Source organism: Lampetra planeri, chromosome 46 (assembly GCF_965212315.1).
Source record: "Lampetra planeri chromosome 46, kcLamPlan1.2.h2, whole genome shotgun sequence".
Taxonomy (NCBI): Eukaryota; Metazoa; Chordata; class Hyperoartia; order Petromyzontiformes; family Petromyzontidae; genus Lampetra; species Lampetra planeri.
In genome coordinates, this window is record NC_136152.1 from 12,908 (window position 1) to 134,803 (window position 121,896).

The following is a 121,896-nucleotide window of genomic DNA, read 5'->3' on the forward strand; positions in this document are numbered from 1 at the left end:
GATGCTGGCCCGCCACCGCCTGAAAGAGCGGCCGCGGAAGCTTGTGTTTTCAGTTGCACCTGAACGAGGTGGTGCTGGGCCACAGCCTGAGCTCGTTGACCTGCAGAAGCTTGAGTCTTTAAATACCCCTGCGGATGTGGGTGTTGGCGTAACACAGCTCGAGGCTGCTGATTCGCAGAAGCTTGCGTTTTCAAATGTCCCTGAACGTGGTACTGTGCCACAACTTGAGTTCGCTGACCCACGGACGGGTGCGTCTTCAAATGCCCCTGCGGACGGTGGTGGTGGAACCCCGCCTGCTGGGCGTGGTGAGCGCCCCCCTCGGACGCGTGGGTCTTCTGGTGCGCCTGCAGGTGATGCTTGAGACGGAAGGTGGCGTTGCATTGGCTGCACAGGAAGGGCTTCTCGCCCGTGTGCGTGCGCATGTGCACCGTCAGGTTGTACGCCTTCGTGAAGCCCTTGCCGCACAGCCGGCAACAGTAGGGCCGGCTCGTGGTGTGCGTGATGCGGTGCGCGCGCAGCTGCTGCCGCTGGGCGAACGTCGCCCCACAGTCGCGGCACTGGAAAGAGCAGGGAGCCGCGCCGCGCCGGATGCCGGCGATGTCGGAATTGTCGCCCGAAGCGGCCGCCGGCACATCGAGCGAAGCCGTGTCGGGGCCCGCCCAGTTGCCGGTGAGATCGTCGTCGGGGATGCCACTCGGGATGCTCTGGTCGCTATGCGGGGCGTGTTGCGGGACGACGTCGGCCGGTTCTGCGGTGGTGGCGGCGGGCGGAGAGAAACGAGAGAGTTGAACAGGGCAAGACGTGCGGTGACGAGCCGATCGCCATTTCCTGTCAACTCCTACGCGCGTGACGCACGCATCAAATGGTGCGTGCAGGAATCCATTATTTACGTGCGTATGCATTTACACTGCCACCATCGGCAACACCAGCTGCTCCAACAGCAACTTTCGCACTTCCGTAATATAGTTTTTTTTTTGTTAGATCGCGTAAATATAAATGTCGTTAAACCCGCCACCACCCGACACAGCCAATCCGTTAATATTACAGCATACCGGTGTGTTGGAGAGCAAATCCACAACATTTACAATCAACATTTACGATTGTAAATGTTGTAGATTTGCTCTCCAACACACCGGTGTGCTGTACTAGTAACGAATTGGCATGTTCTCTTTACGTGACAAACCTTACTTATTGGCTGTGTAGGGTGGTGGCGGGTTTAACGACAGATTTATATTTACGCAATCTAACCCAAAAAACCTGTATTATGGATGTCACAAAAGCCTATCCGTTAAACTTGGCACTTCCGATTAGCACGGTTGGCTGTGTACGGTGCAAAAGAAGTTTAACATACATACAACTGCCGCCACCATCACCGCTACTACCAACAGCAACACCACCATCACGGCGATAAACGCTACCACCAACATCACCATCACCACCATGAGACAAAGATATCCTTTAACATACTGTTGGGACAAGGGCTGTTCGTGAACACCTATTAAAGGCTGGCATGGCAAACTCCATCATCTGGGATCCCTCGAGGTCGAGAATGATGAGGAGTGGGTGGCCAACACCATGCCACGCTGCTTTGTCTCCCCAGTGCTGCAGTTTAAGGTTGGGTTGACCTAGGGGAGGGCAAGGAACCGGTTCAGATATTCGCAACCGATGTGAGCTTTGAGCAGGAATTTGAACTCGGGTATGCCGGGTTTGTAGTGCAGCACGATAACCACTACACTACCATTAATTCTAGATTTGAAGCTTTCGTGACTGCAAGGATTGATATTCTTAGGTTTTTTTTCTTCGTAAAGTCACGTAAATTATTTTTTTTAATTAATAAAAGTAAAAAAAAATAAAAAAAATAACGACGTTTCGGAGGCAACACAAGCTTCCGTCTTCAGGTGGAACCGTCACAGCCCGATTATTATTTTTTTTTACCTACGTGACTTTACCGAAAAGAAAAAAAACCTAAGAACATACACTACAACCCGCACCACCACGACAGACCTTCGTAGCTGGTGCCGTGCGAGTGAATTGCCGCCTGCCAGTGCGCCATCACGTCCTCCTCGTGCTCGGTCTTGCCGAGCCAGGCCCCGCTCGCCGCGCGCTCCGCCACCATCGCCACCTCGGCCTCACCGTCACAGCGAGGAGAGAGCCCTACACGCCCACGGCGGGAGATCAAATCGAATCGGCGACCTCTGGGATTACAACTCCGCCGTGTTCGCCATTACACCGCGGCACAATCCTCCCTTAGCACTAGGCCTCGGCAAGGTAAGGTAAAAGTGTAAAAACAACGAGCCTACCTTTACCCCCCTACCTTTTACCTTACCACAATACAATCACTCACCCTTACCTTTTACCCTACCCTTTACCCTTACCCCTTGGCATGTCGACACCTTTACCCTTTACCTTTACCCTTTTACCCGGTAAAAAGGGTACAATTACCTTATCTTGCCAAGGCCTACTTAGCACCACGGTGGCAAGATGTTAATCTTCTCACCTGATATGCAAGTCGTGGCTTAAACCCTGACGGTTGTATATTTGGAGTTTGCGTGTCTCTCTCCCTGTGGTCGCGTGGATTTTTCTCCGGGTCCTCCGGTTTTTCCCCTCCACATTTAGAATCAATGTGCGTTTAGGGAATTTGGCTGCTATAATTTCCACGTGATAAGCCACTTTGTTGAGCTTTCATTTGTGGCCAGGTCACTTCTGAAAAGAGCCACACAACTCATGTATTAAAAAAATGCTAAATGTAAACATACCACTGAAACTACAAAACTAAAGATAATTCCTAGGCACACAATCCAATGCCAGATTAATTGATGTGCAGTACAACACCAATACTGCCTGCAGCGTGATATTTGTGTAGTATCCAGATGCTTTTGAACGCCATTCCGCTTTTGAGCTTTGGCAGTCCAATTGTAAAATTATTTAACACCCCGTTTCACGTGGGATGGGGTATATTCGACCCAGGTTATTTCGAGCACACGTGGTATATTAGCTCCCCTAGCCAAACGGGACACCTGTACGCCGATCGTCATTCCTCACCATCACCGCCATCACCACCGCCACGGCCATCGTCGTCCCGTTCCAGCTTGATCTCGCGCCACGCGACGCACGGTTCCGCCTGCCCGAAGCAGTTGTGGGAGTCAAACTGGCGCCCCTTGTACTCGACACCCGCTGTACGAGATGAGGTGCGAGGAGGAGGTGGTGGTTCGGACAGCTCCGGCGCTGGGACAGCGGGGGTAAAAGGTGCAAAACTTTTCGATTTAAAGCTTTGGTGACTGCAGGGATTCATCTTCTTGGTTCTTTCGGTAAAGTTACGTAGAAGGGAAATAATAAAATAATACAAATAAAACATAATAAAATCATTCTCACGTCGTTTCGGCCACAACGCAAGCAGCCGTCCTCAGGTGAAGAACAGGGCTGTCGGAAAGACAACGAAAGACAGCATTCGGACGCTGTCTTTCCGACAGCCCTGTTCTTCACCTGAGGACGGCTGCTTGCGTTGTGGCCGAAACGTCGTGAGAATTGTATTTAATTGTGTTTTATTATTTTATTATTTCCCTTCTACGTGACTTTACCGAAAGAACCAGGAAGAAGGTGCGAAACGTTAGAACGACACGGCCACTGAAGCTTCCGTGGGCTTTAGCATGTGCCTTGTTGACGGTTTTTCTGTAAAAGGTGTGTTGTAAAGAAATTAATGAAAGAACACCAGGTGAAGGGGCACTGCCAATTTGTGGGCAATATCACTGACATCTACCAACCCTCCACAGAGGCTACCGAATGGCTTAACCACCTCGATAAACACAAGTTTCAATTTATGAAAGAAGAGGCATCATGCGTAGTTTCCTATATCCTCACCTGTCAGGGATTCGTCAAGCTCTATCCGCTGCGAGCACTGATCATGAGCGCCGTTCATCATGGTCGTAATGGAGTCGGATATCGGGAAAGCCTCCTCCAAGTTCCGCACGTCCGCCTCGTAAGAGCCCAGTGCACCTATGGGGGCACGGTCACGCACATACATTCCATTGGGCAAGGGGATCTGCTGTGGTTGGCAACAGGTGTCTATGTGTGTGTGTGTGTAGAGTGGGGAGCGGTAGTGTAATGGTTAGCGCGCTGCGCTATGAACCTGGCGACCCGGGTTCGATTCCCGCTCACGGCCAACACCCAGTGACAATTATCTGAAACGGTCCTGGGCCTCCCCTAGGTCGACTCAGCCTCAAATGAGTACCTGGTGCTGTGTGTAAACATCGCCACTGGGGAGACAAAGGCGGTCGGTCGTGGTGCTGGCCACCCACCCCCTCGTGTACCGTTCCGGCCTTCATAGGTGCTCGCTAACAGCACTTGCCCCTACAGTCTGTTCAGGCTACACGGGGATCTTTGTCTTTGTGTGTAGAGTACTGGCGAAGTGATTTTCGCGCTGCGCTAATGTAAGTACGTATGTTGAACTTCGTTTTCACTGTACGTAGCCAACCGTGCTTATCGGAGGTGCGGAGGTGCTAAGTCACGGCCATGGCTAACATTGGCCAAGAGTGATATCTGAAATGTTCACAAGCCTGCCATACGAATGTGGAAATTCCACCATGTCCGATGATGGCTTATAGAGATGAGGACCACTTATTATTAATTTCAGTAAGAAGACGAATTGTTTGTGTGCTCTAAATCTCTATTTTCTCAGAACATCAATATATTGTTGACCTCTCATTCATTGTCTACTTAAATTATTCAGCCACGACACACATTATCTTTTGTAATAGCTACACACCGAGGGTTTATTTTTCAGGCTCTCTGACATGAGATTGAAGTTTTGTTAAATGTCACCGTTTAAGCCACTTTCGTGTTTTAAAAATCCAAAGCAATGACATCACTAAAGTATCGGTTGATGATTTTCAAATATCTGTGCAAATAACTGAAGCTTCAAACTTGCGCAAGGACCGACCGGGACACACCCAAAGCGTGTAGCGACAAAAGCTCTCTATCTTTTGTGTTGCGTCTTGCCCGTGTCAAGTTCACCAATTGTCTGATTTAACTGAGGATTTGGCGTCACAATTCGAGTAAGGAATCAATTCCCTTTATCTAATTTGTCCGACTCATTTGTACAGCTTTGATTGCTCCATTAGTTTGGACAACCCGTGACCGTAAGAACGTTCTTTATAATCAAAGGATTGATGAATCTTTACAACCCAATAAATTACCACAGTGCTGCCGTAAGCACGAGCCAAGGCCCCCGTCTCTCCACATACCCGAGGGCCCGTCCGGGGAACCCGGGCTGCGTGGGCTCCTCCTGCCACCACACGGCGATGCCGGCGCCGGCTCCAGGCAGCGGAATCTCTGCGCCGACTGCAGCAGCTCGCGGCTCAGGGAGCTCAGCGTGGCCACGATGGCGTCGAGGACGGCGCGACTCGCCAGGACTCCCTCGCAGCCGGGGGCGCACCCTCCCAGCTCCTCATCATCCTCCTCCTCCTCATCGCCGCCGCCGCCGTCATCGTCCCTGGCTCGCTCCTCCTTCCCGTTGCCGGACAGCGGCTCCCGGCTGCGGCTTCGTCGGTGCTGGCGCCACCACCACCGCTGTCGCTGCCGCGGCGTCAGCGCGCGCACGAGGCGGCGCAGCACGGCATAGAAGGCGAAGGGCAGGCGGTCGCGGGCGGCGCCCAGCAGCTCGGCCGTCACCTGCGCGTCCTCGGCGCACGCCAGCAGCTCCTCGTAGTCGCTGATGCCCAGCTCGCGCTCCATGGCGTCGGCGAACGTGGGCTTCATGCCGCGCGTCGCCAGCCACGCCGGGAAGTCCCCGCGCGGGTCCGGATCCGCGGCCAGCACCGCTGTGCACGCCATCGCCACGCGCTGGGCTCCTGGGGAGGTGGGGGGAGGTGGAGGGGGTGGAGGTGGTGGAGGAGGTGGTGGAGGAGGTGGAGGTGGTGGAGGGGGTGGAGGTGGTGGAGGTGGGGGCACACAGATTATGCTTTCAAGTTTTTGAGTCACATGGACGGGAGACCCTTGAATACCGCGGGTTTATAGTTCGCGGTTGTGACCTATCGCGGGCAACCGCTTTGTATACCAATGTGGCTATCTCGGGGGTTAGTTTTGGCTTTTCGCGGGTGTGCTGTGCACGGATTGTACTGTATCACTGGCAGACAAGTTCTGTCTGGTCTAACAACCCCCGTAACCGACACAATGGGGGCGGCCTTCGCCCTGCGAAGCAGCCTTCACGAAGCGCTGCGAACCACTCAACAATTGTTGCCCGTCAACACCCCCCGGGTATACAGAGGGGACCCGCAGAGATTCTAGATTTGAAGCTTTCGTGACTGCAATGATTCATACTCTTAGTTCTTTCGGTAAAGTCACGTAGGTAAAAAATGAAAATAAAATTGTTTTTATTAATTTTAATTTAATTTTTTACCTACGTGACTTTACCGAAAGAACTAAGAGTATGGGACCCGCAGAGCTTGGGCGAACTGTTGACACCCACCCCACGTGGCCGTCTCTCTCTCTCTCGCGCAGTAAATACAAATATGTTTTGTTAAATCGAAGCGCCCGGCGGCGCTGCGGGGAGAATCCTCCTCTGCCAAGTCGACACCCGCCCGTCGTTATCGTGACGACGGCATCGACACCGATTGTTCAACTCCGAGCGTTTTACCGCGGGGAGTCAGGGCCGGACGTCCTCGACGACAACCACCACCATCACCACCATCACCACCATCAACCCTCACGGGCTTGGCGAGATCGCGACAGCAGCTTGCCGTGATGAAACAATGGGGGCCGAGCCGAGAAACACCACCACCACCCTCCTCACCTCGCTCGCAGTATCCTTCACCGCCGCACGCGCCGATTAAGCCGCCGCCGCCGCCGCTGCTGCTGGGCGAACACCAGCAAGCAACCCCCCTTGTTGTTCCGCGGTTGTTGTTGTTGTGTTCTAGTTGATCGATGGCCAGTGGCGAGCGACAGGGCCGCGAATCGACTCGGGGTCGAAGGCGCGGAGCCACAGCCTCGAGCCTGACCTTTCACCCCGCCCGCAACAAGGAGCCTCTTGATTGGTCGGCGAGTCCCCCGCCCCTCCTACTCCCCCTCCTCCTCCGCCCGCCCCCCCTTCTACACCCCCCTCCCCTCCTTCTCCCCCCTCCCACCCCCCCTCCTACCCCCCCTCGTCCTCCCGCCCCCTCGTCCTCCCGCCCCTCCTACTCCCACCCCCTCCTACTCCCTCCCCCTCCTACCCCCCCTCCTTCCTCCTCCTGCCCCCCTCCTACTCCCCCCCCTTCTACTCCCGCCCCCTCCTACACCCCCCCTACCCCTCCCCCTCCTCCTGCCCCCCCTCCTACTCCCGCCCCCCCTCCTAATCCTGCACCCTCCTCCGCCCGCCCCCTCCTACACCGCCCCCTCCTACACCCCACCCCCGCCCCCGTGTCTGTGTGGGCGCACGGGAGGACAACGTGGAGCTGAGTGGCACCTGCCCACTGGTCACCCCAGCGGTGTCAAGATCGGCCTCTGTGGAGGAGGACGCTGCTGCTGCTGGGCATTTGGGGGCAGTCGCCCCTCCAGCAACAACAAACGGAGGGCAAGACCAGCGGAGCTCACAACAACGAGCGGAGCAATCTAGATTTCAAGTTTTCGTGACTGCAGGGATCCATGCTCTTTGGTTCTTTCGGTAAAGTTACGTAGGTGAAAATGAATATAATCACGACGTTTCGGGCGCAACACAAGCATCCGTCATTTTGGTGATTTCGAAAACATGGTTAAGCCATGTTTCTTGCGGAAGTGCGGAGTTGGCCTGATAACTATAATCTAAATTGTCTTATGGTTTCGATTTAAAGCTTTCGTGACTGCAGGGATTCATCTTCTTGGTTCTTTCGGTAAAGTCACGTAGAAGGGAAGTAATAAAATAATAAAAATAAATTTTTTATTATGTTTTATTTTTATTATTTTAAAAATAAAACATTTTATTATGTTTTCTTTTTATTATTTTATTACTTCCCTTCTACTTGACTTTACCGAAAGAACCAATAAGATATCTTACAGTTGTTATTGTTTGACTTGCATCACACTGGGATTTTTGCACACAGCGTTGTAATACGGTGGGTTTTTTTCTGCAAGATTTGCTGGTTTATCCAAGATGTTTCTGTTGCGCGTCGTCGCTTTAAGACGTTCTCTGTTCATATTTTGTTGGTTGCGGTTGCACCCGGCTCAAGAGCTGCATGGCTCACAGGGCTATACCTAATAAATGTAACTTGAAAAATTGAAAGAAACAATTTCTGAAGTGGGAAAAAGGGCTGCTGTGACAAGGGGCTGCGAGAGCGTTTAGGGGACGAGCAGACAAAATGCCGTGGGGGGGGGGGGAGTGGGAGGCTGAATAAACTGGAGATGCGGATTCGAAGGCAACACCATAAAGCAGTTAATGTTTTACCTGGTTAATAACATCCTTCCAATGATTGCTCAATTTGTATCCATCTTCTCGGTTGAAGTTCTCTATGTTTATATATCTGGATGGCTTCATGAACAAACCTTTGATAGTAGCCCGACGTGACTTTACCAAAAGAACCAAAGAGTGTGGATCCCTGCAGTCACGAAAACTTGAAATCTAATGGGGGCGTCAATGAAAACATTAGCTTCTATAATAGTTGTCTCTGTCTGCACACACGTGCTCGTACAAACACAATGCGTGGTCATTTTCAGCCATGGTTCATCCACTGCTGGATGAAGGCACCCCTCCCCCCTCCCCCACTCTAAAGGGACGCTATCACTCACAGTTCTACGATCCATCTCACTCCTTTACGCACTCTGACCGCTCCATCTCCTTAGCGATCATCAATCTGCTGCGTCCTATCTCGCAGATTGGTGCGTACCGGCTTTTAACAGACCCAAATCGACTCCGGTTCAAAAAGCTGGAACACGCTCCCAGCTGAGCCAGTTCCGCAACAGACTCAAAACGGAGTGGTTGTTTCAGAGAGCCGAATTCGACGTGTGATCAATTCGCGTTTGTGATGGACTGGACTCAAGAGTGCGCAATAACATGTTCTAGTTGGTTACTTTCATCCAAATTTAATGCGATGGGTTTTGTGGTGCGGTCATTGGTGACTGAGAATATCAATTCATGATTCGTGATGCGTTTTGTTGTTGGGAGTTAGATCGTGCATATGTCAAATAGAGCTACGCACCCTCCACCACCAAACAAATCAAGCCGTCACCTGGACAACTGCGCCCAATGATTTTTTGCGCCACCATTCATGTGTCACTACCCGAGGAACTGCTTGATTCACAGCTGTCTGGATTCAAACCCTGGTTCTCAGTGGTGTAAATTAGGTGTTCTGACCTCTGCGCTAAACATGCCCGCGGAGTTAACCCCGGTCCACTCTTCCACTCCAACCACCATAGTCTTTCTCCACGCCACTGCACTGACCCGACTAAATAAAAGCCTGGCTGAACATCAACGTTGTTTCCACCATTGGTACCTCATTTGCCAGTAAAAAATATGATAATTGGTTTTTTACCCTTTTATCTGGCAACAAAACTGACACCTTTTTTACGAGAAGTCATGTTTGCATAGACCACAATACCTGCAGTCATAATGCAAACAAAAAAACACATAACTCTGATAATGTATGTGTAGTGGTGATACGCGCTGGTAGTACGGATCGTGGGGTAGCGCGTGGTGATTGGCTGTGTGTTGGTGACGCGCGCTGACGGTGAGGGATCGTAGGTCAGCGCGGGGTCATGGGTTATGTGATGGTAATTGGCTGTGTGTTGGTGACGCGCGCTGACAGTGATGGATCGTGTGGCAGCGCGTGGTGATTGGTTGTGCGCTGACACAAGAAGGGATCGTGTGGCAGCGCGTGATGATTGGTCGGCTAGGGTGGGTGCTCACATCGCGGTCCGCATAGGCTCCGTCTCCTTGGAGCGGAGGGCTATATAAGGCGGTGCGCGCGGGCGCTCGGGGAGAAGTTGGTGACCAGTGAAGACGAAAGACGGAGGAGGAAGAGATAGGGCCCTGAGACACCTAGTCCCGCTGTCCTTGTGGGGACCGGGGCCCTGTGTGGCTCAGAGGCGGGACCTTGGGACCCGGGGGCCGGACGTCCGTGTGAGGACCGGGCCGTGGGACCCAGTGGTCGTGATCCGTACCCAAGCGGGGGTGGGTCTAGAGGTTCCCCCGGATGCTACGGGGCTGGAATGCCCGTGTGTGTGTAGCCGGGTGGAACGGGTAGCGTGAGCTGTAGTTACCATCCGTGTCAGGTGGAACGTGTAGCGTGAGCTGTAGTTACCACCCGTGTCAGGTGGAACGTGTAGCGTGAGCTGTAGATACCACACGTGTCAGGTGGAACGTGTAGCGTGAGCTGTAGTGACAACACGTGTTATTGTGACAACCCAAGTGTGAATAAAGTGTGCTACCCGTCAAGTGGTTTCCCGCCGTAGTTTACTATACTTCATATGCACTGTCCTTCATGGTGTAAATGCTTACCCCGAGCTCTCATACTTTGATGGTGCATTGTCTTTGAGCTGTGCGCCTTTTGGCGTCATCTGGTCCAACCCATGTGAGACTAAGCTCTAAGAAAAGCTGTCTCGGGTGTGGACCAATAAACTTCAAGGACAGTGCATACATTATCAGAGTTATGTTTTTTTTTGTTTGCATTATGGCTGCAGGTATTGTGGTCTATGCAAACATGACTCCTCGTAAAAAAGGTGTCAGTTTTGTTGCCAGATAGAAGGGTAAAAAAACAATTATCATCAACGTTGATCTTTAATCAGCGGTGCTGGTTCGGCATCTGTGACACAACCACAATGACCCCCCCGCCCCCCTCACTTGAGCTTTGAGGCCAACGGGGAAAGGGACACATCACGTACAAACAATTAAAGGGGGGGAAAAACCCGCCATGGATAACAATTTACCACGGTATAAACAGTATTTATTTTCACTGCTGCTGCAACTTAACACTCATGGGTAATACTAATTTCAGCTGTAAAAAAAACCCCAAAGTTTTGTGTTTAATAGAATCACACCGCTCGGTTTTGGCAATTTGGCACACTGTTACTGACTGCAGGAGATGACTTGGCTTCCTCGCATGCACTCCGTTCTAGACATTCGCATAAAATGTCAAATATGCTACGAAAAGTCATAAACTAAAGACTTTTACAGCCACACACCGGGCATTGACACCCACATGCCACACATTAGTCGGATCCTCATAAAGATGATCCAACTTCTCGTATCCATGATCCAATATGAACCAAACAGCAGTATAAAGTGTGTTTCTGCTAGGGACTCGCCTTATTGAGAAGCGGCCAAATCATTTAAACCGTTGTCCAAAGCTTCGGAAATGCAAACCAAAGCGAAACTAATTACAATATTTGCAACATTCAAATGTGTTTTTGCCCTTGACAGTTAACCGCTGACGTCTGTTCTACGTATATACTTCCTAGCACAAAGACGTTGAAAAGTGTAACTTAATGCATGCGAAATGCACGAATTTTCCTAATTTCCAACTCAAAATCTGCCTGGCAACAAATACTGCATCGTGCACATTGATACAACTCGGACATTACACACGCACACGCTAACCGCCAGCGCCTTGCCTTGCACAGCTAAATAGTTGTCAGCCATCTATCCAAGCGCTGTTGACGAATGTTGCTTTTCACCTGACATTTGGAGGTAATGCGCCGAATCTCATCCGTCGCCACAAAACAACGGGGAAAGTCGTCTATGCGACGCATTTTCGGTCATTACGTCAAGATGGGAATCTGGCACCAGTGTACAGAATGTATTACGGCATCGAAGCAACGTCATGTTCGTTAATTCTAGATTTGAAGCTTTCGTGACTGCAAGGATTCATACCTCTTAGGTTTTTTTTCGGTAAAGTCACGTAGGTAAAAAATAAAATTAATCAAAGTAAAATTATTTAACTTTTATTAATTTTAATTATTTTACTTTTATTAATAAAATTTAAATTAATCAAAGTAAAATTATTTTACTTTTATTAATTTTAATTTTATTTTTTACCTACGTGACTTTACCGAAAACAAACCTAAGAGTACGTCATGTTCGGTTTAGGATAAGATTTTCCTGTAAAGTGTAGTAACCGAGTTCTGATTACGGGTATTGCTAAAGTTACGAGAAATCTTAAGAGGAGATGTCCTCTTGCCGCTTGTCCCTTCGTCCCTGTGTGGTTGCCACCAAGGTCGTGTTATCAAATAGACCACAGTAGGCACCGTGCCTAGGGCCTACGAAAACTAAAAGGCCTATGAAACACATTTTTGACTCTGCTTTTTAATTTTGTATGTATGATAAAAATGTAAGCAAGATATCTTCTTCAATAAATATATTGAAATGGCTGCTCATCACAATTTCTTTGCAGTGGTAACCAGTGCCGGGTTATCCTAGTAGCAGTAGTAGTAGTAGATGCTACGGGCTCCGCGCCAAATGATTTCAAGCTACCAATTCTGGTTCAGTGAATCTGCACTCTATTACTATAGTACTATACTGCCTTCAACTTTTATGAACGACTGGGTGTTTAAGGTTAGCAATTTGTCGTATTATCTGTGGCTGTATAGGAAATGAAAAAATACAATTACTTTACTATGCAAGTAAAAAATGTGTTTTCATATTTGTATGTTTATTTAGGGCCCCTTTATAACATCATGCTACAGGCCCCGCATTACCTTAATCCGGCACTGTTGGTAACAAGCTGTTCACTAATAAGTGAAGCGTATTACACCTAAAATAAGTCACACAAATCTTTAAGCCGAAACGAAAGTAAAGCAATATGGCCCTTGCAATGCGGTCATCCCATCAGAACATTGAAATTGTTATCGGCACCTTCTTAAAGCTGCGTCATCCGATATGATAATCACAGTTAAATAAATGTTCGCTGATAATAGTTTTAGGCTTACTTTTTCTTTCAATAATCTCAAATTAAATCTGTTTATCTGCGGCACACACAGCGCGCGCTCCCATCGAAATAGGGCACAGACTAAATGACGAACGTATCGGTCACAATATCTGTCGAGCGGCTGGACGAAACACGCGTGAAACAAGCGAGTGACAGCGGCGGTATTCGTAACATGAGCAACAGTACACCCACTGCAGAGAATTATCACTGCAGGCCTACGAAACAGAAGTGCCAAGCGCCGACAACAACCTTAATCCGGCCCTGGTTGTGGCACATGAAGAACTATAAGCCCGAGGCAGCTTAAATACGAGACACTATTCAACGCACTGCAGAACTTTATTACGAATAAAAGGTTGCAGATATTTGTCTGCGTAACGGATTTATGGATGTTGTGTGGATAACTCCGTTTTTCATCTTGATTTGAAGCTTTCGTGACTGCAGGAATCCATACTCTTTGGTTCTTTCCGTAAAGTCACGTAGGTGGAAAATAAAATAAATCACGACGCTTCGATCGCAACACATATACCTATGCGGCTTTACCGAAAGAACCAAAGAGTATTAACTCCGTTTTTCTTTTGTTGGACAGCCCACGACGAGCAGCATCGAGTTATAGCTACAAGAGCTATTAGACGTAGTTGTGCTGTCGGTGGGTCTCCCTTGAAGGTGCTTTTACGCAACCAGCCATAGGTCTCGCTCGCACGAAAATGATCACGTCTAAAATACCCCGCGGCGACGTGGTTAGAAATGAGCGAACGGTCACTCACGGAACAGCAGAATAAGTGCGTCCACTCGTGGGGATGATTCCAATAAGTGTGTAATGCGTGTTACGAGCGTACGCGAATGAAACCAACAACTATCAGCCATTAAAATAATCTTAACTACCGTTTAGATCAATCGATCAATAAAAGAGTTTGTTTTTTTACACAATTTCCAAGTAATTTGCGTGAGGCTCAAGCACTGTTCTCAGCGTTGGGATAACAGAGTTTACAACGTCATCGACAACCAACGGTAACAACAATGCCATCATTCGTCCTGCCGCGAGTTTCCAGCATACAAAGGATATTTGATTCATCATCGACTCAGCACTAATATAGACGGTGGCCCAGAAGTAATGTGTCAAGATAGTAATTACCGATAATAGGTTAAGCTTAAGCTAACTAACTGTTGGGCCACCGTGCAAAGTGCCAACGGCAATGTCATGATCAGATTGCCCGCTCTTCACAGAGTTTGGGCGAGCGAGATTAAAACATTTATAGCCGATTCTCGAAAATGTTTAGGGGCACGCATATAAAACGATTATGTGCAGAGCGTGCTATATCGACTCACGTTAGATCGAGGACACGGTGACACACAAGATGCTTGTACTAATACGCCGGACGTGCGCATTTGCAATACCATTTGCACGCGCGCGCGCACACACACAGCGCGGTAGTGAGCTCCTGTACCTCACATTAACACCGACCGTGGGGGGCAGTGAAGCGATGCCTATAAGCGGCACTCACGCAGGATCCGAGGTCGGAGCATTGAGCTGGCAACGCTGAGGCCCTTGGTTCGAATCCAGGCAGCCGCCGGTTGTTGATTCTCAAGCACAACAATTGAGTTGGTCTCAGCCCAGGTCACTATTGCCTGCGCTAGTTGAGCTAAATTCCACCTCTGAGAATTGAAATATCGGTTTGACTGTCATGCAACGAACTTCACTCATACGCAAAGCAGGTGGGAAAGTGCTGCGATCTAGAATGTATACTCTTTGGGTCTTTCTGTCAAGTCACGTAAGTAGAAAAATAAAAATCACGACGTTTCGATCGCAACACAAGAAATCCGTCTACAGGTGAAAAAATACAGCAGGCGGACTGCTGAGGCAGGAATAAATATAGCGAGAGAGCTACTGCAGCCAAAGGTTATAAAGGTTTTAGATGGGTACAACCCAAGGGTAAGTGGGCGGGGCTAGAGATGGAATTTTTAAACAACGAGCACCACCGCTGCATCTAGGAAAAGGGAGCAGCAGCTATGCTAGTGAGACATTTAGCCTGTTAATGTAAAGACATTTAACAAGGTAATGTAACTCAGAGAGTCGGAAATAACTGCTAACATAGGCAGGTAGGATGGAAGCATCACAGCCAGTTATGACTTTACCTGGATAAAAATGTCCTTCCAACGATTGCTCAGTTTGTAACCATCTTCTCGGTTGAAATTGTCTGTGTTTATATATCTGATAGCCAGTGGGTTTGCAGAGTACCTTTGTCTTGGAGAAATCTATTTCATGTGTGCCCACAGCGTTAAAACAATGATCAGCCACGGCAGAGGTGTTGGTCCTACCGTGTTTTAGATCTGCCTTGTGTTCGCAAACACGGTCTGAGACATCTCGCTTAGTTTCCCCAATGTAACTACTGCCGCAGACAGCTTAGTTTGTAGATCACATCCTTCACAGATGGAATCAGATCACAAATGTTATGTACTGTGTTGAATCGGACCTGGATCTTGTGTTTGCTCATGATTTTGGAAATCTTTTTGGTGACCCCTGCTATGTATGGCAAGGTGATGGTTTTGATTTCGTCCTCAGGTGGTTCTCTCCCAACGGTTGGGGTGTGCAGTTTTACGGATTATGCGATCCGAATATCCATTCGTCTTGAGGGCTTGGTGTATGTGCTCCAGTTCACTGGCTAGGTGGTGATGTTCGGAAATGCAACGAGCCCTGTGGTGTAGAGTTTTGATGAGATGATTTTTCTGGGCTGGATGGTGGTTGGAGTCAGGCTTTAGATATGCATCCGTGTGGGTGGCTTTCCTGAAGACAGAGTGTCCCAATGAGCCATCTGGTCTCTTTTCGATAAACACATCCAAGAATGGTAACTTGCCATCCATTTCCACCTCCATGGTGAATTTGATGGCTGGGTCTTTGGAATTGATGTGGTTGAAGAATCAGAGCTGGCAGGCCATGTGGCCAGATGACGAACGTGTCACCCACGCATCTCTTCCACAAGGGAGTAGGATGGATGTCTGGATGGCATCTGTCTCAAATTTTTCCATGAAAACATTGGCTACCACTGGAGATAAGAATGTGTGGAACATACTCCACTTCGCGCTCTGCGAACGATCTGTCAGTAGCCTTTAAGATAACGATAGCACAATTGGGATAACGTTTTCGTGAAAATGACAACAGCAAAAAGAGGTAGTAGAGCAAATGGCAGTGTGATAAAGCTGACCGCGTAGGGGGAGTTTGGTGAGCATATCTCCATTCGTATGCGCAGTGGGTTTTCTCTGAGCCCTGTATATTCCTTCCACATGCAAACATGAAAACACTCAAAACATTAACTGGGCAAACATCCCACGCAAGATCTCAAATACATAATTATTAAGACTTTGTGACACCTTCCTGGATAAAACAAATTAAATCGCTATTTCTCAAAATAATAACAATCATTGAAATAATGACAAGTAATTTAAATATTTACCTAGAAATGTCACACCTTAAATTTCGATTTAAAGCTTTCGTGACTGCAGGGATTCATCTTCTTGGTTCTTTCGGTAAAGTCACGTAGCTGCTTGCATTGTGGCCGAAACGTCGTGAGAATAATTTTATTATGTCTTATTTTTATTATTTTATTTCCATTCTACGTGACTTTACCGAAAGAACCAAGAAGATGCCACACCTTCTTTTAATGGGGACAAATGCCTCTTGCTTTCAAGATATTTTCACACGGCTTGTTTTGGCCAAACAGCAAACACGTGCCAGTATAACACCCACAAACCCACACACTCACAAAGAGCCCTGTCAAGCCCCATCGACTGTTGGAGGAAGTGCGGTAATGCAAGCACCGAATAAGCTCTATCATGGCGCAAGATGCGGCGGTGTGTGCCCAGAACCAACGCCTGGCCGCCTTTGTCTCCTAAGTGCTCATTGAATGGAGAGTTGATCTATGGGAAGCCAAGAACCAGTGCAGGTATCACTTGCCACCAGTGTTAACTCATCATCATCATCACCAGTCGCTTGCCCCTGGCCAGAGAGTAGCGGTCCCCACGAGACGTCGCCAGGCGGCCCTGTCCAGATGGCGTCGCCATGCCGAGCCCGGTCCCAAGAACGTGGTGTTTGACCGCGGCCGGGAATTTAACTCGAGGCTGCCAGGTTAGTAGCGATGTGCACTACCCGCTACACTACCGCTCCCCACGCGCACTAAGAACACACGCGCATACATAAGCAAGTGTACATTCGCACTGCAACACTGTACATGCGACTCCAATCGTTCACGGATACACCATGCAGTAGCAAACGAGACGGGTGATGCCCCCGTGGAGCCTTGGCCCCAGGTGCAGCCTGGATTCTGGAACTGGGTTACACGGAGCCACGCGTTCCCGCGTCTCCTCCGTCTGCCGCGTCTCCCCCCCGCCCCCCTCGACGGCCCAAGACTCCACACGGCCCGTGTTTCCGCATCTCCCTCGTATCTCCACGTACGTCCCTACGTCCTCACACTTCCCGCACGTCTCCGCCCCGCCGCCATCTTCTCACTGTCAGTCGCCGCCGCCGCGGCCGCGGCCGCGGCCCCTCGTGCCGGGCGTGAACCCGAGCGTGGCCGCCACCTTGCGCCAGTGCGTGCGCCGGTGGTCGGTGAGGTGGTGCTTGAGGCGAAAGGCGAGGCCGCACAGCTCGCACTCAAAGGGCTTCTGCCCCGTGTGCATGCTGCGGTGCCGCACCAGGTTGCTGAGGTCCGAGAAGGCCTTGCCGCACACCTCGCAGTTGTGCGGCTTCTCGCCCGTGTGCGTGCGCCGGTGCTTGCACAGGTACTGCCGCGTCTTGAAGTCGCGTCCGCAGAAGTCGCACCGGTGCAGCCGGGACGACGAGCCGGCCATCACCGCCGCCACCGCCGCCGCGTCCGTCGCCGCTCCGCCGACTTCCCCCGGCGGGTGCAATGGCCGCCGTCGCGGGCTGTTGGTGGTGTTGGCCATAGCCATCGTCGGCGGTGGCGGCGGCGGCGGTGGCGGCGGCGCCGTCACGAAGGGGCGGCCGTGGAAGGCTCGCACGCCGCCGATGCTGTAGAAGATTTTGTCCGAGCGGGTCCAGTCGGCGAGACGCTGCAGCCGTGCCTCCTGCTCGTCCCACGTGTGCATGGGGTGCGGGTCGGCGTCCTCGGAGTACGCTTCTGAAAGAGATGGAGAGGTGCAACCCTCTTATTCCCGCTGCACAACAGTGTCGAGCCAGCCCGCCGCAGAACCAGGGCCGTGCCGCCAACGCAACAAACGAGCCGAGGTGCGTGCAGGCGACGTGGGAACTCGTCGATCTGTGCTGACTAACGTCACACGCGACGACTGCATCACTAACCCTGCCTCTGGCATCATTTCACGATCTGGTTCCGGCTTAGAACGGAAAATAACCAGCGGAAAACCACCCGTGCTGCCGCAACTCTGACATGTCAGTGGAAAAGTTGTACTCTGTGACCGGCGACCTCTGGATTGCAAGGCCAGTATGCTAACCATGATACCATGGCAGCATCTGCTGGCACGGCAGCTGAAACAACAGGGCAAGTTTCTTAAATCTCACCGCCCACCATCCGCCTCTGTCCATCCAGCAGTGGAAATGGATTCACCAAGGTTTGTCGATCGGGAAAACCGGGGGGGAGTGGGCATTTAAAGAAGCTTGATAACATTGAAGTGTTGTGTAAAACGAATTATTACTGGCCAAGACTAATGAGAGAATCCACTGAAATTGAGAGAAATACAAATAACTTTAATCGCTCTGACAGCTCCAGGCTTAGTGCGGCCTGGAAGCGTATTATTAAATAATACACATTACAATTCCTTATAGGGGAAACACATACTAATTAACCGATTACAAACGTAGTATATAATTACAATAACCCCCCCCCCCCCACCTCTGATTTCTGCAACTGATTGGGTATAGTGATTGGATGGTTCAGTTATTAAATAATACACATTACAACTGATTACTAATCTACAACTGATTACTAATCATAACAATTAACTGATTACTAATCTATTATATAATTACAACACCCCCCCTCCGCCTCTGATCTCTGCGCCTGATTGGGTAGTTCAGTTATTAAATAATACACATTACAACTGATTACTAATCTACAACTGATTATTAATCATAACAATTAACTGATTACAAACGTATTATATAATTACAATGCCCCCCACTCCGCCTCTGATCTCTGCAGCTGATTGGGTTAAATGATGACGTCACACTGCTGCTGCTCTATTTAAGACTGGTTGCAGGTGGAGGGCTTCACGATTCTGGCAAATCGCCCGATGATGCTGTAGATTGACTCTTCAACACACCGGTGGGCTAAAGTAGTGAACAATTTGTCTTTTGTCAACGTGACACATTTTTTACAGACTGGCCTTTATGGGTGGTGGAGGGTTGCGACACATTTATAAATAACGCGATCTTTATCATGAAAAATATTGGTCGCGAAAGCCTACGTGCTAAACCAAGCTTGTCCATTTTTCTGACTGCTGCGCGGGGAGACTGAACCCGGCGGACTCTGTATTGCAAACCCATTGTGCTCACATTTACACCACGACGGCCGAGTAAGATTCTCGTATTTCTTTCACACCATACGTAGCCAACAGGGGAAGGACAACAAACTAAACATAAAAAGCAGTTCTAAAAGAAAAGAGCTTTCAATCTAGATTATTTAAAAGTGCATAGCTCCAGTGGCTTCCTAATATGGGGCAGCTTTCGACTGACGGTACAAAAGAAACGTGTCTGCCTCACCGGCACGGCCGGCAGCGCCGGTGTGCTCGTGCTGAAGGGTGGTGGCATGCGCCTCCTCCTCGCGTGCCACGTCACAGTTGTTCTCCGAGGGGATGGCGGTGTCCACCTGCTCGTCATAGAGCTCCTCTGGGAGTGGGGGGGCGAGACAAGACGAGGGTCAGGCTGCTGCTGTTCCAACGGTATGAACGGACGGATAACGGTACAAAAATTACACTTTGGAAACGCATTTGTATAGGTTTCCTACACAGAATTGGGATGAAGACTTCGAATGTGTCGTCTGTTTGTTTGCTTCTTAAATCACTTTATTTGATTAAGTGTTTGTGGTCACATGGGCTCCGAGCCACAGGTCCCCAACGAGTGAGGAGCAGCTTTAAATAATCAAACCAACCCGGCCCACGTGAACACGCTTCGTTAACATTTTTGCGTGCACGGAGCGCGCTTCATCGGCGAGCCGGATAATCTGCCCCGGGACGATTGAGTTGGCTGCGGTGGAATGGCGCCGATTGAAGATGGGCCAACGAGGGGAACGTGGCACGGCGGGCAGGAACCCACCGTCCTCGGCAGGCTCCACCTTGAGCGGTCGTCCAGCGGCGACGCCCTCCGCCAAGTCGCCCTCCGCCAAGTCGCGACCTTCGCCCGGCAGCGCCGAGTCTCCCGCGAAGCGCGCCGGCTCTAGTTGACGGAAAAGAAAACGAGAAAGAGAGGGCACGGCTATATCGGTTTAGAGCGTAGAAACTAAACCGCCAGCAGGATGACCGAGCCACGAGGGGCCAGAACACGCAGACGTAACAATTAGCTTCTTTTAATGAAATAAGCAAAGCATTAATTCAAATAAAGTGTTTTTGCGAAATTGATAAATGTGTTGCAATCGTCAAGCTCGCAGAGAAGCGCCACACCGGTCCCATGCCACTGCCCCCTTCTGTCAAAACTTCCAGGAGAAATTTCAGGCGCCATCCGGTCGCCTCGTTCGCCAACACCGCTCACCGTCGCCGCCGTCCGAGTGGCACATGTTGGCGGACGAGCGCGGGCACAGCACCGACTCGAGAGAGACAAACTTCTCCGCCGAGCGGAGCAGCTCCTTGCCGAGCCGGTCGAGCGTCGCCACGATTGCGTCGAGCAGCGGCGCCAACTCCGGCTGCTGCTGCCGCGCCACTGCCGCCGCCGTCGACGGCGTCCCGTGGCCCTCGGCGCCGCCAGGGGGGCTCACGGCCCTGACGAGGCGGCGCAGCACGGCGTAGAAGGCGAAGGGCAGGCGGTCGCGGGCGGTGCCCAGCAGCTCGGCCGTCACCTGCGCGTCCTCGGCGCACGCCAGCAGCTCCTCATAGTCGCTGATGCCCAGCTCACGCTCCATGGCGTCGGTGAACGTGGGCTTCATGCCGCGCGTCGCCAGCCACGCCGGGAAGTCCCCGCGCGGGTCCGGATCCGCGGCCAGCACCGCCGCGCACGCCATATTATTCTGCCGATGCCGAGAAATTATCGGTTTTATCCCGACTGTGCTTTCACCATGAAATGAAGTACACAATCAGAACTCTCAAGGAGCAGTGCAGTCCTCTGTTGGAGAATGGGTCCACAGAAACGGACATCACAAAACTACTTCTGATATCCCTTCAAATTACCTGTTTCACACAGTACTTTGCCATCCGTAATGTTTGTCGTGTAAGAGTCAAACTGCGATTTTTATTTTCCAAGCTGGAATTTCGGCAAATTGTGTGAGAACCACAATTAATTTGATCGCGTTTCTGCAGTCACTAGTGACCAGGCTGAGATCATCACCTCGCTACACTTGAGAACCCAGACTACTAACAGTCCTGGCTCAGTGTTAGAACCTCTGAGTTACATGGCCATCTCGAGAAACGTTTGTCAAAGGGACCAAATCGAGATGAATCTTCCCAGTCTCGTCGGATCTCGGAAGCTAAGCAGTGCTGACTGGGCCTGAACCAAGGTAGTTGGCACCATGGTAGCGAGATGTTAACTCCCCTGGTATGCAGGAGGTTGTGGATTCGATCCCGACTCTCCCTGTGGTCGCATGGATTTATCTCCGGGTCGTCCGGTTTTTCCCTCCGCATTTAGAAACACGCGTTTAGAGTATTCGGCTGCTATAAATCAGAGATCGCAAATGGGTTTTGATTCCTTACCCGTACCCGGCCGCACCAGGGTCGCAAATGGGTACCCGTACCCGGCCGGGTATGGGTACCCGTTCCCTACCCGTACCCTACCCGAAATGAGTGACAAACGGTGACTCACCAGTGACTCACGGCCTACCCGTACTCGGCCGCACCAGGGTCGCAAACGGCCGGGTATCGGGTAGGGTACGGGTATCGGGTACCCGGTTGCGACCTCTGCTATAAATGTCCTCAAGATAAGCCGCTTCGTTGAGCTATCATTTGTCGCCAGGTTGCTTCTGAAAAAGAGCTACATAGCTCAGTGGGCCTTACCTGGTCAAATAAAAAAAAAATTCGTTTTAGCCCACGGCTATCTGCTGCTGGACCCGTGCACAAACCTCTTGCAGCGGATACGGCCAGTGGACTTTCACCGGGGGGCCCTCCAACCAGAAGACCTGGAACCCAGTTACTGGCTGCAGATGGTCAGCATCCCCGATCCTAAGGGATGCCTCATAAGAGCGTTGTTCCTAAATAGCTTGCCACGTGTGATCGCCGCGCGTTCGTGATGGCCTGCACTCGCAAGTGTGCGCGACAACAAAATAAGTCAACTATAAACGTTTAATCTAGCCAGGTTAAAGAGCCCACTGGGCTATTTCGATCTGTTTCAGAAGTCAGAGTGAAATGGCAATTGCGGTGTCTGAGCTGAGACTCGGTGCGTCGTTCCCATTAACCATCCCACTTCCACAAAAAATCTCTTCACGAAATATACAAAGCCCATCGTCGTTAACTTCACATTTCCAAGGTCAATAAAATACGCATTCGTTTGTGGTTAAGCCAGTGGTTGTCCTATTCCGGATAGCCGCCGTGCAAAGATGCCATTTCCACCACTGACAGTGAATATGGTGACTGACTTCCTATCATCATCATCATACTTACATCTACAAATTAAGTACTAATTTGTGGTTGTCAATAATGGTTGTCTTATGCAGAAACTGATCCCCCACTACGAAAAGTGAAATGTGACGTTGCCACCATTGTCAGCTGCGACCATCCTATCATCACCATCATCATCCTTCCATCAATAAACCAGGTACCAATTTGTGATTGTCCATAATGGCTGTCCTACGCACAGACTGATCCTACACCACCCATCAGAGTAAAATGTGGAGCTGCCCCCATTGTCAGCTGCGACCATCCTATCATCACCATCATCAGTCTCCTTCCAAGGTCGTTAAAACGAGCACCAATTAGTGGTTTAAGCGTACAACGATTGTTGCTGCGGTGGTGGTGGTGGCGGTGTAAAAAAAAAACAACCTGCACTGGTCCCTTTGCGCGTAACGCAACCAACTCGTCGAGTTCTCACCGCCGGGCCGAGCGGAGAGTTTCAAGCCGAGAGACGCGGCGCGAGTCGCAATCAGCCGGCGGTGAAGGCGATGGAGCGACAAGCCGTGCGGGGCTAGGAGCTCGGGGCTCGGGGCGGCGGGGTGGCGGATTACGACTGTGGCGGGCGCGGTCTGGGAACGCCGAAGGGCGGCGGAGGGCCAGGCCTGAGGTAGGCCTCACGTTGGGCTCCACGTTCAAAAGCAACGCATTGGGAGGGATAGAGGAGGAATTAAAAAAAAAACTTTCAACCGCCACGCGAGAGAAGCGTCGACGAAATTGCCACAAAGCCCAAGCGAACGAACGTGACTTTACCTTTCGCTGTAACGAAATAAGACGGAGTGTTACCAAACGCGGCGTCGTCGCGCTAAATCCACGTTGGAATAACCTCACCCCCCCCCCCGCTGCGCTCGACAATAGACTCGCCCGCCAGCATCGCCCTCTCTGATTGGTCGACCGCGGCAGGGGCCGCGTGCGTGAACACCAACTCGGCGGTGCGCAAAAAAAACTCCCCGCAGAGTGATTCGTGGTTTCCATGCTGGGCCCTCTGAATTCATCAACAAAAATGCCGACCTCTTGTTTTCTAGTCTCTACGATATTGCCACTGCTGGATGAATGCCTCTCTCTTTCTCGCTCTCTCTCACCCAACGTCGTCGCCATCTCTCACCGGTCTCGCGGTGTAGAAATCCAACTCGAACACGAGGTGATGTCCTCTCTCGAACGCGTTTCTCCCTCAACCCTCCTTTGACTGCCACTCTTGCCGCCACTCTCGACCACAACGGCCATCACCGCGTCCAGACCCGCCAATGACTGCCCAAAGCCCATTCACGTCTCTTGAATAAGCAAATTATTTGCCGCCGCTGTTGCGTTGACAGTGGCGCATAGCTGTTAACTCCCATCAGTGCCTACATTTTACAGACCAATTAAGACCCCTATAGGTGACACCGTGCCCCTTATGCATCTCAACGTTCATCCTACAAAGTTCCATCATAAGGGAGAAACACAAACAAATACATTTCGATTTAAAGCTTTCGTGACTGCAGGGATTCATCTTCTTGGTTCTTTCGGTAAAGTCACGTAGAAGGGAAATAATAAAATAATAAAAAGAAAACATAATTAAATAATTCTCACGACGTTTCGGCCACAACGCAAGCAGCCGTCCTCAGATGAAGAACAGGTCTGTCGGGTAGATAGCGGCTGCTTGCGTTGTGGCCGAAACGTCGTGAGGATTATTTTATTAAGTTTTATTTTTATTATTTTATTATTTCCCTTCTACGTGACAATACCGAAAGAACCAAGAACCCAAACAAATAGACAAACTTGTTTTGGCCCGTATTGAAACGGCTGTAACGCTGTATGGAACTGAAAACGCAATTTCCATGTACAAGAATATGGGGTAAACCGTTTGAGTTAAATTTTTCATTTCAGTTTCATGTATTAGGTATAGCCCTGTGAGCCATTCGGCTCTTGAATCGGGTGCAACCGCAACAAACAAAAATCATGAACAAGAAAACATCTTGAAGTGACTATGTGCAAACAGAAAAAACCGTGTAAAAAAACAAGCCAAACAAATTCGCCAGAGCTGAATGGAGTTCAAAATAACTCACAAACCACCTTGTTGTGAAAGACCCAACGCAGAAGCTTCCCCCCCGGGGTTTGATCTTTCACGAAGCTGCTCGTGGTTCCACCCTAAACCACAGCCACCGCACAAACCATGGCAGTAGATGCCGGGATATCTGATGATGCACAAATGGAAAATGTAAAACTCTCCAGTAGTAGTGGTATGGCGATTGTAGCCAAAGCCCCGATTCCACAAATGCGAAGGAGACATCACAGCGATGATGATCCACTCCGCTGCTCCTGCTGATGTGAAATTGTAGTCGTTTCTCTGCATCTACATCGGCCGTACGAAAGAAAGGTGGGCACACTTATTTAATCTCTCAATGTTTCTCCTCTGTATCCGTGTTTCTGATCTAGTGGTAACTGCGCAGAGCGGTGCCCCATCTAAGGCGTCCTCCTGGGATATGCTCATCTGGAAAGGCACGGGTCAGACAACTAAATATGCGAATAACACATTGTCCTGCGGAGGGAGCTGGTAGGAACGTTGGGTTGCTTGGTCAATGGCCAGGGTCAACGGCGGCGTGGTGTATTCCGCAAATATGGCCGGCTGTGAGGGCGGGCACAAGCCGGCGTGTGTAGGTTAAACGTTGAGTTTTTTAAGGGCACCACTGGGTGACCAGCCCCTCCCCACCCAGTCCCACCCCTCCCACCCCCCACCCAGCTCCTCCCCTCTCCACCCAGCCCCACCCCTCCCATTTTTGATACACGACGGACGGACACAATAATCCCCTGTGGGCTGGTGGAACCAGGAGGTTCCTACCAGTATCATTCAGAATGTAACAATGACGACGCCCTTCGTATCAGGGAGGTACGGTGGTAACATTCGCCCCAGAGCAAAACAATCCTGCAGTTCGATTCCCGACTCGGGTGCCTTGGGTCGAGTTTGTATGTTCTCCCCTTGTTCTGAATGGGTCTACGCTGGGTTCTCTGGTAACCTCCCAATAGCTAAAACACATACAATTTCATGGGTGTTGGCCAAATATCCAAATGTAGGAAGGGACCCTCTTCTTTGAATGTCATCTTTAACGACCATTGAAGCAGACGGCCGTGTATGATTGGCGAATGCACACACGGAGCGTTAACCAGGGTGGCTGCTGGGCTCGAACCGCAACGAAGCGGCGAATGCGCTGCCGCTGGGCCCAACTATACCACGGCAAGGTCAGGTAAAAACGAACCTACCTTTACCCTACCTTTTACCCTTGCCCCATACACATTACCCGATTACAGGGTAATTACCGGGGTACAACGCATGAAAAAGGTTTATAACAGGTAAATGCGAGGTAGAGCGCTTTATTCGTATATAATACTCTCGAATCGGGCGTTGAGGCAGTCGACGACACCGTCCTCCATAACCTCCTTGTCTCAGTCGTCTTGGTCGATGACGATATCATTAACAACCTGATCAAGGTCGTCATTGCCGTCGTCCTCGGACAACCGACGGGCAATAAGATCTTGCGCCGCTCCGGCCCGGTTAGACGGGGACCTTCAGGCAGCCGGCCGCGATCCACGAGCGCAAGCACATGGACTGGATGAAGAGCGTCGACAACAGCGACTGGCGAACGCCGTGAACTCGCGCCCGGCTCCGCTATTCGCGCGTTCGAAGGGAGTTGACGTCGCTGGCACTCCCAAGCAGTCGCAGGCCATCTTGTAGTGGGTGGGGAGCAGCTCTTTGCGGGGAGACTACCACTGCCCGTGCTCAGAAAACGATCGACTTCATCGCCGTCGTCGATAGAGCTGCCAACGTTGCTGAACAGCGACCCCTCCTCCATATGGGCAGCGACTGCCGTCGACGGGATCGCGAGCACGTCCGAGTAACGATGCTGCAGGACAGAGCGGATCGTCCCCTTCAGTGTAGCCAGCTCGTCTTGGTCTGTCGTTTTCGGCAGCTGTGGATTCAAGTAGGATGCCACAATGGCAGGTTCCTGAACCAGGACGTTGTGGTACCGCACCAGCTTGGCTTTCATCCCCGTCGCGGTGAAGGACTCATCGATCGCTCTCAGAGCGGCTTCACTCGATCGCAATGACGGATCAAGTGCTCCATCGTCACCGGCACGAGATCCAATGTCGACTTGCGGTCCACCGACAACGAAGTCGTGACCTGGCGCGGCATTTGCCAGAATGCTGTCACACCCTCGATGTTTGCCCACTGCAGTTCAGAGAAAGCACCGACGCCGATCACATCCTGAAAGCGCGCCATAATGTCCAATGGGACACGCTTCTTGATGGCGCCGTCGCCCAAGTCTCGCTCTCTCTGGTTCCTTCTCCCCCCTTCTCGCTCCCTTTCACTGGAGCCAACTCCCTCCTGCCCCCTGTGGCACACAAAAGCGAATCGTCTTCGCGAAAGCAACCTGCAGCTTGTGTTTTTCACTTGAAACACCTCCCGAGCCAATCCTGCTACTTTCTACCCCTGGCACCGAGCTACGACCAGGCCAACCCCTTATCACTACCCCTACTTTCATCACTACCCTTATCAATACCCCTACCGCAACCCCTATCACTACCCCTACTTTCATCACTACCCTTATCAATACCCCTACCCCAATCCTTATCACCATAGGTGGGACAAAGTCATTGTTATGCAAGTCCAAGTCGAGTCGCAAGTCATCAAATTCATGACTCGAGTCTGACTCGAGTCCAAGTCACATGACTCGAGTCCACACCTCATAGGTGGGACAAAGTCATTGTTATGCAAGTCCAAGTCGAGTCGCAAGTCATCAAATTCATGACTCGAGTCTGACTCGAGTCCAAGTCACATGACTCGAGTCCACACCTCTGCTTATCACTACCCCAACCCCTCCTTAACCACTCCCCTACCTGTTCTCCCGTCACAACTACACCACCCCTTTTAATAACCCCACTCATTTAACTGAACCGCTATCATCTTATGTACGATTTTATAATTGTTGTAAAGTGCCTTTTGACTAAGGCGGCACATACAAGTCTGTATAAGATAAATGCCGGGAGGAAGCATCGCCCATGTTGCTGTTTTTTCGGTCAACAAAAATAAATCTCCAAAATCCACACTGCGGAAAACAGGAGGGCGCGGCGACGAGAAATCGTGTTTGTAACATATTTATTATAACTTATAAAGCAGGCCGATTAGAAATAACTTGAAGACAGAACAGCCACCAAGAAGGCAGCTTGCATGACTGCGAGCACGCGTCGTCCGCTTGCTTTGAAAGAGAAAAATAAAATAAAATGATAATCACATGACCGAGTTCTAAAATGCGCTCGCTTACAAACAGGAGTAACTTATCCAGACATTATAATAAAACATTTTGCTTCTAGCGATAATGCGGAAAACTTTTTGATTACTTATCTTAAAATGACTTAAGCCAAAACGCAACCTGCGGCATTTTACACGTAACTCTATAGATACTGATTAGGAACAGTTATCAACCAATGGAAAACGCACATTAACCAAACGCATGGCGATGTGTTTACTATAAAACAAACGAACCCGTGGCATCGCAGTCATTGTAAGTCCACACGCCAAACAACAAAGCAGTAGGATGCACTCTAAATGTAAGCGTCTCTTTCATTTTAACCCGGGCACCTCTCAACTTTCTATACTCGAGAAATCTTGTGATTCAGTAGGGGCGTCATCAAGTCACATGCCACGGCCATGAGACTTGAGCACAAGAAATAGTTCTGGGTCAAACAAACTTTTTTTTCTTGTCTATCCAATGCACCACACGTTCAATTTAATTCCTCCTCGCAATGAGTCATGAACCCCACCACTGCCCGTTAAATCTTGCCGCAATCTATTTTAAAAATAAACTCACTATGTTCATCATTTAACGCTGCCTTCAAAGTTAAAAAAACATAAGACGGACATGTTGGGCAGTGCCTCTTCTTTTTTATGTGGGTGGTTGAAACGTTTTCTAGTTGAGGCAGTAACCATGGCAAACACGGGACAGCTTTTTTTTATTTAAAATAAATGTGCGTTTGTGCACCAATAGCAACGCAGTTGCTTGTTTTTGCTGTCTTGAGTTTTTTTTATCAATGCTTGTTTGACATTTTTTCGTAAGAATTTAATAAATGTATGCGACAATTTCATTTCGCATACGACAAACCAAGATCCTCCAAAACTCAACGTAGGATGGTTCTCATCTGCATCAACAGTCAGGAGTCGGTGGCTGAAATTACACATTTCTATCGTGGGTAACCCAGTCTGAAAGTTACTCTCCATTCCTCACATAAAAGCCACCGCTGCTCAATGTTTTTTTTTTATTATCAATATCGAAGTAGTGATGACAATAATGACGGGTCAATTTCACCTCTCCATCGTTATTTGAACTCGCGACCTTTACAACTGTGGGCTGAACGCTTGGATCACGGGAACGCCCACAACCGCCGCAGATATTGACCCCACGACCTTGGAACACTCGAGACTCGAACCGGCGGAGGGAGAAACGCTCCCATACAAATCACGGCGCACACTCGCACGCGCCGCGCCCCGCTCGCGATAATTTAGCTCGCGAATCCCCAAACGGCAACGCAACGGTAATAAATTACACAAGAAAAAATCATAAAATTCTTCTTTATGAATTTTAGCGCTTACAATTGGAAAGAGTAAAAGCCTAAAAAACGATGCAGTAGTACTCGGACAAAACCCGTCCTGATTGCCGCTGCTGCCGCCGCCACCAATCTCCCAACCCCTTCCAACGCCTTGGCGATTCTCCTGGGATGCGAGGGAAGGGGGGGGCTGTGCCCCGCCTGTGTGCCCCCCATTCAGAGGCAACTCCTCAGGGTGGCTTGGAAGGCACTCAGCCAATGCCGTTGATGCCACCATCACTTCTGTTCCTTCTGCCAGATCCCACAGCAATTTGCATTTGACCTCCAAGGACTGCTCTTAGTATCATCCAATTCATATATTTTTTTCACTGAGTGGAGGAGTGGACATATAAGGTGCCCGCCCCCCACCCTCATGGTGTTCCATGTTCATCGTATCCTAAAATCAACACTGCTCCCACGCTGGCATCATAACATATTTGCTTGTTAAACACTGCAACGCTTACCGGTATCGCATTCCTCATGAATTTCTTACGAGATCTGTATACGTCGACAGCAATGACCACGACCATCAGTAACACAAATCCCAATAGGCGGAACCTGCCCACTTCGAACACATGCCACAGCAGTCACGCCGCTGATTAGACAAACCCTCGCTAATAAACACATTTAAATGTTGACTGAAATCTTTCGTGACTGCAGGAATTCATATTCTTTTGAGTCTTTTGGTAAAATCACGTAGATCGATCGTCATCAGGAGGAAAGCTGCCAAGTCTGCCTCAGTAGCTTTCCCCCTATGTTTTCCTCCTGATGACGATCGCTTGTGTTGTGATCGAAACGTCGTGGTTTTTGTTCATTTTTTTTTTATTAATTTCAACCTATCTACGTGACTTTACCGAAAAACCCAAAGAATATGAACACATTTAATTGATTAAACCAGCAGCCTAAGTCTTTGCTATTTATTTAGCAGGAGGGTCTTGCATTTGGATGCTCGGCAAACTGCTTTGCGTGCAATTTGCATCGCGATGAGGAAAACTAAAAAAAAACATGGAGTGTTCCTAGAAAACCCACACACAAAAAGGGGGGGGATAATATAGCGCTCAAAAGCCCATACGTATAAACTTAACCGCTACCAACTTGCACGAAACTCTCACCCAGTGTCTGTCCCATAGCTCCAGAGATTGAGGACTCTCTCACGATGAGCTCCAGGCGCTTGAAAAACGATTACGTACCACGACAGGCGCGGCTCGGGGTGAGACAGTCGCCGCGTTTCCATGGCACATTTGGAACCGGGCTGGCTCTGAGCTCGCACCGGGATGGGCCACCACATACCCCATAGCAACCTGGAGTTAGCTGCAACCAATCCCATCGAGGTCCAACAGCCAGGCGTTCCGGATACCTTAACTCTCTCCCGTTCCGCTGATGTACATGTACATCATCGGTTTTTATTCCGATAACGTTTTGATGATGTACGTCATCGGAACGGAACCAGAAGTAAAAGTAACTTGACTGGTAACTTGACTACCAGAAGGCGTGCCACAGTTTGGCACCAGCTATCGCAGAGTGTGGTCGTGTCACTACAGTTCTCTGCTGTGGTATTTAAAAACAGTGGCGCTACACTTCTCAAAATAAATTTCACTCGGATAGCTTATGCGTGCCGAGATTCAGTGGTGAACGAGACCCACCTTGCAACTTGCCGTCGTCTCGGAACACAAAAGGGGTTAAATAAAAATATCTGCGTTCGACGACCCCTGACCCAGCTGTGATGTCACGAGGTCACCGGCAAAGTGAGATGCGCTTCGCTAAATCTCTCGCCAAGTTTGAACTTATCCTGCACTCCAGGGGTAGTCGTCGACAGTGAATCCGAGTGGACGATGTTCAGGACCTCGATTGTGGATGTAGTTGCGAAAAGCTGTGGCCTGCCATTGCGGCAACCCTAGGACTCGCTGGTGGACACCTGAGGGAAGCTGTCAAGTTGAAGGTTTTCCCTGTCGCCCGACTCATCATGCTGCCACAACCCTTACCAGGACAAGAGGATTGAGAAACGAACGAACAAAAAAAACCTATCTTAACAAACGTCGACGTTTAAGCTCCGATAAAAGCCTTGTAAATGTTTTTGGGACCATCACTTTTCAACCACGACCACACGACTTTGATGTTAACTCGAGGTCACGCTCGGTACTCATTGCAACGTTGAGTCGACCTAGGGGAGGCCCACGACTAGTTCAAATATTTTCCACTTGTTATTGGTTATGAGTGGGAATTTAACGGGTTCATAGCGCAGTGCGCAAACTACTACACTACCGCTCCCCACATACACACACACACCCGTACATACACACATTGACAAGCATACATACAAACGCGCAATGCAGACAAATAGTTACACGAAAAATTATGCACACCCATAAAACAGACAATCTCCACCTCCATAGACTGTACATAGACTGTTAGGGCAAGTGTTGTTAGCAAGCACTTATTAAGGCCAAACACGAAATTCAGTGGGTGTGGCCAGTTCTTTGCCTAGCCACCTTTGTCTCCCCCATGCAGATGTTTACCCACTATACCAGGTACGAACTCAAGGCCGAGTCAGCCTACGAGAGGCTCAGAACCGGTTCAGATGTCACTCCCTACTGATGTTAGCCAAGGCCGGGAATCGAACTTAGGTGGCCTGGTTTCATAGCGTGGCGCGCTAACCACTGCTCCACCGCTCCCCCCAACACATGTGAAGACTCAAATACACACGGACACGTGTTACCAAGCAGAGCAGCACTCCTTACCACCCCATCCCATCGTGTCGCGTCTACCCTTCTCATCTCCACACACTGGCGTCAAGCCCGCCGCATTGACCACGAGGTCAACGGTGCGAGGCTCGCCGTCCGTCGGTTTAGTTCTCCTACGCGCTGTCTGTTCGTCTGTCCATAGTTCCATCCGCCCGTGTATCTGTGCAATCATCTCTTCACCTACCCACCCGCCTGCCCATCTGCCTGTCTGGCCATTAACTTATTTATCCGCGTCAGTCCACATGCAACCAGGCGTCTTTATCTTTCCTTTGCACAATCTGTATATCCATCTGTCTGCTTATATTTCTCCTGTCCATCTCTGTACCTGTCTATCCACTTTGTAGTCTGTCTGTCAGTCTATTTGTCTGCCCATGCATATGTCCATCTGTTCGTCAGCGGTGTCTGTCCCTCCATTCCACCATCTGCCTGTTCATCTTTCTACCCATGTATTTGTCCTGCCATCCTTTCACCTACCCATCCATTTGGCTGTTCATCATTCTGCCTATGTGCTCATATGCTCCTCCATCAGTCTGTCTGTCGGTCCGTCAGTCCGCCCACACATCTCTTGTCGTTTCTCCACTCAACCCTCCCCCACTCCATCCCTCAAGTACGGAGACGATTCCCGAACTTCTCTCCGTTTAAAGCGGCCGGCTCGATCGGGCGCCGGCGTCACCGTCACGTGAGCTGCAGCCCCGGCGGCACTGGCTCCACCGACACTCCGCTGCCGCCGCCAACGCCGCCGCCGCCGCTGTGCCGGTGGTGCCGCACCGTACGCTTGTGCCGCTCTAGGATCCACGCCTGCGAGAAGCGGCGCCCGCAGTCGGCGCAGGCGAAGGGCCGCTCGCCCGTGTGGGAGCGCGCGTGACGCGCCAGCAGCCACGCCTGCGTGTAGCGCTTGCCGCACATGTCGCAGTGGAAAGGTCGCTCGGCGCTGTGCTCGCGCCGCTGGTGCACGCGACGAAGCGTGGCGCTCGCGAAGCACCGCCCGCACTCCACGCACACGAACGACGTGCGTGCCGCCGCCGGACCTCCCGCCGCCGGCGGGGGCTGCGTCACCGATCCCGGATCCTGAGCGCCGCCCAGCCCGTCCTGCCGGCGCGGCGGCGCTTTTGGCAACGGCTGGCAAGCGCCGCCGTTGAGCCCCGACGACGACGGGGGCGGGGCGGCACCGTCCATCTGGCCGCAGCCGAGGCTGTAGATGGACGGCTTGGGTGGCAGCAGCGTCGCCTCGGTGCAGAAGCCGACCACGTTTATGGGGTGGAAGGCGTACGCCTCGTCCGGGAAACAGTTCCTCGTGAAGACGCTGCTGACGCCGCCGATGCCACCGACATTACCGCGTTTGTCACCTGCGGTGGTCGGGAAGGGGGGGGCAGAGAGAGGGGGAGGAGAGAGCCTTTTTTTCTTAACAAGTGAACACCCAGTCAACAGTGCGCTTAACACCGCCCGTCGCATGGTTCGCATGTTGGCTGTTTGCGGCATTTCCAACGGCGGTGCTTTCGAGATCCCGTGTCCACGGTTACATTTAGAATGCATCCTTTTTCTGTAACTAACGCGACAAGCACCAGAAAATCGAAACCTCGCGCAAAACATCGCCAAAACCGGGAGCCGGAGCGGGGCTCACACGCCGCGTCTTCACAACAAGGAAAGAACGACGCGGCGCTTGTCCACGTGCCGATCGGAGATGGGTACCATGTCACACACTTAAGAGATTATGCCGCCACCCCGGCCTGACACTGGGCTCACTCCATCTGGAAGTGCATTATCACTCGAAGTGACATCACGGGAAGTGGCACCTGCTTGTCATCATCCATCGTTTCAGTAGGTGCGATGGTGCGAGGCTTCGGGCACTAATGAGTGGATCGTCGGCACAAACAGGCGACACTTTGCACAAATTCACATTGTGTCTCTTTGCATCACTGTAACACTCAAACATTTCGGACCTGGCTCGGCTTAACATGGCCTTGTTCAGTAACACATCAGAAGAGAGGTAATAAAGACCACTGCCTGTGACATCGTTTCCTGCGACGTGACTTCACACAGCATCACTTCCTGATCGAACGTGCACGCAGGCACGCGGCCGGGGGAATCGTGGCGTCTTCATGACAGCCTGGTGCTCTAAGAATGGCCCCAATACCAAATGTACCAATTATCGTCGTTGGTATCATCATCATCACCGTGACAGGAACACCACCGACCGGCGCGTCCACAACAACCAAGCTGCAACCGCTCCGCCACGGTCAGAACAGCGCCACCCATGGCTGCACGGGAGCGGTGGCGGTGACCCGACCCAGCGCGTGCGCCAGCGAGCGCCGATGCCGCGCCAGGCTGCCCGACTGCGAGAAGCGCACGCCGCAGGGCGCGCAAGCGAAGGGCCTCTCGCCCGTATGCGTGCGCGCGTGACGCCGCAGGTCCGACGTCTGCGCAAAGCCCCTGCCGCAGTCGGCACAAGCGTGGAGGAGGGGGGGGCGGTGGCGGTGGCCTCCGACCCCCTGTGCGGCGCGGATAAACCGCCCGTCACCTGTCTGCACCAGCTCCGTGCCGGGCGGCGGGGCATCGCCGGCGCCGTGGATCGCCCCCGTGTCCTCGCCCGGGCCGAGGGGGTGGTACGACGCCGCTGCCGCCGTCGCTGCCGCGTGCTCGTGATGGTGGTGGTGATGCACGTGCCCGTACGGACCCTCGCCGCTCCTCGCGAGCAGTCGGGATGGCTCGGCCGAGGCCGGGTGGTGGTGGTGGTGATGCCAGTCGGTGGTGAGCGGTGGTACTGGCGGTGGCGGTGGCTGCTGCGGTGGCTGCTGCGGAGGCTGCTGCGGTGGCTGCTGCTGCGGAGGCTGCGGCGGCGGAGGTGGCGTGGGGCCATGAGAGGAGTGGCGGCTCGGTCTGGGGCTGCCGCGGAGGGAGTTGCGACGCTGCCGGTCGCTTTCTTCGGGCGGAAAGCGAAAGGAATTGGGAATTAAGAGATGAACACACGTAATGCCCTTGCAGCGCGACAACACCAGGACCAAGAGCGGAGTTGATGTTCTTAAGCCCAAGAACAAATGAGCCGTAATGCACTCAATCTCGTCACATCACCGAAGTTAAGCAGGCTTTTAACCTGGATAGAGCATGGTTGGGTGACCACCACGCACAGATTTAAATTGACCTCAGATCCCTCGGTTCAAAGTGCATTTCATCAACCACTGCTTTAACAATGGTCGATGAGCAGATTGAATTGATCTTAATTTGATATTCACAACAATGTCACTCATCTACCCAGGAAAAAGTGTCACTAAGTCTAAAATATATATTATTAAAGCAGGGTCAAATCTTGACTTAAAGCTTTCTGGACTGTAGGAATTCATACTCTTTGGGTCTTTCGGTAAAGTCACGTAGGTAGAAAAATAATAAAAAATCACGACGTTTCGATCGCAACACGAGCAATCGTCTTCAGGTGACAAAATAAGCTGTGATTTCTTCATTATTTTTCCATCTACGTGGCTTTACCGAAAGACCCAAAGAGTATAATAAAGCAGGGACCTGCATTGCCACGTTTTGCTAAATCACAAGACCGGAGAGCACCCAGAGAAAACCCTCAGATGTTCTAACAACAAGGTCTGGTCATGCTCTTGAAAGTTAATTGAAAGTAACTTTCTGCTTAGACGAATATTCAAACTCATAACAGACATCCCAGGACACACAGTGCAGATATGTACGTACAATATAATAGCTACTAGCATTGAGTCTTTACATCTGTGCTTTAAAGATTCAACATTGGCCAGCACATGTTCATGCATTTAAAATGTCGCATATTTATATAACCCCAAAGAACAAGCATCTCCAATCCTGTAGTTAAGCACCTGGGCTGTGTTCCGGACTGTCCAAATTGAGTTACAAGTTTCGTTTGAGAAGTATAAACTTTTGTATATTTGTCTCTTTCCCAAAATATATCCAGATTGTACCATCGGCATCTCAACACGAGATGAAGAATCCGTTCGGATCTCCTGAAAGAGCAGCGCAGCCCACTGCGTTGGAGAACAGCCCACTGAAGCGGATATTACAGAGCTACCTCCGAGATCCCTTCAAGCGATATCGGGTCCACACAGGATGGAGGTAAGAGTAAGTTCAACACATGATAGTCGAACTGATACAAGTTTCTCACGACTGGCATGTAGGCAAATTAAGCGGTGGCCGTGCCAAGGCTATGAAATCACGACTCTTGAGAAGCCAGTTTTATCACAGGGGCTGCAACCTGGATTCAAACCTAAGGTCTCAACGGTGCCTGGATACTAATCTACAAGGCGAGAGCCGTTGGTGTCGTTTTGCATTGCGTCTTCCTCCCGGTGCTCACCGTTGTAGAATTTCTCCGTCTTCACAGTCGTTGCCTTTTCCCAGTGGCTGCTACCACCGCCGCTGCTGCTGCTGCAACATCGCCCGCCTGTGCCCGGCACGCCATGCGTCTCCATGGCGACCACGCCCTCCCGAGCGTCGTCCGCCAAGTCTGCGGCAACGCGAGCGGAGCGACGACGGCGCGCGGTCAGCGTAATGGACGCTTACGATGAGTTCAATGGGCACCGACGTCGGTCGGCACGTGGCGAGGACGCTGCGTCACCGCGTCATCTACGCGCGTCTCGACTCGTTCATTGTGCGACACCAGAAAGCACGGCTTCCGCGGGTGAAAAACAACACTGGCACCTCTCGACCCGTGCCGGGCTTTACTCGGGCACGGCCCTGGTGCGGCTCGGTTGTACCGACCCACACGTACATCATGTGGGTCGGTACCGCAGTCACCCCGCCTCACTCACCTTCCCCACACTCCTCCACGGCTGGCGCCATCCCCTCACCCCACTCCTGCCCCATGTGCCGCCCACCGGCCTCATTCTCCGACATCTTCACCGACTCCTCGTGGTGGAACGCCTCCGCCTCAAACGACTCGGCCACCTCCACTACGGGCGCGTTCAAAACGGACACCGAGAGAAGCAAACGTCAGCCTTGCCTGGGAAATTTCACAAGTTAGAGATCGGTCCTATCGGTCTATTATTGGATAAAGAGCCCACCCAAGACACCGGACTATAAGGCTACTGTTAATAGAATCTGGTTTGTCAGTATATTAGTGGCTAGAGACCCAACAAACACTATTCTGCCAATCCAGTGTTATAAAGTCTGCCACTGTTGTCTAATAATTGCATCAGACCAGTGTGTCAGTCTGTTGCTGAGAGACCCACCCAGAGACCAATGTGCAATTATACTGTAACTACTTTAAACTATTTTCTTTATTTTACCAGGTAAGGCCCACTGAGCTCTTTTTCAGAAGCGACCTGGCCACAAATGATAGCTCAACGAAGTGGGTTATCACGTAGAAATGTATAGCAGACAAATACTCCAAACTATGTTGATTCTAAATGTGGATAGAAAATTGAGAAAAATCACCACGACCAAGGGGTAAGAAACATGCAAACTCAAAACATACAACGGTCAGGATTGAACCCACGACCTCCTCCATACCAGGAAAGGCAGTTAACATCTCGCCACCGTGGCGCCTACGGTACCATGAGCAGAGAGCAGTGTGTCGCTCTATCAGTCTGTCGTGTAAAGCATCCCACCTTCCTCCGACATGGTGGTGGTGTTGAGGTAGGGGCTGCCTCCCCCCTCGCTCGGCCCCACGGCACTGTCTCCGTGCACCAGTGAGTCCAGGCAGCGGAATCTCTGCGCCGACTGCAGCAGCTCGCGGCTCAGGGAGCTCAGCGTGGCCACGATGGCGTCAAGGACGGCGCGACTCGCCAGGACTCCTTCGCAACGGGGGGCGCACCCTCCCAACTCCTCATCATCCTCCTCCTCCTCATCACCACCGTCATCGTCCCTCGCTCGCTCCTCCTTCCCGTCGCCATCGTCTTCGCCGTCTCCGGACAGCGGCCCCCGGCTGCGGCGGCGGCCTCGTCGGCGCTGGCGCCACCACCACCGCTGTCGCTGCCGTGGCGCCAACGCGCGCACGAGACGGCGCAGCACGGCATAGAAGGCGAAGGGCAGGCGGTCGCGGGCGGCGCCCAGCAGCTCGGCCGTCACCTGCGCGTCCTCGGCGCACGCCAGCAGCTCCTCGTAGTCGCTGATGCCCAGCTCGCGCTCCATGGCGTCGGCGAACGTGGGCTTCATGCCGCGCGTCGCCAGCCACGCCGGGAAGTCCCCGCGCGGGTCCGGCTCTGCCACGGCGCACGCCATCGCTGCAACGTCGCGGTTCGGTTCGCTGGTTCGTTAATTAACGACGATGCCTGCAAAGAGAGTGACAGTGGGTCGTCCCCAGTCAATGTCGCCACACAACTGGGGCAGAATTTCTTCCTTTGTACGGCAACAGTGAGTCTGTCCATTTTTAAGTTTTTTTCATAAATCTGACCATCCAACCAGATTAAATTTCACCAGGAGGGAGAAACAATGCATAGCTGTCCGATGTGTTTTCGGGTTGCACCGTGTGTTGCTTGGTATAATCCACTGCACATGCTGTTAACTTCTTTAGTAACTGCCTTTAGTTCGGCAAGGCTTACCTGGGTTATCTCAAAGACCAAACATAGTGAGGTCTGAACCGAATTCGGTTCCCAAAGATGCTCCCAGCACAAGCAGCTTAATGCTGGACGTCGTGCTGAACTATACGTAGTAGAAACTGCAAACACATCGAAAACCTACTTGGTAAAACCCATTAAGATAAGTATGAACCGTGATCTTGTTTACAAGTATGATCTGGGGTTAAACAAAATAACAAATATCGTGACATCAAATAAGTGAAATAACAAATACATTCCAACTGCGCCATCGGTGATGTGCTGTAACAATACGAACAATAAGACTAAGTCGGTGATCTCTGAAGGCATGTTCCTTAGCAACTGCTGCCATAGCGCGTTGTTATGGCAATGTGAATTACCCATCATAGCTAAGGTCCCGTGACCTTAGACATATATGCCTTATGTAATATATATAGCCTCATCACTGGCTGTGTTGTTGAATGTCTCATTTCTCTGAAGGCAAATAAATGTTTGCTCTTCCATATCATTTAAATGCTAAATCTTCTAATAAAGCATCACATGATCACGAGAGGATTACACTACCAATTGAAACTCTCACAGAGAGCATTAAATAATGACCCGAGGAAGACAATGTCACATACTTCTGAAGTTATTTTCAATTGCCTCATCCATACTGCTTGGCACACCTCCCATGCCCTGCTCATCACGTGGCAATGACACAAACAATTATTACATCCTCAGAGCCACAAGGAATAGCCACCAATGCTTGTGCAAGCATTTTCAACTTATAAAAAAAATTACTTATTTACCAAGGGTATAAAGCCAACACCGATTACACCATATATTTTTAGCAATGGGTGGAAACCAGAGAACCCTGCGGAAATGCATGCAGAACAGGAGGAGGACATACAAACTCCACTCGCTGACACAAATACAAAGATCCCCCAAATAGCCTTAACAGTCTTTTGGAGCAAGTGCTGTTAGCAAGCACCTATGAAGGCCGGCACAGCACACAAGGGGTGGGGTGGCAACAAACGCACACAATCACTTGCACGCACACTCTTGAGATCATACACTCTTCCCACAGAAAGGTTCCCGAGTTAGAAATCGAACCCAGGTCCTGCTTGCTGAGGCACAAGTGTTGATGCTGCGCCTCCCTGCCACCCAACTTGAGAACTTATTAAACTTGTCATTTAACTTATTAAACTTGAGAACCCGAATTTATCGCAGGTTACGTCCGTCATTAAACACAACAAATATAAATGTCTCTCATATACATGTACATTACAGGCCTCTTGTCATTCCACTGCTGAATGCGATCCTCCCGGTGCCATGTTGGCTGAGGGTTACTTGACCAATTAATTCACCACGCTGGTCAGTGTGGGATAAAGGCGGTCAGTATAGATATGGAAAAGTAAATCACTGCAGCCATTTGAATGTATCTGCACTTCTCACACCTGAGCGCCACAGCAGTCTAAAACAACTGTTTTAGGCATGGAGACTGACCATTAAGGCACGATTCACATCTGTGAAAACGACTGGACATCAGTGAAAAATAGCTCTAAAGATCAGCAGGTTACTCCGAGTATATATACAAATTCTGATTCATGTAAACTCTAACGTAGTAGCATTTTGATTTAAAGCTTTCATGACTGCAGGGATTCATATTCTTGGTTCTTTCGGTAAAGTCACGTATAAGGGAAACAATAAATAATAAAAATATAAAAAATAAAATTCTCATGACATTTCGACTGCAACACAAGAAATCATCATCAGGTTATGAAAAACACAGCAATCATCATCCTGATGATTATCCTGATGATTGCTTGTGTTGCAGTCGAAACGTCGTGAGAATTTTATTGTTTATTTTTATTTTATTGTTTCCCTTCGACGTGACTTTACCGAAATAACCAAAAATATAACGTAGTAGCAATTGTGTAATCGGGGCGAGGCCAAGTCACACATCACATGTATACATTGTTTATATTCCATTGAGTTCTGGTAAGGTCACATTATTTTGTCGGCATCCCAGTACATTCCCTAATCAGACGCAACTTGTTTATTTATCACGCATCCGTCCGAGTGAATTCCATACTCCATTGGGCGACGAACGCTCCTCAAGTAAAAGAAATAAAAACACAACCCTTTGAACACTGCAAGCTTCTCATTTACCGACCCTAGTGACAATTACGCTGGAGATGACGGTGATAAATGATAGATCTGCGTCTGATGATGCTGGTGATGGCGACTTGAATATGATGATGAAGATGGTGCGAACTTCTTTCGCACCGTACGCAGCCAACCGTGCTAATCGGAGGTGCAGGGGACGACTTTTGAGAGGCGTTTCGTTGATAATCGTGAGGAATAAAATTGCGATAACGGTGACGTCGTCAAGGATAATAGTACTGACGACGATAATGGTGGCGTTCTTGGTAATTATGGTAATGGTGCTGAACGTGGTTAAGGACATGACCTGATAACAATCGTGGTGACTACGACTGATCATGCCGATGACGACGGTGGTGGTGGTGACGAACACGAAGGTAATGTAATGATCATAATAGTAACGGAAATAACGATAATTATTATATAACGGTGTTAACGATGGTGGTGATGTGTAATGATGGTCGCGGCTTTTGGGTCACAATTACGACGGCGAGTCTCTAGTTGTAAGGACTGCAACGCCCGCGACAATGCGACCGCTTCGTGCCGCGTCACATTACACAATCACAAAGGGAGGAACACTTAAAAAAAATCGGCGTTTGCGGAGCCCTTTGAAGAATTCATTTCCAGAGCCCGACAACCCAGGCCCCGACAGAGGCCCCCCTCAATAAACCACCTCCATGTATTTCAACGCCTCCCCCCCCCCCCAGCGACAAGCAACACCGCACGCATCTATCCCAACCCTGGCACGTGTCGCACACACTTCGTTACAAACGTTTGGCTCTAACCGTGCACGTTTAGTGCAAGAGAGTTTGGGAGTAACATGAAAAACTCGACCGTCCGCTCCGCTACCTTTTATGCAGCTGCTCCCGCATGCTGTGACCCCACGCCCCCCCCAGCCCCACCCGGACCAATCAGAGCGCCGCTTGCTCGGCGACCAATGGCGAGCGACGTCATTGGCCGGCCAAACAGGCGCGAGATTTTTTTTGTTTGTTACTGAGCCTGGTGGTCAAAGATCCCATGACGTCATTGGTGGCGAAATATGCAATGACGTCATGTCACCATTCCTTGCAATGTTAATTTAAATGCGATGGGATATTTTTTGTTGTTGCCAGTATCAAAGTATGAACAATCAGAGTAGGTATTCTTGGTTCTTTCGGTTAAGTCACATAGAAGGTAAATTAAAAAAAACATATTGCTGTGGATTTCACACTTGATGATGATTACTTGTGCTGCAGTCGAAACGTCGTGATAATTTTTATTGTTTTATATATTTTTTATTTTATTATTTCCCTTCCCTTCTACGTGACTTTACCAAAAGAACCAAGAATATAAATCCCTGCAGTCACGAAAGTAGGTGTTTACCCCTTTCTGGCAATAAAACGGCAGGTGTTAAGATGTTCGAACACCAAATAGAAATCTTTTGAACGGAATCATGCACTGCGTTAACCACACACACGTACTTGTGGTAAACATACAAACATGCTCTGATAACACTATGTAACACAATGTTTGTTCCTGGGTAGTAAGTGTCATTTTCTAATTGCTTACGCTTCAAAAATAGAGAAAATCTATATTATTCCCCACAAACTTTCCTTTTGTGACCAGGACTTTATGTGAGGGAAAGACACAAATCCACACCGCGTTTTCTCATTGAAAATAGGTACATTTCAAAATATCACTGTCCTGGTCACAAAAGCAAAGTTTGTGGGGAATAGCCATTTTCTTTACTTTTGAGGCATAAGTAATTAGGAAACAACACTTACTACCCAGGAACAATTTTTTTTTGTTAGTGTTATTAATAGGGTGGATTATTAACTCTAGATTTGAAGCTTTCGTGACTGCAAGGAATCATCTTCTTAGGTTTTTTCGGTAAAGTCACGTAGGTAAAACATCAAAATGAATGAAAATAAAATAAAATCAAAAATCACGACGTTTCGGAGGCAACACAAGTCTCCGTCATCAGGTGGGACCGTCACAGCCAGATTAGCTGCATCAAGTGAGGCAATGATTCAAGATGTAATCCCTTAAAAGCGAGTTGAGGGGGGGAGGAGAGGGAGGGGGGAGCTCATCAGACTATGGTAGCCAATGAATGGAACGTATCGGGAGGGAGGGGGGGCGAGGCCAAAAGGGTGGGCGACGGCGTGCAAGCGATTGTGCGCAAGCGGCTAATTACTGCACACGCCAACACAATGGAGCGATTATGCGCAAGCGGCCAACTGCCGCACACGCCAACACAATGGGCAGAGAGGGGGAGGGAAGCTCTAATACACATGATAGACAAAAGAACGAAAATGCCCATGTTAATATCAATGCTGGCTGAACAATGAAGAGAGTACTGTTAAAAAATAACTGGGGATGTTAACACTCGGTAAAGTAAAGTAAAATAGTGCCTGTCAGATAAGATGGTCCAAAAAATTGTAATTAAGTCTTTTTTGCGTGGTTGATAACATCTTTCCAATGATTACTAAGTTTGTACCCATCATCACGGTTGAAATTATGTCTGTGTTTGTATATTTGTATGGCTTCGTGTACAAACCTTTGATGGTAGCCGGGAGGTTTGCAGAGAACCTTGGTCTCGGAAAAGACAATTTCATGAGAGCCCACCGAGTTGTAGCAATGATCGGCAACGGCAGAAGAATCAGTTCTGCCGTGTTTCAGATCTGACTTGTGCTCGCGGACACGATCAGAAACATGACGTTTCGTTTCTCCAATGTAGCAATCACCACAAATGCAACTCAATTTGTAGACTCCAGGATACTGTAAGTCAGGAACGACATCCTTCACAGATGGAATCAGATCACGGATTTTATGCACTGTACTGAATCGGACTTGGATCTTATGTTTGTTTAGAATTTTGGAGATATTTTTGGTCACGCCAGCTATGTATGGTAACGTGATGGTTTTGGTCGGAGTTTCATGTGGCTGTTTCTGTGTGGTGGGAGAGACAGCTTGGCTGACTCTGACCGTACTATCAGCCAAGCTGTCTCTCCCACCACACAGAAACAGCCACATGAAACTCCGACCAAAACCATCACGTTACCATACATAGCTGGCGTGACCAAAAAGATCTCCAAAATTCTAAACAAACATAAGATCCAAGTCCGATTCAGTACAGTGCATAAAATCCGTGATCTGATTCCATCTGTGAAGGATGTCGTTCCTGACTTACAGTATCCTGGAGTCTACAAATTGAGTTGCATTTGTGGTGATTGCTACATTGGAGAAACGAAACGTCATGTTTCTGATCGTGTCCGCGAGCACAAGTCAGATCTGAAACACGGCAGAACTGATTCTTCTGCCGTTGCCGATCATTGCTACAACTCGGTGGGCTCTCATGAAATTGTCTTTTCCGAGACCAAGGTTCTCTGCAAACCTCCCGGCTACCATCAAAGGTTTGTACACGAAGCCATACAAATATACAAACACAGACATAATTTCAACCGTGATGATGGGTACAAACTTAGTAATCATTGGAAAGATGTTATCAACCACGCAAAAAAGACTTAATTACAATTTTTTGGACCATCTTATCTGACAGGCACTATTTTACTTTACTTTACCGAGTGTTAACATCCCCAGTTATTTTTTAACAGTACTCTCTTCATTGTTCAGCCAGCATTGGTATTAACATGGGCATTTTCGTTCTTTTGTCTATCATGTGTATTAGAGCTTCCCTCCCCCTCTCTGCCCATTGTGTTGGCGTGTGCGGCAGTTGGCCGCTTGCGCATAATCGCTCCATTGTGTTGGCGTGTGCAGTAATTAGCCGCTTGCGCACAATCGCTTGCACGCCGTCGCCCACCCTTTTGGCCTCGCCCCCCCTCCCGATACGTTCCATTCATTGGCTACCATAGTCTGATGAGCTCCCCCCTCCCTCTCCTCCCCCCCTCAACTCGCTTTTAAGGGATTACATCTTGAATCATTGCCTCACTTGATGCAGCTAATCTGGCTGTGACGGTCCCACCTGATGACGGAGACTTGTGTTGCCTCCGAAACGTCGTGATTTTTGATTTTATTTTATTTTCATTCATTTTGATGTTTTACCTACGTGACTTTACCGAAAAAACCTAAGAAGGTAGATTATTAACTTTGCTTTTGAGTCCTGGTCACAAAAGCAAAGTTTGTGGGGAATAATAGCCACTTTCTGTACCTTTGAGGCATAAGCAATTTGAAAATAACACGACCCAGGAACAAAAATGTTTTTGTTACACAGTGTATAATATAAAAGGCAACATTATGTAGCTGCTCACCCCGAGCTATAAATCCTCTGTGCTATTCGCCTTTTGGAGTTCTCAGGTCTGACACTTGTGAGACAAAGCCTCACAGTGTCTCTGGTGTGGACCAATCAGTTTTAAAGACAATGCCAAATATTACCAGAGCTTGTTTTTGTTTGAATGTTCACCACAAGTACGTGTGTGGTTAATTCAGTACTTGATCCCTTGCAAAAGGTTTATATTTGGTGGTTGAACATCTTAACACAACTGTTTTATTTCCAGAAAGGGGTAAAACCTATTCTTCTTGTTCAGAATGTAAATGTGTTCTTGGTTCTTTCGGTAAAGTCACGTAGAGGGAAATAATAAAATAATAAAAATAAAACATAATAAAATAATTCTCACGACGTTTCGGCCACAACGCAAGCAGCCGTCCTCAGGTGAAGACCAGGTCTGTCGGAAAGACAGACGCTGTCTTTTCCAGACAGACCTGTTCTTCACCCGAGGACGGCTGTTTGCGTTGTGGTCGTGAGAATGATTTTATTATGTTTTATTTTTATTATTTTATTATTTCCCTTCTACGTGACTTTACCGAAAGAACCAAGAAGATGAATCCCTGCAGTCACGAAAGCTTTAAATCGAAATGTAAATGTGATTTACATATACGGTGAAAAATATAATTACCGCCGTGAATTGTGCGTAGATTAGTAACAAGTAAACCCGTAAAAACAAAGTTTTTCACTATAAATCCTTTATATGCGTGGCGGCTAGAGTCTTCTCGTCCTCTGGCTTGAGATGGCTCTCACCTATGGGTCAGATGATTGTCTGCCAGTATTAAGCAATTGGTAATTAAATATTTAATTTGTTTTCCCTAAACAGTGTTAAATTTTGGAAAAAAAATTTCACGAAAATTAATTGTCACACACAACGAGTCTGTGTGGAAAATGTCAGCTCGATTGGATCACGGGAAGTGGGTTAAAAAACGAGCGAAAGATTTGCACGGTCCTAAGCAAGCAAGCGAACTTAATATAAAGGATTTAAAAATATATTCGCCTGTGGAGGACGGGGGGATCGATCCCGCGACCTTTGGCATGGGAAGCGAGGGCGCTACCAACTGCGCTAATCCGCCACGGCCTGTGGAGGGGTTACGCTCTGGGCTCCTACACTGTGACGTTCAGCCAAAGCCATGAATGAGTTGTATTTGAATAAATGTAAAATAAAAAAAATTTGCCTAAAAAGTGTAAAATTTTAGAAGAAAATTTTCACGAACATTAATTGTCTCGCACAACGAGTCTGTGTGGAAAATGTCAGCTCGATTGGATCACGGGAAGTGGGTTAAAAAACGAGCGAAAGATTTGCACGGTCCTAAGCAAGCAAGCAAGCACGCAAGCAAGCAAGCACGCAAGCAAGCAAGCAAGCGAACTTAATATAAAGGATTTAAAAATAAACCATCACATATTCGTCTATAAACACCGTGGTAAAATATGTAATAGGCGACGTTTCGGCCAAAGGCCCTTCTCTATGGTTACTGTACGTGTGTATTGTACGCTGGGGGAATATTTAACCTAAACCCCTGCGTACGTCCAATCCAAGGATAAAGTGGACATTCCATGTTCACATGGCGAGTCGCGGCATGTCCTCAATAATGCAAGACCCCCCCCCCCTTTGTCAATCCACCGATGGATGGTCGATGGGGGGGGGAGAGCTGAATGGCTCACAGGGCTGAACCAAATAAATGAAATTAAATAAATGAAATGTCTAGGACCGATTCAAATGCCACTCATTTGGTTGGAAATCGAACTCGGGTGACGGGGGGGCTCAGTGCTCTCACCACCGCTTCGCCTCGTAAATTATACCAAGTGGTGGAAATTCCATGTTCACAAGTTCAAGTTAATTTATTAGGTATAGCCCTGTGAGCAATTCGGCTCTTGAATCGGGTGCAACCGCAACAAAAAACAAAAACATGAACAAGAAAACATCTTAAAGTGAATATGTGACTAAGTGCAAACAGAAAATCCAAGAAAAGACAGCAAAATATTGCAGAAAAAACACCGTACACCAACGCTGTGTGCAAAAATCCCAGTGGGATGCAAGTCAAACAACAACAACAACCACAAGACAACTTAGATTAAGGCCATCAGTCTTACTCCGTACTACAAAAAACAAACATGGCCAAACCAATACACTTTTTGAAATCACCAAAATAAAGCCATGAAAGCAATTTAACAGTGATCATAGGAACTGACGGAATTTTCACAATAAATGACATAAACAACATGTACCACCAAACCCTGCAGCCATAGCTGGCTGCATGAGTCACTCCACAACAGCAGGAGCATCAATTGGAGTATCATAATTTTTCAATGTACCTTTAAGATCAGCACACTAAATCAAAACACAGATCATACTTTGCAGCGATCATCCGGAGCGAAACATTTTATTTTAGGCCACTGAATAGCACTGGCAGCTTTATTGGCGATAGCATACCAGACCCTTGGGGCATCAATAGCAAAGGCCCTTCCTCCAGTATATGTACGGCAATAGGGAATATGAAGGTGGTAAATGAGCGTAGACCTTAGGTCAAATTTGTTCTTTGAAACAGAGAGGAGATCCAGCAGGTAATCTGCGGATTTTTTTGTAATTACATCATGAATAAATAAGATCTGATGCACAAGCCGTCGAACATTAAGAGATGTTAAGTTTGACCCAATGTAGAGATCACCGTGGTGAGTCCTATATGGGCAGTTCAATGCAAATCTTAAGGCGGAGTGATACATTGAGTCAAGCTTCTTCAGAACAGTACTTGGGGCTGATTTATACACGATGTCACAGTAATCAGGTAGAGGCAGTATGGTAGCTTCCAAACAGAACATAGGGGGCAAGCAGTGCTTGTGTCGATACAGAAAACCAATTTTAATTTTTGTCTTTTTCCCAATATAATCAATGTGATCTTCAAAATTCAGTTTTGAATCCAGGATGACCCCAAGATACTTATAGATCTTGACTTGCTCTATTTGATCATTATTTAAGGAATGTAATTGGGGGAAAATAACTTCCCGCTTTAGTCCTGGTGAGAAGCATACCACCTTGGTTTTGCAGGGTTTAGGACCTGGTCTTCACCTGAGGACGGCTGCTTGCGTTGTGGCCGAAACGTCGTGAGAATTATTTTATTGTTATTATTTTATTATTTCCATTCTACGTGACTTTACAGAAAGAACCAAGAAGATGAATCCCTGCAGTCACGAAAGCTTTAAATCGAGATTTAGGACTAGTTTAAGAGCAACTAGCTGATGTTCTAGTTTGTTTAAATCACTCTGGAGCTTAGCAATCACGTCATCCGGAGAGCGACCAGCAGTAATCAGTACCGTGTCATCTGCAAATAGATTTACCCTGGAACATGACTGATCGCAGTACAACTTTGCCCTCGATTATCAATCAAATAACTCGTGTCCACGTAGAGTTTATGAGAATGTCCACACTAAATGTTGAACGTCCCGGTCTAATTAGTCCAGTGTCTGTGGTGTAGGCCAATCAGTTTAACATTTCGTCTTTCATGACGAGTAATTATTACATCATCACTTCTGAAGTAGCATCCTAATTCCACAGTATAAATTGGTGCCTCGTTACAAATCGCGAGAGGTGACGGCTTGTGAAGAGGGGAGGGGGGGGGCTTCATCCAGCAGTGGATGGACCACGACCTGACGACGGATTTAACGAGCCCTTACCGTGTGCCGATGACGATGTCAACGATGGAGTGCCCGTGATTACAACAACAACAACAGATGGAGTCAAATAAGTTGGTGGCCAGTAACCGACGACGACGGCGGCGGCGGCGACGACGTCTGGAGCTGGTGAAGTGGGAACGCCGTCGAAAGTCCTCGAGAGTCGAGACAACATCGCCGCCATCTTACGTAGGGAGAGAGAGGGGGGGGGTCACTCGATGGCGCGGGACGTCACCGGATAACGGCAACGAAGCGGCGCCTTCGGTAGCCCCCCCACTGAAATCCAACCCTCACGTAAGATGGCCGCCGAATTTCACCCGCCCCCCCGCCGGGATTCATCCCTCCTGTAAGATGGCCGCCGAAGCTGACCCCACCCCCCCCGCCGATGGGATTGAACCCTCACGTAAGATGGCCGCCGCTCGCCACCCCCCCGCCGCTGGGATTCAACCCTCACGTAAGATGGCCGCTGCTCGCCACCCCTGGGATTCAACCCTCACGTAAGATGGCCGCCGAAGCTCACGCGCCGCTGGGATTCAACCCTCACGTAAGATGGCCGCCGCCACCACCGCCGCCACCACCGCTCACGCACCACCGCCCCCCTCCTTTATCTTCACCTCCTAGAATCACCGCGAGCGACTCGGTCGGAGTTAATCCATCGCACTTTGCGCCGCTCTCAGAGATCCACGCACCACTCGTTGCGGCGCTGTTAAAGGTCAAGGGCAGTGTCGGCTGGCCGACCCGGTCGCCCGCGAGAGCTGTCGAGCGCCTCTCTCTCCGCTAGTTCCCCTTCTTCTCCCCTTCCTCTCCTCCCCTCTCTCTCTTCTTCGTGTTCCGCGCGGGGTTTTTGTTGTTTCTCCCTCCGTTGGCGGGTCCAAGTTTGTTTTTTTCTGCCGTCGAAGACGCAGCCGCCGCGCAACGCAGGGCAGGGAACTTCACGAGCAAAGGAGGCCTTGGCGAGCACTACCGGCGAGGACCTTTCCCCGGTAAATAAAGTGTTTAATCTTCACATATATCTACATAGCGCTGTTAGCGAGCACCTATTAAGGCCGGGACGGCAGACGAAGGGGCTTGGGTGGTCCGCACCGTGCCCGCCTTCATCTCCCGCGAGTGGCGGATCTTTACTACAACGCACCGGGTACTCGTTTGAGGCCGAGTAGACCTAGGGGAGACCCAGGTACGGGTTCAGATAATCGTCACTGATGAGCGGGAATCGAACCCCGGATTAGCCGGGTTTGAATCGCAACGTGTTTACACTACTTACACGACCGCAACAACATCAACAATCGCCATCAAGTGGCTGTGCCAGGCTAGGTGCACGTTGAGGCCACGTGAAGTGTCGAACGCCCGCTGTGGCAGGAGGTCACGGGGCAGACCCAGCAGGTGCCACGGGTCGACTGACCGAGATGACCGAGATGACTGGCTGATGCACCACCTGTGCCCCCTACTGTGCCAACTTGCTGTGCTTTATCCACCCGGCGCTCCGCTCGTTGTTGTGAGCGTCGCTCCTCCGCCCTCCGTTGTTGTTGGAGGGCGACTGCCTCCAACTGCCCAGTAGCGTCCTTCACGAGCCTCCTCCACAGAGGCCGATCTTGACACCGCTGGTACCAGTCATCGGCATGTCCACTCAGCTCCACGTCCTCCTGTACCACATCACTCCATCTCTAGCCCGTTTAGCCCCCTTGATCCGGCCGAACAAAAGCTGTTTAGGCATGCGGTGGCTGGGTATGCGGGCTACGTGGCCCAGCCAACGCAGCCTTGCCTTCCAGATGAGCTCACCGATGGAACTTTGTCCAGATCTTTCAAGGATTTGTGAGCTCCTCACACAATCCAGCCTGGTTAAACCGAGGATGGATCGTAGGCGGGCCAGCCTAAATATTTCTAACCGGTGAAGATGTTCCATTAGGAGGGTCCACCCTTCTCAAGTGTAGAGAAGGGAGGGAATGACCGTGGACGAGAAAACCCGAAGCTTCGTGCGGAGCGACAGACCAGGTAGCTTCCACACAGCGTTATGCAACAGATGAAAAGATAATGCAGCTCGACTGATTGGGGGTGATACCTCTGCTATTAAACCGGAGCTGGTCATGAGCACACTGCCCAGGTATGGGAAACTCTCCACTCTCTCCACAACTGCCCTATCACCAATTGGGAGTTGTGGGGGTGGAGTGTTCGATGGTACAAAATACCCAGGAAGGTGCTTAGTTTTGGTGGGGCTGATGGTAAGGCCCCACCTCTTAGTGGCAAGCTCCAGGTTCAGCAGCAGCACCTCCAACTCTTCCTCTGAGTGAGCAACAATTACCAGATCATAACATGGTTGAACAATAGGGAGCCATCCCTTGACCACACCCGGGCATCGATCAGCCTCCCATTGTATCTGTACCAGATGGAAATTCCTCCGGTACATCTATTGAAGACTTCACGAACTACGTGGTCTAAATAGATGTTAAATAATGTGGGAGCCAGAGGACACCCCTGTCTATCCCAAAGGTGAACAGCGAATGGCTCCGAATCCCACGTAGTTTTACACGGGCCCGCTCACCATCATGAAGGTCCTTTATGATCATGAGCAGAGTCAGAGACTCTGAAAGCACTAAGAACAACCCAGAGCCTCGGCCTATTGATGGTATCATAGGCCTTGACCAGGTCAATAAAGCAGAGATGTAGGTTTTGTTGGAATTCCCTACACCTCTGCTCTAGCAGACACAGAAAATATGGCATCTGTGCAGGACCGCCCTTTCCTGAAATCGTATTGGGGCTCCGCAAGCCTCTCCTCAGCGTGCCTGGCAAAGCAATATTCAATAATCCTTGCCAGGACCTTTCCTGGCCCACTGAGGAGTGAGATGCCCCCGTAGTTGTTATGATGTCATGTAGGGCAGTCTGTGCACAAACGTGCGCTCAGAAGCACGGAGAGCCGCACACTTGGAATTAAATTGAAAGAACACTTATGATTAGCACGGTTGCGCTACGTATGGTGCGAAAGAAGCTCTGCATACTTTACATGCGTTGGAGAACATACCCAAATGAAAGCATGGCTGCAACGGATGACGACCGGTGGTTGAGAATAACTCCTGAGTGGCAGCCAAGGAATGGAACGCGTCTTGTGAGTTCGATGTCCATGGATGAGATATATAACCGTGGCAACCCATACAGTGTACCCCGTATTATTGTACAGAGAAATTGAGTTTTCAAGTCCATACAGCATACAGCCGTTTCAATACGGGCAAATAAAACAAATATTAAATTCTTTGTGTTTTCCCTTGTGATGGGACTTTGTAGGATGAACGTTGAGATGTATAATGGCACGAGGTGACCAATAAAGTCTGAATTGGTTTGTAATAAGGTAGGCACTGATAAGGGTTTGCCAGGCTTGGAGATGGAGCGACAAAATCAGGTCGCGTGCAGGTGCCAAGTGTATTGCATTGGAAGGATCGTGAGAGCTGGCCACGGCTAGGCATATGCCTTCAAGGTTCTCGTGACTAGGGATTTGCGTACAGTGATGGTATACAATCTATACAAATGATAGCTGTAACGTGACAGTCGTTTAAATAAGACAGACTTTGGGGTGTGTGGATTGTACCACGCTTTGTCAGGGAGGTCTGACATTTCACGCCACGCGCTGGGAGCTTCTCCAGGAGCTGAATTGAACTTCTGAACGTTGGACATCGTGCCGAGCAACTCATTGTACACAACCTAAAACACGTCGGAGAGGGTTACAGCACAACCCTGGAAACTTAGTGGGAGGGCAGATGTAATCTTGGCACATGTTGTCCTGCTCCCACACCTTAAATTGTTGGCCTTCCCCTGCACCTCCAATTAGCACGGTTGGCTACGTACGGTGCGAAAAAGTTCGACATACTTACATAAATGAAAGTAGACGTTTTGCCCACTGTCACTCTCTCCGCAGGCATCGTCACTAATTAACGAACCAGCGAACCGAACCGCGACGTTGCAGCGATGGCGTGCGCCGTGGCAGAGCCGGACCCGCGCGGGGACTTCCCGGCGTGGCTGGCGACGCGCGGCATGAAGCCCACGTTCGCCGACGCCATGGAGCGCGAGCTGGGCATCAGCGACTATGAGGAGCTGCTGGCGTGCGCCGAGGACACGCAGGTGACGGCCGAGCTGCTGGGCGCCGCCCGCGACCGCCTGCCCTTCGCCTTCTACGCCGTGCTGCGCCGCCTCGTGCGCGCGCTGACGCCGCGGCAGCGACAGCGGTGGTGGTGGCGCCAGCACCGACGAAGCCGCAGCCGGGAGCCGCTGTCCGGCAACGGCCAAGACGACGGGAAGGAAGAGCGAGCCAGGGATGATGAAAGCGGCGGTGGCGTTGAGGAGGATGATGAGGAGCCAGGAGGGTGCGCCTCCCATTGTGAAGGAGTCCTGGCGAGTCGCGCCGTCCTCGACGCCATCGTGGCCACGCTGAGCTCCCTGAGCTGCGAGCTGCTGCAGTCGGCGCAGAGATTCCGCTGCCTGGAGCCGGCGCTGCCGACTGAGGTGGTGACACAAACGCCACGGATGTGTGCCAGCGATGGGAGGACAGGCGGTTATTGCATCAGGCCTTCCCAAAGTACTCCCATCTCAAGAGAAGGTGTGTGACAGTCATGTTTTAGACCTGCGTAGGTTTTGGTGGTTGTGCTGTATAGGTGTGTTGTTTGATTGTACCGCGTGTTGCTCGGCACGATATCCAAGGTTCCACTCCACTTGCCGTGGGCTTCTTCAGGCGCTGAATTAACTGGAAACATTTTTTGTCAGTCCACTGCTGAATGTGGGTTCACCCCCGCCTCCCCAACTGGGCAGATCATGGAGGTTGTTTGACCACACTTAATGCAGGTGAGTGTAGGGTGGTGAAGGCATTTGGCCTCTGGGAGTGTAAAAGTAGAGAATAAAGGAATTTTCTGCACTTGTGCAGTCATCAAATGTTACATTTGGTCTTCTTCGGGAATCGAACCCCGGGTTAAGCCGGGTTCGTAGCGCAACGTGCCAACTGCTTACACTACCGCAACAGCATCAACAATCGCCATTAAGTGGCGGTGATGTGCCCACCACGCTTATGCCAGGCTATGTGCACTTTGAGGCCACGTGTTGTGTCGAACGCCCGCTGGCAGGAAGTCACGGGGCAGACCCAGGTGCCACGGGCCGACTGAGATGACTGGCTGATGCACCACCTGTGCCCCCTACTGTGCCAACCTGCTGTGCTTTATCCACCCGATTCCCATTTCTTCTGTATGTTGAACTTCTTTCTCACCATATGTAGCCAACCGTGCTAATCGGAGTTGCGGGGAAGGCCAACAAACTAAGCAGTTGCAAATAAATGAGTTTTCAATCTATATTTAAAAGTGGATAGCTCCAGTGGCTTCCTAATATCGGAAGGAAGAGGAATTCAGATGGCCGCAAAAGCGCATCTGAAAGTGTGTGATGCGGTGACCGTCTTTGTTCGATGGCGAGCTAAAATCCGCTGTGAGGATGACCGGAGTTCGCGTGAAAATGACCAGAGTTCGCGTGAGACTCGCCGAGGTTTTCATGGATAAGTAAACAAAAACTGCCAGTTTCATTGAATGAGCTCTTGGCATTGAAGTGGTTATTTGGTGCCATCTGCTGTAGGATTCCTCTGGAGTTTCCGACAGCGAGGGAGGTGATTGTCCTCATGGCTGTTCTCGTCTTCATTATCCCTGCAGCTGAGGTCTCCCAGGCTGTGGAGGAGGCTTCTCCTGGCTTCCGTGAAGATTGCTTCGATGTCACCCGCATTAAAAAAGACCCATATGAAGGTGCCATCCAGCATTGAAATCGATAAACAAGACAACATGCATATCAAGTACATCGTGTCTGCATAATGCTTTACAACAACCGTTTGAAATCAATTTGCCTATTTTCAGTCGGGCAAGTTGCTACTAGCGACACATTTTACACATTAATTATGTTCATATTCTTGGTTCTTTTGGGAAAAGTCACGTAGAAAGGAAATAATAAATTAATACACATTAAACAAAAAAATGTAAACAATACAATTCTCACGACGTTTCGATTGCAACACAAGCAATCATCATCAGGTGTGGTTCATATTCTTGGTTCTTGGTTCTTTCGGTAAAGTCACGTAGAAGGGAAATAATAAATTAATAAAAAATTTACAATAAAATTCTCACGACGTTTCGATTGCAACACAAGCAATCATCATCAGGTTTTGTGAAAACCACACCTGATGATGATTGCTTGTGTTGCCATCGAAACGTCGTGAGAATTTTATTGTAATTTTTTTATTAATTTATTATTTCCCTTCTACGTGACCGAAAGAACCAAGAATATTAATCCCTGCAGTCACGAAAGCTTTAAATAGAAAATTATGTTCATATCTTCTTTGTGAGAATTATTGTGACCCCCCTCCCCCGCTACAGACAGATGGACGAACAGAGCTAACAGATTAACAGCTTCGGGCCGTCTGTCACGAGTGGGAACATTTTCCTTATTCGCATATGTAACTTCTACATTTTCAGACAGGAAATGTCTCTCGTTATCAGCCCTTCAGAGTCGAGACCTTAATATTTGCTTTACATGTGACAGCCTCTTCCTCTTTTATATAAATAAGGCCACACTTTATCGCATCTTGAGATGCGGTCACAATATAACAGTACCCATGCCTGACTCAGCTGATGTGCCCCAGAAGGTCGAAACTGGTCCAGAGTTTGCTTACTTAAACCAGTGCTGGTATGAAATATTGGCTCGGAAGACCCATTGGCTGATGGACAAGTTCTGAAAATGTGTCTAATTACCTCTACGTTCAGTACATGTGTTGTAGCGCAATTCACGACTCCTTAGACAGGTTGCTGTTAGGGGCTCGCGCCACGTTTATGAAGGGCTTACGCCAGGTTGTTAAGGGCTTACGCCGAACCAAAACCCCGCTAGCCTATAACTCCCCAGGGGACAGGTACTGGGACCCCTACACCCCGGCTAACCCAGCTCTCCACCCTGCCCCGGCCCGGGACCACCCCCAACCTCGGCCGGTCGGGCGGAGTAGCCTCCCCTAGCCTCGTGTGAGGACCAACTACCCGAGTCCCCACTCCTACCCCCGACGAACCCCGGTTACATCCCGGGTCTCCCTTTAAATACCCCCCTGGGGCATGACGTCACCGTCCCCCACGGCCCGCCTGACGTCACGTCCCGCGACGCCACTCTCTCCGAGGGCGCGCGTGACGTGATGTCATCCACTACACCGCTACACGTGTGTGTATACACCTGCGGTAGCATAGCAGTTAGCGCTCTGCTCTCTGTACCCGACGACCCAAGTTCGATTCCCGCTCACGGCCAATGCCAAAGACAATTATCTGAACCATTCTTGGGTCTCCCCTAGATTAACTCAGCCTCAATGAGTACATAGTACTATGTGTAAACATCACAAAGGCAGCCGGGCATGATGCTGGCCACCCACCCCCTCGTGTGCCGTGCCGGCCTTCATAGGTGCTACTCGCTAACAGCACTTGCCCCTACAGTCTGTTGAGGGTAAAACGTGAGATCTTTGCCTTTCATCTTCTTGTTTCTTTCAGTAAAGTCACGTAGAAGGGAAATAATAAAATAAAACATAATAAAATACAATTCTCACGACGTTTCAGCCACAACGCTGTCTTTCCGACAGACCTGTTCTTCACCTGAGGACGACTGCTTGTGTTGTGGCCGAAACATTGTGAGAATTGTATTTTATTACGCTTTATTTTTTATTATTTTGTTATTTCCCTTCTACGTGACTTTACCGAAAGAACCAAGAAGATGAATCCCTGCAGTCACGAAAGCTTTAAATCGAAATTCAAATCTTTGCCTTTGTCTAAACCTACAGAAGCGAATCTCGTGCCAGACGCTGGCACCCTCGTGAGCGACTGTCTGGACCAGCGTTTCACTGCGGTCCTGGCTACCCCTCGGCTGAAGGAGGAGGTGGAGGAGGTGACGGCATTTGAAGACTCTGAGTCTCCTCCGGAGGCCGGGGAGTGGGAAGACGACACCTGGCCGACACAACCGCAAGGTCACATGACACGTGTTTGTGTCTGTCCTTGTGTAGTCCTCCATCACTACCGCCCTTGAAAGCAATCCTCAAGCAGCGGTGGCAAGAACCTTGGTCACTTTCAGTTCTTGAAATGCTCATGTATTGATATACAACTGTTAAAACCACGGTTCCTATGGCTATGTTAATATTGAGTTAAGAGTGAAGTGAAGAAACTTGGTTTTCCATTTCGTACCTAAGTCTTCATCGGAACTCCCTGCCATCGTGTCTCTTCCAAAGGTCCTACGACCTTGCTCAATTCTAGATCATCTGCTGTACTATCATTAGATCTGTTACTGAGTGCATCTGCAATAATAAAAAGTGCAGTTGTGTGGTTCTTTCTATTAACGACTCACGCTATCTTAATGCGCCACCAGGCAATGCCGAATGGAGCCACAACCAAGAGGACACGGCACCCATCCTCCCCCAGCCCCCCACCGACGCCTACATCTACCCCGACTACGCCGCCAAACCCTCACCGCCGGGGCGCCGGTGCATACCCACTGGCCGTCCGTACAACCAGCGACAGACGTTACCACCGCCAGCACCACCACCACCAGCAGTGGCCTCTCACATCACCGCCGCAGCCACTGTCGGCCTCGGTGGCGGCCCCTTCACGTGCGCCACCTGTGGCCTCGGCTTCGGGACAAAACGCTGCGCGCAGGCGCACGCGCGCACGCACACACACGCGGGCGGGCGCGCGTTCAGCTGCGAGGTGTGTGGCAAGGCCTTCACGCTGCGCTGCAACCTGTACCGGCACAAGCAGATGCACGCGGCCGACAAGCCGTTCGAGTGCAGCGCGTGCGGCCGGCGCTTCAGCAAACGCATGCACCTGCGCGTGCACTTCTCGGCAATGCACAAAGTGGTGGTGGTGGCACCGGAACAGGGGGCTGTGGCGGCAGCGGCGGAAGGCTCCGGCGTCGGTGCAGCGCTGGGAGGACACGGAAGAAATGGTCACCTGGTGGTATCGGGTTATGGGCACAGGGCGCTGTAATACAACGAAATCACGGATCAGCCCATACAGGTAGTCCTCTACTTACGATGGAGATGCGTTACGACGACCCCATCGTAAGTCGAAAATATCGCCTAGCCTACCCAGGAGTCTTAAAGAATGGTGATAATTTAGCAAAACAGCAATTTACAGTACCGTACTGTATAAACTATATTTATTAATTACAATACTGCATTGCACAGTAAAATGTAAAGTAAAAAACAAGGTAAATTTTTAGCCTACCTATATGAACTGAAATTTAATAGAAAGGCGGGAGATGCGGACATCCCGGCAGCGTCCCAACGTACAGCATCGTACCTCGTACGCTGCTGCCTGCCGCGCGAAATTTTAAATATTTTACAATTTTGTCGTTTTGCTATCGCCATCGTAAGATCGAAATATCGTAAGTCGGACCATCGTAACTCGGGGACTTTTTTTCTTTCGATTTAAAGCTTTCGTGACTGCAGGGATTCATCTTCTTGGTTCTTTCGGTAATGTGACTTTACCAAAAGAACCAAGAAGATGCACTCGGGGACTATCTGTATATGGTTGTGAACTCTGAATCGAGATATATTGTATCGATGCTCATCGTCGATCCGAGAGCCAAGTTAGAGTATCGAGTTGAGGGTTAATCACCGAGTTGATTCATTGGCAAGTGATCCATGGATCGAGTAATCCCATCGGTGAGGATAGTGTCATGTGAAATGCCCTTTTTTTGATTCGCTAATATTCGGCGGCATCGAATGACAAGCACGATGCTTTTGTTGTTTCAAGACCGGCATGTTTAAATACAAGTCAATCATGAATACAATTGTGTTCCTGCCATTCTCATAGCACAAATGCTATCTCAAAGGCGCAATGCATCTACGTACATACTTTCACACCGTACAAAGCCAACCGTGCTAATCGGAGGTGCGGGGTGAAGGAGGTTACATCGTAGTCTGCACTTTAAGGGACAGCTGCAACCAGGGTCCCCTGCCGCAGGACACCTCTGCATGGGAGGGAGGTGCGGTGTAATGATTAAGTGACAACGTTGCTGTGTGAAATGTAAACAATTAAGTAATTTGCAGGTAACTTGAAAAATGTGGGCCTTGGTCAACTCATTCGATTGTTGCGGGAAACTTTTAACGGCCGCTGTGAAGCTGAGGGTGGGTCGTTTTGGTCAACGCACAACTGCGTTCTTAATCATGGCGGCTGTTCGACTCTTGACCACAAACCTTTGCAACTAGCAGGAAATGTCCCACCAATCTGTAACATTAAATAATGTAACATGCCCTGCCAAGTGTGTGCATGCATTTAATAAGGCCCTGTTGACACAATGTTGTTACCAAGTCATTGTTTTTAATACATGGACAGGACAGATGACAACACAAACCCATATAGCCATACAAAGTCACCGACAACACGTTTGCCGTGCATCAGTAGATACGTTTTCAATGACGCGTTATATTTAAATCACATTTACAGAAAATATATCATTTACAAATATCACTTTAAAAACTAACAAATCATTTGTAGCTTAAGACATTCTCATCACATTTCTAAACTGGAATTTATGGTCATTTTGCAAATGTGTTAACACGAGATATGTTGACTCAATAGAATTTTCGAAATCGGCCAAAACCACACCATCTCGTATTTGGTTCTGGTTTATGAACACCCAAACGTTGCCAAGAAGGTAAAAAGTAGCTTGGTGAGTGGTCAGGGCACTGAGTTGACACCACAGAAATCCTGGGGAAGCTGGTTTCTCAAGTGTAAAGTAACCAATGGCCACAAAAACATTTGCTTTGGCTTACAGCAGCTCTGCCTCAAAAACCCAAATGGATTGTCACGTGACAAACATCTGTTGCAGAGCATGTCCACTAGATAGTGAGGATAAGAGGTGAATGAAGGAACTTCAGAAGTTGTTCTGTGACATCAACTTCCAGAGGTTAATTATCTTCATCATGGGGTGATGTTACACTGCCGAGTTACAAAAAAAAAAATCTTAATCTTACGACTTGAAATAGAACAGATGGAATGTGATTGGGAAGAAAAAGCAAACATTTTAAATTCCCAAAAAATATACAAACGTGCAACAGAAAGCATGGATGACACCAAGTTAATAAAATCTATATTTGTTTCAAAATCCCTTCACCTAAGGATGCAAACCCTGGTCTTGTCGAGAAGACCCTAACAAGCAATAATGTATATTTTCCACAAAAGACTTACTGTTCCTGTATGTATTAAGATGATAAATGTTTTGTATGAGGTTATGCAGGAGCCTGTAACATGGATACCAAAGATGGATCTCTCTGGGACCCAGAGCTGCATTCTAGGATGAACAATGAGAGCCAATTCTGGTTTCCATGGTAGCACGTATCGTCAGTAATTGCCAAGCGATGGTTGCTGTTTATCTAAGCCTCTGTGCGCCACAGAGAGAAAATCATAAAGCATGCTTCACAGTCAGACGTCGGACTTATCATCCCACTCATGTGCGCGGCATCAGAGATCCGGCGGTGAGCAGGGCGGAGTCAGCGACGGGTCGTGCCTCCAAAACCTGCCGACAGAATAACAAGAGAAATTGTGCATATGCATGGCTTATGGAACGCTTGTACTCAAAAGTATTTCATGAGCAATAATAAAGCACGTTCCAATCTGCACTACCAGATGGGGTTACGCCACACGTGACGACGTCACTGAGAGGGCAGGCATGTGCGCTTTGGCTGGCAATGCAAATCTTTTTTGCGTTGGTCGTTATCGCCAAGTTTTGGGCAAGACCCTTTTATAAATTCGGTTGGTTTCCTTTCGGGCAAGTCTCTAATAGAAAAACTTCATACTAAAAATGCATGCACATTGGATCATCTTCGTGACGGTTATCATGCCTTCCCTTCGTTACAGACGGGCACAGTAAATGCATAAAACTTTCCACCGTTGCAAAGCATTTAATAAAAGATAAACTAACGCCATTCTGTTGATGTTGCTCAAGAATAGATGGGGTTCATGTTTGGTGCCAGGAGTTGGCAAAGTGTGGTGAGAGCGGCCAGTCAAGGCAATGCCCGGGTTTGTTTATTGCTCTGTTTTGATAATTACCCACACACATTGTACATAACAATCACTAGGCATGTAACAATTCACATATTCCCCTCTCCCCCCCCCCCCGTTCCCCAGTGTGATGAATTGTCACGATTCAAGAAATTATATATTTTTTTGCCTCATTTGTCCTCTCGTGTTTGCTCTACTTCATTCATCCATTTAGCCGAATAGGGACATTTTTAAATCCTTTATATTAAGTTCGCGTGCTTGCTTGCTTGCTTAGGACCGTGCAAATCTTTCGGTCGTTTTTTAACCCACTTCCCGTGATCCAATCGAGCTGACATTTTCCACACAGACTCGTTGTGCCAGACAATTATTGTTCGTGAAAAAAAATTCCCAAAATTTTACACTTTTTAGGCAAAATTTTTTTATTTTACATATATTCAAATAGAACGCATTCATGGCTTTGGCTGAACGTCAGAGTGTAAGAGCCCAGAGCGTAACCCCTCCACAGGCCGTGGCGGAGTAGCGCAGTTGGTCGCGCCCTCGCTTCCCATGCCAAAGGTCGCGGGATCGATCCCCGCATCCTCCACAGGCGAATATATTTTTAAATCCTTTATATTAAGTTCGCTGCCACGCATATAAAGGATTTATAGTGAAAAACTTTGTTTTTACGGGTTATACTTATTATTGACCAGTGTGGTCAAGTATGGCCCAACAACCCTGCACACCGAAAGCATATAAAGGTCTTTATATGGTAGTGGATTAATAACGGCCTGTACACACACAATTTGCTAAATCACAATCAATTATTACAAGTGCAGATGAGCTCTATAAATGTAAAATATTGTGAGCATTAGAATCTGTTTCAACCAACGATTCCATTAATAGTTACACGCCTAACAAATTACCGTGTGTAAATGGGGTGTTTTAAAGAGGCCTAATACTAGACATTATACATGACCCCAGTACTTTTGCATCTAACATACAGCCGTTTTACATTAAAACTCGCCGTTAAAAGCTGAAGATAAATTCACAAATAATTTCACCAAGATAGCTGCTGGCATTTTGCAAAATGTGTCACGCCATGTTGAAAACGGCGCTGCTAATGGAAATGTCCGTCGAGCAGTGGCGTAACGATCAACAGTTTGCTTATCTTGCTTTATATTTATAGAGCTTCGCTCAAGGCGCTTAACATAGTATAAAAAAACGGTGACAATAGAATGATCTAGATGGAAAGGGGAGTGCAAGGCTTGAGGAATAAGTGACCGCAATAGAGGGGGTACTTATGGATCACAAAAGGGTAGGGGAGGGACGTGGAGGGGAGTGAGGGAAGAGAATAGGCAAGAGAAGAGATGAGGCTAAAGAGAACAAGGGAAGGCGGTTACAGAGGGGGACTGACATTTTTTACTTCTTCTGCACCGTTCGTAGCCAACCGTACTAATCGGAGGGTGTGCTGCGTGTCGTCGCACTCACCCGATGCGGGGCGCGTGCCACCTCCGCCACTGAAGTTGGGTACGCTGCGAGAGCTGCTGCTGCTTCCAAACCACGACGGGTTATGCCCCGGCTGATGGTGGTACGTCGGGCCCGAACTGCGGCACGGGAGAAACTCGGCAGGGTCACTGACGGATCGCATGTCCACGAGCATGCTTACGACAACCACGTGAAAGGCCACGGTGGTGACGGTGTGTGACGTAACGGGATTTTTTGCATTAACTTTGTTTTGCTTTTCACGCATTTATACAGCGGCACCGAAAAATTTGATTGAACCGCATCAACATGTTTAACAGTCCGTTCTTCTCACAGCATGTTGGTTTCCTGGGCAGAGTTAATGTGTTATCTCGTCTGCTTAAGAATTAACTTATGTATAGAGATTTATCACTCTTTTAAGACATTTCACACCAAGTCCCAAAAAGCCTGTGGTGGGAAATTTTGTTTTAAAATGTTGCTGGATAATATTGGTCTGGATAACCAAACTTAGTTCCACTTTTGTGAAGACGCAGAACAAAGTTCTGCTTATATTTGCTTCTATTCATAGATCACCCTGTATACTGCTTCCGCACCTTCTCATGATTTTTGGACAGCCCATCACCCGAACCACCCAGATACAGACCAATGATGATGGTCACCGTGTGCGGTACGTGCATGCGTTTGCGGCACTCACTTGCGGCTGCCCAGCAGGTATCCCATAAGGCCTCCCGCGCCCATCCCCGACCAGAACCCGGGGCCCGTGGCCGATTGTTCCGCGCCTGGCGGGCGGCGCATGCGCGGCTCTCCCGGCGCGGCCCAGCCGTACGACGGTGGCGGCGATGACCCTGCCGTGGAGCCTGGGGTCACAGAGAATCCAAACACAGGGTCACATCGGTGGAGGCGGTCCAGACTTGAATCCAGGATTTCAGGTGGTGCCGGCTCACAGCTCTCACACAGTATTATCCTCCTTGAACGAGCCGGCCACCTGAAGTGAAGTTTTCTCGGGCGAAATTCACACTAACCTCGATGATAGAATAATGCACTTTATTTAACCTGAAAAAAAATTAATGGAATGTCAACACATTATTTAAAGGGGGCTCCTACATTTAGATGTTAAGAAACATGCTTTAGGTGCAGTAGGAATCCACAGTTAACAGGATACAATCCAAGCATTTTAGCAACAAATTCCATCCAGATTTAAGAATCCACTGTTGCAGTGCCAATTTGTGACCACCTCGTAGCCCCAGGCATGGTGATTCTCAGACTGACTTCCATCTCAGAAATGACCGGGCACAACTCTGAACTAGTATTCAGAGATCCGGTGAAACAGGGTACTCCGGTCATAGACAGTGCAGCCAAACTAACCTGAATTGGGGTTCTGGTCCTTGAAGGAGTAGGGTGGCGGTGGTGGTGGATATGCAGGACCGGTACCAAGCCCAGACGCGTGCTGCTGGTGCACATCATCGGCGGGCGGGTACGGAACGCCTTGCCCTCCAGTGCCACCACCGCTCAGGAATAACTTGTAGACCCCAAAAGCGACTCCTATCAGAACCAGGATGATCAACACCCCCGAACCGTTGCCCTTGCCGTCGGGCAAGGGGTTGTTGGACCTCCAGCCTCCAGTTCCTGCGCCGCCGCCACCGCCCACCAGCGAGTACTCGAGGCCGCATGAACCCCGCAGCACATACGGGTCGTCCGGGTAGTCGTAGCCCTCGCAGCTCACGGAAATGCTGCCAAAACGGTACGAGCTGTCCATGTCCGCCTTGCACTCCCACTACAGGGTGGGAGGGACAGGAGGGCGGAAGACAGCAGGGTAAGAAGGGGCAAGGGAAGGAATAGGAGTGAGGCGGGGCAAGGAGTGTACAAGTTGGCAAGTGGCGTAGCATGGTTGGTGTGGGGCCCAATTTCCCGGTGCCAGCGCCTCTCCAACCTGGGGGCTTGCATAATCAATAGCTACGTCAATAAAGTATAGTGGTGCCAGGACTGTGAGATGGGATGAACATGTTTCTGATTTAAAGCAAGAGAGAGTAAGAAGCGGGAGTGGGGGGACCTTTTCCCTGACAACTGAATATGATTTACATTTGGCAGACCACACATTAACAACACACGCCACAATCTCACTGAAATAAGCAACTGATCGAGATAATATTAGAAACTAAACTATTTTATTTTTCCAGGTAAGATCCACTGACCTATATAGCTCTTTTTCAGAAGTGACCTGGCCACAAATGAAAGCTCAACAAAGTGGTTTATTGTGTGGAAATGTATAGCAGCTAAATACTCTAAACATGTGATGTTGATTCTAAACGTGGAGGGAAAAACCGGAGGAGCCAGAGAAAAATACACGCGACCATGGGGAGAGAGACACGCAAACTCCAAATATACAACAGGCGTCAGGGTCAGGATCGAACCCACGACCTCCTGCATAGCAGGCGAGGTAGTTAACATCTCCTAGCCACCGTGGCATCCCACACACAGTATTGCCCGTCCTAAAAATGTGTCCCTCTCGTCCCCATTCCATGTGACAACAACCTGCACGTCGACGCCATCGTGGCCGCGGTTAAGGCACTGCACCACGTCTGGCGTGAACGATGAGCAGCCACCCACGCAGCGCAGCTGAGGCACGGCTGCGGAGCGCCGGCCGGCTGTCATCCTGCCGGTGTGCAGAGTCAGCGCCGAGACGTCCCGCAGCAGCAAGCGGTCTGCACAGTCACGAGCACAGTCACGCACATGCAGTCACAACACAGGCACGCACAATCACGTTCCCACAGTCATAGTCATGCATGAGTGCACACGGGGTCACCAAAGGTACACACGGTAATGCAGACATCAATGAAGTGTAATTTTAGCTTGCAAAGATTTTAAAATTGTAATTAATTGACCAGAGCTCTGCATTAAAAGTTAAAAAATAACGATTTTTATCCACAAGCATGTGGGCTGGCAACCCTCAGATAAAAGTACTGGCCAAGACGACAGGGCCCAAAGATGTAATGTAATTAAATAAGCTGTTGGGTACTACTGCACCAAATTGCTAAAGCCTAACCCTACCCATAACCACTAAACTCTAAACATTAACCCATGAACCCTAACCCCTTCACACTACACAAACGAAAGTAGTGACTTTCTTAATATTTCATCAACTGAAACCCGAGGTCGGTCTGTGATTGGACAAAAATCTGGTTTATAATTGTATAAAAATCAACAGTGACATTAACCACTTCCAAGACAAACTGCGGATAAACAGGAACCCCACGTAAAAGCATGATGACGCATTGGAAGAGGCCTTACCATTGCCAAAACCGCTGACGTAGCCGACGGTGAGAAGCAGGACAGCCAAGGCTGGTTTGAATGCCATATCGTAGGCTCTGCAAGACAAAAATATATGCGTTGGGACACGTGTGGGGATTAAACTTAATGTGCTCAACAACAACCCGCCATTCTCCACTACACCTGCCTTGACAGGCCCGTGTGATAACCGTTACCAATTGGTGCACTACAATGAGAAAAAAGCACCATTAACCAGAGCATATTTTTGTACACGTTCAGCCCTTTTGCAATCCACTGCTGGATGTGGGTCGTGGGGTTGTGTGACCTCGCCACGATGGTCAGTGCGGGTCGAAGTTTCTTGGATGTCAGTTTTTAGAGGCGTGTCCTGCCCAACGCCCACTTTCGTTAATGAGTCAATTAAAGAATGTAATGTACTCTAATATGGCTGACATTTTTTTTTACAAAAGATGAAAAAGTTAGCAAGTAATCATAAGAGAGGCGCATGTTTGGAATTGCATTGAGCGACGGAAAGAGGTTACACGTGGATTAGGCAACACGCCCAAGTTAGACGCATCATACTGCCGGATGTTCGTGATGCAATCAAGGTGTTGATGATGTTGGTTATGCGGTGACAATTATGACGCTTAAGACAATGAAAAATACAATTCTAGATTTGAAGTTTTCGTGACTGCAATGATCCATACTCTTTGGTTCTTTCGGTAAAGTCACGTAGGTGAAAATAATAAAATAAAATATGAAAATAACTAAGATTTTGTTGTTTTCATTTACCGAAAGAACCAAAGAGTATGGAAAATACAATGTTGGTTATGATGCTGTTAATGATGTTGGTAGTGATGAGGACGCTTATGATGGTGGTGATGCTGTTTGTAATGTTCCATGACTTTTGTAATGATGTTAATAACGATGCTGTTAGTAATGATGACGACGGTGATGGCGATGACAAGCAAATCTCCATTCGCATCGTCACATCCACTACCCTGATCCACACACGTCCCACCAACCCCATCCATCGCTCTTAAAGAACACCAACAACATTCACATACTGCAACACTTACATATATACTGCAACACATACACACGTTTAAAGCGTCGTAACATGGTGAGCTATTACACGACGATCAATTTACAAAAGGCGATGTTAAAACAATCTTATCATTATCGCGTTAATATTATACTGTATTAAAATGTATTCGGAGTTTCCCCAATGTTCTCGTTTGAAGAAAAATATCCTCCCCATAGAGGTTAGTTAGTTCAAAATGTAGGCTTCTCGCATGATACTAGTTGTAATTACTGTTCGAAACATTTAACACGTAGGCTGTCGCCTGATGATGCTAATTCTAAGTTTGGAAATATTGTGGATTTACTCTCCAACACACCCGAGTCACGTATTGGCACGTTCTAAGACTAGTTCGCCTTTTGGCGTCGTTCTCTGGTCTAACACTAAAGAAGGTTGTCTCTGGTGTAGACAGATCAGTTTAAAAGACAATGCCATATATTACCAGAGCATGTTTTGTTAGCATGTTCACTACAAATAGTGTGGTTAATGCAGTGACATGATTCCTTGCAAAATGTTTCTGTTAGGCGTTTGAATATCTTCACACAAACTGTTTTATTGCCAGAAAGGGGTAACACTTGGCACAATGTTTACGCGACAAAAAAACCCCGTGGCGATGTCGGTGTCGTGGCGGCTTTAATGACACATTTATATTTACGCGATCTAACAAAAAAAAACCGTGTAGCCTACTGCGTGTTAAATTGTATTCAAGTTATATTCATAGCCTACTGCGTGTTAAATTGTATTCACGTTATATTCATAGCCTACTGCGTGTTAAATTGTATTCAAGTTATATTCATAGCCTACTGCGTGTTAAACTGTATTCACGTTATATTCATAGCCTACTGCGTTTTAAATTGTATTCAAGTTATATTCATAGCCTACCGAGTGTTAAATTGTATTCAAGTTGTATTCATAGCCTACTGAGTGTTAAACTGTATTCAAGTTGTATTCATAGCCTACTGCGTGTTAAACTGTATTCAAGTTGTATTCATAGCCTACCGAGTGTTAAATTGTATTCAAGTTGTATTCATAGCCTACTGAGTGTTAAACTGTATTCAAGTTGTATTCATAGCCTACTGAGTGTTAAACTGTATTCAAGTTGTATTCATAGCCTACTGCGTGTTAAACTGTATTGATGTAGGCCCCAGCACCACCCAAACACAGCCTGCGGCTCGCCTAACTCATTCGCCCACCATAGCCCGCTGCACGCACTCAATAGGCGACAAATGTTCGCCCTCATTCACTCCTCACGCCTTTTACGCGAGCCGTGTTGCCTCTCGCTCGTTGTCGCCCTTCTCTCTGCTCGCCCCCTGCGAAGGTTGATTCGATTTATAAATTTCATGCGACGAGTTGACGAAACTTACAGCAAGCGACTTCCGCGCCAGTTGAAGACGTTGGAGGTGGTGGGGGGGGTATGACGTCATACGCGAAACGTCGTCACACATAAATGACGTCATTCGGTTTTTTAACGCAAGCGGTTAAGGCTTTAATATTCATTCTAGATTTGAAGCTTTCGTGACTGCAGGGATTCATACTCTTAGTTCTTTCGGTAAAGTCACGTAGGTAAAAAATGAAATAAAAATTAATAAAAATAAAACAATAAAAATCACGACGTTTTTTGGAGGCAACACAAGTCTCCGTCATCAGGTAGGACCGTCACAGCCAGATTAGCTGGTTCTTTCGATAAAGTCACGTAGATATTTAAAATAACAACAATAAAATAATACGAATAAAAATGAAAATAAAGTGAATAAAAATAATACAAATAAAAATGAAAATAAAGTGAATAAAAATAATACAAACATCACGTTTTGATCGCGACACAAGCAATCGACGATTGCAATCGTCGATTGCTTGTGTTGCGATCAATAATTTTTAACCTATCTACGTGACTTTACCGAAAGACCCAAAGAATATGACATGCATCTGTCAATCCATTATCAGTGCCCTACCTTATTACAGACCAATTCAGACCTTATTGGTCACCCCGTACCCCTTTTAAATATCAACGTTTATCCTAGAAAGTCTCCATCACAAGGGAGAAACACAAACAAATACAGTGGTACCTCGGAGATCGAACTTAATTCGTTCCAAAACCGTCTTCGAACACCGAATTGTTCGAACACCGAATCAATCTCACCCAAGGATGCTCCTATTATGGGCCATTTTTACACAAAGTATACAATATTAAAATACCGTACAGTACATAAAAGCATACAAAAAAACAAGAAACACAGTTATAATTAATAGAATAAATGAACATTGAACTTCACTTTACCTGTAGTAAGGAGAGTGGATGGCTTGAGTGGAAGGTGGTGAGGAGGGGAGGAGGAGGTGTCAGTGTTGCTTGGAAGGGGAGTCCCCCTCCATAAAAACGTTGGGTAACTGCCCTTCTTTGGTTCTTTCTTTTCTTTGCCTTTTTTTCTAGCACTAAAACACTAAAGTAAATGAAATTAACGAAAAAGTTAATGGAACGATGTTTTGCGGGTCTGCACTGGGCGAGCGCTACGCGTAAACTGGGTCATTTGCCTTTGTCTCGGTCGCCCTGGCTACGCGTATCGGCCCAAACAGGTTCTTTCCAGTTGTTCGACCTCAGAATTTTTGTTCGATGTCCGGGGCAAAAAATGGTCGAAAATTTTGTTCGATCACCAAATTGTTCGAGTTCTGGGGCGTTCAATCTCCGACGTTCTGCTGTATATATTTTTTGTTAATTTGTCCATATTGAAACGGTTGTACGCCGTATGGACCTGAAAACTCAATTTCCTTGTCCGTGAATACGGGGTAAACCGTATGGGTGGCGCACGAATAACACAAACAAGTCAAACACGTTCGCTAGAGCTGCAATGAAGTTAAAAATAACTCACAAACTACCTGGTTGCGAGAGACCCAACGAAGAAGATCCCCCCGGAGTTTGATTTTCTACGAAGCTGCTCATGGTTCCACCCTAAACCGCATCTACTGCACAAACCATGGCAGTAGATGTATTTATAGTGGAGGAATCCGATGAGCTATAAAGCTCTTTTTCCACAAACGTCCAGTAAGGCGGGGGTGCGTGTCAGTAAAAAAACACGAAAGGAGTGTAAAGCATAGCAAAGGTAAGCAAATCACGACAAAAAACAACTAAAACTCTTTTTAATAGATTAGAAGCGACCTGGACACAATTTTGAACTGCCAGATGTTTTTATTATAAATGCTTTAATTTAACTCACTCTGTCTGTTGTTGTCGTTGTATCCTCAAATATTGTAACTCAATTTTAACCCACTTCCCAATGTGGTATCGACTGCAAACTTGGTATACTTATGTCATACTGATGACAATACTATATTCTATCATTGAAAATGAAAAACATATTTTAAAACATTTTAATTGTCCACGGTAAACTCACGTTGGCTGTAATTGACCACGGTCCCTTACGTTATGGCAAGCTTCGGGGCCACTTCCTGGAGTCGTGGAGTTCTTCCATTACTAGTACGGTACATTTCATTAAAGCGTGTTTTTACAAAAAGTGTTTTTTAATGACTTATTTTTTGGCAAGGACCCTCTGTTAGATGTGGGCCTGAGGCCGACGCGATACTGTTGAATGCACAACACAAAATAATCACGAGCACCCTCGCAGAGGGGTGTAACAAAAGACAGCAGGGAGGCCGTGGGGTTGCTGGATTGTGAAAAAATAATTGTATTGGTTTTGATAATTGTTTTTTTACCCTTTTATCTGGCAACAAAACTGACACCTTTTTTTTACAAGGAGTCATGTTTGCATTGACCACAATACCTGCGGTCGGAATGCAAACAAAAAACATAACTCTGATAATGTATGCACTGTCCTTGAAATTGATTGGTCCACACCCGAGACAGCTTTTCTTAGAGCCTCGTCTCACATGGTGTTGGACCAGATGACGCCAAAAGGCGCACAACTCAAAGACAATGCACCATAAAAAAAATGTGTCAGTTTTGTTGCCAGATAAAAGGGTAAAAAAACAATTATCATATTTTTCTACTGGAAAATGAGGTTCCAATGGTTTATTGGTTTTGTCGATGCAGAGGCAGAAATGTAAATTCCGTACCGTGTTACGCGACGACGTCACCAAACATTTCAGGCCGCGTGTTGAAATTTGACGTCAGAAAGCTTTTACGTGATGATGTAACCTTTACCTTGACGCAACACGTCATCCAGACTCCAGAGTGTTGCCCCGTGGTTTCCGTGAATCTAAATACGATGACGCGTTTACAGTTTAACGTTTCACCGTCTCTCATTACGCGATGACGTAACACCAAAAGTAATACCACGCGATTCGCCACTAAGTGACATGACATCACCGCGGCGCCTGTGCCAGGCCAGGTGCACCTTGAGGCTACCACGTGAAGTGTCGAAGGCTCGCTGCTGACAGGAGGTCTCGGGACAGACCCAGCAGGTGCCATGGATTGGCCGAATGAGATGACCGGTAGATGCACCACCAGCTGTACCCCTTACTGTGCCAGGCTAGGTGCAGGAGATCTTGGGACAGACCCTGCAGGTGCCATGGGTTGGTCGACTGAGATGACCGGTAGATGCACCACCAGCTGTACCGCCTACTGTGCCAGGCTAGGTGCAGGAGATCTTGGAACAGACCCTGTAGGTGCCATGGGTTGGCCGAATGAGATGACCGGTAGATGCACCACCAACTGTACCCCTACTGTGCCAGGCTAGGTGCAGGAGATCTTGGGACAGACCCAGCAGGTGCCATGGGTTGGCCGAATGAGATGACCGGTAGATGCACCACCAGCTGTACCCCTACTGTGCCAGGCTAGGTGCAGGAGATATTGGGACAGACCCAGCAGGTGCCATGGGTTGGCCGAATGAGATGACCGGTAGATGCACCACCAGCTGTACCTACTGTGCCAACTTGATGTATTTTATCCGCCCGGCCCTCCGTTCGTTGTTGTGAGCGTCGCTCCTCTGCCCTCCGTTGTTGTTGGAGGGCGACTGCCTCCAACAGCCCAGCAGCAGCAGCAGCGTCCTTCATGAGCCTCCTCCATAACAAAGACACAGAAACCCCGTATGGAATTAACAGACTGTTGGGGCAAGTGCTGTTAGCGAGCACCTATGAAGGCCGGCACGGCACACGAGGGGGTTGGTGGCCAGCACCACGCCCGGCCGCCTTTGTCTCCCTCGTGGCGATGTTTACACACCGTGACAGGTACTCATTTGAGGCTGAGTCGACCTAGGAGAGGCCCGGGACCGGTTCACGTAATCGTCACTGCTGGTGTTGGCCGTGGAGCAGGAATCGAACTCGAGTGGCCGGGTTCGTAGCGCAAAGGAGCGCAAACCACTACACATGACGTAACACACTACACTTGACGTAACACACTACACATGACGTAACACACTACACATGACGTAACACACTACACTTGACGTAGCACACTACACATGACGTACAACTCGCACAGACGGCCGCGCGCGATGACGTCAAAGCGCGTTTACCGCCCTTTTTTGACGCTCACCGCCGATGGTGAACGCGCGCGATGACGTCACGGGTGCCCCCCCCCCACCACCACGCTCGCCCCCCATTAAGTGAGTTGGAGGGTGGAGGCGGTGGTGGTGGCTGGGGTTTGGTTCCCGGCTGAAGATGGCATCGTACACACCGGGAGAATCATTCTCCACAGTCGTGGTACTCAAACTAACGCCGCTCTCTCTCAGTCTCTCTCAGTATGTCTATGTCTCTCTGTGTCACTGTCTCTTTCTGTCTCAGTCTCTCTGTGTCTTTGTCTCTCAGTCTGTCTGTGTGTCTCTGTCTCTCTCAGTCTGTGTCTCTCTCTCAGTCGGTGTCTCTCTCAGTTTCTGTGTCTCTGACTCTCAGTCTGTCTCTATGTGTCTCTGTCTCAGTCTCTATCTGTCTCTCTCTGTCTCTCTCAGTCTGTCTCAGTCTCTGTGTCTCTCTCTCAGTCTCTCCGTCTTTCTCTCTCTCAGTCTGTCTCACTGTGTCTCTCTCTGTCTGTGTCTCACTGTGTCTCTCTCTGTCTGTGTCTCACTGTGTCTCTCTCTGTCTGTGTCTCACTGTGTCTCTCTCTGTCTGTGTCTCACTGGTCTCTGTCTCTCTCTCAGTCTGTTTCTCACTGTGTCTCTCTGTCTCACTGTGTCTCTCTGTGTCTCTGTCTCAGTCTCTGTGTCTCTCTGTGTATCTGTCTCAGTCTCTGTGTCTCACGCGACTACGGACCGCCGCTCTAGGCGCGGGTGAAGTCGCCCTCTCACGGCGGCAGGTCACCGTCTCCCCCCCCCCCATGCCAATGGAGGGCGCGGTCTACTCCTCTCTCGACTTCTTCCTTCCCCACGGCTCACGGGGAGATCGCAGAGAACAACAACTTACAATGCTCACAACAGGGTGGTCAGGCCAGATCAGACGTGACCACGTCAGGACTTGATGTCGCCTCCGTCGTATTCGTGGATCTCGGGACACATCGCGTCGTCGAAACGTCGTCACACCACGACTCCCTGTTGCGGACGACCGCAGTGGCTACGCTACTACCGCTGGAGAGGTTTTGTTTTTTAACATTTGTGCATCGTCAGGTTATCCGCATCTACTACCGCCACGGTTTGTGCGGTGAATGCGATTCAGGGTGGAACCATGAGTAGCTTCGTGTAAGATCAAACTTCCCTCCTTAAGAGCTTGATTTAACTCGTGTTGGTTCAACAGGTTAACAACTTGAGATCGTTTTAAGATCAAACTCCCCTCCTCTTAAGAGCTTTATCTAACTCGTGTTGGTTCAACAGGTTAACAACTTGAGATCATTCTAATGGGTACTGCGATATTAACTTTTTGACATTGTTCTGTACTCTCTACTTGCGCGTCGCTCTCATCGGTTTAACACGTGACGGGCGTGGCACGTGTTGGGGCACCCATACTTCACCACGGCTGCAATGCGTCCGTGCGTGTGTGAGACCAGGTTTGTTATCTGAACTGATGCTGGGCCTCCTCTAGGTTGACTCGGCCTCAAATGAGTACCCACTGGGGGGACAAAGGCGGCCGGGCGTGGTGCTGGCCACCCACTACCTCGTGTGCCGTGCCGGCCTTTATAGGTGCTCGCTAACAGCACTTGCCCCAACAGTCTGTTAAGGCTACACGGGGGATCTTTGTCTCTGTATAACTTTACTGATACCGGATACAAGTTTTGGGTGCGTCTTACATACCAGTACATACCTTATTACAGATCAATTCAGACCTCATCGGTCACCCGTGCCCTGATACATCTCAACGTTCATCCCGCAAAGTCCCATCCCAAGGGAGAAACACAAACGAACAGACAAAAAATGTGCCCCTATTCAAACGGCTGTACGCCGTGTGGACCTGGGAACTCAATTTCCCTGCACAAGAATACGAGTAAAACGTACGGGTTGACAGGTATGGTATTACTGAGTCTGAGAATAATAACACTGGTCAACACACTTTTTCTGGCATAAGGTATTCCAACGGTTTTAACGTTACTTTGGGGTGCCGATTCCAAATCTGGCATCAGTTTTTGTCTATCACATCAGGTTTTTGAGATATCAAATATTGCATTTTCAATAAAAACTGCAGAAGAAAAATATTAAATAAATGTGGATATCTACATAAAATGATATTATAAACACACTATCCTAAAAATACAGCACCATATTTTAACACTAAAGCAGTCACCGACTCGCAACAACTTGCAATCATAAGTGACAGAGTTAATTTCGGGTAAAATCAATGAAAATGGGGTATGCCGATAGCATAAAATGAGATGTGATAGAGCAAATCTGAGATTGGTCTATAACAGCTGCAAAAGTCCAGGCCAGAATTTTTTTTTTGTTGACCAGTGTAATAATACCATGTTCGCCACTGGTTTTTAGCCGTGGCCGAGCGCTCCTGCAGCCCTAACCAATGCGTCGCCACTCCAACTCAATTGATGTACTGCTGGCAAGTTACGTCTAGATTTGAACCACCTGTTAAAGTTCCCCCACTGTGAGAAATTCACACGTTGACTTTTTAAACTCTGGGTTGCGTCAATCGAGATGGATTGTGATCAGTGCGGTTGCATGTGGCCTCACTTAAGATGTATTGATTTTGATTTAACAAGGAGATAAACTACAACTAAACTTTATTTTTATTTTACCAAGGTAAGGCCCACTGAGCTATGGAGCTATTTTTCAGAAGCAACTTGGCTATCGCAAATGATAGCTAAACGAAGTGGCTTATCACGTGGAAAATTAAAGCAGCCAAATACTCTAAACGCGTGATGTTGATTCTAAATGTGGAGGGGAAAATCGGAGGACCCGGAGAAAAATCCACACGTGCACGGGTAGAAAGACACGCAAACTCCAAATATACAGCAGCAGGCGTCATTTACGGATCCCTGTTACGTTCTTCAGATTCATTTTCCTCCGTTTAATAACATTTCCATAACGATAGTCATTGTATTTTTTCATTTAATTATCCGTGAAGTCATTGATATTGATTTCCTTAATCGTGTCCGGAGATCCTATTGGGTTTCATTACACCCTATGTAACCAGGTAATCATCTCATTGACATGTTTTGTTTATTAACCAGATGTTAACCCTTTGAGATTCATCACGTTCAAAGCATTTTCGTTGTTGGTCGGGTGATCCCTTTGAGATTCAATATCCTTTTGTAATCCGTTCTGAGCCTATGGAGAGGAATTGAGATTCGTTGACCTTTTTGAACCGTGCATAAGTTCCCTTGAGTGCTCCCTTATTTAACCAGGTGATGTAATTGATATCCATTGTCCCGTGGTCCTTCATCCAGCAGTGGATTAAACAGCCAATGATAATGATGATGATTACCAAATTATCAGATCTTGAAAGCTAAGCAGAACGTAACCTGGGTAGTGCTTCGATGGGTGACTACCACGAAGAAACGGATGATCACAGTCTGTTGTGCGGCTCCGTGGTGAGCATCAGAGGGCAGTGCAACATCCCTTGGACTGTACTTCTATGGTCCCCACTTTCAACCCCCACGACCCGTACGGCGTGAGGAGGCCCTCATCCAGCAGTGGATTGGCAAAAGGGCTGTACGCGTACGCACACACTCGTTTAGTGATATTCATATTCTTAGGTTTTTTCGGTAAAGTCACGTAGGTAAAAAATTAAAATTAATAAAAGTTAATTAAAAATAAAATAAAAATCACGACGTTTCGGAGGCAACACCAGCTTCCGTCTTCAGGTGGAACCGTCACAGCACGATAGCTGTATCTTGATACAGCTAACGATAGCTGTATCTTGATACACCTGAAGACGGAAGCACGATAGCTGTATGTTGATACAGCTAACGATAGCTGTATCTTGATACAGCTATCGTGCTGTGACGGTTCCACCTGAAGACGGAAGCTTGTGTTGCCTCCGAAACGTCGTGATTTTTATTTTTATTTAACTTTTATTAATTTTAATTTTTTACCTACGTGACTTTACCGAAAAAACCTAATTATATGAATCCTTGCAGTCACGAAAGCTTCAAATCTAGAATCGTTTAGTGATGTTTGTGATGCTCAGTGCTGCATCAGGTTTTACGGAGACAATGCCAAGGGTGTTTGTTTTCATCGTGAAATATTTAATGACGGTCGAATCGGTTGGGATGAATTGTATGGGATGGGTGTGTGAGAGCTGGGGGAGATCTGGTTGCTGTGGATAAGTGGGTTGGGTGTAGAGAGACCATTCGCACCCTCCCCTCTCTCTTTATTGTGGCAACAGCTCCTTGTGTTCAGAGTGGCTCGGCTTACATAACAGTCGTGACTAACGAATAACACTGTCAGAAAATGTTAGTGGCAAATTTCACGATGAAGCATAACTCAATTAACAAAATAAGCATCCTGATAATTATCAATCGTGATCATTCCACCGATTAAGGCCTCCACAAGGCTTTGCCAACTCTTGCGATCTTGCGATGCGACATTCTGATTGTCGGCAATACAGCGGAGTGGAAGGTGGCAGCCTTCACGAGGCCAACTCTGTTAAGTGAGAAACCACGACGAAAATGCCATCAGCGCGGCGACCAATCATCGATCATCGATCTCCCGATCTCCAGAGCAACAACAACACACGCACACTACCACCAACACCATCACCACCACCATCACCACCACCATCACCACTACCAACATTGATCATAGATCTCCCAGCCTCCAGAGCAACAACACAAGCCACGCCAACGGCCCTGTTCATGGCAAAACAGCGTGTCAGATAGACCCCGGGAACAAGGATCCTCCAACTGAACATTGATTGGACTCTCGCGGGCGAAGTGAGATTATCTCGGGAACAAAATGAAGACCTGTAACGTTGATGTCCTGATGCTCCAAGAAACTCACGTCTTGGATGCCCTCAATTCCATTGACACGACTCAGGGATTCTACAGTGCTTCCAGAGTCAGCCCTGGCGTGGCTCTGTTGCACAGTGGAAGAGAAGACTCATTAAAACTTCACGTATATCGCGCACTTCACATCAGCATAGGCATCCCAAGAGTGCTTTTCATAACGTATTTACATCTTAGGATATTTATAATACAAAGCCTGTACATGCCGTTTAGTCTATAATTGACAAAGCAGTGCACCCTGTGTATTGTCATCTAAAATAAACGCTTACATTACAATTAATTGACTACAATTAAGGAATAAGACCGTAAGAGCAGATACCCAGGCTCTCCTCGTGCATGTGCACCGTATTGCAGATGAACTTGTAATAACCTCCCTTTATTTTTCGATTTAAAGCTTTCGTGACTGCAGGGATTCATCTTCTTGGTTCTTTCGGTAAAGTCACATAGAAGGGAAATAATAAAATAATAAAAATAAAACAATAAAATAATTATCAGGTGAAGAACAGGTCTGTCTTCCCGATAGACCTGTTTTTCACCTGAGGACGGCTGCTTGCGTTGTGGCCGAAACGTCGTGAGAATGATTTTATTATGTTTTATTTTTATTATTTCCCTTCTACGTGACTTTACCGAAAGAACCAAGAAGATGAACCTCCCTTTATTCTACACTTGCTGATCCTCGTTTCCATGCAGCTCTGTCCGGTCCGTCTCGCACGCCCCCCCCTCCGCTGTCACTCGCGCACACCCCCCGCATCCGGCACCAGTGCACGTGACCAACTGCTCGAATAAGCCGACACCTTGCCCTCTGCATGCCCGGCATTCCGGGCCCCCGCCGCTTGCACGGTCCGCTCGTAATAACTCCGAGGACAATGACATGGGCTCCACCGCCGTGCCTTGTAATTTGCCGGCCCCCTTGGTCAGCTACTCGGCTGCTGGATGGAGGTCTAGCCACGCCGCACGAGTCGTGCGGCATTGCTTGACCATACTTGGTGCACGCTGGTCGGTGCAGGGCGGGGACCAACTTGGGTACGGGTGCAACCGCTTGTGTTCGAGAACGGTCATAAAAGCTGATGTCACAGAACTACCTCTGAGGTCTCTAAGTGACCTCTGATCCACACAGTAGGTGGCAGCATTTTCTTACCCACTCGGCAACGACATCGTGGTCTTCACATGACACTCAGACAATTATTGTTTTAATTCTTCTGAGCTGGACATGAGCAAATGTGATGTTTGTGTGTATATCCATGGGTGACCAGGCTGAGACGTATGTATGTTGAACTTCTTTCACACCGTACGTAGCTAACCATGCTAATCTGAGGTGCGGTATTCACTGCAATGAAAATTAATGTTCATGACGAGCAGCTGGAACCTGGATTCGCGTTTAAATTCCCTGTGCGCATTGCGTTTGAATAACGCCCCGCGTCCCCCTCCCCACCTGCCCCTGGTGACAGGAGTGCATTGAGGTGCGGAAACTGCGGCAAGGAGACAACCTGATCCTGGGCTTCAGCATCGGAGGCGGCATCGACCAGGATCCGGGCCAGAACCCATACTCTATGGACAAGTCCGACAAGGTCCCTCCCCTCTTCTCCTGAGCCAGTCCTTGACTTTACACTCATTTACTCCACTTGGTGTCCCAAGGCCATATTGTTCAGTACCCTTTGTAAGCGTGTAATCCATGCACTGACTGATTGATTTAAATGATGATCTTCTTTATCGGGCACATCATCCTTTCCGGGGGTCAACAAAACTTGGCACCACTTTGTGGAGAAGTCGGGAGTGGTTGTTTTATGCCTAGACTATGCCCCTGCCATCCTACTGTGCATTTTCCATCAACTGGCTCGGGACTGTAAAAAACGGAGATTAATAATCACGAATTGCTAATTTGAGCAGGAAATTATTGACTGCTTAATACGAGCATAAAATTGTGATCGTGGTATTCGTTTCGTTTTGAATTGTGTTTTGTAATTGAGGCTTAATTTCAGCCAGTTGGGTGCTGGTCAGTGACTCGGAAAATATTAATGCATCCAAGCGCACAGCATCCACCATACTATGTCTGTAGATACAAGTCACACGTCACCTCCCAGTTTACCAGGCACCTGGAAAATATTTGGTGAGAAATTAAGCTCTGGTTGTTTGCGATTTGATCAGCAAGCCCGACAGCCACTGGAAGCGCTGCATTCACCACAGTGGGCAAAACAAAATCAACTGTTGAATAAAAAATAACCAATTCTTATGCCCTTGATCCACTACATGAATGTATGTATTGTGGACATAAGACCTTACAGTAATTAATTGTTGCATAATTCTAACTTTTCCTGGGACTAAAAAATTAAGCAATAACTACACTCCAGAAAAATATGTAATTCTAGAGATGGCTTTCGAGTTCAAGTCTATCGATCATACCGTCGGTAGCTGAAACAATCTCGACTTCTCGCTAAAATACACAACCCTAACCTTGTCATGAACCCATGCTTTCCCCACCCCCAGGGTGTCTACGTCACCAAGGTGGCTCTCGATGGCCCAGCCGACCTCGCCGGACTCAAGATCGGGGACAAGATCATGCAGGCGAGACGACGCGGGTGTTCTTTACATACACAAGACAAAGATCCCCCGTGTAGCCTTAACAGATTGTTTGGGCAAGTGCTGTTCACGAGCACTTATGAAGGACGGCACGGCACACGAGGGGGTGGGTGGCCAGCACCACGCCTGACCGCCTTTGTTTCCCCAGTTGCGATGTTTACACACCGCACCAGGTACTCATTTAAGACTGCGTCTACCTCAAAGAGGACCATAACCGGTTCATGTAATCGCCACCTGGTGTTGGCCGTGAGTAGAAATCGAACTCTGGTAGCCGGGTTCAGAGGCCAGCGCGCTAACCGCTACGCTACCGCTCCCCATTCGCACGCATGCACACGCACACACACACACAATTCGACGAGTGTGCGTTGAGCGCGGAATCCGATTTCGGTCCATGAATCGGGGGCGTTAACTTGACTGACATCGCCGCCACGCCTACCACCACCGCCGCCGCCGCCGCTGCCGTTCGCTGCAGGTGAACGGGTGGGACATGACGATGGTGACGCACGACCAAGCCCGCAAGAAGCTCACCAAGAAGAACGAGGAGGCGGTGCGGCTGCTGGTGACCCGCAAGTCCCTGCAGAACGTCGTGCAGCACGCGCAGCTCTGCTAGGGGTGCCCGCCACACCACCGTCCAGGCAAGTGTGGCCGCGTCTTTTAAACGTTTCGGGTGCACGCCCGAGATGCAACGTTGTGGAGATGAGGGGTTGGTGGACCCGCCTATCGATCTGTGAAACTGCCAAGCCCATTGGGCTACTGCAGGTGGACTGGATATGGCATACTAGATTTGAAGCTTTCGTGACTGCAAGGATTCATACTCTTAGTTCTTTCGGTAAAGTCACGTAGGTAAAAAATGAAATTAAAATTAATAAAAATAAAACAATAAAATCACGACGTTTTGGAGGCAACACAAGTCTCCGTCATCAGGTGGGACCGTCACAGCCAGATTAGCTGCATCAAGTGAGGCAGCTAATCTGGCTGTGACGGTCCCACCTGATGACGGAGACTTGTGTTGCCTCCGAAACGTCGTGATTTTATTGTTTTATTTTTATTAATTTCATTTTTTTCCTACGTGACTTTACCGAAAGAACTAAGAGTATGGAGATGGCATTACAGGAAGTGGGTACTTAAATCCATCTGTGTGGACCTTTTCATGTTATGTTTTGCTGGGTTTTCCATCTTGTACTCCAATTTGGGCAATGCCTGTGCAGTTTTCTGAACGGTTTGGTTTGTTTGACATTGGTATGTTGACTGCGCACCATATTGCCACGGGAAGTTCCGGTAGGTATATTGTAGGGTTGCTTGCCGAGATGTAATTTTTCACGATACGACACCGTGTTCATCTTCACGGATATGCCGAATTATAACAACGACGGGGTTCCTGTGACTTTGCAATTGTAGTTTGTCCAACAGTCGGATGGATCGTCATAAGGGCTGCGCGTGTACATTGCGTTGGGTGAAACCCATCGCTTCTTCTGTTTTGGCAGGAGCGGTCGTCTGAACACCGCCACTGGGACGATGCCTCGTCCGTCACGGTACAAAGTGTGTGTGCGGTGTGCGCTCTCTCTTCCCGTCCGACCACCAGGAGGAGGACTCCCTTTGCAGCAGTCCCGAAAGATCGTCACTTCCACCACGGCGACACCTTCCCCCCTCCTCCCCGACGGACACCTTTCTACAAACCGACTGCCACGCCGCACGTTTGCCCACCACGTGTTCCCAGCATCGCATACGCTTCCCTCATCGCCTGCGTTAAAGCAGGGGGTTGGGGAACCTACGGTCCACGGCTACGTTTTAACCTACCATTTCAAAGCGGGCTCCGAACGGTATTTATCAGTCTCTGCAAGCATCTTAGCTACGCCAAATTGTGAATCAGAGTGGAATATTATCAAACTGGCAACGCAGCACTCCGTTTTCTAAATTTAGCACGGTCACTTTCGTCACTTGTCATACTGCAAGTGCTTGAAGTGTGTGTGAGTGTGGCCACGTGTATAGCCCCGCGAAGGATTTCAAAGGTTCGAATGTATCCCTCGGTCACCCCTTCTTTCGTGGGAGAGGTCTCAAACAGCCGTGGCAGGATGACGATGGTGGTGGTGGCGGTGGCGGAGGCCGGTTTGTAAATCTCCCCACGAGCCACGTTTGTCAGTGGAATTGCTGCCAACTTGTTTACGAAGTAAGTTACGTTTAGTAATTCTGACGAAAATTCCTGCCAGATATTAAAAACAATATTTTAAGTCCTTTTCCTCCCCAATGTTATCACGATTGGGTTGTGCGATTGGATTATGTTATGAGACGACAATCCCATAAGGCTGCACAACCCTTTGTGCTTTAACGGCCCATTTAAGTGAATTTCACCGAGCTACATCTGAAATCTCCTTTAAACTGTAAACTTTTTATTTTACCAGGTGAGGCCCACTCAGCTGTATAGCTCTTTCGGAAGCGACCTGGCCACACAATAGCTCAACAAAGTGGCTTATCACGTGGACATTTATAGCAGCCAAATACTAGAAATGTATATTTCTAAATGTGGAGGGAAAAGCCGGAGGACCCGGAGAAAAATTCACCCCACCCACGGGGGGAGCGAGAACACGCCAACTCCAAATATACAGCAGGCGTCTGGGTCTGGATCAAACCCACGACCTCCCGTATATCCGGCGAGGGAGATAGCATCTCGCACCCCTTGGTCCACACAGTAGAGGGCGTCACTTTCTCACACGCTCCACCATACGAGTGTAATATCTATCACGTGATGCTGCTACTTCTAATTCATAGCTCGAAATCGGTCATGTAAAGTGCAGACCCAAATTTTGTTGTAATTTGTTGACCAAACTGAAACGCATCATCTGCACTACACTCGTGACACACCCAGTTTGTTCCACAGATGCCTGACACCTCGACTCGAGTCCAGCATCTCAACAGGGGCTGGCTCGGTGCTCTGACATCTGCGCCACCCAGCCTTCATTTTTGACAGACATTTTATACGAGAGCAAAGTGATGGGGCACAATCTGCAATCCTCGTGATTCTATCTCTTCTGCACCACATTCCGTGGCCCTGGTGGGAATTGCTAACACAGTCTGTCCTGAAGAACACGTTCCTGAAGAACTCGGCGTTATGGAAAACTCGCGTTATAATAAATAATATATAATATAGGTTAAAGCACAGTCCGCGATAGCACGTGAGATGCGTACGCAGGCTGAACAGACAGAGGTACGTGGGTAGCATCTTGAAGCATCCAGCAGCATCCCGCCTTGTGCGATGCTATGACGAGGCATCCGTCACGACCGATTATTCCTACTCGCACAACATAGTTCCATTCACTCAATCGCGTTATATCCATCGCGTTGTATCCAATTCGCGTTGTGAAAACAACACGCGGCGTTGCGGCAAAACAGACTAGTTGTGAATTATCCCAGTGGATGGCGGCATCGATCACAAAAATGTGAGCAAAGTGACGGCGTCCGCTCTGTAATCCTTGTCAGCCGTAATGCACGTCTCTTTGCCTCCGCCGTTTACAGGCTCCATGGGGCAAGCAGCGCCTTGCTGTGGCAAACGTGCAATCGGTGTATTTCCCCGCAAAGAAAAGCGTCACGTGTTTTGCCCCGTGACCGGGCGTGAAATACGAAAGGCCTTCCTCCACGGGTGGGAACGGAACCCGTACCGTTTTATCCTTGCAGAGCGTACAAAAGAGAAGTGCCTTTTCTTACATCTTTCCACCTGCCTGCCAGTTCTGATATGGAGATTTTCTCACTTAGAACACACGACTACCGCAGCACTGTTGCACTGAATGACGGTTATGTAGATCGTGTGTGTGTATGTGTGCGCGTGCGTGCGTGCGCACGCAGTCTTATCACTGTTAATTTGAGGGTACAGCATCATCGTTATTATCATGGACACCAGCATCCACATGATCATGTCAGTCATTACTGTCATTGTCAACGCTAAGGTCTTCATTATCAGCGTCATCATAAACATGGTCATCGTCAATGTAATCATCATCATCGCTGTGGATTGTGGCATGAGTTCCATTACACATTGCATCAACATTTATTACGTATGAATTGAGGTTATATAATTAATTTTATACCGACAAATACTGTACACATTGAATGTAACCTAGTTTTTCTTTAAAACAAAGCAATAAAATGTGCTGAAGTTTTCTTCCCGAGGTCCGTGTATGGTTTCTTTTTGAACGGGGCAGAAGTGGTCTTATGTTCACTGAGTGCCACGGTGGCTAGGAGATGTTAACTACCTTTCCTGGTATACAGGAGGTCGTGGGTTCGATCCCAACCCTGACGCCTGCATATTGGAGTTTGCAAGTTCTCCTGGTCCTCTGGTTTTCCCCTCCGCATTTAAAAACATGCGTTTAGAGTATTTGGCTGCTACAAATATCCACACCATAAGCCACTTCGTTGGGCTATTGTGTGGCCAGGTCGCTTCTGAAAAAGCTGTATAGCTCAGTGGACCTTGCGTGGTAAAATAAAACAAATACTTTAGTTTAATTTTTCGATTTAAAGCTTTCGTGACTGCAGGGATTCATCTTCTTGGTTCTTTCGGTAAAGTCACGTTAGTTCAGGGTGTCTACCCACTCCGGTGAACAAGCTTTTCTTTCCGGGTTTACATCGCAAACGATATCTTTACGATTTACAATTAAGCTTGAAACCATTCATGCATTCGATATTCATGCTTTGGCGTTTGAATCGCACTCGTGCAGTTCGCCTTTAGCGTCCTTCTGGTCTCTCTTTGGTCTCTAGCGCCGGTGAGACAAAGCCATGAAAGAGGCTCTCTGGTGTCGGCCAATCAGTTTGAAGGACAATTACGCAACGTCAAAGCATATTTGTTTGCACGTTTTGCCACAAGTATGTGTGTGGTTAATGCACAATCGATGCATTGTAATGTGTGTCGTATTTGGTGTTTGAGCATCTTGACACCCCTTGTATTATTGCCATAAACGGTAAAGCCCTTTTTCATCATCTCGATACTGGCAAAAAAAGGGTCCGATAGACCTTAGCTGTTGTTACTCTGCTGCTGTATCGGCCAATGCTGTGACGTTGCCTGCTGTTGCCGCCTCTAGTTGCATTAGCAGCTGCCCCTGATGCTGCTGCTCCTGATTCTGCTGCTGCTGATGCTCCTGCTGCTCCTAATGCTGATGCTGCTGATGCTGATGCTCCTGATTCTGCTGCTCTTGTTTCTGCTGCTGCTCCTGATGCTGCTGCTGCCACCGTTCACCGCAGGCGCTGTCAACGCCCGTGACGCTGCTCGTCTCCTGTGATTTTAATTAAAAAAAGGGCGCCGCCGCCGCCGTCTTCTCTCCCTCTGATCCTTTCCGGCCCGAATTAATCAAAGGAAGCAAATGCGGAAGGATGAGATCAGCTCGGCTGGCCAGGCAGGGCCACGAAGATCCCCGTTTGAGTCGCGCCCCCAACCCCCCCTGCCCCCCTTTTGTCGCTCCTTTCGCGTGTGTCGGAGCACAATGAATGGATTTGTTTTGTTTTGCCGCGGTGCTCGACTGCATTCAGTGTGTCGGGCCGAAAAGGAGGAGCGCAAATTTTTGAGTTCACCCTGGTTACTCTGCGGCCCGCGCGCGTTGTGGAAGAGCGGCTTCCGATCGGGAGCTGCGAGTTGTCTTCCCGGCACCGATAGCGGAGACGGGATGGGGGGGTTGGGGAGAGTTAATAACACTTCTCTCCGGCTCTTTCAGCTCGCGAGTAATAACGCGATGGGAGATCGAGTGACCTCAAGTCTGGCTCTCGGCACGATGTGCATCGCCGCACGAATTCTGCAATTGCAAGTTTGTACCCAAGAGGGTGCATTTGCGTAGTTCAGATTGCGGGGGCACTGAAGGACTTCAATCGGACGTTTATTGGCATTCATTTCTACGACGGCAAGGTCTGACAATGTATTCAGTACAGTGATACCATTGGACGAGGGTCATTCAAGGTGAGCCTGTGCGTCGTCAAAATAAAAAATTTGAACGTGAATTAAACAGACCCTATATTTCTAGATTTGAAGCTTTCGTGACTGCAAGGATTCATATTCTTAGGTTTTTTCGGTAAAGTCACGTAGGTAAAACATGAAAATTTATAAAAATAAAATAAAACAAAAATCACGACGCTTCGGAGGCAACACAAGCTTCGTGGCTGTGACGGTTCCACCTGAAGACGGAAGCTTGTGTTGCCTCCGAAGCGTCGTGATTTTTGTTTTATTTTATTTTACTTTTATTAATTTTAATGTTTTACCTACGTGACTTTACCGAAAAAAACCTAAGAATATAGACCCTATATTTTTGATCATGGTATTATTATTCCCCGACTACACGATCCGCATTCGTCCTCTCCGCGTTATGACGCCTTGCCGCCAGGAGGGCCGATGTTTTAAGGGGAGGTAACGCACGCATTTCAGGATAAACTCTCCGTCCACTTTTGAACCGTTTGCACCGCCCGAACGCACGCATGCACTCGCCGAACCGATAACCTGTAAATTTCCCGGAACGCATTTAACTGGATGCACGAAGCCTGTAAAACTAAACTATGTTTGACAGCTCTTTTTTTTATCAAAAGCAACCATGGCAACAAATGATTGCTCAACGAAGTGGCTTATTGCGTGTGCATTTTTAGCAGCCACATATTCTCAATAATGTACATGTTTCTAAATGTGGAGGTAAAAACCGGAGGACCTGGAGAAAAATCCACACGACCACAGGGAGAGAGACACGCAAACTTCAAATATACAACAGGCTTCTAGGTCGGGATCAAACCCACGACCTCCTGCATACCAGGCGAGGTAGTTAACATCCCGCCACCGTGGCGCCGTGTATGTTTGGTAGCACGGATAGGTCTATGCACCCATTTTACTGGTAGGAACCTGGTTACACCAGCCCACAGGGGATTATTGTGTCCGTCCATCCGTCGTGCATTCAAAAATGGAAGGGGTGGGGCTGGGTGGGGAGGGTGGGGAGGGGCTGGGTGGGGAGGGTGGGGCTGGGTGGGGTGGGGCTGGGTGGGGAGGGGCTGGTCACCCCGTGGTGCCCTTATAAAACTCAACGTTTAACCTACTCACGCCGGCTTGTGCCCGCCCTCACAGTCGGGCATATTTGCCATTGACCGAACAACCCAACGTTCCTATCAGCTCCCTCCGCAGGAATGTGTTATTTCGGCTGCTCTTGACCCATTTCCTTCAACAGAAACCTCACCATGCGAGCACGTGCCACCTTTGCTACCATTTTGGAAATACCCAGATTGCTTTGCGCAGCTGTGACATGACAAACACGCTGCTGTATTTGACACTTACCACTGCATCGCTGTTATAGTTTGAATAATTAGCATTTTTATTTATAGTTGTGTTCATATAGCATTTTAACACTAAGATTATATCGCCAGACGCTGTACAGGAATAACTATTTACATGATGATGTGGCGGAAGCATCAATTATTATACTGCAAGGACCGAACACACGACAGGAACACGTACAATAAAAACACGGTTCAAATGTATAACATTTTAAAACCAAAACATCTCCAGAGATCTCTCATTATAGAATCATCTAGAACAGACTGCAGGTTATCCTCGAATGACCCCTGTTGCTAGACAATGGGACGCTACGCCCCCCCCCCCCAAACTCTGAGAGTCGCCACCTCTAAGGCATAACAATAACAAAGCATCACGGGAAGAATAGATCTCATAATACCAGATAAGGAGGAAGACTAACATGTAAACGCATTGTCTTAAATGGTGCATCGTCACGCACATTACAGAAGCTGGGGGCTTTCAATGTCCCAGGAAGACTTTTACACTTTTTCCCCTCCCACCACCCGACAAAGCCCATTAGTAAGGTTTGTATTATAGACAAAACGTGTCCAATTAGTAACTACTTCAGCCCACCGGTGTGTTGGAGAGTAAATCCACAACATTTACAATTTGAGTACTGTCACGTTTCGCTTTCGCTGGTAATGACATCCAGCATCATCGGGTGACGCTGACAATTCTGGCAAACAAATTGACAAGGGGCTGAAGTCGTAACGAGTTGGCAGGTTTTGTTAACGTGACAGACCTTACTGGTTGGCTGTGTCGGGTGATGGTGGGTTAACGACACATTTATAATTACGCGAACTAACGCCAAAAAAATATGTTTTAGTAATAATATTGATTGCGAACGCATACTAGGTGTCAAACTGAGATTTCTCCAGAACCGCTGCTACGAGAAAAAACAAAACAACAAAGGACGATCATGGGACCTCCTTTGCCAGGACTAAAATATGAGAATAGGTTTTCTCCTTTTTTACTTGCAACAAAACAGCTGTGTTAAGATGTTAAAACACCAAGCTGAAACCTTTTACATGGAATCATGTCTGCATTAACCACAATACTTGTGGTCAAAATGCAAACAAAAATACTGATAGCATATGAAAAACACACTCTGATAGCATATGCGATCAGAGCATGTTTTTTGTTTGCATTCTGACCACAAGTATTGTGATTAATGCGGACATGATTCCTTGTAAAAGGTTTCAGTTTGGTGTTTCAACATTTAAGCACAGCTGATTTGTTTCCAGAAAAAAGTGGAAAACCTCTTCTCAACAAAGGACGATCCTTTGAGAATCTGTAGAGGTGGCAACACTGCCCCCCCCGCCCCTCATTTACATTTCGTAGCACAGATACACATACAGCCTCTATATTTGGCAGCACTGATAGGCATAACCCCTTTACATTTCGAGGCCAGCTATACACGCCCCACGGCTGGGCCGTAACCTTTGCACGAACGTGCGAAGACATCCACGAGGTCAGAGTTCTTCACTCGTTTTGAGAGGGGGAGGGGGGGGGGTCACATTCGCCCATAAGACACCATCGGTGTGAGGGCCGCCACGCATGTGAAGTCATTGGAAGTTTGACAGCAGCACGATGATGACGGGGGTGTTTCTCTTTGTGTATTGTCGGGCGGGCGGGGGGGGCGCATGTTAGAGGCCGCAAAAAAGGCCACCAGGGGCCACACGAAAGGCCACCAAGGGCTGCCAGGTGCAATGAAGAAGACCCCGTTAGAGGGACAGCTGCAGGAAGCTCGCCCCAGGCAGGGTGGCGAACTGCTCCTGCAGGAAGTCGCACTTGCCCTGCGCGGCGGTGCTGCAGCCTGCAAAGGTGTCCCACGCAGTGACCGCTGGGTAATGATGCAGCTGATGTTGACGTTGCTGCTCGTGCTGCTGCTGTTGATGTTTGTGCTGCTGAAGTTGCTGCTGTTGATGTTTGTGCTGCTGAAGTTGCTGCTGCTGCTGTTGATGTTTGTGCTGCTGAAGTTGCTGCTGCTGTTGTTGCTGTTGATGTTTGTGCTGCTGAAGTTGCTGCTGCTGCTGCTGCTGTTGATGTTTGTGCTGCTGAAGTTGCTGCTGTTGATGTTTGTGCTGCTGAAGTTGCTGCTGCTGCTGTTGCTGTTGATGTTTGTGCTGCTGAAGTTGCTGCTGTTGATGTTTGTGCTGCTGAAGTTGCTGCTGCTGCTGTTGATGTTGATGTTTGTGTTGCTGAATTTGCTGCTGTTGATGTTTGTGCTGCTGAAGTTGCTGCTGCTGCTGCTGTTGATGTTTGTGCTGCTGAAGTTGCTGCTGCTGCTGCCGATTCTCACCCACCTCGAGCTCGCAGCCCAGAATCGGTCCAAGCCCGGCGCCGCCTTCGCCACGCAGAGCTCCGGCAGACGGAGCCCGCCGCTGGTGCGGAGCTGGTGCCCAGGGTGCGGTGACGTGCGGTGGCTGTGCGGCGGCGGCGGTGGCCAGGAGAGTTGGCGCGAGTGAGACGGCGATGGCAGTGGAGCTGGCGGTGGTGGTGGTGGCGATGCCGGTGATGGCTTCAGTTGCGGGCGAGTTCTCCGCCTTCAGGCTGAGAGGCAGCTGGAATGTGTAAACGTTGCCACTGTAACCTGGACAGTGGGATTGAAAACGATCATCGGCTCGTATGTACCACGTGGAATTCGCCCGATCTCATGAGACCTCCGAAGATGAACAGGGTTGAGTCTGGATGCTGCTTAGATGGGTGACATCCATGCTCTCCAGGTTGTCACGGGGTGGGTGGCTGCGTGACTCTACTCGGGGCATTGAGGCAAAATGCATTGGAGTACGAACTGGACTGTGATCCTGTGGGGTGGGGTGGGTGAGTGAGTGGGTGGGTGAGTTAATGGGTGAGTTGCTGAGTGGGTGGGTGGGTGAGTGGGTGTGTGAAAAGATGGGTGGTGGTAGTGCAGCATGCTTGACGTGAACCCTGCTGCACAGGATGAATTGTGAGCCCCGTGTAAAGACACGTTCCCCCTCTTTGCGGCTCCGCCACCTGGACCCTTCTTGCCCGCGGTGATGCCCGGTGCAGGTGCACCGCCTGCACACTCGGTAGCTACGCACAGCTCTCACCCGTCGGCGACGCAGCAATTGTGGCGGAACCGGTGGAGGTGGCGGTGGAGGTGGCGGTGGCGGCGTCGTTGCTCCGGACGGGAGCGCCGGAGCAGCACGGTGTTGCGTAGCGGTCAGCACGGGCGTGCGCCACGTGGCACGGGCCGAGCCGGTGCGCTGGCGTTTGCGGCACAGCCGAGCGGCACGTCGGGGGCGGAGGCATCGCCAACTGCTCCGTCCTGTGAATTGTGAACAATATTTTAGACCATTTGGTATTCGCGTCATGCTCACAGTGCAAGGTTGTCATAATAAAATAAAACAGTTTAGCTTCAATATATTTACTTATATATTTGTGTTTAGTGATTTGTTTACCCTTACTATTACTTTGCACTCCAAACTTTCTGACCCCGTGCCCCCTTCCTGGAACATTTGTGCAACAGAGAATCGTAACTCGTCGGATTTCTCCTGCAGGATAAATAAAAGATTCAAAATTCCATCACGACGGCGTGGCGTTTCACAGACGCGTACGCAGAGGAGCCTGCCTTGCGGGGAACCGAAACTGTTCTATCGCCGTGATTTTCATCACCGGCTTGGGTCGTGTTGACGGCGTGTGTACGTGCGCCAATAAAAACAAAAATAGATGTTGACTGTTGCGTTCAACTGCTGCGCCCGGGAGATTGAACCGGCGCCCTCTGGATCGTAAGTCCAGTGCCGCGACCCATTACACAGCGGGTAGCATCCCCTGAGCAACACGGAGGCTCACTTGATGGATTGGCTGCGGCCAGCTTGGTTTGTTGTTGTTGTTGTAATCTCCCTCGAGGTAATTCACCCCCCCCCCCCCCCCCGGGCATTATGAACGTCGGCGCTTTTTTCGCGAAAGCGTGGATTTTTTGAAAAATTTAAATCTTCATTCTTGATTTGAAGCTTTCGTGACTGCAGGAATCCATACTCTTTGGTTCTTTCGGTAAAGTCACGTAGGTAGGCCTACCTCAGCAGTTTTTTCTTGCTGTGGTTGTCCCACCTGATGACGATTGTTTGTGTTGCGATCGAAACGTTGTGATTTATTATTTTTCTACCTACGTGACTTTACCGAAAGAACCAAAGAGTATAAAATCTTCATTGTTCATCACAAAACAATCCTCGTTTTTCATTAAAGGTGTCGTGCGTTGATGGCCTCGGCACCACCACCAAATGATTGCTACGACAACAAAAAAGATGTGGGTTCTGCACTTCATTTGGCAAAATGTCAGCGCTGGGAATGAGATAGATCGGTTTGACTGTGACGATCATTTTTCTGCGTGGACCAGAAGTCGCTTTTTAGGTAATATACAAGGTATCTAGCTCTGTGATATCCGCTTACCCAGGCCTCGTGACATTACGCCGATATAGCACGACCGGGATAACGTTGGGGGATGGGAGAATTACAAAAAAATAAAATACGAGCAGTCGAATCCATCGATCTCGGGGATGCGTTGGGGAGAGTGGACAGGCCACTTGTGTTTCACAGAATCTCAGCGGGGACCCGGGTGTGGAGTTACGGCGCTGCGGTCGCTCGAAAACGTTTGACACCACACGGAGAAGAAGAAAAAAAACCACGAAACGACGAGCAGCCCCTTGACGGTGAGCAAGAGGGTGGCGGGGTGGTGGAGCGGCGCGCCGGGGCGATTTGACGGCGGCGCGAGTTGGGAGGGTGATGCGAGACAGCGCGATGCCACGCCGCGTCGTAAATTGAGCGGCGCTACGGCCACGTTTGCACCACCACCACCCCCACCCCAGCTCCCCGCCACCCCTTCCTGCCACCGCCACCTCCCTCGCTTGAGTCACGAAACAGATGAGGTCCACGGGTAACGTTTACCGGCATTGTTGTCGTTGACACTCGGGCGCCGGTCCCCACAATTACGTTGTGCACGCGACAAGCCACTTCGTTGAGCTATCATTTGTGGCCAGGTCGCTTATGAAAAAGAGCTAAACAGCTCAGTGAGCCATACCTGGTAAAATATAAAAAAATTGTTTAGTTTATGATGATTATAACGGAGGGGTGCAATAGCGCACAATGGTTGCGACGATGATGATGATGACGCACTGCGCTTTGGATACGGCAAACCCAAGTTCGATTCCCGGCCACGGCTAGCATCAGTGGCGAGTGAAATCTGAAATGTTCCTGGGCCCCACCCCCTACCAAACCTTTGCACTGGCTCGTACTGACCAGCGTGGTGAAGTATGGTCAAATAAATCCCCGTAATGAAATCGACGTGCAGAGGCCTTCAATGGGAGGAGTCACGCGGAAAATCATTCCCATTACCTGCAGGTTTTCCACTAATTATTATTATTATATTTGACCCCACGGGTTAGATGAGTAAAATATCGGATAAGAGCATCAGCAATACCGGCCCGCCATATCACCGCAGACAAGAGGCGTTCTACCGCAGAAGACATCTTTTGTATTTTGAAGGGAGGGAAGAAAAAAAACGAGTAAAAGAAAGATAAATATTAACAATGTGTTGACGCTTCGTTCGCCTTATTTGATACAAAGAGACACTCACGTAGAGCATCTGAAGATGCTTACAGCACACGATGCCAAAAGTATTCAGAGGCTATATAGGGACTCCTCTATTTACGAACGAGTTAGGTTCCAGAGGTCTGTTCATAAGTCGATTTGTTCGTAAGTCCAACTTTACTCCTGTCGATTCCAGACGTGTTGTACGGCGTGTACACTAAACACGGGGAATGGCTTTAACAGTTGTATAATCTCCTGTAGATGCCACTGGTTGTACACGTTCTGCAGATATAGATGGCACTGGTTCTTCACGTTCTGCTGCTGCTGTAGATGCCACCACCGCCATCTATTGCGCGGCGGTTTAACTTACGACTCTCAGTCCGAGCAAGCAACTGAACATACGGACCAGGTTTGTTCGCATCTGTGAAAGTTCGTAAGTCGAATGTTCGCAAGTAGAGGAGTCCCTGCATGAATCCACAGCCGTTGCTTCAAAGCGAGGCATCCGCTTACCTCGCTGCGCCGTCTGAGACCGTCCGATATCTGGCCGCGTCGCGCGATCGCTCCGTCTCTGATGATGGGGGGGGGGGGGGCACAGGGGGACCCCCCCCACACCGCGGGGCAGTCAGCGATGGCGGTGGAAACGCGACGGGAAACGACGTCACTTTTAGCTTTTCAAAACGGCGTCGACGTCGCGTCCGACGGAACACGTCTCCGCACGGCGTGTACGTTTCCACCCCGTCCATTGCGCGCCACTAATGAGCGACTCTTTCCTTTTTGTTATTAACGAAAGAAAACAACGAGAGAGAGAGAGGGGGGGGGGTTGCGGATTTTGCGGGGGAGGTGCAGACCAGGGGTCAGGATACGATTTAGCTTGGGGGGGTGCCAATTACAAGCGGCGTAGAGGACAGGTAAAGCCAGAAGCTCGTTATCCTGAAGATGATGATGCAGGCAGTCATGGTCACTGTGTTTATAAACTACAAAAAAAAAATGTCGATGCAAGGCACGCTGAGCTCCTCCTGAAACAGGAGGAGGGTTTCTCCACAGCTCTGTGGCTGTCGCCTGATGATGATGCTGGTTGTAATTACCGGCGAAACGTCACGGTACTGGAATTGTAAATGTTGTAGTGGATTTACTCTCCAACTAGTAAGGAATTGGCATTTTTTGTTTACGTGACGAACATTACTAATTGGCTGTGTCGGGGAGTGGCAGGTTTAACGACGCATTCATATTTACACGATCTAACCTGTTTAACACGTAGGCTTTCGTGACTAATATCATCCATAATAGAGGTTTTTGTGTGTTAGATCGCGTAAATATATGAATGTGTCGTTAACTGTCTACTACTGGCCAAGACTAATTCGAGAATCTATCGAAATTTAAAGATATACAAATTATTGTAACCGTTCGGATAGCTACCGACTTAGTGCTGCGTGGAAGCGAATCATCAAATAGTACATTGTTTAAATGCATGCCTATACAGGCCACCACACTTCAATAGGGATTACCGTTGCTACGGATATTTTAATACACACAATGGACAGGAAGGACACGATCAAAGGGCTCGCATAATGCGCATGCAGAATGTACGTCGACTCAAGAGCGCAGAAGCGTGGTCACCACGTCGACACCTCTATATAAGGAACAAATCTGTCTCCCGCCTGATGAAGCTGGTTGTAATTACTGGCGAAACGTCGTACTCAGATTGTAAATGTTGTGGCTTGGCTCTCCAACACACCGGTGTGCTCTACTCGTGACGAATGTTCTGTTTACGTGACAACCCTTACTAGTTGGCTGTGTCGGGTGGTGGCGGCTTTTAACGACACATTTATTTACGCGATCTAACCCAAAAAAAAAACCTCTATTATGCACAGTGAGATATATAGCTTCTTTTTCAGAAGCGACCTGGCCACAAATGATAGCTCAACGAAGTGGCTTATCGTCAAGTGGAAATTTATAACAACCAAACGCTCTAAATGCATGTCTCTAAATGTGGAGGGGAAAACCGGAGGACCCGGAGAAAAATCCACGCGACCACGGGGAGAGAGACACGCAAACTCCACATATACAGCAGCAGGCGTCAGGGTCGGTATCGAACCCACGACCTCCTGTATACCAGGCGAGGGAGTTAACATCTCCTCGCCACCGTGATGATGATGATGATGAGACATGCAAACTCCAAATATACAGGTGTCAGGGTCGGGATCGAACCCAAGACCTCCTGTACACCAGGCGAGGTAGTTAACATCTCGCCACCGTGGCACTCCCATTCATAAACGTGGACCAAAAGATATGGTGTCCATTTATGAATGAGGACCATATCTTTTTTTATGAATGGGGACCAAAGCTTTTAAACATCCGGTGTTTTGTTTCTTAGTCCACAGTAGCTGAGATGCTCTTGCGATGCCAGGCGGGATACCATCATTTTATTTTGGTACCGAAATGAAGGGAGGTTCACACGATCTTTCCAAGTACTCGGAATGGTCAAGTTCAGCGTGGCTGTGAGCCGGCTCAATGGTACCCCCCCTCCTGCCACCAGACCCTTCACCTGTAAAGAGCTCCGTGCATGTGGATGCAGCGGGGGTCACGTGCTCTGGCAGTGGGGCCCCTGGGTCGGGACGGAACTGCACGGAGAAACAACGGGGAGCGAGGGACAGCGTTCAGATGACAGCGACGGTGGCAATGATCATATTGATGAGGATTAAGCGTGGCTATGATCACTGGCGGAGCCAGCGGGGGGTGGGGTGGCACGTGCCCCCCCAATGATCTGATCGAAATCCCTAATTTCGATCGGATCTTTGGGATTTATTAGTAATAAATCGGCACTTTGCGACTACCACTGTGTAGCATATTATTACGTGGCAGGGACTCTATGAGATGATAGTACAATAGTCTGAGTCCATAATTGGCAATAAGTAATGGCAAAGCAGTGATAAGTGACTCAGAATTGTGCGCAGTTGCGTATACAGTACACGACTTCCCTGAAGGCATTCACCTTCAGCGAGCGCGATGCCGATCACACAACGCGGTTCGAATTCGACCCTCAATCGATGGCTGCGCCATCGCCGCACACACGTCGAATAAAAAGCAAGGGACAAGTCCTTACTTACTAACAACTAATTTTTCATTGCTGGAGGGTTTGCCCCCCCCTACCTGAAAATCCTGGCTCCGCCATTGGCTATGACTAATCATGCAAACAATGATGATGATCATGGCGACAGCAACCACGATGATGATGACATAAGGACGATGACTTTGACAATGAGAATGATGTTGCTGCTGATGATGATGATGCTGTAGACTAAACCCTCAAATTAATAGTGACAGAATTGTGCACACTCACACATTCTTACACACTCGCCTGTCAACAGAACCATTAACTCTGTGAAAACAATTAAGCTGGTTTTGATGATGACAACCATGATGATGGTGATGATGATGTCAGTTATGACTATGACAGCTTTGATGATGATGATGCTGGTTATGACGATAATGACACTGGTTATGATGATGACAGCCTTGATGATGACGCTGGTTATGACGACGACGATTTTGACGGTGATGACGATCATAGCCACGACGATGATGATGCTGGTTATGACGATGACAGCGACGACTACAACGACGATGATGACGGTGATGACGACGATGCCGACACCTCGTGCTCTGGAGGGGCCTCTCCCTGCGCCGCCGTCGCCGCGTGTGCCTTGACGTGCTTGCGCAGGGAGCTGGGGTCCGTGTAGCGCTTGCTGCAGCCAGGCACCTGGCACACGTACGGCTTCTGTGGCGCACGTACGGAGGGGGAGGGGGGTGCAGGTTGGGAGGGGGGAGGACAGGAGGCGGTGGTTGACGTGGGTCAGCAGGAGACCCAGTAACAGCTGATCCGAACTTCCTCGAGTTGCGTTTCTCAACTCAATCTTAATTTTAGAACTTTCGTGACTGCAGGAATTATTATTTGTTTCTTTCGGTTAAGTCACGTCTAAAGATAAAATAATAAATTAAATTAAATAATAGAATACGACGTTTCGATTGCAACACAAGCAATCATCATCAGGTATAATGAAATAGCGACATAAAATCTAACCAGAAAACTATAGACAGACATATTAGCAGACAGATATCACCAAGATACATAGCGAGAGCAACACAGGTAACAGAGAGGGGTGATCGTCTCTGTGTGGTGGCCTTAAATAGACAGAGGGGGGGGCGGAGGCAGAGAGAGGGAGGAGGGTTAGAGAAAAAATTAGCATATCAATGAGTGGTCAACAGACGTGGTGCTGCGAATGCGATGGCACGGCAAGCAAGCCTGAAAATCAGGAGGACACACTAAAATTAAATAACCTAGTAAAATATCGAAATGTAATGTAATACAACACAGAGGGTCGGTCAACACACAATTAACGCATAGCCTGGTTGATTACGTATTTCAAAGATTGCTAAGTTAGAATTTAAGTGTGAACAATCTAAAGAGAGGACACAGGCAGAGAAAACAAGTCGCCAGAGAGAGAGAAAAAAGATAAGCTTAAAACTTCCCCGTAGAAGTGGTTCAATCTTAATTTTAGAACTTTCGTGACTGCAGGAATTATTATTTGTTTCTTTCGGTTAAGTCACGTCTAAAGATAAAATAATAAATTAAATTAAATAATAGAATACGACGTTTCGATTGCAACACAAGCAATCATCATCAGGTATAATGAAATAGCGACATAAAATCTAACCAGAAAACTATAGACAGACATATTAGCAGACAGATATCACCAAGATACATAGCGAGAGCAACACAGGTAACAGAGAGGGGTGATCGTCTCTGTGTGTTGTATTACATTACATTTCGATATTTTACTAGGTTATTTAATTTTAGTGTGTCCTTCTCCTGATTTTCAGGCTTGCTTGCCGTGCCATCGCATTCGCAGCACCACGTCTGTTGACCACTCATTGATATGCTAATTTTTTCTCTAACCCTCCTCCCTCTCTCTGCCTCCGCCCCCCCTCTGTCTATTTAAGGCCACCACACAGAGACGATCACCCCTCTCTGTTACCTGTGTTGCTCTCGCTATGTATCTTGGTGATATCTGTCTGCTAATATGTCTGTCTATAGTTTTCTGGTTAGATTTTATGTCGCTATTTCATTATACCTGATGATGATTGCTTGTGTTGCAATCGAAACGTCGTATTCTATTATTTAATTTAATTTATTATTTTATCTTTAGACGTGACTTAACCGAAAGAAACAAATAATAATTTCTCAACTCAATTCATCGCAACCACCCCCCCTGATCCCCCACAATGCACCTGTTCATGAAAACATCTTCTTGTCTATCCACTGCTGGATGAGGGCCTCCCCATGCCCTGTCGGTCGTTGGGGTTGTTTGACAATACTTCACCATTCTAGATGTGAAGCTTTCGTGACTGCAAGGATTCATACTCTTAGTTATTTCGGTAAAGTCACGTAGGTAAAAAATTGAATTAAAATTACACAAGTGATGACGGAGACTTGTGTTGCCTCCGAAACGTCGTGATTTTATTGTTTTATGTTTTATTAATTTTAATTTCATTTTTTACCTACGTGACTTTACCGAAAGAACTAAGAGTATGAATACTTCACCACACCGGGCTAGGCAGGCTGCTGAGGTGGGAGCCCAGCAGGACCGACCGGTTGGGATAGCGCTCCCGAACTGAAGTTAGCCGTGGCTGCGGATCAAACTCAGGTCCGCCGGGTTGTTAACAGAGTGTCGTGATGACCACTGCGCGCCACTGCTCCAAACTCTATATCTACGTACACAGTCACCGTATGTATACTGTGAATAAACAAATAAAATAAAATATTAACTACAGGGGCTCCTCTACTTACGAGCACTCGACTTACGAACTTTCAGAGATACGAACAAACATGTCCGTATGTTCAGTTGCCTGTTTGGACCGAGAGATGGCGGTGGTGGCATCGACATCTGTAGAACATGAAGAACCAGTGACATCTACATCTGTAGAGTGAAGAACCAGTGGCATCTCCATCTGTAGAACATGAAGAACCTGTGGCATCTACATCTGTAGAACGTGAAGAACCAGTGGCATCTCCATCTGTAGAGTGAAGAACCAGTGGCATCTACATCTGTAGAACATGAAGAACCAGTGGCATCTACATCTGTAGAGTGAAGAACCAGTGGCATCTCCATCTGTAGAACATGAAGAACCTGTGGCATCTACATCTACAGGAGATTATACAACTTTTTAAAGCCATTCCCCGTGTTTAGTGTACACGCCGTACAACACGTCTAGAATCGACAGGAGTAGAGTTAGACTTGCGAAGAAATCGACTTACGAACAGACCTCTGGAACCTAACTCGTTCGTAAGTAGAAGAGTCCCTGTATAGCCTCCAAATACTGTTGGCATCGTGCGTTGTTAAGCATCGCTAACGTCTGTGAGAGAACGCCTCTTGTCCGCGGTGATATCTCAGCATGGGGAGTCTGGCGAGTTGGTAGAGTGAGCAGCTCACAAAAGAAAGGTTGCGACCTCAAATCCTAGTTGGCGGTTGACTCAGCCCCATCATCCCCCCGGGGTCGATAAAATCGGTAACACTTAGTGGGGAAGTCAAACAGCGGTTGTCCTGTGGACAGACCTTGCCCCCGTCATAGGAAGGTGGAATTTCCAGCACTGGCTCTGCAGGACATCAAATGACCCCCACGACCTGTAAGGCACGGGGAAGCCCTCCTTATACTCACAGCATAACACGAGCTTATTCTATGAGTGTAATGGTCCTTGCCATATGAATGTGGAATTTCCACCACTTACCTGTTCCTTTCACAATGATAGCTTGAAACAACAAGAAGAAAACTCGAGGTTATTTACTCACATGAGCACGGTTTGGTTATGCACGATGCACATAACGTTCAAGATAGGTACATACAGTACATATTAGCACGGCAAAGTAAAAGCGAAACGAAAACTAAACTATTTATAATTTACCAAGTAAGGCTCACTGAGCTCAGTAGCTCGTTTTCAGAAGCGACCTGGCCACAAATGATAGCTCAACGCAGTGGCTTAGCACATGCAAATTTAAAGCAGTCAAATACTCCAAAAGCATGTTGATTCTAAATGTGCACAGGAAAAAACCTGAGGGTCTGGATACAAATCCACACAACCACGTGGAGGAAATGCATACTCCAAATATACACGCATCAGGGTTGGGTTCGAACCCACGGCCTCATGTAAACCAGTAAAAGAGAGAGTAAAAGAGATCTCATAGTGTAAATGCTTACCCCGAGCTCTCAATACTCTGATATTGCACTGTGTTTGAGTTGTACGCCTTCCGGTGTCATCTGGTCCAACACCAATGGGGACTAGGCTCTAAAGAAAGCCGTCTCGGGTGTGGACCAATCAACTTCAAGGACAGTGCATATTATTATCATTATCAGAGTTGCTTCTTTTTGTTTGCTTTTTTGACTACTTGTGTTGTGGTTATTGCAAACATGATGCCTTGAATAAAGGTGTCAGTTTTGTACCAGTTTAAAAGGGTAAAAACCTACGACTAGAGTAGTTAACATCTCGCCACCGTGGCACCCCCAAGTTAAAATGCAACAAACAATACCTACCACACAAGGCACTCTTTTCTCACGCCTCATGGAGCACGGGGAACCCAGATCTAAGCCCGGGCACCCATCCCGGGCCAGACCCTGGCTGTTTCCAGTCTACCAAGTCGAGTTTGACAATGGTCATGGGAATACAGCTCTTTCCACTGGCACATCTGAGCCGAGCCAGCGCAAGGCCCTAACGGTGTGAGTGGTTTCCCACAGCTTACTTGCCAAGCCCACACCTCCGATTAGCACGGTTGACTACGTACAGTGTGAAAGAAGTTCACACACGTACACACAAGCCGAGCCAATACTGAAACGTGTTACGCTGGCCTCCAAAGACAATTGATTTGAATCTGGCTCGGGGCCAAGCAGGGCCAGGGGCGGTGCTAATGACGCGCTCATTGCATGTGACGTCAGTCAGGCCACATCGGCGTCTCGACCCCTTCGATGCATGCGATGACGGCAGCACGGCTCAGCTTCTCCAGTGGGAAAAAAACAACCAAACCGCACCGGGGCCGTGGCGAGGCAGCTCGGTGCAGCTCAGTTCGGATGTACGTACAGTGGAAATCAACCAATCAATTACACTTTATTTCCTTAAAGGTAGCCTTTCTGAAAAGCCTACATTTTTACGTTAAAACCCACGCGATTAAAATAGTACTTCGGCTGACCTGCAAACGTACATTTCGTAAAATGTATTTAGTTTTCATCTGCGAACGCCAGACTCAACACGTACGTTTGAAGTTATTTTTTCAGCCAAAAGCCATTCGTATTTGTGGGGTCCCAATAAAGGGCCCCCCTCCCCACCGCCCCAAAACCACCATCGATCCCTCCACGCGATGGCCTGTCGCGGCGCGGAGATCGCATCGGCGCGGCGGCGTTTGCACGTCGGAGGGGTCGTCGTCGCTGTCGCTGCTGCACCCACCGTGTCCTGGTGCGTGCGCTGGTGCTTGGCGCGGTCGCTCGAGTTGCTGAAGGCCTTGCTGCAGCCCGGCTGCTGGCACAGGTAGGGCCGCTCTCCCGTGTGGCTCCGCACGTGGATCTTGAGGTTCTCCAGCCGCGAGAACGCCTTGGGGCAGCCCTCGAACTGCGCAGCGACGCAAAGGGAGCGGGCGGCGTATGTCAGTGCCGTACAAATTTCGATTTGAAGCTTTCGTGACTGCAGGGATTCATACTCTAAGGTTTTTTCGGTAAAATCACGTAGGTAAAAAATAAAATTTTAATTAATAAAAGTAAAAGAATTTTAATTTTATTTTTTACCTACGTGACTTTACCGAAAAAACCTAAGAGTATAAAAAACCCTATTATTATTATTATATTTTGGTACTGGCAAATTAGTTCTAATGACGTTTCTAAATTGTCAGTGAACAATGAGCGTACAATTTCGATTTAAAGCTTTCGTGACTGCAGGGATTCATCTTCTTGGTTCTTTCGGTAAAGTCACGTAGAAGGGAAATAATAAAATAATAAAAATAAAACAATAAAAATAAAAATTCCCCTTTATCACTGTTAATCCTACATAATACACGAGCATATTATGACTTTGAGACCCCCCCCCCCAATCACCTACACATTCCACAAGAAGTGACTAATCCCATATCTGCATTTTCCATCAATATGCTTAATTCCGCTGTTGATATGTAAACTCCTTTGTCAAGGCGCTCTCCTCCCCCGGGCTCAGCTTAAATATACGCTGCCAAGCTTGGTGGTGTTCATTGGGACGCTGTCTTTCCGACAACTCTGTGTCTTCACCTGAGGACGGCTGCTTGTGTTGTGGCCGAAACGTCGTGATAATTGTTATTTTAGAATGTTTTATTTTTATTATTTTATTATGTCCCTTCTACGTGACTTTACCGACAGAACCAAGAAGATCAGTGCCGTACATTTATGAACGTGCAGCTTTTAGAACCTGGGCCAGTGGTTCTCAACCTTGTTTTGGCTACTGTGCTTATCACCCCTCGTTGAATGTTGTTTCGGCCGAGTAAGCCTCTTGGCTGACCCAGCATGGTTCTGAGAAATAAATGTATGAATAATGAACGACAATATTTAACAACGTGTCCATTTTGTGAGGTAATCATAACGAGCGAGTAACTGCGACCGAATAAAAAATACAAATTGAACGGATGCTCTACAACGCGTAATGTCATTTGTTTGCGCTCGCTGGTTACTCTTGGAAACCCACATTGTTTACGACCAATGAGTTTAGAAAGGTTTTACTGGTAGGAACCTCTGGTTACACCAGCCTACAGGGGATTATTGTGTCCGTCCGTCGTGCAGAGAGGGGCTGGGTGGGGAGGGGAGGGTGGGGAGGGTGGAGAGGGAAGGTGGGGAGGGGAGGGTGGGGAGGGTTGGGAAGGGCTGGGTGGGGAGGGGAGGGTGGGGAGGGGCTGGGTGGGGAGGGTGGGGAGGGGCTGGGTGGGGAGGGTGGGGCTGGGTGGGGGGTGGGAGGGGTGGGGCTGGGTGTGGAGGTGCTGGTCACCCCGTGGTGCCCTTATAAAACTCAACGTTTAACCTACTCACGCCGGCTTGTGCCCGCCCTCACAGTCGGGCATATTTGCGGAATACACCACGCCGCCGTTGACCCTGGCCATTGACCGAGCAACCCAACGTTCCTACCAGCTCCCTCTGCAGGAAAGTGTTTAATATACCGTTCTGGGTTGCCATATGGATTTAAACGTTATGGTAGTTATTTTATATTGGCAGATTCATACGTGATTATTCACCACGTATAATATAATTTCACACACTTTTAAATCACCTCACGTACCCCCTTTGGACATCGCCACGTTCGCCCAGGGGTCCGCGTCCCTCCACATGAGAACCACTGACCGAGGTTCTCACGACCACGCGGTGTTCTCACATTGTAATCGCTTAATGTGCTGATGTGGCCTGGAGCTGTGTTTGGTGTTGCTTACCTGCATTGCCCAAGCTTGCATCTGGTGTTGACAAATCGGCTGCAATGTTTGTACTTAATGCAATTTGTACTTTCTATATATTTATTATTTATTTTTATACAGTGACTTGTTTACCTTTTCACTATGTTGCACGTCTGTCGTGTTCCTGTATTGTTTGCCCTTGTAGCTCGCTGACCCCGTGCCGCAACTGGGGACCTGTGGAAAAGAGCTTCACGGCTCATTGGATTCCTTCTGCAGTCTAAATAAAGATTCTGATTCTATTAAACAGCTCTGTCTTGCATCTTCTACTGAACTGGTGAAATGTATGTGAAGAGCCTCGAACATCATGCAGCGGCAGTGAGCTCTGGGCCGATGAACCGTTGAGTAGGCGAGTGGGTAGGTGAGTGAGTTGGGTGGGTATCCGAGTGAGCGAACGAGTGGGTGAGTAGGTAGGTAGGTGAGTGGGTAGGTGAGTTCTATGCCAATGGACTGTTGAGTAGGTGAGTGGGTAGGTGAGTGAGTTGGGTGGGTATCCGAGTGAGCGAACGAGTGGGTGAGTAGGTAGGTAGGTGAGTGGGTAAGTGAGTTCTATGCCAATGGACTGTTGAGTAGGTGAGTGGGTAGGTGAGTGAGTTGGGTGGGTATCCGAGTGAGCGAACGAGTGGGTGAGTAGGTAGGTAGGTGAGTGGGTAGGTGAGTTCTATGCCAATGGACTGTTGAGTAGGTGAGTGGGTAGGTGAGTGAGTTGGGTGGGTATCCGAGTGAGCGGACGAGTGGGTGAGTAGGTAGGTAGGTGAGTGGGTAGGTGAGTTATATGCCAATGGACTGTTGAGTAGGTGAGTGGGTAGGTGAGTGAGTTGGGTGGGTATCCGAGTGAACGAACGAGGGGGTGAGTAGGTAGGTAAGTGAGTGGGTAGGTGAGTTCTATGCCAATGGACCGCTGAGTAGGTGAGTGGGTAGGTGAGTGGGTGGGTGGGTATCTGAGTGATCGAACGAGTGGGTGAGTAGGTAGGTAGGTGAGTGGGTAGGTAAGTTCTATGCCAACGGACCGCTGAGTAGGTGAGTGGGTAGGTGAGTGAGTTGAGTGGGTATCTCAGTGAGCGAACGAGTGGGTGAGTAGGTAGGTAGGTGAGTGGATAGGTAATTTCTATGCCAATGGACCGCTGAGTAGGTGAGTGGGTAAGTGAGTGAGTTGAGTGGGTATCTCAGTGAGCGAACGAGTGGGTGAGTAGGTAGGTAGGTGAGTGGGTAGGTAATTTCTATGCCAATGGACAACTGAGTAGATGAGTGAGTGGATATCTGAGTGAACGACGAGTGGGCGAGTAGGTAGGGGAGTGGGTAGGTGAGTTTCATAGCGATTGACCACTGAATAGATGAGTGGGTAGGTGAGTGAGTGGGTGGGTATCTGAGTGATCGAACGAGTGGGTGAGTGGGTAGGTGAGCGATTGGGCAGGTGAGTTCCATGCCAATGGACTGCTGAGTAGGTGAGTGGGTAGAGGAGTGAGTTGGGTGAGTATCTGAGTGAACGAACGAGTGGGTGGGTAGGTGAAGGAGTGGATAGGTGAAGGAGTGGGTAGGTGGACTGCTGACCGCGAATCTGCCAGGTCCACATCTCGCTGCCCGAGTGCGCGGAACGATCACGTCACGTGGGTCAGTGCAGAGCATCGATCGTCCCTCTGGGCCGGTAAAGTCGGTGATGCTCAAATGGGTTTCCGTGCTGCTATGCAGCAGTGTCGCGGGGCACGACGTCCGACGTTTCGCGCGCCCCACGTGCCAGGAGCTTCTTTGGGAAGTGAATCCGATGAAGAAGCTCCGACCCGGCACGTGGAGCGGAACGTCGGACATCGTGCCGAGCGACACGCGGTTAACAACCCCGAAAAGACCCGTCGGACGGCGAGTCGTACATTTGTCTTCAGTTTGGCAGTGGTTTGTCTCACGGGGAGAATTTTCCCAGTCGTAGGAATGTGGAATCTTCAATATATTGGAATTCCAGCAATGCCATTGCTCATTGAGCAGCAAGGCACCTTGACTCGAGAGTTTCGATTGGCATCTGTTGTCAGTTAGCGAATACCGCCGAGGAATAAATAAATGCGCGTTGCGGACACTGAAATCCTCGCTATGTAATGCGACGTAGCATTAATGGCGAGTAAACTGGGTATTTACGAGCGGGGTCAATACGCCGGTGAAACATCTTGGAACGCTAAAAACGGAACCGGGCCCCAGATATGGAACGGAGCGGTAATTCACTTCCCCCCGATGCAAGCCAGGTGGTGTGCACCAGAGCTGTTTCGCGTTTACGTGGGACAGGGGAACAACACCGCTGAGTGGAAACTGTCAGTGGCCGATAAATCAGCTCACGCAGGGGCAGGGGAGAGCGGACCGAGGAAGCGAGGGTGAGAGAGAGAGAGAGTAAAGCGGAAAGCGAGGGAAGTCAAATTAAAATGTTCGTGTATTTTATGAATCGCTGCCTCCGCCCCCAACGCTTTGATTTCTGCCCTCAGGAGGAGAAGCTGGGCTCTGGGATGAGGCCGCAGGGATCGAGCGGCCGTGTAGAGCTACATCCCGAGAAATGCGCTACAGCTGCGCGGACGAGATGCGTGTGTGAACAGGCGCACGTGCGGTTGTGTGTGCGCGCGCGTGTGTCTGTGTGTCTGTGTTGGTGCGTGTGTCTGTGTGTGTGTGCGTGTGTCTGTGTGTCTGTGTGTGTGTGCGTGTGTCTGTGTGTGTGTGTGTCTGTGTGTCTGCGTGTGTGTCTGTGTGTGTGCGCGTGTGTCTGTGTGTGCGTGTGTCTGTGTGTGTGTGCGTGTGTCAGTGTGTGCGTGTGCGTGTGAGGAGCGGTAGTGTAGCGGTTAGCGCGCTGCGCTACGAACCCGGCGACCCGGGTTCGATTCCCGGTCACGGCCAAGACCCAGTGACGATTATCTGAACCGGTCCTGGGCCTCCCCGAGGTTGACTCAGCCTCAAATGAGTACCTGGTGCGATGTGTAAACATCGCCGCTAGGGAAACAAAGGTGGCCGGGCGTGGTGCTGGCCACCCACCCCCTCGTGTACCGTTCCGGCCTTCATAGGTGCTCGCTAACAGCACTTGCCCCTACAGTCTGTTAAGGCTATACGGGGGAGCTTTGTTTGTGTGCGTGTGGGGAGCGGTAGTGTAGCGGTTAGCGCGCTGCGCTACTAACCCGGCTACCCGAGTGCGATTCCCGCTCGGCCCTGGGCCTCCCCTAGGTCGACTCAGCCTCAAATGAGTACCCGGTGCGGTGCGTAAAACATCGCCACTGGGGAGACAAAGACGGCCGGGCATGGTGTTAGTCACCCACACCCTCGTGTGCCGTGCCGGTGTTGATAGGTCCTCGCTAACAGCACATGTCCCAACAGTCTGTTAAGGCTATACGCGGGATCTTTGTCTGTGTTCTGACCACACGTGTGTGTGTATGTTCTGGTGGTAGCGCAGCGGTTAGCGCGCTACGATCCCGAATTCGATTCCGGCTCACGGCCAACACCAGTGACGATTATCTGAACCGGTCCTGGGACGCTCCTCGGTCGAAAGGGAATGGCTCTTCTGATTATTTTGGTTGCCGACCCTTGCCTTGCATTGCCAGTATGAAGGTCCAAAAATTACTTAAATTGAGTGAATGCCACAAAGCAGCGTAGCCCCACGACCGTCAGCACCCCCCCCCCCCCGGGCACCACATGCAGAGCCGACTGGTCTGTGAAACATAGCCCCTCCTCCTTCACGGTAGCCTTGTGTTGCAAGCACGGCACGAATAGCAAATCTACTGAAGTATTATTACTATTGTTATTGAGGAACAATTGAACTCGACTCTGAGAGTTCACATTCCGACACGCTACCTGAAAATGACAACAACGCTGAGAATATCAATAATAAAATAACACCGGTATAACCCCTACAACAACAACAACACAAAACCACTCGCCATACACCAAAAACACAAAAGAGAAGAAACTAATCTCCGCTCTTCCTCGAGCGACGTGAAGCGGTTTGTGTCCTCCGTGATACATTGCGCCGGCAAGGGCATAAATACAGGGGAAGGAATGCAGTAGCAGCAGCAGCATCACTCCCACACACACCCTCTCTCTCTCTCGCTCGCGCGATGGATGTTCTCATGCGGGAAAGAAGAAAAAAAAATCACGAGCGCACTCCGCTCATCTGACTTCAATTTTTTGGGGAGACACGGCTCCATCGCGGAACGCAACGGCACAAACCATCTCCACGGCAGCGGCTGTTCTGCCAATTTTTTGCGCAGTCGGCTCCAGATGTTTTACTAACCGTGTGAGTGTCTTTTTTTTTCTCCGGCGTGTTTTGTTCGGCACACGATGTCCGACGTTTTTCCGCACGCGCCTGGAGATGTTAACTACCTCGGCTGGTCTACAGGACGTCGTGGGTGCGATCCCGACCCTGACGCCTGCTGCTGCTATATATTTGGAGTTTGCGTGTCTCTCTCTCATCGTCATCATCACAGTGGCTGGGAGATGTTAGCTACCTCGCTCGGTATACAGGAAGTTGTGGGTGTGATCCCGACCCTGAAGCCGCCTTTATATTTGGAGTTTGCGTGTCTCTCTCTCATCATCATCATCACAGTGGCTGGGAGATGTTAACTACCTCGCCCGGTATACAGGAGGTCGTGGGTGTGATCCCGACCCTGACGCCTGCTGCTGCTACATATTTGGAGTTTGCGTGTCTCTCTCTCTCATCATCATCACAGTGGCTGGGAGATGTTAACTACCTCGCTCGGTATACAGGAAGTTGTGGGTGTGATCCCGACCCTGACGCCGCCTTTATATTTGGAGTTTGCACGTTCTCCCCGTTGTCGCTTGGATTTTTCTCTGGGTCCTCCGGTTTTTTCCCTCCATATTTAGACACAAAACACGCGTTTAGAGTATTTCACTGCTTTAAATTTTCACGTAATCACAAGGCACTTCGTTGAGCTATCATTTGAGGCCAGGTCGCTTCTGAAAAAGAGCTTTGTACGAGCACGTGGGGCGAAACCTCCGGACGTCGTGCCGAAGAACACGTGGCACGACATGCAAATGCACCGCAGAGCCGTAATCAGCTCCACTTCGGTTTGGTTTCCCTCCTCAAGAAACTCGCACTCGATGGTTCCACCTTTGAGTGATCCACCAACTCCACATTACCATTGCTATTCAGGCTTGCAGGCACGGTGCATTATCATCATCATGAATATCGGGTGGTCAACCGAGGAAATGTTGGTTGCTGTGCATAGCGGGGAATGCTAACTATGGCAGAATCACGCTTCACATGCCCGACATGGTCAGATCTCAGAAGCTAAAGAGGTTTGTTGTTGGTCAGTGCTCGGAATTGGAGCCCACGAAGGACTGCCACGTGTTGTAGCCGTACCACTGTGAGGTGCCAATAGTTCAAGTTCAAGTTCATTGATTAGGTATCGCCCTGTGAGCCATGCGGCTCTTAAGTCGGGTGCAACCGCAACAAACAAAATATGAACACAGAACATCTTAAATGCGACAACGCCCAACAGAAACATCCTGGAATAAACCAGCAAATATTTTTTTAAAAAAGTGACAGCAGAGCGATGGGTTCCGGCCACAGATGCATTTGGTTCGCTGGCTGGATTGAATTTGTGCGTAGCTTTGAGCGTCAATCCCTCGTACGCGTGATTAATTTTCTCCGGGTTCTCCAGTTTCCTCTCACAAGAAGCCACTCATTATTAATATGCACTGACCAAGAATCCCAATGTATCAGTACTCTCCTGCGAATGAGTCGTTAGATTAATCGATGCTTTGCTGAGTAAACGATTCACATTATTATCATCATCATCAACGTAGTGACCGGCACGCACTTTTTGTGCTTTCGATTTAAAAAGTGGAGCGGTTGGCGCGCTGAGCTACGAACCCAGAAACCCGAGTCTGATTCCCGCTCACGGCCTACACCAGTGACGATTATCTGAACAGGTCCTGGGCCTCCACCTAGGTCGACTCAGCCTCAAATGAATACCTGGTGTGATGTGTAAACATCGTCACTGGGGCGACAAATGCGGCCGGGCATGGTGTTAGCTACCCACCCCCTTTGTGTGCTGTGCCGGCCTTCATAGGTACTCGCACTTGCCCCAACAGTCTGTTAAGGCTATACGGGGGATCTTAGAGAGGCATAGTAGTGCCGTTGTTTTTAAAGACGTTGTACTCACCGCAGAGAACCGTCGCTACACGACCGCACACTGTGATAGCTGGCACCAAACTGTGCCACACGCCCTCCCGCAAGTCCTTGTGTGGAGCCTCGGTACAAATAAAGTTATTTTATTTTAGTCTTTCCTCTGATTCCGTTCCGATGACAATACGTGTACGTCATCGGAACGGGAAAGGGTTAATGCGTAGGCTGTCACGACCAATATTATTCACGATAAAGTGTTCTGAGATAGATCGCTTGAATGTAAATGTGGTGTACACCCACCGATTGCAGGGTGGGTGAAGGTGGTATTTATATTTACGCAATCTAACCCAAAGGGACATTGTCCTTAATACTTATTTGCAATGTATTTGGAGATACCTCTGCTTCTGTGTAGGCAGTGGTGCACGAGCACAAATAACGATGAAGCTCAATGCGTCCGTCAATAACAACACCACCGTGGCCTTAAAATAAAAAAATATAAAGGACGACGTTTCAGGCGATGGCCCTTTTTCATGGCACATACGAAGGGCCATTGTAGGCCATTATATATGTTATTGTTCATATATCATTGAATATTTTTTTTCATATATAATTATTATTATTCATATATCATTGCTTATTTTATTATTGATATCATTATATATGTTTCCTTTTAAGGCAGTGGCATTGACGAATGTGCTGAGTTTCGCATTGCATTATTGCCACGACTGGGAGATTCGTGGCCACCTGTTCACAATCCAATACAATTGTACGAGTGCAACCGCACCTCTCCGTGAACCTCCGGGTATAAGAGTTTATACAATGCAATGTGTGTGTATATATATATGAATGCAGTGTCTAAATGTGATCGCATCTTTCTTTGAATTTGTAGGTCTCGATGTAAGTCTGTATGGGACTATGTGTGCGTATATGGGGGGTTGTGTGAGTATATGGGGCTCTGTGTGAGTCTATGGGTCTCTGTGTGAGTCTATGGGTCTCTGTGTGAGTATATGGGTCTCTGTGTGAGTATATGGGTCTCTATGTGAGTGTATGGGTCTCTGTGTGAGTATATGGGTCTCTGTGTGAGTATATGGGTCTCTGTGTGAGTATATGGGTCTCTGTGTGAGTATATGGGTCTCTGTGTGAGTCTATGGGTCTCTGTGTGAGTATATGAGTCTCTGTGTGAGTATATGGGTCTCTGTGTGAGTATATGGGTCTCTGTGTGAGTCTATAGGTCTCTCTGTGAGTATATGGGTTTCTGTGTGAGTCTATGGGTCTCTGTGTGAGTCTATGGGTCTCAGTGTGAGTCTATGGGTCTCTGTGTGAGTCTATGGGTCTCTGAGTGAGTATATGGGTCTCTGTGTGAGTATATGGGTCTCTGTGCGAGTATATGGGTCTCTGTGTGAGTATATGGGTCTCTGTGTGAGTATATGGGGCTCTGTGTGAGTCTATGGGTCTCTGTGTGAGTCTATGGGTCTCTGTGTGAGTATATGGGTCTCTGTGTGAGTCTATGGGTCTCTGTGTGAGTATATGGGTCTCTGTGTGAGTCTATGGGTCTCTGTGTGAGTATATGGGTCTCTATATGAGTGTACGGGTCTCTGTGTGAGTGCATGGGTCTCTGTGTGAGTATATGGGTCTCTGTGTGAGTCTATGGGTCTCTGTGTGAGTCTATGGGGCTCTGTGTGAGTCTATGGGTCTCTGTGTGAGTGTATGGGGCTCTGTGTGAGTCTATGGGTCTCTGTGTGAGTATATGGGTCTCTGTGTGAGTATATGGGTCTCTATGTGAGTGTATGGGTCTCTGTGTGAGTATATGGGTCTCTGTGTGAGTGTATGGGTCTCTATGTGAGTGTATGGGTCTCTGTGTGAGTATATGGGTCTCTGTGTGAGTCTATGGGTCTATGTGTGAGTCTATTGGTCTCTGAGTGAGTCTATGGGTCTATGTGTGAGTCTATGGGTCTCTATGTGAGTGTATGGGTCTCTGTGTGAGTATATGGGTCTCTGTGTGAGTCTATGGGTCTCTATGTGAGTATATTGGTCTCTATGTGAGTGTATGGGTCTCTGTGTGAGTCTATGGGTCTCTGTGTGAGTATATGGGTCTCTATGTGAGTCTATGGGTCTCTATGTGAGTGTATGGGTCTCTGTGTGAGTATATGGGTCTCTATGTGAGTGTATGGGTCTCTGTGTGAGTCTATGGGTCTCTATGTGAGTATATGGGTCTCTGTGTGAGTCTATGGGTCTCTGTGTGAGTATATGGGTCTCTGTGTGAGTATATGGGTCTCTGTGTGAGTATATGGGGCTCTGTGTGAGTGTATGGGGCTCTGTGTGAGTGTATGGGTCTCTGTGTGAGTCTATGGGTCTCTATGTGAGTGTATGGGTCTCTGTGTGAGTCTATGGGTCTCTGTGTGAGTATATGGGTCTCTGTGTGAGTCTATGGGTCTCTGTGTGAGTATATGGGTCTCTGTGTGAGTCTATGGGTCTCTATGTGAGTGTATGGGTCTCTGTGTGAGTCTATGGGTCTCTATGTGAGTATATGGGTCTCTGTGTGAGTATATGGGTCTCTGTGTGAGTATATGGGGCTCTGTGTGAGTGTATGGGGCTCTGTGTGAGTGTATGGGTCTCTGTGTGAGTCTATGGGTCTCTATGTGAGTGTATGGGTCTCTGTGTGAGTCTATGGGTCTCTGTGTGAGTGTATGGGTCTCTGTGTGAGTCTATGGGTCTCTATGTGAGTGTATGGGTCTCTGTGTGAGTCTATGGGTCTCTATGTGAGTATATGGGTCTCTGTGTGAGTGTATGGGTCTCTGTGTGAGTCTATGGGTCTCTATCTGAGTGTATGGGTCTCTGTGTGAGTCTATGGGTCTCTATGTGAGTATATGGGTCTCTGTGTGAGTATATGGGTCTCTGTGTGAGTATATGGGGCTCTGTGTGAGTATACACAACCCACTGTGGATCTATACAACATCCAAATGCAACTTCATCTCAAGACGCCTTGCAGAAATCGTCGGCGTATTTCGTTTGATGGTGAGAAAGCTTCTTCAGCAATTCTAGATTTGAAGCTTTCGTGACTGCAAGGATTCATATTCTTAGGTTTTTTCGGTAAAGTCACGTAGGTAAAACATTAAAATTAATAAAAGTAAAATAAAATAAAAATCACGACGTTTCGGAGGCAACACAAGCTGCCGTCTTCAGGTGGAACCGTCACAGCCACGACAGCTGTATCAAGTAAATGAGAGATTGCAAGAGCTACCACTCCGTTTATATTATGGTTGGAGAGGGGGGAAGGGCCAAGTACAGCACACTTTTTATTCATATGGTAAGGTGAGGCTTAAGAGGGTGAGCCTTTGTTATGGAGAGGTGCGGTTTGTGACTCAACCTGTGATAAGGAGAAAACAACTAAACATGGTAAACCTGTAATAGTTGTCTGTCAAATAAGATTGGCCAAATAAGTGTAGTTAAATCTTTTTTGCATGGTTAATCATATCTTTCCAATGATTATTCAGTTTGTAACCATCATCACGGTTGAAATTATGTCTGTGTTTGTATATTTGTATGGCTTCGTGTACAAACCTTTGATGGTAGCCAGGAGGTTTGCAGAGAACCTTGGTCTCGGAAAAGACAATTTCATGAGAGCCCACTGAGTTGTAGCAATGATCGGCAACGGCCGACGAATCAGTTCTGCCGTGTTTCAGATCTGACTTTTGCTCGCGGACACGATCAGAAACATGACGTTTCGTTTCTCCAATGTAGCAATCACCACAAATGCAACTCAATTTGTAGACTCCAGGATACTTGTAAGTCAGGAACGACATCCTTCACAGATGGAATCAGATCACGGATTTTATGCACTGTACTGAATCGGACTTGGATCTTATGTTTGTTTAGAATTTTGGAGATCTTTTTGGTCACGCCTGCTATGTATGGTAACGTGATAGTTTTGGTCGGAGTTTCATGTGGCTGTTTCTGTGTGGTGGGAGAAACAGCTTGGCGGATAGTACGGTCAGAGTATCCGTTCATCCTGAGGGCCCGATGTACATGTCTTAATTCACCGGCCAGGTGGTGTTGGTCAGAAATGCCATGGGCTCTGTGGTATAGCGTTTTGATGAGAGAATTCTTTTGAGATGGGTGGTGGTGGGAATCCGGTTTCAAGTAGGAATCTGTGTGGGTGGCTTTCCTGTAGACAGAATGTCCCAAGGATCCGTCAGGCCTCCTCTCAAACAGAATATCCAAGAATGGTAGTTTACCGTCTTTCTCCACTTCCATGGTGAATCTGATGGATGGGTGTCTAGAATTGATGTGGTCCAAGAAGTGGTTCAACTGAACTGAAGAAGCACTTTGCATGTGGAGCGAAACGTCGGACATCATGCCGAAGAAAACACATCGCAGGCTGTCAAGATCTGTACACGTACAATAATTGTACAGTACACGTCTCTGGCATGAAGCTACGTCTTATTAGGAGACACCTACTACAACTTACATTTATATTCCGATTGTCATGTAACAAACGTCTCACAGCAGAGTTATTTAGCTTAGGGGACCCCTTGATGGCAGCTGTCCCTGTGTGGGACAAGATGAACGCAGCACCGGTCTGCAAGTGGTTCGAGGTCAATGTTGTGGTTGGTTTTCATATTAAATAATATCTCACCACCCACGCCCACCACCACCACCGTCACCACCACTGCCAGAACTACCACCACCACCACCAAGCCCATCACCGCTACCACCATCACCATCACGCCCACCACCACCACCAGCAGTGCCACCACTACGACCGCGACCATTACCACCACCGCTGCCACCACCACGCTCACGACTGCCACCAGCACCACCGCCACCACCATCACTGCCACCATCACCACCGCCCACGCTGACCGCCACAACTACCTTCCCTGCCACCACTCACCATGCACCTGTTGGGCTTCTCCCCGGAGTGCACGCGCATGTGGATGAGCAGCTTGTACCGCGCGTTGAACGGGCGCCGGCGCCGCCCGCACGCCTCCCACTGGCACGCAAACTCCTCCCCGCGCTGCGGCTCCACGTGGCTCTTCTCGATGTGGCGGCACAACTGCTCGCGCCGCCCAAACGCCGCCCGGCACTCCTCCCACCGGCATGCCTCGCCGGCGCCGGTTGCACTACCGCCGCCGCCGCTGATCGCCGGGTCCCCCAAGTCACGCGCCGCCGGGAAGTCGCCAGTCCCCGCTGCGGTGGCCGCCGAGGAGGAGGAGAGGCTCTGGCACGCCGGGAACGGTGGTGCCGGCTGCTGGCGCTCCGCGCCAAAATAGCCGGCGCCTTCTCCGTGAGACGCAGCGCAAAGCCAGGACGGCACGGAAGGGCGGAGCCGCTCACGCTGCTCTCCAAGGTGCCGCCGCTGATTCTGCTGGTGCTGCTGAAGGCTCTGGTGGAGGTGATGCTGCTGGTGCTGCTCTCCAAGCTGCTGGTGTTGATGCTGGCAAAGGTTCTGATTCTGCCGCTGCTGCTGCTGATGATTCTGCTGCTGGTGCTGCTGCTGCTGCTGCTGCGGGTGTTGCTGCTGGTGACGATTCTCAGGTGTCCTCGCTTCAAGCAGGGCACGGCGCTGACCGTGGATGTGCGGGATGAGCGCCGACGCCATGGCTCGACCCTCGCCGCCGTGGAACTCCGCAGAGGCGGACAGGAACCCAGCACCGGTGGCGCCGGCGGCGGCGGTGGTGCTAGCACCGCCGGGAGCCGTCGTAGCCGCGCCCGCGTGCCGGCACGCCGAGTGGCGGCAGCAGCAGGAGGCCGGCGACGGCGTCGTCATCCCCGAGGCGCCGGCGGTGGCAAAGGAGCACGGGCGGAGCTGGGCGGTGCGAGAGCTCAGAGTGGAGACACCACACTCTCCGGAACAACAAGCTGGTGCTGCTGGTGGCGGCGGTGGTGGTGGTGGTGCCACTGCAGTGGTGAAGCTGAGAAGCACAGAGTGGTCATGGTTAGCGTGCGTGTGTGTGTGTGTGTAGAGCCTATGTAAGACTATTATCGGAATCACAATATTTATTTAGGCTGGAAGAATCCGATGAGCTATGAAGATCTTTTTTCACAGATATCCAGAAAGGGGAGGTCAGAAATTCACAACAATAAACAATACAAAAACCGATAGGAGTGCAAAGTATAGTAAAATCCAGCATAAGTACAAATCGATATGTCTGCTAGACTATGGGTGTCCGGTGGCATAGTGAGGTTGGTGTGCGCCCTGGAGCGAGGAATACATAGTCGTCCCCCCGCTCACCTTTCTGTTTAATTTCCACAACTTTGTTGTGGCCAGGAACATGCCCCTCAACCCAACCCTCTGTCACGTGGCCCTGGTGCAGTAGCACCGCCTGCCGTGCCACTGGCGTGGCTGTGCCGCGTGGCGAAGCTGCGTTGGGCCTGTTCGGTCTGGCAGGACGCAACTACCGGAGTTAAACCACGAATTGACTAGACTAGAGACAGCCCTGCCTGACCCACCCCTCTCATCTCACTCTATTCCCCACCACGCACTCTCCTACCTCTACCCTCTCATCTCTCTCAGATTCCCTCCGCGCACTCTCCTACCTCTCCCCTCTCATCTCACTCTACTCCCCTCCACGCACTCTCCTACCTCTCCCCTCTCATCTCACTCTACTCCCCTCCACGCACTCTCCTACCTCTCCCCTCTCATCTCACTCTACTCCCCTCCACACACTCTCCTACCTCTCCTCTCTTATCTCACTCTACTCCCCTCCACGAAGTCTCCTACCTCGCACCCTCAGTCAACCTCTGCCTCAGTAGGAGGTCACTCCTTCTCCATAATTCGCCCCCCTGGTCTGGAATTCCCTCCGCCTGGACATCAGTTCAAGATCCATCTCATATTTAAGTCCAGGCTCAAGATCTTCCTCTCCTCCTTCATCCACGGGACCATTGCGTATTTTTTTCACCTTTGAGTTGAGTTTCACGGATAAGGATTTGCATATTTTGCCCCAGCAAGACCAAACGCCTTAACATCACACTCCATCCCATCAATTACAATGGCCAGCTGCAGTCCAGCCAAGGGGATCCCCCCTGGCAGAAGCTGTCCCTGTGCGGCACGAGGCAGCACAGACCCTTATTTCGTTGCATGTGTAATATCTTCAATAATGGCGGGAGACGAGTTGACGGGGCAGCACTCTTTATTCACAGCGGTTGCACACGTAACAGTCCCAACCGAGATAACACCTATGTCACGCGTGCCTGACTCGGCCACGCACTCCGTCTTCCCCGTGGGGTACGCGCACCTAACTCTGCCTCGACTCAGGCTCTCCGGCTACGCTCTCCCCACGGGGAGCTATCAGACCCCTACGCGCACTCGGCTCGGGCCGCACTCAGTCTCTCCCGTAGGGTACGCGTGCCTATCTCTGCCTTGACTCAGGCTCTCCGGCTACGCTCTCCCCACGGGGAGCTATCAGACCCCTCTTGTCAGACTACGGGTCTCGACCACTGGGCTACACAGCCCGAGCCCTTACAAGGGCGTCGGACCGTGAATCCCAAGGCCTCGCCTCTGAGCCTCTCAGAACCCCGGCCATTACAAGGGCAGCGGGGCTAGGGGTCCCAGGGCCTATCTCTTCCTCCGTCTTCTGTCTTCACCGGTTACCAACTCCCCGAGTGCCCGCGCGCATCGCCTTACATAGCCCTCCGCTCCCGAGGGGGCGGAGCCTATGCGGACCGCGATGTGAGCACCCACTCGATGTAACCAATCACCACGCGCTGCCTCACGATCCCTCCTGCCAGCGCGTATCACCACTACACATGCTGCGGGTCATCCAGAACACACCGTATTTACAACGTTAAATTTCGATTTAAAGCTTTCGTGACTGCAGGCATTCATCTTCTTGGTTCTTTCGGTAAAGTCACGTAGAAGGGAAATAATAAAATAATAAAAATAAAACATAATAAAATACAATTCTCACGACGTTTCGGCCACAACGCAAGCAGCCGTCCTCAGGTGAAGAATAGGTCTGTCGGAAAAACAGTGTCTGAATGAACACCACCAAGCTTGGCAGCGTATATTTAAGCTGGGTTAGGGGAGGAAGGGCGCCTTGACAAAGGAATTTGCATATCAACAGATGAATTTAGCATATTTATGGAAATGCAGATATGGGATTAGTCACTACTTGTGGAATGCGTAGGAGGTGGGGGGGGTCTCAATGTCATATTATGCCCGTGCATTATGTAGGATTAGCAGCAACAAAGGGAGGAGGTAGGGTTAGCAGTAATAAAGGGAAGGAATTCCGACAGACCTGTTCTTCACCTGAGGACGGCTGCTTGCGATGTGGCCGAAACGTCGTGAGAATTGTATTTTATTATGTTTTATTTTTATTATTTTATTATTTCCCTTCTACGTGACTTTACCGAAAGAACCAAGAAGATGAATCCCTGCAGTCACGAAAGCTTTAAATCGAAATTGTACGCTCATTGTTCACTGACAATTTAGAAACGTCATTAGAACTAATTTGCCAGTACCAAAATATAATAATAATAGGGTTTTTTATACTCTTAGGTTTTTTCGGTAAAGTCACGTAGGTAAAAAATAAAATTAAAATTATTTTTATCACGACGCAATGCCCCGATCCACACGTACGAAGGAGGCATCATCGCGGCGATACACAACTCCGCTGGCTCCTGACGCCTGAATGTGAAATCGCGGTCATCGCTCCGCATCAAGCAGCCATATGGAAGGGAGAAGATCTTCTTGGTTCTTTCGGTAAAGTCACGTAGAAGGGAAATAATAAAATAATAAAAATAAAACATAATAAAATAATTCTCACGACGTGTCGGCCACAATGCAAGCAGCCGTCCTCAGGTGAAGACCAGGTCTGTCGGGGAGACAGCTGAGGACGGCTGCTTGCGTTGTGGCCGAAACGTCGTGAGAATTATTTTATTATGTTTAATTTATTTTATTTTATTATTTTTCTTCTACGTGACTTTACCGAAAGAACCAAGAAGATGAATCCCTGCAGTCACGAAAGCTTTAAATCGAAATTTAAGGGAGAAGATGTTGCTGGGCACCTGCATTCCAGGTAATGTCCGGCCAGGTGAGAGTGGTGCATGCCGGGATGCGGCCTGCTGTTGCCATGGAGATGGTTGCCATGCGCTGGAGAACGTGGCCGCAGGAAGGACCGGGAGGGGTCGTCCAGGGTGCCCAGGCAGCTGCCTGCGTCAAAAGCCAGATGGCACGATTCCTCTGGAATAGAGTTCAGAGACAAGGCAGGATTGAGTTGGATAGGGGGGGCCGGGGCTGTTATTGTTTTGCGGGGGGGCCCCTCTCTGTAAATTCAATTCCTTCTCTTGACTCTCTTCTCAGAACCCATGCGCGACCCCAAACGCTCTGTCGTTATTCACCTTATTCATTAAAATTGTACATGCGAATGGATATATGTACACGAATGAATAACAATTTAAGCTTGTCAGCACATCATTGGCAGTATTAGGAGGATGACACATATAGATGTTATTGGTTTTAAAACGAAATTTCCCGTAGCGTCACAATCATAAATTTCAACCGTAATAAATCTGTTTACATGTATTATAATGAAATTTTAGAGGGCCTTCAACATTCAAGGTCACCAGCTGCGGCCCCTCATGCCCCTGTATGAATCTGGCCCCTGTTCAGAGGCCCTCATCCAGCAGTGGATTGAGAAACTGACTGTACGTGCGCGCACATTTTTCAGTTATCTTCTTGGTTCTTTCGGTAAAGTCACGTTATTTCCATTCTACGTGACTTTACCGAAAGAACCAAGAAGTTGAATCCCTGCAGTCACGAAAGCTTTAAATCGAAATTTTTCAGTTACTCATTTTTTTTACCGGGTAAGACCCCACTGAGCTATGCAGCTATTTTTCAGAAGTGATTGCCCAATGAAGTGGCTTATCACGTGGACATGTATAGCAGCCAAATACTCTAAACGCGTGATGTTGATTCTAAATGAAGAGGGAATAATCGGACGACCTAGAGGAAAATCCACGCGGCCACGGGGAGAGAGACGCAAACTCCAAATATACAGCAGGCGTCAGGGTCGAGATCGCACTCACGACCTCCTGTATACCAGGCGATGGAGTTATCATCTCACCACCGTGAACTATTGCCACACATCTCGAGAACGTGTTGATCCCAAGGGGGTCCACCCACCTTTGGGCCAGCAGCCAGCAAAACCCCCCAACTCTTCCTTGGGGGTCTTTGAGGGGTATGGGGCCAGGGTGCGGAACGCGTGTTCCATGATGCTGGGGGTCGGAAGTGTTCGGGGGGGTGCAGAGCCCCCCACTGAACCCCCCGCCCGCAACTCTTCCCCACCAAGCCTTGAGGATCTCTCCCCTTGTCGAGCTGAGAGGTCTCCCGCTACATCGTTCCGCTCTTCGCTTTGTCCGTGAGCGAGCGAGCGTTTGATCGGTAGCCCTGGAATAAAACACAACGCAGAGTTGTCGTGATGAGAAGGCGTGATCGCTGGACTAACGGAGAGTGCTGTGGTACTTGATTGTTAAGGACTGTACTCTGGCTTTGACCCGAACCAAACAACAACATAGCCCCAACACAAAGTCTATCTTGAGCCAAAACCGCCCCCTATAGCCACAACAATAGCCGTATATCTAACACAACCCCGCACCTCCGATTAGCACGGTTGGATACCTACGGTGCGATAGCAATTCAACATACACACATTGCATAACCCTACATTGAACCCGAACCATAGGCCTGATCCAACTCCACGTCTGACCCTAACCCTAATGTCGAACATCAGCACCTACCCTGTCATTGACTACATCTCTAACCTTAGCCCAGGGGTGGGGAACGTCCGGCCCGCGGGCCGTATGAGGCCCGCGAAATCATTTGGTGTGGCCCTGCCAAGGCAACCGCAGGCGGGACTCGAAATTCAATAAATCTCGGAGCAAACCTGGAAAAGCAGTTGCGAGTATCAGCAACATCGTCAATACCAGCTGACATCACACGCCTCACCAAAGAGAAGCAGTTCCAGCCATCACATTAGGGGCGAGTTAATTAAATGTTTGACCAAATATAACGGGCTAATTTTCAAGTTGATGATTTTGTATGGCCCGCGAATGATGTTATAAATATCCAAATGGCCCTTGGCAGAAAAAAGGTTCCCCACCCCTGTCTTTGCCCGAACTAACCCTAGCATCATTCAAACCAGTCGCTCCCTAGTCCTAATCCTCACATTAACCTAACCCTGCCGATGACCATCTCACACGGAATATGCCCTAGTTTGTCAGGTCTCGAAAGCTAAGCAGGGGTTGATCCTGGATAGTGCTTGCCTGGGCGACCACATGTCCGGGTTGTATACAACAGCGTTGATATCGGCTGCTACTGCGGGCATATGTTATCGACAGCCGAGGGCAGTACAGAAAAGTACACCGTTGTACTTGAAATTTTAGACAAGTGGATTTATATATATATGAGTGAATATTGAAAAATAATAACGTCTGTACGGATGAACGTTTAACTTTCTTTCGCACCGTACGTAGCCAACCGCTCTAATCGGAGGTGAAAGGGGTAAGGTATGCCACCATATCTTGCCGTGCGGACGTTAAGCCCCATACACAGTAGTAACATGTGGTGTACTACTTTGATTTGAGAAGTACAGCAAGTAGGTTAACGATTACTGACACGCTCGCACGTGTACATGTAGTCACATGTTGTCAATCCACCCATCCAAGCAGCCACCCAGGCAACGCTGCTTAGCTTCTGAGATCGGACAAGATCAGGCGCAGTACTTTGGTTTGGATGAAAGAAAGTGTCGTCTCTCCGCGTCTCTCTGCGTGTCTGTGTCTCAAGAAGAGCGCACCTGCAGCTGTGTCCACGTGTGTCTACTTCACCTTGTCTCTTGGACACCTTAATCCCCCGGTGTCTCTCCACGTGTCTCCACGTGTCTCGTATCTTGTCTTCGCTTGTCTCTCGGCGTCTTCACTTTGATCCCACCCTACCTACGTTGTGTCTCCGCATATCCCACCATCTCGCCGCGTCTCCACCGTGCTTCCCCACATCGCCTCTCACCTCCTCGTCGCCCCCATCACCTCCTCGTCGCCCCCATCACCTCCTCGTGTCTTCAGATGACGCAGTCACAACAGGACGAACGCGCCGGCGAGTAAGTCAAGTCCGAGTTAAACTCCCCGCTTCGGTTTCAACTCCTTGTCTCTCTGTCTCCCTCCGCGCGTCCTCCATTTGTGTCTGTGACTGTCTGTGTGTGTGAGTCTATGGGTATCTATGTGAGTCCATGGTTCTCTATGCTGGTCTATGTGTGTGTGTCTATGTGTGGCTGTCTGTGTGTGTAAGTCTATGGGTATCCATGTGAGTCCATGGTTCTCTATGCTGGTCTATGTGTGTGTGTCTATGTGTGGCTGTCTGTGTGTGTGAGTCTATGGGTATCCATGTGAGTCCATGGTTCTCTATGCTGGTCTATGTGTGGGTGTCTATGTGTGGCTGTCTGTGTGTGTGAGTCTATGGGTATCCATGTGAGTCCATGGTTCTTTATGCTGGTCTATGTGTGGGTGTCTATGTGTGGGTGTCTATGTGTGGCTGTCTGTGTGTGTGAGTCTATGGGTATCTATGTTTGCATCTCTGAGTGTCTATGCGAGTCCATGTTACTCTATGCGAGTAACCGCAGCCCTCTGTGCGTGTCTATGTTGCGTGTCTGTGGGTCTCTGCGCAAAGTCCGTGGATCTCTACGCAAATCAACGGACGTGAGTCTCTTATCCCGAGCGATTCGTCGCCGAGTAGACCTCGCCTCTCTCGCAGCCTGCACCCCCCTCGCCCCTCTCTCTCTCTCTGCCCCACGGACTCCACCGACAGCCTGCAAACAGCAACTAAAAAACTCAAACTCCCCCAAAGCCCCCACGTGCACCACCCCCGCATCGTCTCCCATGGGGCTGCACGGTTCATGGATCAGGGTGGTGGTGGTGGTGGGGAGGGACGCGTGGGAGTGATGTAAAGCCGGCGGGTCGCGAGAAGTGAACTAATCAATCAGAATCAGTTTTGAATTTTTTTTATATATACTAGTGTAATTGCCCGTCATATGACGTGTTCATAAAATATAAATCTGATGAAAAATACTTCAAATGTTCAGATTGTATTGGATTTATTTGATCAAACATTTATCTCTATATATATATTTCACA

The 121,896-nt window shown here is 48.9% G+C and overlaps 7 protein-coding genes across 15 annotated transcripts in view; 2 read left to right on the top strand and 5 right to left on the bottom strand.

Moving 5' to 3' along the window:
• Window positions 1-6,989, bottom strand: part of LOC144733253 (uncharacterized) — a 7,323-nt gene extending 334 nt beyond the window's left edge. Inside the window, exons 1-6 of the mRNA XM_078615032.1 lie at window positions 6,788-6,989; window positions 5,241-5,846; window positions 3,859-3,993; window positions 3,043-3,225; window positions 2,005-2,154; window positions 1-748 (exon numbers count right to left, since the gene is read on the bottom strand). The exon at window positions 1-748 is cut by the window's left edge and continues 334 nt beyond it. Of these exons, the coding sequence (XP_078471158.1) occupies window positions 1-748; window positions 2,005-2,154; window positions 3,043-3,225; window positions 3,859-3,993; window positions 5,241-5,829 (1,805 nt within the window). The 5' untranslated portion in view covers window positions 5,830-5,846; window positions 6,788-6,989. The remainder of the gene's footprint in view (window positions 749-2,004; window positions 2,155-3,042; window positions 3,226-3,858; window positions 3,994-5,240; window positions 5,847-6,787) is intronic.
• Window positions 6,990-10,701: 3,712 nt separating this feature from the next.
• On the bottom strand, window positions 10,702-24,174 carry LOC144733254 (uncharacterized). Of its 4 annotated transcripts, none has more exons than XM_078615035.1 (5): window positions 23,394-24,174; window positions 20,581-21,052; window positions 20,149-20,268; window positions 19,597-19,722; window positions 10,702-17,995 (listed from the first exon to the last, which is right to left on the bottom strand). In XM_078615035.1, exons 1-5 carry the CDS (start codon window positions 23,736-23,738, stop codon window positions 17,370-17,372), a joined length of 1,689 nt encoding a protein of 562 aa, XP_078471161.1. In that variant the 5' UTR covers window positions 23,739-24,174; the 3' UTR covers window positions 10,702-17,369. The 4 variants fall into 4 exon arrangements, with proteins under 4 accessions (XP_078471161.1, XP_078471160.1, XP_078471162.1 ...); XM_078615034.1 differs by having other exon boundaries at window positions 10,865-17,998; window positions 23,394-23,486; XM_078615036.1 differs by having other exon boundaries at window positions 10,865-17,998; window positions 23,062-23,481.
• Window positions 24,175-27,754: 3,580 nt separating this feature from the next.
• LOC144733255 (uncharacterized) lies at window positions 27,755-48,870 on the bottom strand. 3 transcript variants are annotated; one of them, XM_078615039.1, is made up of 7 exons: window positions 48,581-48,870; window positions 39,123-39,177; window positions 37,573-38,235; window positions 36,775-36,915; window positions 36,321-36,470; window positions 34,515-34,916; window positions 27,755-33,342 (listed from the first exon to the last, which is right to left on the bottom strand). In XM_078615039.1, exons 3-7 carry the CDS (start codon window positions 38,183-38,185, stop codon window positions 32,672-32,674), a joined length of 1,977 nt encoding a protein of 658 aa, XP_078471165.1. In that variant the 5' UTR covers window positions 38,186-38,235; window positions 39,123-39,177; window positions 48,581-48,870; the 3' UTR covers window positions 27,755-32,671. The 3 variants fall into 3 exon arrangements, with proteins under 3 accessions (XP_078471165.1, XP_078471164.1, XP_078471166.1); XM_078615038.1 differs by lacking the exon at window positions 39,123-39,177; XM_078615040.1 differs by lacking the exons at window positions 39,123-39,177; window positions 48,581-48,870 and adding an exon at window positions 41,497-41,543.
• A 125-nt stretch (window positions 48,871-48,995) lies between these two features.
• On the top strand, window positions 48,996-60,779 carry LOC144733256 (uncharacterized). Its single transcript, XM_078615041.1, has 5 exons — window positions 48,996-49,560; window positions 52,479-53,156; window positions 54,244-54,333; window positions 56,391-56,573; window positions 56,969-60,779. The coding sequence occupies exons 2-5, from the start codon at window positions 52,529-52,531 to the stop codon at window positions 57,583-57,585; spliced, it is 1,518 nt and encodes a 505-aa protein (XP_078471167.1). The 5' UTR covers window positions 48,996-49,560; window positions 52,479-52,528; the 3' UTR covers window positions 57,586-60,779.
• Window positions 58,904-71,719, bottom strand: LOC144733258 (store-operated calcium entry-associated regulatory factor-like). Of its 3 annotated transcripts, XM_078615043.1 has the most exons (9): window positions 71,583-71,719; window positions 71,288-71,420; window positions 68,691-68,850; window positions 65,356-65,432; window positions 64,600-64,769; window positions 63,433-63,841; window positions 62,762-62,924; window positions 62,074-62,189; window positions 58,904-60,121 (listed from the first exon to the last, which is right to left on the bottom strand). In XM_078615043.1, the coding sequence occupies exons 4-9, from the start codon at window positions 65,420-65,422 to the stop codon at window positions 60,096-60,098; spliced, it is 951 nt and encodes a 316-aa protein (XP_078471169.1). In that variant the 5' UTR covers window positions 65,423-65,432; window positions 68,691-68,850; window positions 71,288-71,420; window positions 71,583-71,719; the 3' UTR covers window positions 58,904-60,095. The 3 variants fall into 3 exon arrangements, with proteins under 3 accessions (XP_078471169.1, XP_078471168.1, XP_078471170.1); XM_078615042.1 differs by lacking the exons at window positions 68,691-68,850; window positions 71,288-71,420; window positions 71,583-71,719 and adding an exon at window positions 67,777-67,867; XM_078615044.1 differs by lacking the exons at window positions 68,691-68,850; window positions 71,288-71,420; window positions 71,583-71,719 and adding an exon at window positions 67,673-67,770.
• A 224-nt stretch (window positions 71,720-71,943) lies between these two features.
• LOC144733259 (tax1-binding protein 3-like) lies at window positions 71,944-83,469 on the top strand. Its single transcript, XM_078615045.1, has 5 exons — window positions 71,944-72,064; window positions 78,188-78,307; window positions 79,224-79,301; window positions 79,789-79,951; window positions 80,899-83,469. The coding sequence occupies exons 1-4, from the start codon at window positions 72,023-72,025 to the stop codon at window positions 79,924-79,926; spliced, it is 378 nt and encodes a 125-aa protein (XP_078471171.1). The 5' UTR covers window positions 71,944-72,022; the 3' UTR covers window positions 79,927-79,951; window positions 80,899-83,469.
• Window positions 83,470-86,612: 3,143 nt separating this feature from the next.
• Window positions 86,613-121,522, bottom strand: LOC144733260 (uncharacterized). 2 transcript variants are annotated; one of them, XM_078615048.1, is made up of 10 exons: window positions 120,598-121,522; window positions 118,898-119,161; window positions 117,781-117,955; window positions 113,666-114,686; window positions 100,658-100,819; window positions 95,822-95,944; window positions 94,712-94,787; window positions 92,677-92,734; window positions 89,691-89,908; window positions 86,613-89,209 (listed from the first exon to the last, which is right to left on the bottom strand). In XM_078615048.1, exons 2-10 carry the CDS (start codon window positions 118,983-118,985, stop codon window positions 88,341-88,343), a joined length of 2,790 nt encoding a protein of 929 aa, XP_078471174.1. In that variant the 5' UTR covers window positions 118,986-119,161; window positions 120,598-121,522; the 3' UTR covers window positions 86,613-88,340. The 2 variants fall into 2 exon arrangements, with proteins under 2 accessions (XP_078471174.1, XP_078471173.1); XM_078615047.1 differs by having other exon boundaries at window positions 120,567-121,522.
• Window positions 121,523-121,896: the final 374 nt, after the last annotated feature.

Bases quoted from the DNA above. Each gene is read 5' to 3' on its own strand.
- LOC144733254 (XM_078615035.1), bottom strand. From the start codon at position 23,738: ATGGCGACGACGTTGGGTGAGAGAGAGCGAGAAAGAGAGAGGCATTCA. The intron at 21,053-23,393 runs GTAAAGTCACGT...CGGCATCGGCAG, and splicing joins TTATTTCGTTACAGCGAAAG to AATAATATGGCGTGCGCGGC. The intron at 17,996-19,596 runs GTGAGGCAGACA...CTCTTTCAGAAG, and splicing joins CGGCGCTGCCGGCCGTGCCG to CGTACTCCGAGGACGCCGAC.
- LOC144733255 (XM_078615038.1), bottom strand. From the start codon at position 38,185: ATGGCGTGCGCCGTGGCAGAGCCGGACCCGCGCGGGGACTTCCCGGCG. The intron at 36,471-36,774 runs GTGAGTGAGGCG...GCGTTGCCGCAG, and splicing joins CGTGGAGGAGTGTGGGGAAG to ACTTGGCGGACGACGCTCGG. The intron at 34,917-36,320 runs GTGAGCACCGGG...TTCCGCCCGAAG, and splicing joins GACGGAGAAATTCTACAACG to AAAGCGACCGGCAGCGTCGC.
- LOC144733256 (XM_078615041.1), top strand. From the start codon at position 52,529: ATGGCGTGCGCCGTGGCAGAGCCGGACCCGCGCGGGGACTTCCCGGCG. The intron at 54,334-56,390 runs GTGCCATCCAGC...CTAAACCTACAG, and splicing joins TAAAAAAGACCCATATGAAG to AAGCGAATCTCGTGCCAGAC. The intron at 56,574-56,968 runs GTCACATGACAC...ATGCGCCACCAG, and splicing joins CTGGCCGACACAACCGCAAG to GCAATGCCGAATGGAGCCAC.
- LOC144733258 (XM_078615043.1), bottom strand. From the start codon at position 65,422: ATGGCATTCAAACCAGCCTTGGCTGTCCTGCTTCTCACCGTCGGCTAC. The intron at 64,770-65,355 runs GTAAGGCCTCTT...GTGACTGTGCAG, and splicing joins CGTCAGCGGTTTTGGCAATG to ACCGCTTGCTGCTGCGGGAC. The intron at 62,190-62,761 runs GTGAGTGCCGCA...CCCGTGCCGCAG, and splicing joins TACCTGCTGGGCAGCCGCAA to TTCGGGCCCGACGTACCACC.
- LOC144733259 (XM_078615045.1), top strand. From the start codon at position 72,023: ATGGCATCGTACACACCGGGAGAATCATTCTCCACAGTCGTG. The intron at 72,065-78,187 runs GTACTCAAACTA...CCCTGGTGACAG, and splicing joins AATCATTCTCCACAGTCGTG to GAGTGCATTGAGGTGCGGAA. The intron at 78,308-79,223 runs GTCCCTCCCCTC...CCCCACCCCCAG, and splicing joins CTATGGACAAGTCCGACAAG to GGTGTCTACGTCACCAAGGT.
- LOC144733260 (XM_078615048.1), bottom strand. From the start codon at position 118,985: ATGGAACACGCGTTCCGCACCCTGGCCCCATACCCCTCAAAGACCCCC. The intron at 95,945-100,657 runs GTGGGTGCAGCA...CGTGCGCCACAG, and splicing joins AGCGCACGCACCAGGACACG to AAGCCGTACGTGTGCCAGGT. The intron at 89,210-89,690 runs GTGAGAGCTGTG...CCCACTGTCCAG, and splicing joins AATTGCTGCGTCGCCGACGG to GTTACAGTGGCAACGTTTAC.